Source organism: Euprymna scolopes, chromosome 30 (genome assembly GCF_053919585.1).
Source record: "Euprymna scolopes isolate OS-2025 chromosome 30, ASM5391958v1, whole genome shotgun sequence".
Lineage (NCBI taxonomy): Eukaryota > Metazoa > Mollusca > Cephalopoda > Sepiida > Sepiolidae > Euprymna > Euprymna scolopes.
The window spans coordinates 31,447,036-31,568,931 of NC_136511.1; the positions used below are offsets into that span (position 1 = coordinate 31,447,036).

At 33.5% G+C, this 121,896-nt stretch overlaps 2 protein-coding genes and 1 pseudogene across 2 annotated transcripts; 1 reads left to right on the forward strand and 2 right to left on the reverse strand.

Moving 5' to 3' along the window:
• Positions 1-4,443: 4,443 nt before the first annotated feature.
• Positions 4,444-5,557, reverse strand: LOC145254735 (histone H3-like). The gene has a single exon (XM_080113469.1). The coding sequence runs from the start codon at positions 5,473-5,475 to the stop codon at positions 5,065-5,067; it is 411 nt and encodes a 136-aa protein (XP_079969595.1). The 5' UTR covers positions 5,476-5,557; the 3' UTR covers positions 4,444-5,064.
• A 3,549-nt stretch (positions 5,558-9,106) lies between these two features.
• LOC145254736 (presequence protease, mitochondrial-like) lies at positions 9,107-107,902 on the forward strand. Its single transcript, XM_080113470.1, has 27 exons — positions 9,107-9,344; positions 16,083-16,161; positions 19,926-20,032; positions 24,729-24,880; positions 26,947-27,061; positions 37,553-37,649; positions 41,410-41,570; positions 44,394-44,520; positions 45,575-45,663; positions 47,024-47,152; positions 54,088-54,201; positions 58,421-58,517; positions 62,707-62,841; positions 64,723-64,861; positions 66,221-66,337; positions 73,110-73,242; positions 75,931-76,051; positions 80,348-80,424; positions 83,073-83,238; positions 87,682-87,782; positions 90,414-90,522; positions 91,259-91,368; positions 94,101-94,154; positions 98,789-98,857; positions 99,879-99,993; positions 106,173-106,306; positions 107,760-107,902. The coding sequence occupies exons 1-27, from the start codon at positions 9,289-9,291 to the stop codon at positions 107,860-107,862; spliced, it is 3,006 nt and encodes a 1,001-aa protein (XP_079969596.1). The 5' UTR covers positions 9,107-9,288; the 3' UTR covers positions 107,863-107,902.
• Positions 107,903-121,020: 13,118 nt separating this feature from the next.
• Positions 121,021-121,137, reverse strand: LOC145255083 (5S ribosomal RNA; annotated as a pseudogene).
• Between the last annotated feature and the right edge of the window lie 759 nt (positions 121,138-121,896).

Genomic DNA, 121,896 nt, shown 5'->3' on the forward strand with positions numbered 1-121,896 from the left:
TTCTGAACATTCGTCAAGCCCAAACATCAGCTTAAGCGAAAAAAAAAAAAAAAAAAAAAGTCAAAGAAATGAACACTTCCTACGCAATTAGTGTCGCTTTTTCCTTGCAATTAATCAGAAGTGATTTTCCAGGGCATTCATCGTCAAGCCAAAACAGCTGACGTGATACTGTAAACAAGTTGCGTTTTCTTAAAATTAACGTCAATTCTCGAACTACAACTTGGATGTCTTCAAGTCCAATCTTAACAAATTCCTAATGAACCGCCCTTAAGTAAACTCTTCATCAAATCTCCACACTAACGTAATGTACTTGCAATAACCCTTATTCTTGAGTGGCTTCCGGGCCTTGATAAGTGGTGATCACTAAAAAAAAAAAAAAAAAAAAAAAAAAAAATCCGTATGAAAACTTCGGAGAATCGTTTAGTAAAATAGAGTTATCTCCCTTGAACCAACGACCGACTGCAAGAGCGACAAAATATCTATACTAAAACGGAACTTTTTGTCGCCTTTACATTTTTTTTTTTTTTTTTTTTTTAATGTAACACGGTAAAAATAAAACTGTAGTTATAAAAAGAAATAGAATTATGGGATGACAATGTTTAGAATTGATTCGATTGACCCATTTCGAAAACTAAAACTCGTTTAGGAACATTTAAACTGCCGAACAAAGTTCCAACTTGAAATTTGCAAAAAGATCTAAAGATGCGTTTGGAGAATTCGGTCATTGTACCGAGGAAGATGCTCCATTTTATTAAAAAAAATTTAACGCTGTTTAACAATTTTATTAAAAAAATTTAATTTTACACTGTGCAGAGGGAGACAACTCGTTTAAAGATTTTTTTTTCATCAATTTTTTCAAATTAGGACGATTTTTTGGTATTATTATACAAACACCGTGACAGCGAATTAGTAAAATCTTTTACGTAGTATTGTTACGTTTCGGTGTGCTGAACACGAATCTGAAAACTGGGTTAGGGTTAGGGTTAGGGTACATTTTTTTCTACTAATTCGCTGTCACGGTATTTGTATAAATTTACCGATTTTTTTTATTTTATTAAATCAAACATTAAAGCTGCGACGATTTTTTTTAAATGTAAAAATTGACATTATATGTAGTCATTACGCGACTATTAAGAGAATCGTTTGTTTTCATATAATTTATGATGCTAAAACCAACGATATTTTCACTAGATGAAAACAAGCTACGGCTTTTAATTTTTAAAAAACCTTGCCATAACATTTACTGTCTAACCTTAAATACAATACAAAGAATGGGTGCAAATAAAGGAATCAGATTTCTAAAATAGCATTAAAGCTGCGGCGAGTTTTTATGTAAGTTTATAAAACAAACCTTACCAGACTATTAAGAGAACCGTTTTTCATATAATTTATGCTAAAACCAACGGCTGCGGCCTTTTCATGTTTTCATCACATTAATTTAAAAAAAAAAAAAAAAAAAAAAAAAAAAAAAAAAAAAAAAAAAAGTTGGTCTTCAACCTTAAAAATTAAACAAGGGTATTTTTCAGATTAGGTCCACAATTTTTTTTAAATGACGACTAAAGTTTTCTATGCTGAATACGGAAATCGGATTGAAAATTTGCAGAAATAAGTAGTTATCGCGATTAAAAAGTTGTATTATACATTGTATTCTTTGGCGGCCATCGTTTTTACGCACGTGCGCGCACCATAAACAAGTCTACGTGCGTAGTAAAGATGGCCGCTAAAGAATACAATGCATATTACAACTTTATTTAAGCAAAATTACAAGGCGATTTTCGTATTCAGCATGGCCGAAAACCTTTACAAGTCGTCATTTAAAAATTGTAGAGGTGGACTTAATCTGAAAATTTACCAGACAAGGAAACTTAAAACTGCGGCGACATTTTTACTGCAATGAAACAAGCATCTAGCTTTAAAAAAAACAAAAAAAAAAAAAAAACGCGAAAGTTGAGGAATTGTAAAGTTGATAACATTAATACAAAATGTAGCCTTTACGCTACTATTAAGAGAATAGTTGTTTTCTACGACACTAAAACCAACGATATTTTTATAAGGTTGCTGCGGCAATTTTTTTTTTTTTTTTTTTTTTTTTTAAATCAAAGAGTAAAGGTTATGGTACGATCTTAGTCTTTAACATCGCAAAAATGTGACGAAAGGAAATTTTCAAACAACTTTAAAACAAGGATGAAAATTTGAAGAGGCTGCGGCGGCTTTTTTATTGAAAAAAGCTTATATTAACACCATCTAGTTTTTAAATAAATCTAAATTTTAATAAAAATTGCTCTAACACTAACGCACCATAACATTTACTTAAAAATGGTAAAAAAATGCAGAAAAAGTTGCCGCAGCTTCATCTAATGAAAATATCGTTGGTTTTAGTGTCGTAAATTATATGAAAAACCATTCTTAGTCGTACAGACTACATTTTGTATTAATGTTAACTGTTACATTTAAATTCATCTTTTTTGGCGGACATACACGAGTGAGGCCCTTCTAGCGAAATACCAATCGGTTCCGATGTTGTACGCATTATGTTCGAGGGAGCGCTTATTCTGCGTGTGTGGCCTCATTTGTTTTGACTGTGCTGTTCGGGTTTTTTTTTTTTTTTTGGCCGGAGATTATGATTATAGGTAATTAACAGGAAAGTTGGTGCAAGTCCAGATAGCAATTGCGGCGAGAAAAAGAAAAACTACTAATCACGAATGTCCTGATTTCTCATATCGAAAAAATTTTGGCATGAATTTTGCGATTTTTTTTAGCCGGGTTTTAAACTATTTGGGTTTGTATTACTGTACACAGATTCGAAAAAGTTGTCAAAAAACAAGTATATAACAAAATGTTATCAAAGGCAAGATAAATTACAAACGTGCCGACATTTTAGTTTCTACCTAACTGGATCAGTGGATATGTTTTCAGTGTTTTTATTTAATGTAACATGTTTATTCAGCTCGAAAAACATACTATGTTTACACCGATGTATTGGAAAATTCAAAATGGCGCCCGACTCTAACACGGTAAGTTTGGGAAAAGGTGCTATAAATATAAAACTAGGAAAAATACTGTTAGAAACTCGCTCAATATATATTACCGTGACAGGTTGACATATTCGGTGGGGTTTTAATAGTATTGTCTTATTTATAACGCCTTTTCCCGAACTTACCGTGTTAGAGAGTCGGGCGCCATTTTGAATTTTCCAATACATCGGTAAACAATGTATGTTTTTTTCGAGCTGAATAAATGTTACATTCAATAAAAACACGAAAAATATATCCAGTTTGGTAGAAAAGTAACTTATCTTGCTTTTGATGACATTTGTTATATATTTGTTTTTTTTTTGTTTTTTGACAACTTTTTCGAATCTATGTGTACAGTAATACAAACCCAACTATTTAAGTAACGCGGATCAATAAGTGCAATAAAATAAAAATAAAAGCTACACGTAAAAATTCCTTCACTATTTTTCGATATGAGAAAAAGAAAAATATCGACGACATTCCATGAGGTAGGTACACGATAAAGCTTTGGATTGCCAATTTCCCATAATCTACGGGAAAAAAAATCCCTAAAAATCCGAACTGCACAAAATTCAAGCCAAAAATAACCAAAACGAGGCCACAAGCAAAATAAGATCGCCCTCGAGCGTGATGCGTATTTCGCTAGAGAGGCCTCGTGTACGTTCGCGCAAAAAAAAAAAAAAAAAAAAAAAAAAAAAAAAAAAGTGTACATATGATTTACGCTATTTGTTTCGCAAATATCGATAACAGATTTTCGAACCGATCTGTATTCGAACAAAGCCAAAATAAACTTGCAAATAAATGATAAAAGGGAAGACGCGTTACCATTTTATCTGAAGTAGTTTTAAACTTAGTGTATTTTGTAAAGTCTGCAGAGTCGGGATAATCGCTCAAATGAAATACTGATAGATCCAATAAATGTTACCAATCGTGTGAAAGTCAGATTCTATCAGTATTTTAATTTCAGCGATTATGAACGCCAGAGCGAAACAATTTAGTTCTATCAGAAGTCTTTCAAATTTATTGTTTATTGGAAAAGAAATTACTTACCGATAAGTTCCTGTCTCGATTTCTTTTCTAAAAAAAAAAAAAAAAAAAAAAAAAAAAAAGTGCCCTCTTTGGTTAAGAAAAGAGGAACAATAGCTACCATGTGCAGCTCGATAATCGCTTAAAAATTTAAGATACAAAAATACACTTAAAACGGTCACCAACTCGGTGAAAGTTTCATGTTCAACCGAACCGATTTTTCCAGTGAGAGATAAAGCTGCAACAAATAGTTTTGGGTCGTTAAATTCAGTGAAAGTTTAAATTTAGGAAGAAAATTAGGAAGTCATTAATGGAGGTGGTTGCACACAAGTTTGGAGGGGGGGTCCATTAATACTCCCTCAATATTCGTTCAACAAATAAAAAATTACAAAAACAAAGCACATCGATATGAAAGATTTTATCCTTGTTTATAAATATATACAGAAAAGTTTGGAAAATGTTCGGTGTTTAAATTTGCGCTAGTTTGTCGGCTGTCATCATTTAAGATGAACTTAAATATACATGCGATAGATTTTAAGACTTAGGAAATTTTGCAATTAAAGTCAATTTAAAAAAAAGCAGGGTGCAAACTGTTTGCAGTGCGATTATTCTAACAGACAGGTTTTTCTGTTTTCATATATAATCCTAATTTGATTTTAATTAGGAAAAGTTAAAATATTTAAATGAATCCATTTTATCGCTTACAGTTTCCCCATTTAATTGTTTATGTCAAGCTAAAATCTTGAGGCGATGATTACAGGGTGTTCGCGATGCTACGTAGGTGTTTTTTTTTTTTTAAGTTGCCCACGTGCCAAAGAAATAAAAATCATTAAACGAGAAAATTACCCGTTAAGAAACATTTTATAATATACAAGGAAAAATAGATTGTAGCGATGATCGCGCACGTGGTAAACTTTTCGAAAAAATTGGAATTCTTAAAGTGATGGAAAGATTTGTTAGGTTTGTTTTTTTTTAAAGAAAGGTTCGAGGAGATTATAGAACCAGAGTTCTTAGCTAAAAGAAATCATGTTCTCTCGCCACGAATACGGCGAGCGAGTTGGATGTCTTTCGGCATGATGGTCACCCTCTTAGCGTGGATAGCACACAAGTTCGTATCTTCGAAGAGACCAACCAAATAAGCTTCGCTGGCCTCCTGAAGTGCCATTACGGCAGAACTCTGGAAGCGGAGATCGGTCTTGAAATCCTGGGCGATCTCACGAACAAGACGCTGGAAGGGAAGTTTCCTGATGAGGAGCTCGGTGGACTTTTGATAACGCCGGATTTCGCGAAGAGCGACGGTTCCGGGCCTGTAACGATGAGGTTTCTTCACGCCTCCGGTCGCTGGGGCGCTTTTGCGGGCGGCCTTGGTTGCCAACTGCTTACGAGGAGCTTTGCCTCCGGTGGATTTACGAGCGGTTTGCTTGGTACGAGCCATTTCTCCGAGCAAATAGAGATAGGTAAACAGAGACTGAAATCTGCGTGCAGTGTGTATTTATAGTTAAGTTGGGATAGGGAGGATAGTTTTCAAGTTTGTGCGTTCACATTTCATTGGTTGACTGAACAAAGGATGGAAAATTTTCCGTATTCTCATTAGTCAAGAAGATCACGTGATATGCAGTTATCTCTCTCTCTCTCTCTCTCTCTCTCTCTTATAAATAAATAAACATTTTTTTTAAAGCAAGAAAAACAGTAACTGTATTTTATTATTTATTTTCGGAAAATTATTTATTTTTTGACGAGGAAAATAAATGAGAAAAACTTAAAATATTTTCACAAAACAAATTGTGACTGGTCACCTTTACACTTCGGCGTCCAAAATAAATTGGCTAAACTCGTTTGTGCATACACTATCCTAAATAAAAACAAATAATTATAATTGAGACCAATCCTCGAGTGGTCTCTGGGCCTTGATTAGTGATGATTTTTTGTTATCGTCTGCTCACTTATAATCAATGTATCTATTGAAATATTACTAACCTTTATCAATAAGTTTTCTTTCTAATATAAAACAATGACTACTGACTCTTATTAATAACTTTTAATAAAATATAATTGAGCGGAAAATTCTTGATTACGATTTTCTGAACACTGTAAATGCACGACTCTGAAACCATCGACTTCTTCGATATCTTAACTAATGAACCCTTGCTTTTACAAGGATTCTTAAAATATTCACGAACATTCTATGTTTTCCTATTGCTGTAAACCTATTTTAAACGTATACAAAATATCATTTTTGCGAATATATTCCATCTGAACTCATTATTTTGTTTTGTTTACCGTTTTCTCACATTTAATTTTAAACCATGTTCGCTGGATGTATTTCTCCGACAGCTAAACCAATATCACGTACTTAATTGCCATGCCGAAAATAGTAATATATCCAAAAATTATTAAAATTCATCGAGTAGAGAGTTATTTATAGTTAAAAATAATTTTTACAGAAAATTGGGTAAAATTGAATTTTTCTTAGATTTTATAAAGAAGACAGTAAAAATCTCCACGCAGGGGACATAACCTGGGACGAATATTTTAGATTACTTGTTCATGGATGCAATATTTGTTATCTATAGTGATTGATTTTTTTTTTTTTAAATTAGAACCAGAATAGCAGTTGTTCTACTTGAATGTAGTTATTCCCCTTTTTTTTTTTTTACTGGAAGTATTTCTCCGAAAACGCCCTCCCCCGCCCCCAAAAAATATCTCGCCCAAATCAAGACGGTGTTTGTTAAGATACAGTCGACAGATTGATTTTTTTATTGTGTCGTTTCAATTAAGTACGTAATATTGTTTTTGATCAAAACGATATATTTACAAAATCTATTTGTCAAACTTATCTTCAGAAGCATTATCAAAACTCCTAAAAACTTCCAAACTGGTGAACTCCTCAAAATACAGAAATAATCCTCTAAAAAGTTAGTTTTTTTTTTCAAAAATTTTTTTCACAGCGTCAGATTAATTTACAATTTAATCAATTTAAAATTGTTTTCTTCAAGGCGAGTGCTCGGCTGAGCTTTAAGTCTTGATCTCCCTTCCAAGAGAAACATAGAAAGAACTCGTCTAACCACAATAATGAACATTCCTGTTTCCCTCTCTGTCTAAAAGCCAAATAGAAATTTATTGAACAAAGTTTAGTTCTTTCGTATATCATCTCATCTGTGGAACAAAATATCACGAGGTTGCTTCCGAACCAACTACAACATGGTCGTCTTGAAGTCTAATATAAACAAATACTTGTTGATCCGTTCTCTTAGATAATCGATTCCTCTTACGTAATCTTCCGTTCATTCGACCCACTGATTCCATTCCTTTCATAAAGCGTCCACTGTTTATCTGAACATTTCTTTAACGTTTATCTTCGAGTGCTTCTTCTCCGGCCTTGATAAGTATATAAAAATATATTTATATTTCATTGCGTTTCTGATTTTTTGAGATGAGGATTAATAATTCATATTATTTGGATTATTTGACCTACTGTTCTCATCTTGAGTGTTATTTTCACAATAGTTTGACTGATGTATCTCCGACCTTCTTCAGGTGTATCTTATCGAACTTGTGATTCTATCCATCAAATTTGGGAAATTGCATGAAATTTTGAATGGGGGTAGCCCCGGTAGCGTGCTCTCGTTCCCTTAGCTGTTGCATAACGGATAAAATACTTGGTAAAATTCAGTTGTGGGTTACACTCTTCTGGAGGTGGAAGGTTCAAGTGTAGGTGATACTTAGAATATACTTATAAATTACTTAGAACTTATACCCAGTGATGGCTGATGGAAAGAAAGCTTGCTGCCCCCATTTGAAATTCTGTGCAGATTCTTGAGTTGGACCGAGAGATTCCCGAGTTGAACAAGATACACCTGAAGAAGGTCGAAAATTGCATCGGACAAAATATTGTGAAAATAACGATTTTTTTCTAAATTCATTTTAAGCTATTGTATTTTTCTATATAATTAAATGATAGATTTATAGTAAATAAAAAATATGTAGAGGCGAAAAACGCAACATATATAAGCACACAATTTGGCGTGTGTTAATTTACAGTCGACAAATCGATTTTTTTTTAATATATCGTTTTAAGCAAAAACAATATTACGCAAATAATTGTCATGTCGAAAATAGTAATATATCCAAAAATTACGAAAATTCATCGAGTAAAAACAACTACATAGTGTTAATTTATTTTTATTTCGGACAATTAGTCTCATCTTTATTAGTTGTTGCTGACGAAGGCCAGAGGAATAGTTGGCCGAAACGTTGTGAATAAACAAAAACCAATAAAAGATTAAAAAAAAAAAAAAACTAATAAAGACAAATAGTCCGAAATAAAAATAAATTAATATATAATGCTCATCTCAAAAATGAATTCCAATTAAGGAATAATATATATATATATATATATATATATATATATATATATATATATATATATATATATATATATATATATATATATATATATATGTATGTATAACATTGTGTTTTTCATTTAAAAAGTCTATCTCTGTAGACAATAACAAGTAATCTAAAATAGTCCTTCCGTATTATGTCCTCTACGGGTAAATTCCTTCTGTCTACTTTGTAACGTTTAAGAAAAATGCGATTTTGTCAATTTTTTTTGTAAAAAAAACCCCAAAAACAAAAAAAACAAAAAAACTAAAAAAAAAAACAAAAAAAAACTTTGGACTATAAATATCTTTCTACTTGATGACTTTCCATAATTTTTGGATATATTACTATTTTCGACATGTAGTGCGTAATATTGTTTTGCTTAAATCGACATATTCAAATATTAAAAAAAACCCAAGCACCACCAATTTTATTAGAGATTAATAGTAATAAAAATATTTTAAAATATTGTTGTTCATTTGTATATTTATTTCATATTTAGAAAAAATGAGGTGCATTTCTCTATGTATTTACATTAAAATGACTTGAACTCATAATATGTCCGTAAATAAACAAAAATAAATAAATAAAAAGTGTGACATTACTTTCTTAAGTTGGATTTTTACAGAAATTTTGATTATTTTAAGAAAAAGTTAATTAGAGTGATCTCCCTTTACAACAGAACTCCTTTCTTGGGAAACTAAAAAATACGTTTCCGGATTTGTTTCGCACGTGTTTTTCTTCCCTTGTGTCCTTTACCAACCGCGCATCACTTGAAGAAAGAAGAAAAATAATATATATTTAAATCAAATCTTGACCGGCCACTTTTTCTCTGTTGGTCAGCTTTTTGACGACTACCAGAATGTTGTACCAAATCGGTGGTACTGCATTTCGTCGTGGCCGTCAGCTGTTCAACCGGTGAGTTCTTTTCGCAAAACTTAGTTTGACCCCACCAGAGGTCAGATAGAACGCGAAGAAAAAGAAAACATGAAACATTATTGTTTATTTCATCAGCTTGGTTTTATCATTTTATAAATCGGCATAAAGGTCATTGCGCTCAACTTCCGCTTCGGGTTTGTATTACTGTACACATAGATTCGAAAAAGTTGTCAAAAAACAAATATATAACAAATAAATGTTATCAAAGGCAAGATAAGTTACTTTTCTACCAAACTGAATATATTTTTTGTGTTTTTATTCAATGTAACATGTTTATTCATCTCGAAAAACATCCAGTGTCTACCGATGTATTAGAAAATTCGGGTTTGTATTACTGTACACATAGATTCGAAAAAGTTGTTAAAAAAAAAAATATATATATATATATATAACAAATAAATGTTATCAAAGGCAAGATTAATTACTTTTCTACCTAACTGGATATAATTTTCGTGTTTTTATTCAATTTAACATGTTTATTCAGCTCGAAAAGCATACAGTGTTTACCAATGTATTGGAAAATTCAAAATGGCGGCCGACTCTCTCTTTAACACGGTAAGTTCGGGAAAAGGTGTTATAAATAATAAACTAGACAAAATATTATTAAAAAACCACCGAATATATGTCAAGTTATGTCACGGTAACATATATTGAGCGAATTTCTAACAGTATTTTGTCTAGTTTATTATTTATTACACCTTTTTCCGAACTTACTGTGTTAAAGAGAGAGTCGGCCGCCATTTTGAATTTTCCAATACATCGGTAAACACTGTATGCTTTTCGTATAGTTCGCGCATATTTTTGGGGGAGGAGGAGCTTGCCTCGTTTTCAGCACGTGTCTCTGCGGACATATGTCTCTGAGGACATTTTGCGTTTCCATTTTTTTTGTTTCCATTTTTTAGAAGTTCCGTCCTCATAATGAAAGTATTTGTAAACATTACATTTAATTTAGATATTTATTGCGCACAAATACTTTTTAGTTTTTTTCTTGGAGGGGGGGGATAACATATAAAGTGGTCAAAACGGTAAATATTTTTTTAAGTTTACATTTTTAAGAAGTTTTGGTACTAGTGCAGAGAGTGACCTGGACGTAAATAATAACGTTATTATTTTAAAAGCCATTCTTAACATGGGGAGGGGAGGGTGTTTTGTACCTATTCTATGCTTTAACCTTACAATTGAATAAAAAAAACACACCATAAAACTTTAATTAAACTTGGAAATACGATTTGACACGGTAAGTTTGGGAAAAGGAATTATAAATAAAAAAAAACTAGACAAAATACGGTTAAAAACTCGCTCAATATGTTTCCGTGACATAGGTTGACATGTATTCAGTGGGCTTTTAACAGTATTTTGCATATTTTTTATTTTCTACTCCTTTTCCCAAACTTACCATGTTAAAGAGAGAGTCGGTCGCCATTCTTAATTTTCCAATACATCGATAAACATTGTATGTTTTTCGAGCTGAATAAACATGTTACATTAAATAAAAACACTAAAAACATATCCAGTTAGGTAGAAAAGGAACTTATCTTGGCTTTGATGACATTTATTTAAAAACAATTTGCGCTTGAGCCATTTTTTTTTTTTTTTTCAGAAATTTTCAGCACATCACTGCACATCAGGGATTTTCGGGTGTGCTGAAAACAAATATCACATTTTCACGATATTGCAAACATACTTTTCTGCATGTTTCATCCAGTAATATACGCTTTTCGGAAACTTAAATTTTAAATCGTACACTTTTCCGAAACTTCTTTTAAATTTATATCCATCGATTCCTGAAACTGTATTTTTCTGAAACCTAACGACTTCCAATTTCTGAGAAAAAAAAAAAAAAAAAAAAAATGGCTCAAGCGCAAATTGTTTTTAAATAAATGTTATCAAAGCCAAGATAAGTTACTTTTCTACCTAACTGGATATGTTTTTAGTGTTTTTATTTAATGTAACATGTTTATTCAGCTCGAAAAACATACAATGTTTATCGATGTATTGGAAAATTAAGAATGGCGACCGACTCTCTCTTTAACATGGTAAGTTTGGGAAAAGGAGTAGAAAATAAAAAATATGCAAAATACTGTTAAAAGCCCACTGAATACATGTCAACCTATGTCACGGAAACATATTGAGCGAGTTTTTAACCATATTTTGTCTAGTTTTTTTTATTTATAATTCCTTTTCCCAAACTTACCGTGTCAAATCGTATTTCCAAGTTTAATTAAAGTTTTATGGTGTGTTTTTTTTATTCAATTGTAAGGTTAAAGCATAGAATAGGTACAAAACACCCTCCCCTCCCCATGTTAAGAATGGCTTTTTAAATAATAACGTTATTATTTACGTCCAGGTCACTCTCTGCACTAGTACCAAAACTTCTTAAAAATGTAAACTTAAAAAAATATTTACCGTTTTGACCACTTTATATGTTATCCCCCCCCCTCCAAAAAAAAAACTAAAAAGTATTTGTGCGCAATAAATATCTAAATTAAATGTAATGTTTACAAATACTTTCATTATGAGGACGGAACTTCTAAAAAATGGAAACAAAAAAAATGGAAACGCAAAATGTCCACAGAGACACGTGCTGAAAACAAGGCAAGCTCCTCCCCCAAAAATATGCGCAAACTATAATTTGAAAACGAGGCTTCTCTCTTTTGGCCATCTTGAATTCTTACGACTCGTAAAAAGTTAATATTTGGTATGAAATAAAGAGCATTTAAAACTACTTAAAAACACTAATAAATGATTCAGGTAGGTTGCAAAGTAACTTTTATAGCTACTGTTAATATTTCTTTGTTGTATATTTTATTTTTTGACCACTTTTTCACATCTATGTGTACAGTAATACAAACCCGAATATTTCAAATTTGCGGAAGTCTGGTTCGATGGCCTATTTACCTATTATACATTTATTGTTTTTGTAAATATTATTCGGTAAATTTTTACTTTTCACGCTTTAACAGTCATCTTTAAAATTACTAACATAGGTTTTCGGACAAATGTGTATTTCAGTGGCGTAAATTATTTGACAGACAAAAAAAAAAAAAAAAATGGCCCATGCAAGAGCATAGAAAGGCCAAATTTGGCATCCAAAAGGCTAATCTGGCAAGCCTTAGAAAGGCCAAAATTTAAAAACAAAATGGCGGTCTCGATTGTTGTACATTTTGTCTAATAAAAAATGTTGAAAAAAATAAAAATTAAATTTTTTCGGGATTTATTTAAGCCTTAGGGTTTAATAATGTGTTTTATATAAAAATAAATATTTTTTATAAATTTTTGTCTGTCAAATAATTCACGACGCTGAAATACACATTTGCCGGTTTTCGGGTATGCTGAAAACGAATATTACACCTAAATTTGCCGTAAACAAGTAGTTTTCCGGATATTAAGCAATGTAATTCCTTTTGTTATTACTGGCAACCATTTTTGTACGCGCATATTCCCGGCGCTAAAAACTCGATACACATGTACTTATTGTACTGTTCAGAAATAACATTATTATTTAGAAAGCCATTCTTAACATGCGGCGATGTTTTGTTACTATTCTTTACTTTCAACTAACAATTTATTAAAAAAAGATATTCTAAAACTCGAATTTAACTTGAAAATACCATTTTTAATAGTATGGTACAATAGGTTTCTAAGCACCGAAAACTCGACCAGTGAAATATAATCGCCATCGTTATGAACAAATTCAAAGGTGATAAATTAAGTTCATAGTTTTTGAGTTAAAAGATAGGGAAAGTACAGAATAGTTAACAAAGACCTCGCCCTCTCCTCATGTAAGCATGGGTTTCTAAATATTATTATTTAGAAACATGAGGAGGATGGGGTAACCGCTATTAACTATTCTGTACCTTCAACAAAAGTAAATCGCAAAAGATGAACATAAAATATTAAAATTTCAGAAGGGACACCACAGTTTCGGATATTTCAAAATGTTACATCGGTTATAAAGTCCGTGTCTATTTTACAATGACCGTATAAAATGTTTACATTAACTTTTTGTAGCAGAATTAGCAATAACCGAAATGAGGGGAAATAGAGAGCTTACCTCGGATACGTCTGTTGTGTTTTGGCCTGAGCGGAAGAGAGAGTTCCAAGATGGTGGCTCCATGGGTTTTTATTAGCGTTTACTCCATGCAATTATCGTAGAATCTGTCTGCTCTCGCTCGATTATGCAAATACATAATTTCCGGCCGCTATAAAGGCAGGTCACTGGAAAGCAGTCAGGGGGCGTCCTGCAGATTGTGTGTAGGTGGTTCTGGCGATTGGATTGTTCTTTGTGACGAACCATGTGTCTGCGAGAAGCGAGTTTTTTTTACTTTCTGTTTTTTTTGTCTTCTTCTTTCTCCACGGTTATTACTGACAAGAAATCCCTCTCTTCTAGAGGTGGGCGATACTGACTATTTCCTATCTGTGTTCCTGATTTTTTTGTTTGTTTTGCCTACTACATTTTGTTTCAAGCTATTTCGGCACGACTATGGCGAAGGTGCGGATAAGCAGTGATATTATCAAGCCATTCTCTGGCGAGGGAGATGTAGTGTGGCTGAAAAAAGTGAGACTTGTCGCACAACTTCAGCAGGTGGATGATGTAGCGAGTCTGCTACTTTTATATCTGGAAACTGATGCACTGGCCCTCTACATGGAAATGAAGGAGGACGATCAAAAGAAGATAGACCAGATTAAAAGAAGCATTTACTGACGACGCGTTTGCAGCATACAGAAAAATAACTATGGTTAGATGGGCTGGCGAACGTGTTGATGTTTACGCCAATAAAATCAGGCAGTTGGTTGAATTGGCCGGATTCACAGGAGATAGCTTAAAGAGACTTACAAAATTGACTTTCGTCACTGGGTTCCTTGACGCCATCTCAATTGCTCTTCAACAGGTACCGAACATCAAAGCCCTGACTATGGGGGAGCTAATGTCGAGAGCGAGAATTTTGATGACGACTGGTGAACAAAATCAGGACGTGATTGCAGCCACACACTCACCCAACAACAACAGGGCCCAGAATATTCCTGTTTGTATGACCTGTTTCAAATGCAATGTTAAAGGCCACATTGCAAAGGACTGTCAAAAACGCGGAACACTGTGTTACCGTTGCGGTGAAAGTGGACACTGGGCTCGGAACTGCTCGGGAAATGAGCAAGGGGAGGACGCATAAGCGCCAATCTCCTTCCTCACCAAGATGCGAACACGATGCTCCTGGTGATAAGCATCCATGTTGACAGGATGCAACGTTTGGCGCTTATTGATACAGGATGCTCTAGGACTATTTTACATGCAGACCGATGCCAGTCTTGGAGAAAGATGAACGTGAATGTCAAAACGATTGGTGGAATGTTCCATGCGTGCTGCGGTGTTCGAGTGGTTTCTGTGTCCAATGATGGTGTGTCGGCCAGAATCGATGTGTTGGTGGTGCGTGGCAAACCGCTGGGGTTTGACTTACTTCTAGGGATCGACGCCATAAAAGCTCTGAGAGGTGTCGTCAAGCCTACAGGATCAGTGTGGCTGGGCGGCAGGAAAAATATTAAATGTGCAGCCATTTCTATTAATGTACCAGATTTCACTACCACCTTTGATCATCAAAACCGAATGTGGACCGCATCGTGGAAGTGGTCTGAGAACAACCCCCCAGAAAGGCTACACAATCGAGTGTCAGAATACCCAGTGCCAGCAGAAATCCGTGAAGAGCACACGTAGGAGCTCCGCAACTGGATAGATAATGGTTGGCTCGTGCCGTACCCAGAGAATGAATTAAATTTAGAAAATCGACTGTTATTATTATTAAAGTAAAATGTTAGATAATGAACATTATTATTGTTTTGTTAACTATTATGCAGAGAGAATGTTTTGAAACAAAGGAATGTTTAGTTAAATATTTTGGTTAACTTAAAACAATCAAGGAAAGAATGTGGTGATAAATAAAATATGTTTCTGATAATGATTAAAAAAAAGTCCAAAAGAGTTGAATTATGTCATAGCAAGGATTAATTTGAATATTATACAAGAGAGTTAGGAGATATACAGACAGTCAGTCAGAGAAGGGAGGGACAGAAATGGTCTATAGATTGAGATGGGTCAAAAAAAAAAATAGTGATAATCAGAATCAGTGTTGCAACTTTCCATAAAAGGAAAAACACTCTGGAATAAAAAGTTAGCGAAAATAAAAGCCGAGACTCTGTCATTTCCTTGGAAAGAATTTCCATTGCAGCTTTCCGTCAAACAAGACCAAAGGTGGACCAGATGTGTTTTCGATTGGCCAGATGTTGAAACCCAAAATAGATATTATTCGTCGTTTGTGTTGTAAAGGTATTTATGTATATTCTTGTCTCGTTATGAACTGTAATTAAATTTACATACACACACAACGAACGCTAAATTAGACGATCACAGATGAATACAAGTCATATAGATGATGTGACACACATATACAAACGTATATACACTAATGTACATATACACTCTGCGTAGGCACACATTCATTAGAACATTTTATACTACTAATGTATAGACCCCGCGATGTAACACATTTATCCAATTAAAAAGCTGTAAATATGGTCATTAAATAATGAAATATCATTTATTCAGGCTACAAGTCTACTTACAAAGAGCTGCATGCTTAGCGTATCTATCCTTCCATACTACCTAACGCTTGTTTGCTCCATTTTTACCGAAAAAAACTTTAAAAAATGTGTTTGTTATTTCAGGTGTGCTAGTTCTTTGGCTTCTGCATCAGTGCATTCAGTGAACGAAGGGCAACACGTACACGGTTATGTTGTCAAAAAGGTGAGTGTGAGAAGTTTGACAATTTTTTTTTTTCATCAACAAAAAAATAAAAATATATTTTGTAAATTGCACTGCAAGGATACAATGGATCAGATCATCTGTTCTGTATGGATTTCGGATCATTTTATTGTCAGCCTCCATATCTTTGTTTTTAAACTTCTATCTTCCTCTCTCTCTATTTAAAACGTGGTCGTTAATCTTCAGCAGTGTCGATACATTTTAGTATTCGGACCCAACACATTGTATCTGAGACAGTCACACAGAAACAAACAAAAAGGAAAGAAATTCCACTTGGATTTTTCAATTGAAATAAAATTCATTTATGTTTCTTCCAAAATAACGTGTTGCCTTTGTTTTAAAAGTTTCTTAGTTTATGTCATCTGCCATGTAGTTAAGTCTCTTGCCACCATAAACCAAAGGTTCATCTTCCCGGCAAAATTTCTTCTCCCGGTCCTCGCCATGTGGTGCATTTTTTTTCTCTTTTTCTCTCCCTTCTCTTCCTCCGCAGTGATGTCACATTGCACACTGGCTTAGTCATTTGCATATGTGCTATGCGACTGCTGCTGCCATTGCTACTGGCTTTCTTACACGTTCATCTCTCTTTCCTCCTCTCTCATTACTTCAACTGATGGTATTTGGTGCATTTGTATTCAGCGTGGACAATGAAATAGAAGGGTTAACAAAATGTGTATCGCATTTTTTTTTGGAAAGCTCTCTCTCTCTTTGTCTCCCCTCTCTCACATGATCCACAGGGATGGCCAATGGTTGGGGAGAATGAGATGAGAGGGCAACATATTGAAATGGACAGGCCTTAAGTTTATTGACTAAAAAAAATCTCAATGAACAAAAAACAAATGGAAAGAACTGGTTGGAGGATTATTTGTGGCACCCTCATTGTCAGTCAGACAACAGGATTGATGAAAGACATTTTTAAACATTTCTTGTTGAATAAAATATAATTTTATTACAATCATACGACTATAACAGGTTTCTCATAAGATAACCAAAATTAAGTGGTGTCGAGCCTGGATAGTACTTTATGGGTGACCATTTAGGATTATATATGATTGAGGATTTCTTGTGAAATGAAATATATTTTATTGCAATAATCTATGTTATATTCCTCTTAGTCTGTCCTTCTGTCCATTTCACTTGGAAACTACTGGACCAATCTGGCTCAAATTTTGTATAAATCTTTAAGGTGCAGCAAATTAAGTATTATGGTATTCCTTTAATGCACAGTTAGCGTTTAGTATTTAATATACAACATAATCACTGGTTTACACATTCATTAGATCACCAAAGTTTTTTTTTTTTTATTACATTTTCACTCCAAACAAGGCACATTGCCACTTTGATGTAGGGGGCTACTATCAGGGACATAAGCTACAGGGGTACTATGTAGGGAGTTGGGCAGCAAGATGTCGGTTCACGTTACATTTGAACTTCTGCATGTCAGTACAGTTGGGGAAGCAGGAACCCGGAAGGGAATTCCAAAGTCTAGTGGTTCTGGGTAAGAAACTACTGGGGTAGAAGGGTCTCTTACATCTAGGGATCTCTACTGTGAAGGGGTGGGATTTAGCTGCTTGTCGGGGGTATTTACGACAAGGGGATACAAGTGCTTGCAATTCATCGGAGCATTCACCGTTAAAGTACTTGTAGAACAGGCAGAGGGATGCAGCATTTTGTTGATGGGACAGAGCCTGAAGCTTAGATAACAGTTTAGGACCTATCAGGTTGATGACTCTCTTTTGAACCTTGCTTGTCTAGGAGAGAGAGACTAGTAGGAGATGCACCAGCCCAAATATAACAACAATACTCCATACATGGCCCTTATAGAGGTACAGGATACTTTCGGGCGTTAGTAGCTTTCTAGCACAGTAGAGAAATCCTACCTTCTTTCCAGCGGTGCTGATAATGCTGTTAATGTAATTGTTCCAACTCCTGTTAGGCCGAGGAGTTTAAAAGAAGTAGTTTCAGATAATGAGTCTTTGGCCATTGTTATTGGTGGTAGCAAGGTTTCTTGTAATTATTGAAGGAAATAAGTTTGGTCTTGACAGCATTGAATGTGACCATCCATTTTTGTCTCCATTCCACTACAGATTGGAGGTCATCCTCTAGTGTTTCTGCTATTTCTCTGTCGTGCTTGTTATAGAGAGTGGTGTAATCAGCATTTATAGCCATCTCACAGATAATTTTGTCAGGCAGGTCATTTATGAATATTAGGAATAATAAAGGTCCAAGTACAGACCCCTGAGCCACTCCTGCATTTAAATCATATTGTTTAGATGTACGACCGTCGGGGACAACCTGCGTTTTTCTCTTATCTAAGAAGGATTTAATTATGAAGTTAAGTAACATTGAACTTGGTCAGTACCAGATGGGTGACCATTTGGAAATACCAGGTGCTGTATGTAGGAGGATATTGACACCTTCCTGCAAGAAATACAAAAGCCTAATGCCATCATCTCTCCTAACGGAGATGTACAACATAAGACTGCTTGTGAATTTCATACTCTCATGAAACTTTCTCCTTCGGAGGAAGCCAGTTCAATTTGCATAGGATGAGTGCCACTTTGGTGTGATATTGTAATATTTAATGCGAAAGTGAGCACACATTTAACCATAGTCAACCATAAAACAACAGGCCATAACTTTTTACTCATTTTTAACAAGCTAAAATGTCTTCTATATTTTATCTGTCTGTCTGTCTGCCCGTTCATCTTTTTAGTCTGTTTTTAATTGGCTTAAAGACTAATATGGTTATAATCATGTGAACACAAAGTTTCCTATAAGATGATCAAAGTTAAGTGATTTCGAACTTGGTTAGTATTTAATGAGTGACCATTAAGGAGTATTAGGTGCAGTATGTAAAATCTCTTCAGAGTTCAGACGATGATACAACATAATGGTCACAATAAAACAAATATGCATAGAAAAATACAGTGTGGACTTTTCTGTATCAGAATAAACACTATCATCTATAATATAAATCTCACCTGTCTGTTTAAATGTATACATGAAGGTATGTATGTATGTATGTTTCTATGTCTCGCAAAAAACTTTCGACAAAGGCGACGGATTTTCACGAGATAGGTATCATTTTGAAGATCGACCCTTTGGACGACAAATATCGAAAAATTCCTTCACCTTCAACTTGGCAGTTTTTTATAGGGAGGGGTCGCTTTTTTCGCTGATATTTTCAAAAGTCATTACCTCTTTGATTGTCGAGCCTTAATTTAAACCTGTATTACTTTTGGTTTGGAGATGGGTGCAACAGCTAACATGTCACGTTTTTTTTGTTTTTTTTTTTACTTTATTTTCCTTCTTCGTGGTACAGGTTGAGCCTGCCTGCGTCCTACCACTTTTTTTCCTCAACCAACGCCCTTACACATAGCTCCATTTTTTTTTTTTTTTTTTTTCTGCCTTCACATCACGGGTACGAGCCTGCTTCTCTACTGCAATTTTTTTTTTTTTTTTTTTTTGCTCAATACATACCTACAAACACCCGAGCAACACCGACTACCTAGGTTAGTCTATATATAAAGTCAACACTTGTGTCCGGCAGTATGAAGAAGATGAAGTAAGAAAGGAAACAAATAAAAAAAGGTGAAAAAAACGCAAAGTTTTGTCTTTTTCTCTATAATTTCGTTTTGATGATTTAAAGTAGTGAGGCTGAATTGCAGGCGAATAAAGTAAACATCAAACACGAGTGGATTTTGTCAAACGTGCACTTTGTTATGTGCATTTGTGTTGTTTTACAGGTGGTTGATATTCCCGAACTCTTCTTGTCTGCCGTCTCCTTGGAACACGAAAAAACTGGAGCCCAGCATCTTCATTTGGCCAGAGATGACAGCAACAATACATTCAGGTGAGTATATTTGTGTTTGCATTAATTAAAAGACCTCCACTTAGATCTAGCGACAATGGATAATTCCTGTAAAAGTGCTTGTGCTTGGAGCCCCTGGTTAACATGGTTCGTACAGACTTGAAATCTTTTGAGATGATTAATTTGTATATTTATTTGCGGACTGTCATCCTCATCTTCATAGTTGTTGTTTCAGCCAACTATCCCTCTTTCCTTCGTCAGGTGGTTAACCGCGATGAAATAGAAATGCTGAGTCTCTTAAGTGTATCCTCAGTAATTACTGCCTACCATAGTTGTTGTCCCGCCAACTAATCCTCTGGCCGACTTTTTTTTTTTTTTTTTTTTTTTTTACATAGGCATCACCACATTATCAAGGCCAAGAGGCCACTCAAGGATGAGGGTTAAAGAGTGTACAGTAGAAATTGGACAATATAGTAATCATTAGTAATGAAAATTTGGTAAATTTGATAACTTATATGGAACGGCTCATCAAGAACTTATTTACTTTAGACTTGAACACAACCATATTGTAGTCAGCCGGAAAGCAGGAAAACGGAAGACAATTCCACAGGCGTGCAGTTCTAAGAAAGAAGCTTTGTTCATGGAATCTACGTTTAGGTTTAGGCACAGATAAAGAGTGGGGGGAATTATTGATAGTGTTTACAGCTAGACGGGTGTTTCTTGTGAAAGTTTGGCGAGGGGGGACCATAGATTGAAGCTCAGTTGAACACTTTCCATGAAAATAACGATACATCAGAGACAAACTCGCAACATCTCTTCTGTGAGATAGAGGTTGCAAGGAGGAGAAAAGGACATCTCCTACGAGGCTACGAAGTCTATTTTGAACTCTATCAAGGCAGGACAAGTCCTTTCTAGCAGCTCCTGCCCAGATGTGGCAACAGTATTCCATCCTTGGACGTACCTGGCTCTTATATAGATAGAGAATAGCATCAGCAGTGAGATATCTACCGGATCGCTAGAAAGATTCCACCATTTTTCCAGCGGCCTTGGCAACAGATTTGATGTACGTGTTCCATTTAAGATCAGGAGTAAAGGTCAAGCCCAGAAGCTTGTCAAAACTTGAGGCCTCCTGAAGACGAGAGCCATTCATTTCAATTGATGCCAAATGTGGATTAGAATGTTGATGATGTAAAGAGAGAAGTTTGGTTTTAGATGCATTAAAAGTAACCAGCCACTCCTTTCCTCATTGTACTACGGGTAGTACTGACTTTGGGTAGGATTGAAACCTCTATCATTTTTTGTTCTTATCTGATCTTCTATCTGGAAGACCAGATAAGAAGGAAAAACCTTTGATATATAAGACCAAAAATCCTATCCTGATTTGCCCTTCGGGGCCCGTGGAGTGGTGGATAGAGATGTTGAATTTTTACGGTTTCAGGTGAGCATTGTCTGAAGATAGTGGTTTCAATCCTACTCAAAGCCATAAGACAAGTTGGCCAAAACATAGTGAGACGGCAACAACTATGGAAGGCAGTAATTATTGAGGATACAGTTAAGAGATGGCATTCCTATTTCGTTGCGGTGAACTCTAACCTGACGAAGGCCAGAGGAATAGTTGGCCGAAACGTTGTGAAACAACTATGAAGACGAAGATAACACTCTGCAAATAAATAAATAAAAATACAAATTGTTCCTCTCAAAACGATTCCGATAATAAAATAAGGTGCTTCTTCATTTTAAGAGCGAAGTCAAAATATTGAATTTCAAGTAAAACCAATTTTATCCACATAATTTTCATGCCGCAGTAATGAACATATCCAAAAATTATGAAAAACAATTTGGAAGAAAATTATTTATTTATGAAAATAGTTTTTGAAAACAATTAGCAAAAATTAAGTTTTTCTAAAAAAAAAAAAAAAAAAATGGAAACTAGAGAGTTCAAATCATAACAAGGGAGATAATTACTTTCTGAAAACTTAAAATCTTAGGCCAATTTAGCTAAACTCAATCTTTGCTAATTTAAAAAATAATTTTTTTATTTTTATTACATTTTCACCCCAAACAAGGCACATTGCCACTTTGATGTAGGGGTCTACTATCAGGGACATAAGCTATAGGAGTACTATGTAGGGAGTTGGGCAACAAGATGTCAGTTCATGTTACACTTGAACTTCTGCATGTCAGTACAATTAGGAAAGCAGGGACCCGGAAGGGAATTCCAAAGTCTAACAGTTCTGAGGAAGAAACTACTGGAGTAGAAAGATCTCTTACATCTAGGGATCTCTACTGTGAAGAGGTGGGATTTAGCTGCTTGTTGGGTTTGTCGGGGGTATTTACGTTGAGGGGTACAAGTGCTTGCAGTTCATCGGAGCATTCACCGTTAAAGTACTTGTAGAACAGGCAAAGGGATGCAATATTTTGTTGCTGAAGTTTAGATGACAGTTCAGGACCTATCAAGTTGGCGACTCTCTTTTGAACCTTGTCTAGGAGCGAGAAACTAGTAGGAGATGCACCAACCCAAATATAACAATAGTATTCCATACATTGGCGAATGGTGGCCTTACGGTTTTAATTTTTTACTTTATCGTTTTTCATAATTTTTGGATGTGTTCATTATTGCAACATGACAATTCAGTAGATAACATTGGTTTTACTTGAAATTCGATATTTCGATTTTTGCTTTTATAATGAAGAAGTACCTTTAAATATTTACGCTAATTCTATTTCTCAATTAATAAAGCTAGAAGTCATTATTTTATTAATCTACACAAATTAGAGGTGATGGAAAATACAATATTAATTTTGTATTGGGGAAAGGACTCTACTTAGGTTTTTCATAAACTTTGAATAGAGCTTAACTCAGTCAAAGGAATTGTTCCAAACTTGTAAACTTTTGCACTAATTTTTTAATAAGTATGTTAAAGCTTATAAAAATATTTAAATCTAATAGATATTATATGATACCCCATGAAACTGTGTGTATACACACACACACACCCCTACACACGTGCACACATACATTTGCATGCCACATGTTTTGTAATAATGCAGATAATCAGTAAACGATTATTTCAATTCGTTTAGCAGATCATAATCCTGTCACCAGCGCAAGGGAGATAACTACAATTTGCATGGAGAACTTAAAAAAATACCTTTTATTCTTATTTGAAAAACTGAGGGAATGTTTGTCGCTTCTTGCTTATATATGAACGATTTGAATTGTGAAAAAAATAAGATGAATTTGTTTCATTCGATTTTGTTAATAATTAGCAGGCCACCCAGCATTGCCCGGTCGTAAAATAAATATTATATTTTGGTTTAGTTATTTTGTTTTACGGCATATCAACTCCACACTAACGTACTGTACTTGCAATAACCCTTATCCCTAAGTGGCTTCCGGGCCTTGATAAGTGGTGACCACCGTGTAAAAAAAAAAATTTAAAAAAAAAAAAATCCTTTTCGGGTTATTTAATGCTGAATCCAGTTATTTTGCAAATAGTATTCATGCTGAATCCAGTTATTTTGTTGAAGGTTTTTATTCTTTAAACTTTTTGTATCTTCAATAGCTAGTTTGTAGTGTTTGGTTTGGTTTGGTTGTTTTATAGCGGATTTTATTATTTTTGTTCCTTGCCCTGCAGAACATGAATGAGTTTTGCAATGGGAGAGGGAAAAGGGTTACAGTATTAATATTTGGTACATTTTAATTAGGAAACCAGTCAGGAAGTGGGGGAGATAGAAAGAGAAATGGAAAGAGGGAAAAGGTGTGTTCTGTTTTTGATTTTGCAGAACATAAGTTTTGCAAAAGGAAGTAGAAAAACAAAAAGCATCAATGGTAGATGCATTTCGTCCCAGGCAGCCAATATCTTCAGACAGCCCGATCTGGTAGCACCAGTAAATATTATATTCTAATTTATGCAGAATTCTTATTTATTCTAAACAGAAATACTGTAAGTATTAAACGCAACATTAAATTCCTTTAAAAAATAAAATGAAGTAAAATAAATGGAAAGAAACTGAGACTTGTGTATGTAAGTATGAAACTGTATGCAAGTACAAGTATTATGTTTTTTTCCTGAACGATCACTTCTTGTAAGAAAAAAAAAATACTCGCTCTGAGATTGAAACCAAAACCTAAAGACAGCGAGTCAAGTATGATAACCATGAGTCCAGCTTGATATGGCCTTTAAAAACACACATGGAAAAATGTTTAGTTCTTTTTCAAAATTTTTTCATGTTTCTTTTTCAAAGAAGATTTAGTTTTTGTCCAAAATTCCCCCTATGTTATAAACAAAAATAAAGAAAAATCTGCATGATATATGTATCTCTTATGAAACGAGAATATCATATTCCAAAAATCATGTAAATTAATTGGTTTAATTTTCATGAAGAAAATCATTCTTCAGTGATTAATGGAAAATTTGTAGGCGTTACAACATAAATCTAAGTATGAATTATTGTTGAGTTATCTCCCTTGCTTTCTGAGATTATTTTTTTTAAATGGCGGGCAAGACAATTCACTCCTCAAATAATAATAAAATTTGATTTTTTTTTAAAGAAATCTACTTGATCATTTTACATGATTTTTGGAACATGGTATTTTCATTTCTTTGTGCGTATGCACAGATTTTTCTTTATTTTCGTTTTTTAATTATGGAGGAATTCTGCATAAGAACTGAATTTTTTTCATATTTTCTTTTCAAAGAAATTTGTTCATATTTTTTTTTTCTAATTTATAAAGTGTGGCCTTCCGTACGACTCCAATGGACAGTACTGGGGTACCTCACATTCTAGAACACACCGTACTCTGTGGCTCACATAGATTCCCAGTTCGAGATCCATTTTTTAAGATGCTTAACAGATCTTTGGCCACTTTTATGAATGCCATGACAGGTGAGACAGTTTTCTTTTTTTCTTTTTCTTTTTTTTAAATTGTATATTATTACTAGGGCTATGACAAAAGAATATTCTTTTCATTGTTTTGACTCTCGAGTATATACCCGACACAGATACAGTTACTCAATCGAGAACCACATCACTCTATCTAAAAACATATAAGATATTAACTGATATATACTCGAGAGTCAAAATAATGAAAAGAATATTTTCTTGTCAATAGCCCTAATTATAACCTACCTTTTAAAATTCCGTAACAATTTATTTTTTCAATACACATAACAGGGTTCACACATGCCTGAAAACTTCTCGAATTTTGACTTTTGCCCTGAAAAAGCCTTATTTCTATTATTACCTTGAAAATCCTTGAAAATTGTATTCTTTATGTTCAGTAAAAATCAAATCAAAATAAACACTATCAAATTATTTTTTTTAAGTATTAATAAAAATACCATTAAAATATTTTTTAAATATTGAAAATAAAATCGAAACACATTGTTCTGAAATTGCCTCATATTGTTGTGGATTCAAGAGTTATGTTCCTTTATCACAAAACTACCTGATGTTTTCCATATAATAACATTGGCTAGTTTTATGAAAAAGGGACATAAATCTTGTATCCATAATATTAAATAAATTTAAAAGTAAAACAAAACGTAGACCAAACAACAATGGGGGAAAATAACATTTAATCGCACTTGGTTGGATGAATATAAGTGGGTGAAGGAATGTAAATATGATTTTTGACAGGCATATTATTGTGTATGTAAAAAGATATTTGTTTTGAGAAAAAATGGATGAAAGTGACTCGAAATTGCACATGGCTGGCACTGCATGCAAAAGGAATGAAAGCTGTAAAAAGTTGACCAGTTTTGTTACGTCTTAGAGAACTTTGTGTAAATAACTGTGTTACTTTTAAAATTATTTCATGAACAAAAATAAAGTAGTCAAAAAAAAGTATAATAAATAAATGTTATCAAAAGCAAGATTAGTTACTCTTCTACCTAACTGGAAAAGTTTTTAGTGATTTTACTCATTTTGAAATGTTTAATCTGTTCAAAAATCATGCAGTGTTTATCAATATGTGCAATCAAGAAAAATGGTGGCAAGGCTGACTCCTAAATAAGTTTAGAAAATGAGTTAAAACTAAAGTATTATACAAAATTCTTAGAAACCCATCAAATATATGTAACCATGACATATATTGAGTGGGTTTCTAGCAGTATTTTGTGTAATTTTTAGTTTTAACTCATTTTCCAAACTTTACATATTTAGGGTCAGCCTCACCGCCATTTTTCTTGTTTGTACCTATCAAACATTGTATGATTTTCGAACTGATTAAACATTTTAAAGTGAGTAAAATCATTTTCAGATAGGTAGAAGAGTAACTTATCTTATCTTTGATAACATTTATTTTTTTGGTACTTGTACAGTCTAGTCAAGACATTAAAAAATGAAAATATCGAAAAAAGTTTAAATTGTACGTATCTGTTATGGAATGAAGTTCTCCGAAAAAAAATTTCACTTAATTTCATCAAATAGTTTTTTTTTACAGCGAAAAACAATTTGTTATGGTACCGAGCAAAAGGTTCAATTTTTAGGAAGAAAAGCTAGTTTTTTCAGGTGTCTCTTTGTCAAACTTGGGAATCCACACAGAATTTCTAATCGAACCCTTTATGGTAGGATGTGCCATTCCATCAGCCTTGAGTAAGGACCCATGGTGTAACAGATAAAGTACATGGTAAAATTCAGTTGTAAATTACACTGTCCTGGAAGTTGACGGTTTAATCTTCAGTGCGGAGAAGACACTAAAAGTACAACTGCAAATTACTTAGGACTTCTACACACTCATGACCGACGAAATGAGAGCATGCTATCCTCCTGTATTAAATGAAGGGTTCTGTTTGAAATTCCATGCAAATTCCCAAGTTCTATATTGAAAAGGTTGGAGATTGCATCAACTGAAATGTTGTGAAAATAACAATCAGGACGAGAACAGTCATACGAATAATCCAAATGATTGACTTTTTGTATTTAATTTTTTTCTTCTTTTCTTTAATTAGCCAGTGACTGGACAATGTACCCGTTTTGTACTCAGAACAGACAAGATTTTAATAATCTGCTGTCAATCTACTTAGATGCCGTGTTTTATCCTCAGCTCCGAGAACTGGATTTCAGGTTAGTCTTTTTTTTTTCAATTTCTTAAAATCTTGTATACTCTGCTCATATAACAAATAGTTTAGATGTTTTAGGTTCGACAAATTTTTGTTAGTGTTCAGCAAACTTCACAGGTAACATGAATTAGAACAAATACATAGATGATATTTTCAAGGCTGCTGCAAAGAAACTGGGTTGCCTCTATCACGCTAGAAAATTTACATCTGAGAGTATTCTATATCTATACAAAGCTATCATTCACCCATGTATGGAGTATTGTTTCAACATCTAGGCTGGTGTATCCACTATGGTCTCCTCAGGTAGGGTCCAAAAAAAGAGTTTCCAATCGAATAGGTCCCACACTGTCAACCACTGCCCCATCACTGAAATGTTGCATCCCTGTGCCTGTTTTACAAGTATTTTAATGGAATGTGCTCTGACAAACTCGTAGTGCAGGTGCCCATTGGCATAAATACCCCAACAAGCACCAAAATTCCATCCCAGATGCTGTAAAGCCTTCTACACTAATAGTTTCTTCCCTCAAACTGCTAAACTTTGGAATTTCCTCCCTGTTTCCTGCTTCTCTGATTGTATTAACATGCAGAAATTTAAATGTAATGTGAACAATCATCTTGTTGTTCAACTCGCTATATAGTGTGCCATTATAGGCATGGTCCCTATTCGGCAGTAGCCCTTTGCATCTCAGTTACAATGTGCTTTGGTGTGACTATAAAAAAACTTGAAATCTGTTCTTGTTTTTTAATCAAATACTCATTGAAATAAAATATTTATTAAAATCAAATATTCATTGAAATCAAATGTTCATTGAAATCAAATATTCATTGAAATCAAATGTTCATTGAAATCAAATGTTCATTGAAATAAAATATTCATTAAAATCAAATATTCATTGAAATAAAATATTTATTAAAATCAAATATTCATTGAAATAAAATATTTATTAAAATCAAATATTCATTGAAATAAAATATTTATTAAAATCAAATATTCATTGAAATAAAATGTTCATTGAAATCAAATGTTCATTGAAATCAAATGTTCATTAAAATTAAATATTCATTAAAATCAAATATTCATTAAAATAAAAAAAAATGATAACAAAAATCACTTTGAACAAATTGTATGCAGAAAATTTCACAAATGATTCCACGCATTTTAAGATTTTGGTTCTTGTGCAGAATTCTCCCTACACTAAAAAACAAAAAAAAGAAAATCTGTATATTATATGTACCCATGATAAAATTAAAATATCATATTCCCAAAATCATATAGTCATCAAGTAGTTAAATTTTTCAATAAGAATATCAAATTTTATTAGTAACCAAAGAGCAGCTATCTTATCTGCCATTCTGAAAACAATCTTAAAAATAAAAACAATGCAGATAACTCAATAATAATTCAAACCTGCAAGATTTATGTTGTAATGCTTAGAATTTACATTAATCGCTTAAAAATGGTTTTCTTGACTTTTTTGTACAGACATTTAAAATTGTCGTAGACTCTTGAAAAGTCAGTTTTGTTATTGCTATACATCTCATGAGATGACTGACCAAATTTTATGATTTCAGGTTCAAATGAACAGCTACAGCAAACATTGGAATACACTCTAGTAAAGTCTGATTCTCACAGCTGGTGAATAAGAATTACATGCAATAAAATTATGTTTTAAACTTGGAAAAGGTCCTGGATATGACCTTAAACTATATCCAGTGGTGAGGCCTCAGCTTGCGAGCTTTGGGGAGTGTGGCGCCACCCTTTAATTACCATTGCTCCCAGGTCCACTCTGAACTGGAGTAGTAGTACCTGTTAGGGTCCTAACTATAGGTTAAATAGAAACTAACTTGAAAAGAAATATATTCTATTAAAATATTTTTCTTCCGAATCTTTGGATTCCGCATTAAATAACCCGAAAAGGGTTGATATGCCGTAAAACAAAAACAATCATAAACTTGGAAAAAATGCCACAGAAACATCTGGAATACTTCTGATTGCTTATGGACCATCTTACATGAATCGAGCATCTGTTGCCAAATAAAGAATTTCATGGATAAGTGCCGTCGTGTATCTAAAGAGACAATAAGTGCACAGTTTGATGTCAAGGTAGGAACTGGAAACATAATTATTTGTGAGGAACTGAAGATGCAGAAGATTTCTGCAAAGTCGGCCCCAACCGTGCTCAGAGAAGATCAGACGTGAGGGATGATGAGAGGTGTGGGAGGAGTAAGTAAGCCAGAACACCAGAGTTGATTAGCGAAATTAAGAATTTCATGGATAAGGACCGTCATGTATCTATCGAGACAATAAATTCACAGTTTGATGTCAGTGTGAGAAATGTACACACAATTATTTACGAGGAACTGGAGATGTGGAAGATTTGCATGAAATTTGTCCCAAGGGTGGTCAGAGAAGATCCGAAAGAAAGATGCTGTCATGACCAAGATGGCCATTAAGGCAGTTCCTCCCCCATCCCCTATAGTCCAGACCTTGTTCCTTGTGATTTTTAGTTATTCCCTAAGCTCAAGGAAAACCTTGAGGCTATCATTATGAGGCAATTGAAGAGGTGAAAGAAGCTGTGACGTGGATCATTGACACGCTCACACAAGAGGATTTTCATATGGCTTTCCAGAAGTTGTTGGAACGGTACAAGTGCATTGCAGCTGGAGGAGATTACTTCGAAGGCGACGAGAGTTTCATGTACGTACTATCAATAAAAGTGCTCATATGAAAAAAGTCTGGAAACTTATTGAAGATACTTCATAATATGATCCTGGACAATGCTGAATACTTAGAACTAAATATGATGGACCCTCCTGTTAATTTTGATGTATGAACTCCGCTACAACAATTAAGTTGCTCGGAAATCGACAGAGATGATTTGTTTATAATGGTGAAGGCGTTGTGCAGAACCAACCATATTTTTAGTACAACTGCTAATCTTTGTCCGTGCGATGGTTGCCACAAGACAGAGCAGACAGTCGACCTCAGGTTTTACATCAGAGTTTTTCCTTGTCTTAGATGCATGTCTTAATGAAGACTAGGGCTGAATTTCTCCCAGTGGATTAAATGCGTCTCCAGATACCAACCTGGAAATTTCTATTTCTCAGCACGGTATGTACAATGCCTAGCATTCCAAAATGGTCACCCATATGGTATTGGTCAGGCTCATCGTTGCTTAACTTTGGTGATCTAGTGAGAACTGGTGTGTCAACATGATTATGCCGTATATTTAGAGCTAATATATATACATATATATATATATATATATATATATAATCAAATAAGAGACGTGTTGTATTTAACACTTTAAAGCCAAATAACAACACAATTTTTTTTTTTTTAACCTTTATAAAAACGAATGTTTATTTTTAAAGAGAGATATATTTCGGAGATACACACTCCTTTTTCAATCTGTATGTGTATATATATATATATATATATATATATATATATATATATATATATAATTTCCTCTTATTCTTCGTCATGATGTTGAATGGAAGAATTTTAAGTTAAGTCCACCTGATGTTAGCTGTGGTTTTTCTGTAGCCGGATAATTACGCGTGATCGCATGTGATTTGAAAGTCTGGGTAGGTTTATCCATTAAAGGCGTTGAATGAAATTTGAAAATCAAATAAGAGACGTGTTACATTTAACACTTTAAAGCCAAATAAGAACACAAATTTTTTTTTTTAACCTTCATAAAATAAACGAATGAATTTATATATATATATATAATCTTGGAAGTTTTTTAACCTTTAAAACTATATAAAAAACATAAGTTTGGAAAATAATAAATTGAATCAAATCAATAAGGGGACAATATTATATGATAAGTAGGAAAGCAATGAGAAAAGAAAACTTTGTTTTCCGATAAGAAGTATGTCATGGTTTGCTTGAAGTATTGTTTATCGGACAAAAAGGTGTGCTTGAAGGCTTATCAATGCAGGAATTATTCAGTCGTTAGAAACAGATAAACAAATAAATAATGATAAAGAAATCAAAGAGTTCAATAATCTTCAATAAGTATTTATTTACCTTCACTGTAGATGGTATATTTCTTTTTATGATGAATCAGAGCACAATATTACATAAGGAGGAAAAAAATTAGAAAAGAAAAACTCTGTTTTCCTATATTTAATAATCCAAATAAGATTTGACTAAAATCTAAAAGCTATAAGAAAAGTTAAAAAAAAAAATTCATGTCGACTAGAACCCCCCCCCCCAATTTTATTCTAAATGAATAACCACCAGAGATAGGTTACTTGGAAATCAATTTCTTAAACACATGCTAACATGTAAAATAGACATTAAACCGATGATTATGATGATTAGATTCAGGATTAAATAAACTAGAAAAGGTTGATATGCCGTATAATAACCAAACAATTTCACTAATTACACATATGTACGCATACAGTTTCTTTCCAAGAAATTTCCATCTATGAAACATATCACCACAGAAGAAAAAAAAAAAAAAAAAAAAAAATTTCCTCCCTTCTTCAGACTAAACCTTACCTGTAACTCAAAAATCCTAATGGAAATCCATCTGTAAATAAATAACCCCTCTTCTCTTGAACGCTAACAATCTACTCCTTCCAACCTATCCGCCACTAAACTCCCACATTGCTCCGCATCTGTAGTTGAATCGCTAACTTCCAGCCCCTAATCCCTCACATGCAAACTGTTTTAATAACCATCACTAAACATCTATACATTTCTACCTCTAAGGCATGCATTACAGCTCATTCCTATCCAGTAAGGGACTTAACAGCCTATGCACACAAAGGCAGGTACTTAACAGCCAAAGTACCCAGAAACAAAGCGATATGCACTACACAACTGTCTCGAGTTTTGCAACGATTAATTACGTTATTGAAACGACACTCCTTGTTATGCAAAACGCCCCATGACTCTTACTAAAAAATACCTACAACTCCAACTCTATTCGCACCTACTGAAAACCTGCCTATATATATCTATTCACCTAATTACGCATGACTCAATACTTGCTGTCTTATCCATGCTATATTGCACTTACATCTTAACCCTCCTATCATCTAAAATAGCTCGGGCACAACTCGTAGCTCAATTCTTAATACCTACTCATACTGTAACACTATACTAGACCTAAGCTAACATTAATAAAATAAAAAAAAAAGGGTACGACTAAAATCACATTATCTCCTCCCTAACAAGCCCTCTTACAAACATAGACGCTTACACTGCATGAACTTCACCCACCCCCTTTATCCATTAACAAGTAAATAGCATGTCCCTAAATCACTTTGAGGAGTGTAACTAATCAGTAGATATAATCCCCAACAAACTAACCCAGTAACACTAACAACGCGGGGTCGCAGAAATACCTGGATTAGAACCTAGGCGCGGAGAAAACCCTCTCAGGGCTGACGGACCCAGTAGGTCTTCCCAGATCATCCGTCTAGGAGAAGGAAAACTCTGAAACTAAACCAAAGGGGAGAGAGGCCTCTTCAGTCTTGGATGACAACCTTCCTAGAGCTGGTGACTCAAACAAATTCACCGGTTTGCAAACCTAAATTGCTTAAGGAGTAGATAGGCTCTGTCTATCGCCGGCTTCCATACTCCTTCTTTGCCTATTAGTCAAGCGCAGAGACACTATCTCAGTGATTCGACAGAAACACCCAGCGGTAGACTTTGTTTCCTGGCTAGGGCAATGAACGCCGTTCTTCCCCATTCCCAGCATGCCCCACCCCTAAAACTGAACATTTGGGAGTGCTTAAGTATAAGATATGCCTGAGCGGTTAGATTGGGTTGACCTTCTTCTAAAGGGTTGAGGGTACCGGATTGACAGTTCCTGGCTGCTGTTCCCGACTGGTAGTACAGGAGCCCTAACTCTTTGGTAGCGCTTAGAGCGGCTGCTCCATCAACAGTTGAATAATATCGGGTTGTTTGCAGTGCCATGACGCGCATGGAAAGGGACCCTGCACTCATCCCCGGTGGGCTTTCCTGAGGCCACAATCCTAATTGGAGAAAGGTCAGCTGATGGTCTACTTGTGATGCATGTCTGAAGCTCCGCATAACCTCTTGTTTAGCTCCCCCTTACCGAAACTCTTAAAAAAAATATGACGACAGTACAATCTAAAAATAAGCTTAAACCAGGATTAGGGACAAACAAATTCAACTTGCCTCCTCCCTTGAGGCTCTCATTCACAAATATCCGTGGGCTTAGAACTAACTTAGCTGATGTTGAAGCATTTCTCTTAACAAATACCCCGGATATCTTAGCACTAAGTGAGACTAACCTACACTCCTCCATTCCCTCTAACCACTTTAACATGCCTGGATATCTCCCACTCTGCCGTAAGGACTCTGACAGACATATGCACGGACTTGGAGTTTACATTCGTAATACCCTTCCCTTGACTAGAGAAACAAACCTAGAAACAGATGATCAAGCCTTTATGTGCTTTAGACTAAAGGTGCAACACAGTATTAGCTACTATTATTTTCTCTACCGCTCTCCCTCGACTCAGGACTGCTCCATAATAAACAAAGTATCTGACAGCATAGACATGGCACTGTCCCTCGACACTAGCGCACAAATACATGTGTTTGGTGACTTTAATGTCCACCACAAAAACTGGCTTGGATTCTCTATTCACACAGATGCAGCGGGCAGCACAACCCATAGCTTCGCTATATCTCACTCCCTATCACAAATTGTTACGTTTCCAACCCGTTTCCCTGACCAGGAAGAACAACACGCATCACTTCTAGATCTGTTTTTGACCACAGTTCCCGATGACTGCATAGCGAAGGCCCACAGCCCACTCGGGAACGCTGATCATGCAGTGATAATGGTTGAAATCGCCCTAAACTCTAGTCCCAAAACTGAAGAGCCAGTGCTCAAAACAACGAGATATTATAATAAGGCTGACTGGGAAGCCATCAGAGAACTAATTAGAGATGCTCCATGGAAAAATATTTTCTCTCTCCCTGCTGAACAGTGTGCAAACGAGACCACTGACTGGTTCAAAACTGCAATCGAAGCGCATGTTCCCATGCGGAAATTTTATAGTAAGCCCCACTCTCCCCAATGGTTTACGTCGACTTGCGCAACTGCCATTACTCAAAAGCAGCATGCATACCGTAGGTTTAACCGACATAAGTCCAGTTCAAACAGACTGAAGTATATAGAAGCTAGAAATAACGTTAAGAAAGAAATAGCGACAGCTAAGAGAGAATTTACGGAAACCACTAAAAAGCGCATCGAAGCACAAAAACTAGGAACTCGAGACTTCTGGAAAATCTACAACAGTGTAGTAAATAATGGGCAATCAACAATTCCCCCACTAACCAACAATCACGAGGTTGTCTCCTCAGCAACCGACAAGGCTAACATGCTTGCCAGTCGGTTTGCCTCAAACTCCACACTGGACCCTTCCAACCACCCCCTACCTGACTTTCCTATGCGGACAGACGCCACACTAGACGATCTGAAAACCACCCCTGCTCAGGTGCATGCTATCATAAAAAACCTTGACACCTCAAAAGCATGTGGACCCGATCTTATCCCAGCTGTGCTATTAAAAAAGTGCTCAGCCGAAGTAGCTCCAGTTCTCTCCAAACTCTACAACAAATGTCTTAATGAAGCTTGCTTTCCGGGCTGTTGGAAAACTGCTTCTGTTGTACCAGTATTCAAGAATTCTGGCGAAAGGACAGACCCATCAAATTATCGCCCCATTAGCCTCCTCCCACATTTTGCCAAAATATTTGAGACCATAATTAACCATACTCTAGTCCATCATCTTACAGATGCTAAACTACTGACTGACAAACAATATGGATTTAGACAAGCCCGTTCCACAGCAGACATCCTCACCGTGATCTCTGAACGTATATACCAATCACTGGACAAAGCGGGGGAAGGCAGAGCGGTAGCTCTAGATATATCTAAGGCTTCTGACAGGGTATGGCATGAGGGTCTCCTCAGGAAGATTAGATCTTACGGTATCACTGGTAGAATACTTAACATAATTAAATCCTTCTTAGATAAGAGAAAAATCCAGGTAGTCCTCGACGGTCGCACATCTAAACAATATGATATAAATGCGGGAGTGCCCCAGGGTTCTATCCTTGGACCTCTATTGTTCCTGATATTCATAAATGACCTCCCCGACAACATTGCCTCTGAGATGGGTATATATGCTGATGACACTACACTCTATGGCAGACACGACAGGAAGACGAATGAACACATTTCTAAAGAAATGGCAGAAACACTAGAGGAAGACCTCCAATCTGTAGTGGAATGGGGACAAAAGTGGTTGGTCGCGTTCAATGCTGCCAAGACTAAACTAGTTTCATTCAATAATTACAAGAAACCCTCTCTACCACCAATAGCAATGGCCAACGACTCTTTATCTGAGAGTCCATCTTTCAAACTCCTTGGCCTAACGTTCACAGGAAACATGAGTTGGAACAATTACATTGAAGGCATTGCCAGGGCCGCTGCAAGAAAGGTAGGCTCTCTCTACCGTGCTAGAAAACTACTAACACCCGAAAGTATCCTGTACCTCTATAAGGCCACCATTCGCCCATGTATGGAGTATTGCTGCCACATCTGGGCTGGTGCATCTGCTACTAGTCTCTCGCTCCTTGACAAGGTTCAAAAGAGAGTCGCAAATCTGATAGGCCCTGAACTGGCATCTAAGCTTCAGCCTTTGTCCCATCGACGAAATGTTGCATCCCTCTGCCTGTTCTACAAGTATTTTAGTGGTGAATGCTCTGATGAACTGCAATCACTTGTGCCCCCACGACGCGAGCACCCTCGACAAACCCGACAGGCTACTAGATCCCACCCCCACACTGTAGAGGTCCCTAGATGTAAAAGATCTTTTTACTCCAATAGTTTCTTCCCCAGAACCGCAAGACTCTGGAATTCCATTCCAGGTCCCTGCTTCCCCAACAGTACTGACGTGCAGAAGTTCAAGTGTAACGTGAACCGACACCTTGCTGCCCAAATCCCTACATAGTACCCCAGTAGTTGTTGCCCCTGATAGTAGCCCCCTACACCAAAGTGGCAATTTGCCTTGTTTGGGGTGAAAATGTAATAAAAAAAAAAAAAAAAAGTCCAGTGTCAACAAATGCTTGAGACTTTATCTGAAGTTCTTGAATTGAAAGCCATGTTTAATTTCAGGAGAATTTTTAATGGGTAGCTGTTCTGAACAGGTCCTAGAGATGAAGAGCTTTTGGTGGGTAGCTATTCTGTATAAGTCTTGGACTTTATAATTTTTCAGGCAAAGAGCAATTTTGGTTTCTGATTGGTTGCTAGTAGAATGTGGCTTCATTTGATTAGTCAGTTTCTATCACCAGTGTTTATAAATAGAACCTTTCAACTTTTAGGGATCATATCCTCATAATATATCAAAATTATAGCAACATAAGTAATCCATTTCTCTATTCTCTCATAGTATTGTTTATCCTCTCTGTGGCATGATTGACTTTAGGGAGCGATTTGCTCCCCATTGAGGAGGTTGAGACCCCCCTGGGACCTGAGGAAGACTGGGTAAATATGCTAAGATTGTTTAATTGAATCCCGGACAACGGCAAATATAAAAAATACTTGAATTAAAATATATAGATATATATTTCTTTTGTTGTTAAAGCCAGATATATATTTTATTGTTGAACGAGAGTTGTACTGGTTAACCTAGAAGGACACCTGTTTTCAGACAGGGATTTCTGAATGATGGATGTTACCCCCCCCCTCGGCCCCGGGGTTATGTAAAATTGATTTCATTTTGGTCTCAGAGTTACAAAACTTTGGACTATGGCTGAACTGCACACCCACAATTCCGATCTGGGAATTCCCCGGAAAACGTATCGCTGATTGGTTGGGTCGATCATCCGACCCACCCCGTTCCTGAATATAAAAACAAGCGTTCAGTTTTTTTTAGCCAGATTGGAGAGATTTGCGCCAACCTCAAGAGGAACCAGCTCTGAATGCCTGACCCCCTTCCCCCTCTTCATCCGCCTGAGTGCCATCCACGAAGAAGAGAGATTTGTGAATTTAAAATGTTTAAGAACTGAACGTGTATATATATGTAAAAAGACTGTAATTTTTGTGAAATTAATTTTCAGTTGATAGAATCCTGTTTGTCTGTCCTTTCTAGCATGTGCAGCTTCGCTTTTCGCTTTCAGAAAAATTCTACACAGAGGCATTTAGAATCTAATGTGGTGGTCTCTCGGACGACTAGACATCACAAGCCACAGTTTCTGAAGTGGTCAGAGATTAGTTGTTTGACCTGAGCACGAGAGACAGCCCACACTCATTGACAATAACATTAATCCTTGTCCTTAAGCTTGAGTGGTTTTAGGCGTTCATGTGTGGTGACTCATGAATATAAAAAAAACATTGTTAAATATTTTTTGTTGGATGTTTTTGGACATTATATCTTGCCAAACTTTTCAACCATTTCAAATGTGAAATAATAAAATCTTCTGTTTCAGCCAAGAAGGATGGCGTTTGGAACATTCAGATGTCCAAAATCCTAACTCACCAATTATTTTTAAAGGTGTCGTCTTCAACGAGATGAAAGGTGTTTTTGTAAGTTTTAAATTCTTTAACTTTTTTTTTTAAGATTTGCATCAAGCTTTATAAATCAAAGGCAGTTCTAAAATAAAGATATTTAAAAAAAAGTTCAAAGTCGAAAATAAAGAAGAAAAATCTTTGTAACTACTGGCACTTTTAAATTTTCAAATAGACACTTTGAAATATCATATCTCTTTGCCAGTTTTGCAAGTACTTTAATAGAATATGCTCTGAACTCATAGCATTTGTGCCCTCTTGGCATGCATACTCCCGACTAACCTGACAAGAAGCAAAATCCCATCCTTTTAATTATTAAGGTCCCGAGATGCCAGAAAACCTTCTACTCTGTTATGGGGTTAAATGGTAATAAAAACGAAGGAAGACAGGACTTTTAGGAAAACACATGTATTCACATATATTACAGGCAAAGTGAGTGGAGCAATACCATTCCTCAACGGTAGGGCATTTGCACATGACCTCCATGGGCATGTGCCAATCTCTGACTGCGGGCACTGGTACTCAATGCCGGAAGTGATGTCACCAGAGGAAGTGACGTCATGAGATAGTCCATTAATCCCATGGAGGGGCGTCTCCAACATACTCTAATATTTTCTTCCCACGGACTGCTAAACTTTGGAATTCCCTCCCTGTTTTTTGCCTCCTTGACTGTACTAACCTCCTGAAGTTTAAATGTAATGTGAACGGACATCTCACTGATCAACTCCCCACAGTCCCCATTTTAGACATGACATCAAATAGTAGTCCCTTATGTTCCAAGTAGCATTATGTATTATTTGGGGTAAAAATGAGTAAAAATTATATATGCCGGTCACAAACACACATACATATACATATATATATATATATATATATATATATTAGTGTATTTAGGCAGCATTCCTTCATTCAGGCAAACATTATTAAAAACAACAGAGATACCTTGCTTAATGATTCTTTTTTTCGATCTTTCATAAGATTTTTTTAACTTCAAGATGGAAGGTATTTACAAATGTTCCATGGTTCACACGAGCGCTTTCGATTCTTTCTTGAATCATCATCAGAAGAAAGAATCGAAAGCGCTCGTGTGAACCATGGAACATTTGTAAATACCTTCCATCTTGAAGTTAAAAAAATCTTATGAAAGATCGAAAAAATGAAAAAAAGAATCATTAAGCAAGGTATCTCTGTTGTTTTTAATAATGTTTGCCTGAATATATATATATATATATATATATATATATATACTAGTGGCCTGGCAAGACCACAAGGGAGACAAACAAAGCAGCAAAACTGAAGCTGGCCTGCAGGATATACAAATGTAGGCAAATTTGAGCAAAGAGGAAGAATAGAACATATGAAAAATATTTGGAAAGGAGTTTCCCTTTGCTATTATTTCAGATCATTTGAAACCATAGCAGCAAGTTTTAGTTTCCCCTCCATCAAGACCAGAGGTTTTGGGGAAATATCAGATATTTTGTAATTCATATGCAAAACTAGGAAGACAAATGACTATGATTAATGTAAAAAAGTGCCAAAAATAGGCTCTGAATGATGGATGATCGCCTTAATGTGTGACCTTAAGGGCAAATGTCACATAGCCCTCTACACAATTCAGGTCATTACCTTTCCCAATGAGCCTTCATTTGTTAAATTCTGATCAATAGTCGCTGAGATTTGGAACTTATAAAAATACCAAAAAAGGTGGTGTGTGTGTGTGCGTGTATGAAAATATATATACTATAAAAATATATATATATATATATATATATATATATATATATATATACTCGTAGCCAAATTGAATATTGAAATGCTCAAATCTTTGGTTGTATGGGCCGAAACTACATAAAAATTTTCAGGCTTTTAGGAGATTATAATACTATTCTATGGTTAAAATTTTATGACAATTAGTAAAAAAGAACTATATTTTCAAACCAATAAAATATGCCCAAATTTGCCTACATTTGTGTACATAGTGTCCTGGCAAGTTTTCCTGCTTAGGGATGAATTTTGATTAGGGTTTTTTTGCTTGGCTGTCTCCCCTGTGGCCTTGCCATGCCACTAATGTAGATTTATATTTCAAATTAAATTTTCTATTTGAATTTGTAAGAAAATTATCACCAGATGGCAGTGACTTTTTGTTGTCTGTATTTTTGTCTATATTTTTACCACTGATGATGGCCTGTATTGAAGTAAAATATATATTGGAATACAAATAAGTGCAGAATTATTAAAATCAAATTATTCATTTGTAAAAGAATTTTAGTCAAGATAATCCAAGATTTTTTCTTTATGTGCTATGCCGTAGGTTGCTATGCCTAGCACGTTTCCATATTTTTTATTTTTACTTGGGAGACACCACTTATTAAGGTTTGAGGGCTATTCAAGGATAAGGAGTTAATGAATGTAAGATGGTAGTGTAGTAATCGTTAATTGTGTAAATTGGGTAAAATTTAATTATTCATGGGGACGGTTTAACAACAATTTGTTTACATTGGATTTGAAGGTCACCATGTTGTATTCAATCAGGAACAGGCCAGCGGAACAGTGTTCTAGAGATGGGCAATTCTGGGATGAAGCTTTGTTCATGGAATCTGTGTTTAGATTTAGGAGTTGGGGAAATTGTATATAGTGGTTGTAACTAGTCGAGTGTTTTTTTTTGTGAAACTTTGGCAAGGGTGACCATAGATTGGAGTTCAGTCAAGTACTTGCCATGAAAACATTGATAGAGCAGAGACAGGCTCGCAACATCTCTTATGTAGGAAAGAGATGTTGCGGAGAAGAAAAAAAGGGGCATCACCTACTAGGTTTTAAAGTCAGTTTTGAACGTTATCAGGCTGGGTAGGGCACACTGAACAGCTCCTGCCCAGATGTGGCAACAATACTCCATTTTGGAGCGTACCTGGTCCTTATACAGACACAGTGAGATGCCTACTAGAGTGGGATAGTGATTCAACCATTTTCCAGCAATATTGGCAACACATTTGATGTATGTGTTCCATTTCAGATCAGAAGTGAAGGTCAGTGCCAGAAGTTTGTCAAAACACAGAGCTTCCCCAATGCAAGAGTCATTCATTTCAATTGGGGCATGATGGAGTCAGAGTGATTATGTTGAAAGGAGGGAAGCTGTGTTTTTGATGCATTAAAATTAACCAGTCACCTTTTTCCCCATTGCAGCACATTCTCAAGATCAGAAAAGAAAGAATCCAAAAGATCTTGGTTATTGCTGGCCTTTTAACTGTTGCCATAAGTTCTGGTGTCGTTTGCATAAATGTCTATGAATGATCTAAGAATGTGATTTGAAAGATCATTGAAGATTAGGAAGAGAGTTAGGTTAAGGTTAGGTCCAGCATGGAATCTTGAGGGACACCAGTGTTAATCCTATGAGTTTCTGATTTCTGCCTATCAATGACTACTCTTATAAGCCTATCAGAAAGAAAGGATTTAATAATTGTGAGGACATAGCTGGCAATCTTGTGAAATAGACTGTTATGCCATACTCTATCAAAAGTCTTTGATATGTCAAGAGCTATTGCTGTTACATGATTCACTAATCCTGTGTGATATAATAGTACATCCCGTGGACCAGAAATCATATTGTATGTCACTGAGCAGGTTATTTATTGAAGCAAAGTTATCATGTCCAATACAGTGTAAGCGCTGGTCATTAAATTTAAATATATAATCTGGAAAACCGAAATTCAGTGCTTGAAAGATCGATGACATTAATTTTCCCTTACAATTAGTTAATTTTGCATTCCGTGAATATTTTCAGTCTAACTCTCAGAATATTTACCAACAAGCCCTGGAGAACAAGTTGTTACCAAGTCACACTTATGGTGTTGTCAGTGGAGGTGATCCACAGGATATTCCGGATCTCACATGGAAAAATCTGAAGGAATTCCATCATTCTCATTACCATCCAAGTAATGCAAGGTAGGAATTTTGTAGTGAAAATTGTGTTGTAATATTGTGTCATATATATATGTGTGTGTGTTTATTGTATTGTGTCATATATGTGTGTGTGTTTATTGTATTGTGTCATATATATATGTGTGTATGTTTATTGTATTGTGTCATATATATGTATGTGTGTGTGTTTATTGTATTGTGTCATATATATATGTGTGTATGTTTATTGTATTGTGTCATATATATGTATGTGTGTATGTTTATTGTATTGTGTCATATATATATGTGTGTGTATGTTTATTGTATTGTGTCATATATATGTATGTGTGTATGTTTATTGTATTGTGTCATATATATGTGTGTGTGTATGTTTATTGTATTGTGTCATATATATGTGTGTGTGTTTATTGTATTGTGTCATATATATGTGTGTGTTTATTGTATTGTGTCATATATATGTGTGTGTTTATTGTATTGTGTCATATATATATGTGTGTGTGTTTATTGTATTATATATATATGTGTGTATGTTTATTGTATTGTATCATATATATATGTGTGTATGTTTATTGTATTGTGTCATATATATGTATGTGTGTATGTTTATTGTATTGTATCATATATATGTGTGTATGTGTTTATTGTATTGTGTCGTATATATGTATGTGTGTATGTTTATTGTATTGTGTCATATATATGTGTGTATGTTTATTGTATTGTGTCATATATATATATGTGTGTATGTTTATTGTATTGTGTCATATATATGTATGTGTGTATGTTTATTGTATTGTGTCATATATGTGTGTGTGTATTGTATTGTATTATATATATGTGTGTGTATTGTATTGTATCATATATATGCGTGTGTGTTTATTGTATTGTATCATATATATGTGTGTGTGTTGTATTGTATCATATATATATGTGTGAGTGTGTTTATTGTATCATATATATATATATATATGTGTATATTGTATTGTATCATATATATGTGTGTGTGTGCATTGTATCATATATGTGTGTGTGTTTATTGTATTATATATATATATATATATATGCGTACATATATATATATATGTCTGTGTGTGTGTTTATTGTATTGTATCATATATGTGTGTGTGTATTGTATTGTATCATATATGTGTGTGTGTGTGTGTGTATTGTATTGTATCATATATGTGTGTGTGTGTGCATATTGTATCGTATCATATTGTTACATTTCCAACCCGTTTCCCTGATCAGGAAGAACAACAAGCATCACTTCTAGATCTGTTTTTGACCACAGTTCCCGATGATTGCATAACGAAGACCGACAGCCCACTCGGGAACGCTGATCATGCAGTGATAATGGTTGAAATCGCCCTAAACTCTAGAGCCAAAACTGAAGAGCCAGTGCTCTAAGCAATGAGATATTATTAAAAGGCTGACTGGGAATCCATCAGGGAAGTAATCAGAGATGCCCCATGGGGAAATATGTTTTCTCTTCCTGCTGAACAGTGTACAAACGAGACCACTGACTGATTCAAAACTGCAATCGAAGAGCATGTTCCCATGCGGAAATTTTATAGTAAACCTCACTCTCCCCAATGGTTTACTTTGACTTGCGCAACTGCCATTGCTCAAAAGCAGCATGCATACCGCAGATTTAACCGACATAAGTCCAGTTCAAACAGACTGAAGTATAAAGAAGCTAGAAATAACGTTAACAAAGAAATAGCGACAGCTAAGAGAGAATTTATGGAAACCACTAAAAAACGCATTGAAGCACAAAAACTAGGAACTTGAGACTTCTGAAAAATCTACAACAGTGTAGTAAATAATGGGCAATCAACAATTCCCCCACTAACCAACAATCACGAGGTTGTCTCCTTAGCAACCGAGAAGGCTAACATGCTTGCCCGTCGGTTTGCCTCAAACTCCACACTGGACCCTTCCAACCACCCCCTACCTGACTTTCCTAATTGGTTTTCCTTTAAAAAAAAAGGGGGGCTGCTTAGAAGTCAAAATTGAAAAATTGGTATGTGGTGGGGGGGGTTGGATTTTTATGTTTTCAACAGCTTCCTTATGTTAAGTATAAGTTGGTTTGAAAACACTTTTTAAAGATCATGTCAAGCTGGTTTGATGGTTATTCTTTTTGACCCACTCTCTTTAGGCTTTGGTTTCAATCTCAGCTGGAGTATTTTTTTTTTTACTCACCAGAGGTGAACTGTTTAGAAAAATATAATACTTGCATGCACATGTCTCAGTTTCTTTCCATATTTTTTTTTTACTACATTTTTTTAAAAGGAATTTAACATTATGTTTAATACCTACAGTATTTCTGTTTATAATGAATAATTTTAATATTAATAATAGTATTAATATATAATATTTATGTATATTTTACAACCAGGCAACACCGGGCAACCTGCTAGTATATGTATATATGTGTGTGTGTGTGTGTATCTTACACCTGAGAAGACTGAAGAATCGGTCAAAAATTTATATTGTGTATTGAATGTGAGATTGTCTATGTTAAAATCTTATTTGTTCTTCGTACTTTTGATATATTTGCTTAATTAATATTCCTGTTAATAAATAATGGAATTTATATCATCTTCAATGTCATTGTTGTTTCTTTGGCATTTGATATTTCTCTAAAACTTAAAACAGATTGGGAATGGATCACTATTTCTGTTTATAGCTAGTAAAAACACTTATGATATGTTGTGCTTATTTATAAAAAACGAATTCATGTTGTGCATATTTTTATAAAAAAAACAAATTCAGAAGATTAAATCTTACTAAAAATATTTTTTTAAATATGATTAAATTAAATTTAAAATCTATTATTTTCATTTTCAGATTTTTAACTTATGGCAATTTCTCTCTGGAAGAACACCTAGAATTCATTAACAAAAACTATTTGTCCAATTTCTCTAAGATTGATCCCAATACAGCTGTGCCTTTGGAGAAACGCTGGACGAATCCGGTTTGTTGCAATTTTTAAAAATTTTATTTAATAATAATATTATTTCATTGTAATCTTTCTTTGAGTTCATTTATTAAATTGATTGCTCTTTCTGCTTTTCATAAAGTAGGGTCTCTCCAGTTAGTTCTCTCTATCCCTCTATATCGAAGCTACTGTCAGACCAAGTAAGGTATTATTGTGATTTTTGGACTGGTGAATATCAGTCCGATTTAAGGGTTCTTGATAAGATGCCGAAACGTATCTGTAATATAATGACCCCCCCCCACACACACACACTTTATTATAACAGCAAATGTTCTTCAGAATTGTTTGATTTGTTCCTTTGTTCCAGTTCATTAGACTAGTAGGTTTAGTAGTCTCAATCAATTCACTGTTGTAATACTTCACTGTAATTGTGCTGAAAAAAAGAACTCTTTAATTTCCACTTATGCTCACCGGCAGTGAGTAACTTCCCTTGAGTTTTATTTTTTTTCTTTTGTTAAATTAACTGCAGTATTCGTAGTGGCTCATCCCTGCATAGTTCTCAGTAAAATAAAGCTTCTTTTAAGCATCCTCAGACTTGTTTTTTTTTTTTTTCCATTACAGTAATGCAGTTTCTTATTCCAGTAGTTTCTTGTTAAGAACTCCCAGCTTGAGGAACTTTCTGCTATTTTCCTCTCATCTATAAACTTGGTCTTTTTAAAGCATCTTCTGTCTTTGCGATAATCATCTTTTTTTTTTAACTCCTTATATCAAGTGGCTTCACACCTTGTCTGAAAAATGGAAAAAAAAATGATTATAATATAATTACTTAATGTTAGTGTTGCAGAATCAGAGGTTTTGGGAAGAGAGAAAAACGCAAGAATGCTTCAAACTGGTCTGACCTTTTAGTCTTTGAGGAATCGGCGAACATTCTTAGTATTGGGAAAACTTAAAATGAGGGTCCGAGCATTTGTAATCCTAAGGAATCTGAATCAGACTTTATACCTTACAACTTTACAACTTTGCTTGATAAAAATATTTAAGTGATGAATATTTACTGCATTTCATTTTGTGTGTTTTTTATTTCTTTCAGCAAGACCATTCGATAACATGTCGGCCTGATCCAATGGCTCCAGATCCACAAAAACAAACAACATTTTCTACAAGTTTTCTACTTTCCAGGTGAACATGGATTTGCAAATCTTTGAAAATTAATTTTTCGTAACATTTTGTTTTTTGTAGAAAATCCTTTTTTTTTTTTTAAATTTCAACAAATTTTCTTCACTATCAAATCAAAATTGGATAATACATTTTAAATAAATGCTTATTTAAAATTTATTTAAGAAAATTTCACTAGTAATTGAGAACTGTTTTGCTCGTCATTTAAAATCTAAAAAAAAAGGATAACTCATCAATAATTCATACTTACTAGATCTATGTTGTAATGCCTACTAATTCCCATTACTAGCTTAAAAGCAATTTTCTTTATAAAAATAAAACTATTCGATCAATTAGTGAAAAGATGACATCATATTAAAAAGTAAAGTCTTTGCAGTCATATTGTCAAGTTTTAACTCAATTCGTCCAAAAGTAAAACATTGCAAAGATTTAATAGGTCAAAGAAAAACGTATTATATATTATTATTTTTATTGGAATCCTTTGAGATAAGTAATTTATGTATTTATTTATTTGTTTGCAAACAGTTATTCTCATCTTCATGACTTGCTTCACCATGTTTCAGTCAACACCTTCTCTGGCGTTCTTCAGCAACTATGAAGATGAGGATAACAGTTCGCAAATAAATAAATAAAAACGTTTTCAGGGATTTTTTTTATTATGATTCCTTACAAGATTATGCATGGAAATTTCAATAATTCAATTTAGAATTAAATATGTTGTCAGGATAAACTCATTCCTTTCAGTCCTAAGCATTTTAAAATGACTCCAATTACTATTAATTATTTGGCTCGGAACAAAATCTAGTATCTGCAAAACTTACCGTGTAAAATGCAAAAATGTTTATGGTATTTTATTCATTTTTTTATTTATTTATTGTTGGTTTGTTTTCTGCAATAAAATCCAATAAAAAAAAACTGTAAAAAATACAAATGGAAAAAAAAAAAAAATAATAAATAAATCAGAGTCCATTTTCTCTAGGCTGTTTTTGAACCCAGTCAACAACGAGTACTTTTGCTAGTATGTGTATATAATTGCTTTAAATATGTGCAATGATTTGACTTGGCTAAGAGTTTTTTTTCTTACAAAGGTGTTCAAAAACTATGTAAAATAATTTTCTTAGCAACTTAAACACAAGGTTAGCTAGGGGTTTACCTCAACGCCAAAATCAACAAAGTCCAAACCATTGATCTAAAAAATGTTTGTATTTTAAATTTGATCAAGTTTTTAGTAAAATTTTTGATTTAATCTAAAAAAAAAAGAAGTTTATGATTCCTGAAAGAATTGTCGATATTTTAGCGTGTTGTGTTCTCAATTATAAAAATGTCTTTCAATTAAAACATTTCTGCTTTCTCCCACTTACAGCATCACCGACACAATGGAAGCTTTCACGCTCGGCATAATCGGCAGTCTGTTGACGGATGGTGAAACCTCCCCATTCTACCAATCACTGCTTGAAGCCAACATCGGATCTGATTATGCACCTGCAACAGGGTAACACATTTTAATGCATTTATTCACAGGTTTTATCTGAAGTGTCAAACTTGCTTAACTATTTTCCTCTAACCTAACCTATATGTAACTTAGGTGTGGTTGTATTTATAGGATTCATGTATTAGCTAATTAGATGGAGTACTGCTGCCACATCTAGGCGGGGCTGCTAAAAACAGCCTATTCTGCCTTGACAGAGTACAAAATAGACTCCGTAGCTTAGTGGGGGATGCCCTTTTCTCTACCCTGCAACCTCTTTCCCACAGAAGAGACATAGCGAGCCTGTCATTGTTCTATCGTTATTTCCATGGCAGGTGCTCGTCTGAGCTCCATTCTCTGGTCCTCCCCCTCGCCAATCTTTTTAAAAAAACACCCGACTAGCTGAAACCACCGTCAATAATTTTCCCCACTCCCTATCTGTGCCTAAATCAAAACGTAGATACCATGAACAAAGCTTCTTTCTTAGAACTGCACGCCTGTAGAACTCTGTTCCACTTGCCTGTTTCCCTCCGACTTCAACCTGGATGTCTTCAAGTCCAACACAAACAAATTCCTGATGAACCGCCCCCCCCCCAAATAATGACACCTTACCAATTCTCCAATACTATTGCTACAATATCCCTTTGATTACTGTACACACAATAACCCTTATCCCTGAGTGGCCATTGGGCCTTGATAAGTGGTGAACTCCATGTAAAAAAAAAAAAAAAAATTAATCAATCATTAGGAATTTGGAAATAAAGCTGATAAGTGTAACCGGTTCAAATGTGGGCTATGTTTAGTTTATGAAAAAAAAGGATGAAAGGGTTTGAAACCTTTTTGTAAAAGTTTGTACACTTGAAAGTGTTTGGAAATTTTAACGATAGATATTAGATATCAATTAATAAGTATTTCCCAAATTTCGCTTTCCTTTGAGGAATTTAAGGGGTTTACAAGTATTTTAATGAAATGTGCCCTGACAAACTTGAAGCACTAGTATCCTCTCAACATAAATACCCCTGACTAACCCGACAAGTTGAAAAATTCAACCCCTACACTGTAAAGATCCTGAGATGCCAGAAAATTTTCTACTGAAATAGTTTCCCTCCCAGGTGCCTGCTTCCCTGACTGTACTGATATGCAGAAATTCAAATGTAATGTGAACAGACATTTTGGTCCCAAATAGTAGTCCCTTACATCCAAGTGGTACTATGCTTTGTTTCGGGGTGAAAATATAAATTTAAAAAAATTACAAGTATATATGCACATCTCTCATTTAAAACGTTTGTTCTTATGTCTGTAGAGACACATGTAACATATGAAAAATAATTATGTATATTAAAATTTACAGCAAAAATTGAAAGTGATTTTTATAGTTGATTGTTACCTTTTATCTCCAAGTAAAAACCAACCCTCCTTGACAAAACCTGGTTCAGTTGACACCAGAGAATGAATACATTCTTCATCCAGAGCAACACCAATCAACAAAATACCAACTTTGTCGGTATTTGTTTTACCATTTTTGACTTTTAGTCAAACATACATACATGCACACAGACAACTATCCGTTATATTACAGACTAGCAGGGTTATCCGGCATTGCCCGGAGATATAAAAAAACTAAATAGAAGATGTTACATAGTGTGAAGTTTCTCCCTCTTCCCCCGTGTATATAGAAGAGACGGTGTTTGTTAAGATACACTCAACCGATCGATTTTTTTTAAAAACAAGTGGAGCATGCATGGTCCTCCGTGAGTGCACAATGAACGTGGCTTAAAAAAAAAATTACTAAGTTCAGCATTTGCCCTCCCCCATCCTCATTTAGCCCGAAAAGTCCCCAGACGACGTCAAATCCTGGTGAAAATGAACAAACAGTGCAGTTTTAGCCTTTAACATATGTAAATTTGAGTTCTAGTAGTAATACACACGGACGAAAAAACGCTTTGGATAATCACAGATTTCAAGGTAGTTCTACTAAAATAGCCATATTTTTTAAACCAAAGCACTTCAAGTCTTCAAATTACTACTGTTTTGTTCGGAAATGAATATACTTTCAAATGAATTAATAAATATGAATGTACATTATATATTTCAAGAGTTTTGAGCAAATAAAGTGATAAAAATGTGAACGTCATAAAATGGCGTTTTCGTTTAAGGTTTTGTAATAACCCCCCCTGTTTTCTAAAGGTCCGTACCGTGATTGTATGAAGAATTCCGTCATGAAATTTGGGAATCAATAAGAAGAGGTGTTAATCTTAATACTGTCAAGTGTCTGAAATATTTTTGACCATTTCTTTTTTTGTTGTGTTAAAAATAAGACTTTAATATGCCGAGTATCGAACATTTTGAAAAAAAAATTCTTCGGACACCCAGTAGTAAGTAAATCAATCTTTTTACTATCTTTATCAATTAAAAGTATTGTTTTATGTTGAGTAGGACCGCGGTAATTGATAATTTAAAAGGACCTACCCGAAAAAAAAAAATTGTTTCTATTTCTCGAATTTGGTCAAATGAAGTTAATATTACTAGAAGCAGCAGCAGCAGCTACAGCCTGTAGAATCAGCCATAGCACAGTGTATAAACAAACACGCGTTCTTTAATTTTTATTCAAGAACGAATTAAGAAAAACAAAATGAAACATAATGAAAATAATTAAGAAAAACAAAATGAAACAAAATGAAAACATAATGAAATATGAATATAAATGTTCTTATGTTTAATTAGAGGTATTTTGTTATCAGAATAACATTAGTTTAGAACTATTCAGTTTTCAGAATGTATAATAATCCCAACCAATTCGGCATTATGAATCTGTTGCAATTTCTCACATTTTTCGTCAAATTTAAAAACATGATTAAAAAAAACAAAATAAACTTTTGTAGATATATAGCTTGCATGCACTTTTATTCTTTAAATTAGTTTTGAACAGCGAATTAAAACAATGTTTTACTGCGAACAGCCACAAATGTTTTTTTTCAAAATCAAAATAAGTATCAAAATCTCGTTTATACATAGATTCAAAAAAGTTGTCAAAAAACAAATATATAACAAATAAATGTTATCAAAGGCAAGATAAGTTACTTTTCTACCTAACTGGATAATTTTCTAGTGTTTTTATTTAATGTAACATGTTTATTCAGCTCGAAAAACGTACAGTGTTTACCGATGTATTGGAAAATTAAAAATGGCGCCCGGCCCGACTCTCTTTGACACGGTAAGTTTGAGAAAAGGAGTTAAAAATTTAAAAAAAAAAAAAAAACTATACAAAATACTGTTAAAAACTCACCGAATATATGTCAGCCTATGTCACGGTAACATATATTGAGCGAGTTTCTAGCAGTATTTTGTCTACTTTTTTATTTTTAACTCTTTTCCCCAAACTTACCGTTTCAAGAGAGTCGGGCGGCGGGCGCCATTCAAAATTTTCCAAAACATCGGTAAACACTGTTTTCAAGCTGAATAAACATGTTACATTAAATAAAAACACTAAAAAATTATCCAGTAAGGTAGAAAAGTAACTTGCTTTTGATAACATTTATTTGTTATATATTTGTTTTTTTGACAACTTTTTCGATTCTATGTGTATAGTAATACAAACCCTCAAAATCTATATCAATATTCTTGAAATTTTAAAAGCAGTTAGAAAACACATCAAACTGCAATTAGGAAGCTTTATATTTCGTTAATTTTTTTTTCTACTTATTAAGCGAAAGATATTTTTACAACCTGCTCCAGCGTAGTATAAACGGCCTATGGAATTAACACCTTCAACCTCGAAAATAGAAATCAACAAATTTATGGAATTTTCTTTGAAATTTCGCAATGCAGTTTCTTATTAAATTAAAACTAAATATATAATATAAAGCCAATAATTATAAACCGCTAACAGTAAATATGAGTGATGAACGCTCTCTTTGAAAAAAAAGCTCTCTTAACTTCACCTCTAATCCAAATTATGTGTGGCAAGTCTCCTCCTAAAACACTCTTTAACCCTAACAATAACACTAAGTTCGAGTGGCAAGCCCCCCTCCCCCTCCAACAAAATACCTCTGTAAGCCACATACAAGCATCTAAAACAAACAAACAAAAAATAGATCCTTCCTTAAAGAAAATACACATAAAAATAAATTGGTTAACTGTCCTAAAATGCTAGAATGGCCAGGAAATGGTGAATTATTTTACATTAAATTTTTGTGAAACTAACCGCTCCCCCCTCTAATATTGTTTTTGTTAGCTTTGTCTCTGTCAAGTTTTCAGTATGTTCACACATAATTTTCCTTAGCCCTACAATTAATTCAAAGTCCGAATGGCAATCCTCCCCATATTCTCATTGCATAGAAACCCTCTTAAAACTACACATAATCATCTTAAAAAAAAAAAAAAAAAGCATGCATATTTTCCCATAGAAAAAAAAACAGTTAACTGCCCTAAAATGCTAGAATGATCTGTAATAGGAAATTATTTTACATTCAATTCTAAAATAATTTGTTTATCTTTCATTAAAGTTTTTCATGGCATTTTATACATAATTTCCTAAAAAGGTAGAATCACATTTTGGAGGGGTGGTCAGAAGGAGTTGAGTGGGGTTAAACAGAAGGTGTTAATCTACAATAATACCAAAGAAATATTGCAATATATTCATTTTTAAATGGTCTTATGTTTAGATTTAAGTTTTTTGTACATAAAGCACATTACAATTCAACTTTGAGTTCTCCAACTTCTTTTCTGTTTATGGATACATGGCATTTTTAAGGAATTGCTGCATATTTATGCACATTTACTGCAGATTATTTGGAAACCATAAACTTTGGGAGATTTTCAGTTGCATATTCTGATTCCTTGTACAAAAATACACTTATACAGTAAATTTCATTTTTTAGTCTTGTGTTTTAACAAAGATATGACATTTTTACTGAAAAAGTAGTGTAAAAAATGTGACGAAACACATATGGTCTTAAAGAGGGGAAAATATCCAAACGTGTGAGGCACAAAAATAGCCATAACTTCCTTAATTTTAATCAGATTTTAAAAATTTAAAAAGATTCTTTCTTAGCTCATCAAGCTCTTTCTATGCATACCAATATTGAAATATTTCAAGCTATTTCAATTTTTTCATGTGTATTGCTAGTTCTAGTCCATGCAAAAAAAGAAATGACAAGTCCATCTATGCCCACTCACCCCATTTAGCCTCAAAAGTCCCCAAGGCCTTTAAATTTGAGTTCAGCACCATGCAGAACTACTAAATAGACATACACAGAAAATTTTGGACAAATATGGTAAATTAGTTCCAAAAATGGAGTGTTTTTATTAGCCCTAAAAGAACCCCTGGGGCACACCCAAGAGTTATCGCACAGTATAGACAAATAAAATTTTATAAATTCAGTCAGTTACAACATTTCAGAAAGTTTTATAAAAATCCATCACTTAAATGCTTATTAAAAAAATAAGCACAAAAGTGTCAATTTTAGCCATTTTAACTTGAAAGGCACCCCGGGGGGGGGGGGGGGGGCACAACCAGAGTTTTCCCGGAAAATCCATTCTGTTACTTTTTTACTCATATCATGTTTAATGATTGTGCAAAAATTCCAAGGCGTAGTTATTGAGAAAAGTGCGGACAGACAAACAGACAAGGGTGAATTTACAAGTCCACCCTTTTGTCGGGGGACCAATATGTCGTTTTAAGCAAAAACAATATTACATACTAAATTGTCATGCAAAAAAGTAGTAATATATCCAAAAATTATGAAAAATTGATTTGAAAGTGATTTATAGTTGAAAGTAATTGTTATGGAAAATTGTGTAAAATCGCATTTTCATTAGCCGTCGTTATAATGTAGGGAGTAGAAGGTTAAACTCAGGGGACATAACTCCAAAACGAATATTTTAAATTACTTGTATCATGGCGGCAATATTTGTTGTCTTTAATGATAGACAATTTTTTTTTTTTTACTAAAAATACAGTAGCGGTTGTTCTACTCAATGAAGTTTCATAGTTTTTGGATATATTACTACTCTCGACATAACAATTAAGGACATAATATTGTTTTTGCTTAAAATAATATATTTAAAAAATAAATTTTTCGACTATATCTTAACAAGTACCAAAGAGACATTTTTTTTTTTTTTTGAAGTGAGGAATAAAAAATACTCATGACATGTCCATTACTGAAAACACCAAATAAATTAAGGATGTCTCCAGGGCATGAAACTTTATAGAGAAATGATAAATTAAATCTGGAAGTTTGTATCGTTCAATTAAAAAAAATGCTGACTCATTTCCTGGGCTGTATTAATACATGATAACATTAAAAATTCTGTTTAATTCTTGATAACATTAAATGATACAAATAACCATTTAACCTGTAATGAATCATTTTTTTTTTTTTTTTTCTAAATTTTAAATATTATCTTTTTAAAGATTACATTGATTTAAAGAAATACCAACTTTATAGAGTTGCGTATTTTTTTATGCTTTAGCTGAATATACAGACACGCTGACAGCTGGCTTTTATATAATAGATAACACACACACACTAATATGTATATATTGTAAGAAGGAAAACTTCTAGATTTTCTTAATAGAAAAAAAATCTTATGTTACTTCTGAGACAAAGTTAATTATGAAAAAAATTTTTGCTTTTATTACTTTAAGAAAGTCATTTCATGTTTGATTGACAGCAAATACGGTGTCATGCTAAATCAGTTCCTTTCATAGATCAGCATAAGTGGCTTGCAGGATCTATATTCTGTTTGAAAAGTACACTTCCATTTGGGCCAGATAAAGTTTTGAGTTATCGTTAAGGAAGAGGTTACAGCATAAAAAAGATAAAATGTAATTTGTTTATCCCCAAATTAAATTTGGACCCACCCTCACCCCACAGTCTCATTAATTTATGATCATACCATTTTGTTTACTTTAATCTAATGTAAAGCACTTTTTTTTGTCTTGTGCATTTTAGGTACCAAGGGTACACACAGGAGGGCTCGTTTACAGTCGGCCTGCAGGGCATCCATGACAATGACGTTGAAAAAGTCAGAAATATTATTGAACAAACAATTGATAAAGTGATTGAGTAAGTTTTTTTATTTTTCAAATCCTTTCAACTCTTTCTTTATAATACATCCTTTTCTTAAAGACATTTGAGAGTAGAGTTATGTCCCTTGTGCATTTTTCCGTCATTAGACATCTTGGATTAATATCTGTTACAGAATTCTCTCTATGTAAGACGTTTCAGACTAAGAAATAATTCTTTTTTTTTTTTGCAAATGAAGAGTAAATGTTAGTTCTTGGTTTATACAGTGGAGTTTTATTCAATTCTTAATATTATATAATTTTGAGATTTAAAGAAATAAAAATATTTGAATGTGTCTGTTTGCTTCAAGAAGAAAGGAAATCTACAGTTCAAACCAATATTTTAAGATTTTGGCACTTGTACAGTTTAATCAAGACATTAAAAAAATGAAAATATCAAAAAAAAAGGTTATATTGTACATATCCGTTTTGAACTGAAGATCCCAGAAAAAAAAAATCACTTAATTTGATTAAGTAGTTTTTTATTTTTAGAGCGGAAAAACATGTTTTTATGACAGCGCATTGAAGGTAGACATCTTTGAATTTTTTTGACATACCATGGAGAGATAACTCAATTTAAAGCGCCAACACTCCCTCCCCATCTTTAATACTAGCTTTTCTTTCTTGAAAATTGAATCTTTTGCTCGGTATTTGTTATACCGGCCTTTCTTTGCATAAGGGAAATTACACCAGTTCTTACTATATATATATATATATATATATATATAGTGCCAGTAATGTCTACACCAGTGAGAAGGAGCAACAGTACTCAACTGCCTAGCTGAGCGCTAATCAGTTATACCCGTATTCCCACCTTTGTATTTGTTATGTTAATACACTTCGTTTTTTAAACCAACCTCGACTTGATTTTCTTCTTTTACTATTGTCTTACGACACAGCAGTATCATAACAAATTGTTTTTTTCCTGTAAAAAAAACAAACTATTTGATGAAATTAAGTGAGAATTTTTTGAAGAACTTCCTTCCATAACGGATACATACAATTTTTTTTTTTTTTTTGATATTTTCATTTTTTTAATTAATTAAACTATACAAGTACCAAAATTTTTACTACTACTACTACTATACAATGCGCTGGTGCTATCAGATCAGTCCGTCTGAAGATATTGGCTTCCAGAGCTAAAATGCACCAAATATTTAAGTTGTCAAAAAAAGAAAACAATTTTTCTCTACAAAACAATCAAACTAAGAACCACAAATAAACAACTTGAAGCAAAAAAACTTTTCCAAATTACTGGATTCGACATTAAATAATCTGAAAAATGTTGGACCAAACCCAAAACAAGACGTGCATGCAGTGTGTGGTCTTCATTGCTCATATTAATTTTGGACTTTGATTCATTCACAAAAATGAGCCAGGCTTGGCAAAAGATAAAATTCATAAATATAAGTTGACGGACACCTACGTGGATTCGACCACGCCCTTCAACAACATTCAGGCAACTTCATCTGTGAAATCATCGACTTATCACTACCACCACTGCCGTCGGCAGGAACTCGGCAAATACTCAGCGGATGGCGGCAATCAGGCTGGCTTTAGTGTTGTGGGAGGTTATGTTGGTGATGTTCTTGATGTATGACCAAAGAAAGTAGTCCAGCAGGTTCAGATCGGAGGAGAAGGAGGAGGGCCAGTGAGAGAAGGGTACAAAGTCGTAGCATTCCTTCTGAAGCCGAGCCTGGGTCTCTTTGGACTTGTGGACTGGCGCCAAGTCCTGCTACCTTACTCAGGATCGGCCAGTGGCCACCTGATTGCACCACAGGATCATCACACTCTTCAGCACATCCAGGTACACTTTGGTTTTAATTTTCAAGACGACTTTGAAGATGTGAGGTGGCATAATGTGGCCCTCACTTGAAACCATAGCAAAGACCATAACCATGGCTGGAAATATTGTTTGCATTACCCGGGGCATGTCCTCAAATGTGGAACGATCTGAATTTGCATTTTAAGGGTGCTGGCAATGGTCCTTTTATCATAATTTGGATCCGTAGAGAGCATGATTTGTACAGCTGTGCATCTCAGATCTTGCTCATTGAACATTGTGTCACTTTGAGACATAAGAGAAAACTCCTATCACTCTTGGAATTAGTACACAACTGGCCAACCAGTAGATGGTCTGCAACATAAAAAGAAAACCGGTTTTCATCAAACGGAAATGGAATCATCATTTTTTTCTGGGGTGACAATTTTATCTTTCCACTCTGTATACACAATCTATACATGTCATAGGGGCTGACTTTTGTCAGTCAGCCTTGTAATCCCTTCCTACCTTATTATCTACTACTAGATTAGGTTGTCTGAAGATATCGGCTTCCCGACTTAAATGCATCAATTTTTTTTTTTCCATTCCCTTTGTAAAACTCAATCATGTTCTGCAAAGCCAAATTCAGTTTTTCTCTACAAAACAACCAAACCAAACACCATGAATAAATATTTGAAGATATAAAGAACTTTATAGTATAAAAACCTTAAGTATAAAAACCTTTTTCCAAAATTATTTGATTACGCATTAAATAATCCAAGAAGGGTTGATATGCCACAAAACAAAACAACCTTCTCTAATAGACTCTTGAAGGGCTTACCTTTTGTTTAGTGACAAGAGTTCTCAACCTTGCTTGGCCCATCCATCCCTTTCACCCTTTGTAAAAATGTCACCCCCCACCTCATTGCCTGTCCTTTCCACGATTGTCTGTCTCAAAAAGTGCATTGCTTTGCTATTTCAAGTGCTACGACATATGAAGCTTCAGTAATTTTTTTGGTTTTCTTCTGTTGAAAACATCTTCATCTTTTTGAGAGTGTTTCCATGTTTAAAAAAAAATTTTTTGTTTTTGCCTTTGTGATGAGGATGAACATTTTGCAAATTTTGCTTCATCTTTGCTGCTTTCATCATATCATTTGTCAAAACTTTACTACAAATAAAACACTGGGGCATTTCTCCTCCATTTATGATGATGGATGTGAATCCATATTCAATATATGAATGATCGTATTTTCATTTTTTAATACTCATGATGGGCTCCGAATTCTGTAAACAAATAAGAAAAAGTTTAAACTATATGATGGGTTGAAAATTCACCCCTGAGGGTTAATTTTACCCCCTTTGAGAACCTATGGTCTATTTGGAGTCCAGGGGATTGAACACCAATGGTGGACTCTTTTTCTATCCAATAACTGACAGATAATGAAAGTAGTTAGGTGTTCTTTGGTAGAGAAATAAGTAACAGTGCGTTTCTGATTGGCATCTTCCTCATCACTTTTACTTCCCTTATTTTGTCCTTTAGTCATCCCATTTCATCAGCTGCGTTTCTGACAAAGGGGGAAGAATTGCTGTTTTTCTGAGTTGCAATCTATTCCATCTAACACTTATCACTGGCAAGTTTTTGACCTTGAAGTAGTACTTTCTTAGCTTCTTACATCAAGTGACTTCATGCTTTGTCTGGAGCAATTTCCACAAAAAATAAAAGAAAAACAAAACAAATTCCATGTAAAATAGGAAAGAGAAACTGAAAAAATGATTTTGTTAATAAAAGTTAAAACCTTTTGAAATTGCTGAGAAAATATGACTATCATTCCAAAAGTAATACCTTCTATTTTTAAACTAAAAAAATAAAAAGTTGAAGATCTATAAAGACAGAAGTGGTACCATTATAACTTGTAACTTTTTGTGCTCCAGAATTTTTTTTTACATAGTCACCACCATTTTCAATGAACTTTTTGCCAGTGATGGGGGTGGTGGCTGTGCATAGGCATCCGGAGCGTACTTTGTCAGTCACATCTCTGTGCCATTCTGAAATTAACAAACCCATCTCCTAACTGTGCTGACATCAACTGCATCATCTTCATAAATGTTCAACTGATGCCTATAAATGTTGATTTTTTTTCTGTATGGAGGAATTCAATAACATATCCCTGCTTCTGATGCACATCCATGACAGGGGTTGCTTTAAGTTTCTCACCATCAATATCTGCAAAAGAGATGAAACTTTCAGTTCATGAAATCATCCAAACAAAGCAATTTTCAATCACCTCTGATCCATTTAGGTGGAATAAAAAAAAAGGAGGCATTACATTTGGAATGCCCCTCATATATTAGCATCTGTAAATAGCATTATAAGAAATGTTATCATTTATATGTTTTGTTTTTTTAGTTAAAAATTTTAACAAAGAATTTCATTAAATATCATTTTTATTTTCTCCAGGGAAGGTTTTGATCAACGACGAATCGATGCTCTTTTGCACAGTATAGAACTTTCTTTGAAACATCAGTCGAGTAATTTTGGATTAGGAATTGCTATGGTAAATTGTTTTCATTTTTTTTTTTAAGAACAAAAACTCTTTCACTGTTTTGATGAATGTCAGTATGTGAGTATCTGTGTATGTGTGTATATGTAAAATGCCAGTATGTGAGTATCTGTATACGTATGTATATGTAAAATGCCAGTATGTGAGTATCTGTATCTGTGTATGTGTGTATATGTAAAATGCCAGTATGTGAGTATCTGTATATGTGTGTGTGTATATGTAAAATGCCAGTATGTGAGTATCTGTATATGTATGTATATGTAAAATGTCAGTATGTGAGTATCTGTATATGTGTGTATATGTAAAATGTCAGTATGTGAGTATCTGTATATGTGTGTATATGTAAAATGTTAGTATGTGAGTATCTGTGTATGTGTGTATATGTAAAATGCCAGTATGTGAGTATCTGTATACGTATGTATATGTAAAATGTTAGTATGTGAGTATCTGTATATATGTGTATATGTAAAATGTCAGTATGTGAGTATCTGTATATGTGTGTATATGTAAAATGTCATTATGTGAGTATCTGTATATGTGTGTATATGTAAAATGCCAGTATGTGAGTATCTGTATATGTGTGTATATGTAAAATGCCAGTATGTGAGTATCTGTGTATGTGTGCATATGTAAAATGTTAGTATGTGAATATCTGTATATGTGTGTATATGTAAAATGTCAGTATGTGAGTATCTGTATACGTATGTGTATGTAAAATGTCAGTATGTGAGTATCTGTATACGTATGTATATGTAAAATGGCAGTCACTAACACCTGACACGGACATTCTCAAGAAAGCTGAGTGTTTGAGCATTGAAGTGATAGTGATGAGGATTGGTTGCAGGTCATGTTGTTTGGATGGAGGATTCAAGGCTGCCTAAGCAGGGAGATTAAGACCGAGAAATGTCCTCAACAAGGTCCAAAGAAGCATTTCAAGGATTGCATAAAAGATGATCTTAAAGCCTTCAAGATTTCTGTTCAGAAATGGGAAACTCTAGCAAAATGCTAGCTTGAGTGGAGATAGCTAGTTAGAGGTGGATCTGAAGTTTTTGAATGGGAAACAATCAATCATGTTGAGCTCGAGAGAAACCTGAGGAAAGGCAGTTTTATCTGATGCTTTGAACAGTTGAAATGTGAGACTTGTGATCGGATGCTCCTCTCGAAAGCTGCTTACATTAACCACAAAAAAAAAACATGCTGTGGACAAAGAGAGCAGCAAAAACTGCAAGTAGAAGTAAAACAAGTTTCAATACTCAACCTTGTATGCCACATATGTGGCAGACTGAGCAAGTCAACTGCTGGCCTGAAAGGTCACCTTCAGGCCCATGGACATGGTTTGGGTGCCACTGACAATTCACCCAGCAACTGCGGTGAGGATGGTCATGAACACTGAGATGGCTAGCATCTGTTAAGACGAAGCAACTGCCATCTGTATATGAGTGTCAGTGACATACTTTAAAACAGGAAAAAAATCAATTCTTAAGACTGCCCCATTTCAAACTTAAGTGTGACAGTCCGATGAATACAGCCATTTTGTATTTTATGTGGTTTTTGCTAGACAACTCACTTTGAATTATTTAGTTTCTCCTACTCTTAGACAGGGTTCAAAATAAAGAGTCAAATCTAATAGGTCCTCCAATCTAGTGTTTCCCCTTGCCTGACTTTCACAAGAAACACTTGTCTATCTGAAACCACTATAAAATAATTTCCCCCACTCTTTATCTGTGCCTAAACCTAAACATAGATTCCATGAACAAGGCTTCTTTCTTAAAACCACATACCTGTGAAACTCTGTTGCATTTTCCTGCTTCCCAACTGACTAAAATATGGTTATCTTCAAGTCCAACGTGAACAACTTCTTGATGAGCCGTTCCCTTAAGTAATCCAATTTACCAAATTTCCACTACTAACGATTGCTACGATATTGTCCCATTGACTACTGTACACTCGTTAACCCTTATCCTCAAATGGACTCTTGGCCTTGATAAGTGGTGACTCTTTTGTTTAAAAAAAAACAAAAAAAACAAAAACAAACATCAACCAAGTCCCAACCTCTGTCCCATTGCTGTAATGTTGCATTCCTACACCTGTTTTACAAGTATTTTAATGTGATCTGCTCTGATGAACTTGTTGCTCTTGTAATTCCTCAATATATAGGCACCCAATATATATATATATATATATATATATATATATATATATATATATATATATATAATATATATATATATTTAAATCCCCGAAACAGTGTTTCATGGTAAACAACTGATGATCCCTTGAAAAATAAATTATTGGTATTATAGTAAATTCGAGAGTGAGTTGATGCAGTGATTGCAGCTGATTAAATGACTTACTGACTAGATGGTTTTCTAACGAATGATAAAAAATATTTTTTTGGTATAGTTTTAAAGGTTAAAAACTTCAAAGACTATATATATATATATATATATATATACGCACTCAATATATATACACCCAACAAATCCATCTGACAGCAAAAACCTGCTTTTTCACTATTGATACTCCTAGATACCATAAAGCCTTCTACTCTAATAACTTCTTCCCTTGAACTGCTAGACTTTGGAATTACCTCTCTGTTTCTTAGTTCCCTGACTGTACTAATGTAGACATGGTCCGAAAAAGTAGCTCCTTACATCCAAGTGGCAATATGCCTTGTTTGGGATGAACAAGAGTAAAAAGAAAAAAGTCCACGCAAACAACAGAAGCAGCAAAAACAATTTCTGTAAAATTATCAATATTCACTTAAGCAGTATTTGGAGTTGGATGCTAAAATCGTTATAAACTTATAAAATTTCCCCCACTCTTTATCTGTGCCTAAATCAAAACGTGGATTCCATGAACAAAGCTTCTTTCTTAGAACTGCACGCCTGTGGAACTCTGTTCCGTCTGCCTGCTTTCCACCTGACTACAACTTGGATGTGTTCAAGTCCAACGTTAACAAATTCCTAATGAACGGCCCCCTTAAGTAAACACTTCATCAAATCTCCACACTAACGTAATGTACTTGCAATAACCCTTATCCCTGAGTGGCTTCCGGGCCTTGATAAGTGGTGACCACTGTGTAAAAAAAAAAAAAAAACCCAAACATCAAAGGAAATTGATTCATCAATGTTTATCAATATTATTTTTTATGTATGTTATATTTATTGGTTTTATAATGTTTTCTTGGTAACATGAAAAATAATGATGAATATTGTAAAAACAAAATTTATTTTATTATTGGTAGTCAAAATTGGTTTTAAAAATCAAGGAAAAATTTGGTTCATTAAATAGTTTGGCCGTAATCGCTTGTCAAAAAGTTGAACCACTGTGGTTCATGAAGTTTTCATTAAAAATATTTCAAACATTAAAATTGGTGGAATCTAGTAGTTTGAGGGAATAAGCTATTAGAGTAGGTTTTATTGCATCTAGGGGCCTCAACAGTGAAAAAGTAGGTTTTCAGATTTTATTTTTTTTGCATATAAGTATTATAAATAAGTATTCAGAAAGTTCTTTGAAAATTCAAAAGCAAGGCATACTATGAAAATTTTACTGAAAAAAAAATCCGTTTGCATTCATTCTTGACAATTTTACTGTTTAATTTGCTGAATAATAGCAGCAGTGTTAAGCAATGATTTTTTTTTTTTGTTATTTATGTTTGTGAACGAATTTTAAAAAATTTTAAATATGAATATCAAAAGTGTTCATAAATTTGAGTTGAACTTATTCTGTTATAAGAAAATATACATATATATACATTTATATATGTGTTACAGAAGATCAGAAAAACATTAGTATCATCGGTTTCAAATCCAACGTAAAAGGGAGACCAATCTTAGGGAGACCAGTTTTCAACTTTTGTTTACATCTGTTTCACTGTAAATGGTGTCCTGCACACTGCGTAGAATACTGTTATTTTTTCTAGGTTTTTTTTTTTTCAATTCTCGATGGCATTTTATCACTTTTTTGTTTTTTTTATTTTGTATTTTTTTTACCAGGAAACAAAATAAAAAAATAACATGCAGAACACACTGGGTTCAAGTCACAATGGATGACTTTTTTTTTCTTGTGAACAGATGATCATTCTTTTTTATTATTATTCAAAACATAAACGATTGAATTTTACGATCAGTTAAAACTTTATACGCATTTATTATTAATATACAATTGTTGCTCATTTCAGTCGATTACGTCGATGTGGAATCATGATGGAAATCCGGTCGATGCAATTAGTATCAATAACAAGTTGGAACGTTTCCGTGAAAGCCTGAAAACAAATCCCAGATTTTTACAAGATAAAGTTAAGCAATATTTCAAGGTAAGTGGTCATTAATTTAAAAAAAATTTTTTTTTGCATGGAATTAACTTAGGTTGAACCAGCTTCATCCAAAGGAGTAAGTGTCATGGGAATATTAGATTTACATCTCAGTTGCATGTACACCCTTGGCAGATGATGAAGTTACAATTTTTGCCATTCTGCAGGGTGGTTTCATGATCCTTCCATATTCAGCACTTGGTATTCTTAAATGGTCACCCATTAACTTGATGCATGGTGAGGCAGTGGAATAGGGTAGTGGTAGTAAAACCAATGTACCTATTGGCTTCAATATTATTCCAACAATTACATGCTTTCAAATGGCATTTAAACGTAAAGATAACATTGGTTCTTTCTAATATTTTGAAGGTTGGGGAGTCATTGTTTTTGCTTATAGATTTTCAGTCTTAAATTTCCTATAATAAATAAATTTAATTTTATTATTATTGCCATATATATATATATATATATAAGTTTTTTTTGTTTTTTATTGCCATATATATATATATATATATATATATATATAAGTTTTTTTTTGTTTTTTTAGAGCCACAACCTTTAAATAAAGTAGATCACAGAAAAATATTTTTGTTATTCAAATATGTGGTTTTTCACAAAGATTCATTTTTGGCATTTATAATTTAAATAAAATTTTGGCATATGGCCCCCATGGCTCATATGTATATGGCGTAATCTAAGAGGTCTAATTTTCACAACATTAAATTAGGCTTTATTTATGTAATAACGTATCGATTGTTGTCTTCCAAGTGGTTTGATATGTCTGGTTTATTAACATAGACATGGGACTTTACAAAATAATCTAATGGGATTAAATCATAGTAACAGGGTTGTTAGTTGACAGGTCCATTTTGTGAAATTATTTGTTCATCAAATTTTAATTGTTTGTTCATGTAAATAAAATAATTTTTTACAAATTTCAAATGTTGCTTGGGTGTTAGTCTCTTGTGGATGAATTGCCAAACCAAGCTTAACTCAAAATAGTCGATAGTTGCCAAATCTGCAATTAAAGCAAATAGTTTAAAGTTTGTTGTTTCTAAAAAAAAAAAAACACACCCTGAATTTATATCTTGTTTTGTTTTCAAACTAAATATTTTTTTTCCACTTGACTTGAAATAATCTGAAAAGGGTTAAACCTAAACAAAACGTTTCCAGTCGTCATGCGATAAGATTACCTTCTCTTCTCACGATCATTTAACATCTGCTACTAGTCTCTCGCTCCTTGACAAGGTTCAAAAGAGAGTCGCAAACCTGATAGGTCCTGAACTGGCATCTAAGCTTCAGCCTCTGTCCCATCGACGAAATGTTGCATCCCTCTGCCTTTTCTACAAGTATTTTAGTGGTGAATGCTCTGACAAACTGCAATCACTTGTGCCCCCACGACGTGAACACCCTCGACAAACCCGACAGGCTGCTAAATCCCACCCCCACACTATAGAGATCCCTAGATGTAAAAGATCTTTTTACTCCAATAGTTTCTTCCCCAGAACCGCTAGACTCTGGAATTCCATTCCAGGTCCCTGCTTCCCCAACAGTACTGACGTGCAGAAGTTCAAGTGTAACGTGAACCGACACCTTGCTGTCCAAATCCCTACATAGTACCCCAGTAGTTGTTGCCCCTGATAGTAGCCCCCTACACCAAAGTGGCAATTTGCCTTGTTTGGGGTGAAAATGTAATAAAAAAAATTAAAAAAAACAGTCAAAATTATTAACAACTTTATGTCAAAAGTTTGTATTTTGTTAATTATCTTTGCGAGAATTCAATTTTTCTAAGAAAAACTTAATTGATGCCCCCCCCCAACTACTATTGTACCAGAGGAAGAGTATTTAATGTTTGCCATTTTTCTTTTGTATGGAATACTCCAGGATAATCCTCACAAACTGACCCTTACGATGCGACCCGATGAAACATATGATGAGAAGTTGAAGCAGAAAGAAGAAAATTGTTTGTCCGATTTGGTCAACCGATTGACAAACGACGATCGAACGCAACTTTTCCAAAGAGGTAGGAATTCGTTTTCATGTTTTTCATTTTTCTTTTTTGTTTCATGACTTTTTTTAGTCGTTAAAGAAAAAACAAAATTCGTCCAAAGATTTCCATAAGAATGGCTGGATTCGTAGAATTAGAGGCCATTTTAACAATGAACGTGGATAGCAATTATTTAAACGTTACTAAAAACTATCTTGATGTTGCTTGCTTGTCACTATTCACACATCATCTCGATATATGTTCATTTGAAAATGGATGACATCACAAAACGCGAATAATATGTGAATTATAAGAAAAGTTATGAGGGGAGGCAAATGAATTTTTCCTTACACTTTTTCGTTACAATAATTATTAGCAAGAAATCTATCCATCTATCTATCTATATTATATAAAACGACTTTGTCTGTGTGTGTGTGACTTTGTTCTTTATGGACTCCAGAACGATTGGGCCAATTTTTTAAAAAATTTTAGACAAATGTACTTGATGTGTCTGGCAGTGTTCTTAGATAGGTTTTGTATTAGAATGTCTTCAATAAGTATCGATAATTTAAAAAATCCGATGAAAGAAAGAACTGGTGATTTTGACCAAAGTTAACACCTTATACAGTTTAACATCACGTGCTTTTGAGAAGTTTTATTACCACACAAGCTGAAAGGCCTGGCATATAAAATCAACAGTAGGTTCTTTGATACGACAGGGGCGTGTTCGAAATGAATGTTTCTGTTTAGAGTACTATTGAACTTATGGTACTTGACATTTATATTTTAAACTTAAAGATATATACAAATAATTTAAAAAAATTATTATATACAAATAATTTAAAATACAATTATATACAAATAATTTAAAAAAATTAACAGTAACTTCTCTACAGTGCAATGTAGACTACAATTTATTGTGAATTGTGAAATAAGTAACTGCAGATTGTCTATTTTTTTTTTTCAGAACTTTTTCTTTTTTTTAATTTTGTCATTGTCTTTTTTTTTCTTTTTTTTTTCAGGACTTTTTCTTTTTTTTAAAATTTTGTCATTGTCTTTTTTTTTGTTTTTTTTTTTCAGGACTTTTTCTTTTTTTTTTAATTTTGTCATTGTCTTTTTTTCCTTTTTTTTTTTTCAGGACCTTTTCTTTTTTTTTTTTTTAATTTTGTCATTGTCTTTTTTTTTTTTTTTTTTCAGGACTTTTTCTTTTTTTTTTAAATTTTGTCATTGTCTTTTTTTTTCTTTTTTAATTTTGTCATTGTCTTTTTCTTTTTTTTTTTTTCAGAACTTTTTCTTTTTTTTAATTTTGTCATTGTCTTTTTCTTTTTTTTTTTTTCAAAACTTTTTCTTTTTTTTTAATTTTGTCATTGTCTTTTTTTTTCTTTTTTTTTTCAGGACTTATTTTGTTTGAGAAACAAATGGAAAAAGAAGATTTATCATGTTTACCCACGCTCAAAATTGACGACATCGAACGCAAAGTTTTGACAGACATTGTCGATATACACCAAGCATGTAAGCATCAATTAATCGATAGACAAAACTAATGAAAAGCAAATACATACGTCAATTATTTATTTGTTATTTTTTTATTTAAACATGAAAAGTAATGTGAACAACATTTGTTTTTCGATTTTTGAGATGAGGATTGATAATATTACTGGATTATTTGAACTACTATTCTCATCTTGAGTGTTATTTTCACAATGTTTTGATTGATGTAACCTTCTTTTTACATGTTAGTCACCACTTATGAAGGCCCGGTAGCCACTCGGGGATAAGGGTTATTGCGTGTACAGTAATCAATGCGATAATATCGTAGTAATCGTTAGTAATGGAGATTTGATAAAGTGGATTACTTAAGGGGGCGGTTTATCAGGAATTTGTTTATGTTGGACTTGAAGACAGCCAAGTTGTAGTCAGGTGGGAAACAGGCAAACGGAAGAGAGTTCCACAGGGCATCCCCCACTAAACAAAGAAGTCTATTTTGTACTCTGTCAAGGCAGATAGGCTGTTTTTAGCAGCTCCTGCCCAGATGTGGCAACAGTACTCCATCTTTGGACGTACTTGGCTTTTATATAGATAGAGGATTGCATCAGCAGTGAGATATCTTCTGGAGCAGTAGAAGGATCCCAAGATTTTTTCAGCAACCTTTGCAACAGATTTGATGTACATGTTCCATATCAGATCAGGAGTAAAGGTCAATCCCAGAAACTTTTCAAAACATGTAGCCTCCCCTAGACGAGAGCCATCCATTTCAATTGATGCCAGATGGGGATCAGAGCATTGATGATCTAAAGATAGAAACTTGGTTTTAGATGCATTAAAAGTAACAAGCCACCTATTCCCCCATTGTACCATGTGCTCAAGATCAAAGGAGAGAGAATTAGAGAGAACCTTGTCATTTACAGCCTTTGATGTGTTGCCATAGATGATTGTGTCATCAGCATAGATGTCAATGAATGATTTAAGTATGTGTTTTGGGAGATCATTAATGTAGATCAGGAAAAGAGTTGGGCCCAGGATAGACCCCTGAGGGACTCCAATATTAATACTGTGGGCTTCTGATTTCTGCCCATCAACCACTACTCTTATGAGCTTATCAGAAAGAAATGATTTAATAATTGAGAAGACATTTCCAGTTATGCCGTAGCTGGAAATCTTGTGAAGTCGGCCTTTGTGCCATATCTTATCAAAGCCTTTTGATATGTCAAGAGCAATTGCCCTAGAAAGGAAGCCTTTGTCGAGAGATTTGCTAATCCTATGAGATATAACAGTTAGCACATCTGCGGTAGATCTAGCAGAACGGAGACCATATTGCGTGTTAGTAAGTCTAGTCTGGCCTTGTCTGATGCTGACGAGATGACCTCAGGTCCATTGATGATGATTGAGATGGAACGCACGCTTCTGTTCAAGATCCTGTTTGCTATTTGCCAAAACTGGTGGGAGCCAAGCTGCTGCTCAGCTACTTTGGATTTAACGGACTGAGCATATAGCTCTCTTGAATTTTTTATTACTCTTTTACAGTGGTTGCTGGCAGTCCTGAAAGTAGCTTTAGTCTCAGTACATCTATTACGTTGGTAGCTATGGAAAAAGTGATTTCTGTGCACGATGGCAGCAGCACATTCTGGGGAGAACCCTGGCTGGCTGTTCGATTTTTGTTGGAATTTTTTGGATGTTATGAATCAGTCTATACCTACAACTAACCATACGGATACTATAGAGGACACATTCTTTTTAAACATGGAATGCAGAGGTAGATCAGATGTAAATGTACGGAAGCTATCCCTGTCAGCCATAGAGTTGATACTCTATGGCTGACAGGGATAGCTGTATGGTGGAGAGGTACGTCTAAAGACTTATTACATTTCATTTTTATCTTAACTGATACAACCGAGTGGTCGGAAGATCCCAGAGGAGATAGAACGGAACATGAACATAGCTTAGGGGAAGTTGTGAGAAAAAGGTCTGGAAGGCTTGTATACTGTCCGGTAGTATCAGGCACTTGCGTGGGTTCATGAACAATCTGAGTGAAGTCATAGGCAATGAAGAAGTCATGACAGAATCTCCCCTCATCATCTGTTTTGTTTGAATGGGTCAGCCATTCCACATTGTGGACATTGAAGTCACCACAGATGTGAATGTTAGCCAAAAGATGAGTAGACAGGATGTGGTCAATTTTCTCAGATATATTCTTAAATATAGTAACTCTGCTGTTGTGGGGGCGATAGAGGGCAAATATAAATGCAGTGGTGTAAGCAAGTGCTACCTGGAAGCACATATAATGTAAATTAGGGTCTTGTCCAGAAATATCCCTACCACACGGAAAGCCATCTTTAATGTAGGCACATATTCCATGCCCATGGCGATCTTGGGGGTCAGGTTTAGATGTTAAGTTAGAGTATCCGTTAATTATGAATTCATCTAGGGAAGTGGTCAGTCTAATGCCAGTTTGGCGTAGGAACAATATATCCGGTTTTGTCTCCTGCAATTGGGTTTCAACCTCTGGAAGGTTAAAACGTAGACCCTTGATGTTGGAGAAGGAGACATGGTAGTTGAAGTCTATGTTAGAGGATGGGGTTCTAGGTTTATTTGTGTATTTTTTCTGGAGATATTTCATGATGAGGTTTTGGGATTTGTGGAACAGGTCGACAGACTTGGTTAGAGCAAGATAGAGAAGGAAAGTAAGAGAAAAAGACAGGAATTTTTTTTTTCTAGCACATGGTAAGGTAAAGCCATAGCAATTACCCACTAGTATGGCATCGAGAGGCTCCACCAGAAGCTACTGCATGGTCCAGAATCCATTTACTAAATGGCAATACAGCAGCCCTAGTACTTGCACCTGCTGATAGGACAGCCTCCTTAGTGGATAATGCAAGGTTCAGGTCCCTGACTATCAGGTGGATAATGTCAGCCCAGATGAAACGTTTACCTCCAGCATCCTTACTAGTGACATGGCCACAAGGATAGACATAGAAACAGAAAATTTCCAACATCTCAGAGCACTGTTCATGCAAGTACTGCCGACCTAGAAAACAGCTTTTTCTCCACCCTTTATTAGAAAAATCATGCACTGGAAATGAGGACTGAAGAACAAATAAGGAGAAGTGAGAGTTACTGGAGCTGCCAATAAATAACACATCCACAGTGCATTATCTACTCTCCATTAAAAAAAAAGAAAAAATAGGTACGAGGGACTTATTAATATCTACTTTATAAGTCCGTTGCTCCATTTCCAATTTAGGATCATATTTGAAGATAGTCTCCCCCCCCCCCATATTAATGCGAGATTTGCAATGTAATACACAGAAATTATGTATCAGATATGATTAATAATAATAAAAACAATTTAACTTTCCTCCTTGTATGTTGCTGGGACGAAAAGAACTAACCCTGAAATGGCTTTGTTCACATCATTTAAACTCGTAAATCGTACTATATCAACGAGTTCTAAGAAGTATATACTAAAAAAAAAAAAAAAAAAAAGTAGGAATGAAACAATTTTCGTTTAAGCGCTTAAAATTCATACTAGAATTGTCTGCAAGGATCCGTGGCATAGCGGATAAAGTACTTGATAAAATTCAGTTGTAAATTGCACTCTTTGTCTTTGGTGTGGGCGACACTCAAAATACAATTGCATGGCTGATGGAATAAGAGCATGCTACCCCCGCTGATTAAATAAGAAGTTCAGAAATTACATCGACTGAAACATTGTGTGAATAATACACAAAATGAGAACAGTAATCCAATTAATACGAATTAATGTTTTTTAATACGAATTAATGTTTTTTAATACGAATTTATGTTTTTTAATACGAATCTAAATGAATGTAACTAAAACACTGTATAGATTAGCGAAATTAACTTGCACTTCGCATAGCTTCTTGCTTCAAATTTAAGGTCATGTTGGAAATGTATACTTTTAATTTAAATGCGATCACCATTTAAATAGGGTCACCTTTTGTTATTTTCATTTTGAGTTTCTGGTTTGTAAATGAAAGAGTGAGGAGGAGGAGAAGGAGGAGTGTCATTTTCAACCATTTTTCTTTTCCAAAAAGTTACTTTTAAAATAATAGGCACCTCCCTCTAAATTTATGTTACAAATTTTTTTTTTTTATAAAATCAGGACATTGTTTTATTCTTGAACTGATTGTGATGTTAACTAGAATTGGAATTAAGTTCAGAAATTGGTCACGTTTTGCTCTGATGTAACAATAAAAAGATTTTTTGAAACGTGTGTACATATAAACTCATCACAGAATGAAGATGTCATATTCTAAAAATCATGTGGGTTTGGCTAAATGTGGTTTATTTTTGAAGCGTGATTATAATATTTGAAATATTATGTTTGAAATTTTGTAATCTAATTAATACTATATATACTATATAATCTTATATACAAAAGGCTATCTGTCTGTCGGTCTGTCTCCATATTTTCAAATCTATCTCTTCTGAAACTAAAAGCCGCAGAGTGGTGCTAGGGGCCTCAAATGATTGGATTTTTTATGAACCATTCTTTTATGGGTCTTTAGCGGGTAAAAATAGTTTTTAAGGGATCAAAAACGGGTCGGGGTCCAAATTTTATAAAAATCACTATACATTTTGTATAAATCTTAGTTTATTTTTAATCAATTCATACGTGTGTCACGTTGGTACAGTGGTAACATCACCAGCTTTGAATGCTGCAGTTTTGCTTTCGGTTTCAATTCTAGCTGATGGCATCCAAATACTTTGTATTTTTTACTTTTGAAATAATATATATGAAATCTGGACAAATTAAAATATTATTTTGAAGCATATTTTATGACTGGGCAAAGCTGGATGCCCCCCCCCAACTGGTGTGTGTGTGTATATATATATATATATATATATATATTTATATATAACTACTTAATTTACTCACATAAAATTAATATACGAAAGTATAGATTTATGCGTAAACTTTAAGTATTTACTTCAAAAGTGCTCAATACGTAGGTAGTACTAGTTAGTAAGTTATAAAATATATATAGCGATTAAGCTACACTGAATATTCCGTGTTTCATCCAGGCATAAGCCTGAAGAGTCCTAGAGTGGATGAAACGCGGAATATTCAGTGTAGCTTAATCGCCATATATATTTTATAACTTACTATATATATATATATATATATATATATATATATATATATACACACACACACACACACACACACATCCAAAAATGTGGAATATTTAGCTTTACAAAGTCGGGAAAATTAAATAGACAAGCGACTCCTGTTCTTAACTCGTAGATATTATCATTTAGACGTGATATAAAAAGTTTTAAGAAGGAGTGAGCAGACTGATCGCTTCCCGGAAAAAAGCCTTTTGCAGACGTACACAAAAAGCGAACATACATACATACAGACATTTTTGCTTTTATATATATATAGATTACATAGTATTATTGAAGAATAAGAAAAAATAATAATCTAATTTATAAAACTCAGTATGTCTGTCCATTTTTTTCAAAGTGCATCTTCTCCGAGGTACAAGGTCACAGAGGTGTAAGGCAGGTCAAATGATTGCATTTTGTGTGTTAGCCGGTAAAAATAGCTGCTAAGAGATTAAAATTTAAAAAATGAAACTTTGCAGATGTAAGTCGACTTAAAGTGTTTTTGTACACATGTGCAAATGTTATTAAAGCCTGTTTATTTTAACTATTTTTTATCCATCTCACAGTAGCTCAAACTGTAACAACTAAGACTGGAGCCCTAACTGTTTTTGTTTTGACTCTAGTTGATGGCACCCAAAAGATTCAAAATAATTTTGTTTTAACTTTTGAAATCACTACTAGATAATAATCGGTGCTTCTACATTTAAATTTAAAAGAAATATTGAAGAATCCTTCTACCGCTCCATTAGATATCTCACTGCTGATGCAATTCTCTATCTATATAAAAGCCAGATATGACAAGGATGGAGTACTGTTGCCATATCTGGGCAGGAGCTGCTAGAAGCAGTTTATCTTGTATTGACAGAGTTCAAAATAGACTTCGTAGTCTAATGGGCGATGCCCTTTTCTCTTCCTAGCAACCACAGAAGAGATATTGTGAGCCTGTCTCTGCTTTATCGTTATTTTCATGGCAAGTGCTCGGCTGAGCTCCAATATTTGGTCTCCCCTCACCAAACTTTCATGAAAATACTTATCTAGCTGAAACTACTGTCACTAATTTCCACCACTCTTTATTTGTGCCTAAACCTAAACGTAGACTCCATGAGCAAAGCTTCTTTCTTAAAACTGCACGCCTGTGGAACTCTCTTCCGTTTTCCTGTTTTCCAGCTGACTACAATATGGTTGTCCTCAAGTCCAACATAAACAAGTTTTTGATGAGCCATTCCCCTTAATTAATCCAGGTACTCGTGCATTTATTGATCCATGCTGAAATAGTAATGTTCTTATTTAAAAAGCCATTTTTAACATGGGGAGGGGAGGGTGTTTTGTACCTATTCTATACTGTAATATTACAAATTAATAAAAAAACATATCATAAAACTTTAATTAAACTTGGAAATACTATTTAAAAAATAGCGCGGATCAGTAAGTGCACTAGCACCGTAATCCAATTTACCAAATTTTCACTAACAATTACTATTGACTACTGTGCACTCTTTAACCCTTATTCTCAAGTGGCTTTTGGGCCTTGATAAGTTATGACTCCTATGTAAAAAAAAAAAAAAAAAAAAAAAAAAAAAGTGTGTATAATGTATTTCTTGTACCAGTCTTTAACGTCTTTTCCTGATTTCTTTCTGTTATCTCTTTCCAGCCAGTGGTGTTCCCATTTACTGCTGCCCACAACCAACAAATGAAGTGACTTATATCAGATTCTTAGCAAATACCTCCACCCTCCAAACGGATTTGAAACCATACTTGCCCCTTTTTACTGATGTACTTACCAAGTAAGACTTTTTTTTATCTAGAAAATAACATGTTAGTCCGTTTAGTCAGGGGTATGTATGTCGAAGGGGCAAATACTCGGAGTTCATCAGAGTACATTCCATTAAAGTGCAGTGATGGGACAGACGTTTGAGGTTGTATGACTGTGCGAGACCTATTTGATTGAACCCTCTTTTTTCAACCGTGTCTAAGAGTGAAAGACTAGTGATGCAGCAGCTCAGATGTGCCAACAATAATCCATGCATTCGTGAATTTTTGCTTTGCTAAAAATATAGGATGCTCTCTGGTGAAAGTAATTTTCTAGCATGGTAGAGGGAGCCCAATTATGTTCAAGCTTATGAAAATCATTTTTAAGTAGTTGATCATGAACCATCTCCTCGTCTCTCGTGCTATTTTTGTATCACAATATGGAAAAGGTAACCAAACTCGACCGAAAACATAACCTTTTAGCGGAGGTACTACTACTAATAATAATAATAAGGTTCACGCGCAGAATTCAAAAAATAAAAATACGAAAAAATCTTTATGATGTACATATCCGTTACAGAATGAAAATACCATATTCCAAAAATAACATAAATTAATCTATTAGTTTTTTTTTTAACTAAGTAATTTTATGATGAAGAGAAACGTGTTTTGATCTGCCATATTTAATATAAGTGAGACAACTCAATTTGAACTATCGAGATTTGGAACTCAGTTTTGTAATGGTTACAGTATACTATTAATTGCTAAAAATCATAAAAAATGATTTTCTATTTAAACTCTTTGATGTATGGTTCTTTGACGTGCTATCCTGAAAGTGAAGACCTTATGAACGTAAGTTATATTTATATTTAACGTTTATTTCCATGTTTTTTTCTCTTTCGTTTCTTACATTTTCTCTTGTCAAAATACTTTCGCAATTGATCTGACAACTCTCCGACCAAACTCGGAAACTCTCTCTGTCTGTCCAACTCTCCAACGCCTTTCACTGCAAAATATATGGAAATCATTTCTTTGTTAGTTTGACTCCCTGATATCGCATAACGAGTCACCCCTTTATTCCAAGTTATTGTTTTTATAACTAAACTAGCAGGCCACCTGGTATTGCTCGATCGTAAAATACGCTTAAATATGATATTTTAATTAATGCAGATTTCTTAATTATTATTATATTATTTTGGACCCAATATATAGTAATGATTTAAAGTTTTTGAAAAAAATGACTTGTGCGCCACCACTGAGAATTGAAACCAAAATGTTTAGCTTATGATTTACTTTTTCCTTTGCTGTTAATGCCCGAACTATGAAGACGTGTTTGCTACAAGGCTAAAAATTAAAACATGAACCAATAACTAATACGTTATGTATGCAAATTTGTAATGCCGTCGTTCAACCTTCATTTTCGTTAATTTTCACACTTTTGCACTGCTTTTCTCTAGCTAAAACCTAAATATAAAGTTTTGCATGGGTTTGAATACGCTGTATATCAATATATATTCATGTCTGTAAACCAAAAACTGACAAAGGAGTTTAATAGGCAAAATTTTTTAAACAAATATATATATGCATACATACATATATATATATATATAGGAAGGGGTTTGTGTTTACTGTAAGCTTTTTACACTAACATTATGCAAGTATAAATCATGTAGAATATCTGCATTAATATAATTACATGTAATAGTAAACTAAAGAATATCATTCCATAAGACAACCGAAAAAAAAAAAAACTAATAGGGAATTAATTAAAATGAATGTTTAAAAGAATATGCAAATTAGCTAGATCGTTTGCTAGTGAATGCAATTCCACGACCCATATATAACAAAGTTGTATTTTCTTTTAAAATAAATAGATTTTAATATGAATATCAGCGTACAACCCCCCCCCCAAAAAAAAAAAAAATTTATAGGAGTATAGATTCTGTTTATGTTTCTAAAATTCCTAAATCCGTCATTATAAATATCTAACTGTAAAAATGTCCCTTCAGACATTTTTTCGCTATTGAAACATATTTCCATTTTTTTCCTTTTTTTATAAAAATATTTTCTTTTAATAAACATTGATAAACACAACCACTTTTGCTTCAATTAGCTCATCAAGCGTTTTCCGGGATACCAATATTCAGCAATAAAAACTTAATTTAAAACTGTATTTTACCTAATACTTTATCCGTTTTGTCTGCATCCTCATCCCAAACCTTCACAAAAAAGATAAAGATACTTTTTTTTTTTTTTTACATAGGCATCACCACTTATCAAGGCTAAGATGCCACTCGAGGATAAGGGTTAAAGAGTGTACAGTAGACAATTGGACAATATAGTTATCGTTAGTAATGGAAATTCAGTAAATTTGTTAACTTATATGGAACAGCACATCAAAAACTTGTTTACATTAGACTTGAAGACAACTATATTGTAGTCAGCTGGAAAGCAGGAAAACGCAAGACAATTCCATAGGCGTGCAGTTTTAAGAAAGAAGCTTTGCTCATGGAATCTACGTTTAGGTTTAGGCACAGATGAAGAGTGGGGGAAACTAGTGATAGTGTTTTCTGCTAGACGGGTGTTTCTTGTGAAAGTTTGGCGAGGGGGGACCATAGATTGAAACTCAGTCGTTTAAATGTAGAAAATCATTTTTTTATTCTGATTTTCTATCATGAATTTTTTTCTCATTTGTTGTTTATGACTTTTTCTTTTTTGTGCAGAATGGGTGCTGGCAGTTTGGATTACAAAGAACTCTCGCAGCTTACTGAACTCTACACTGGAGGACTTGGTTGTTCATTACACATGAGCAATCATCATTCAACCACCCAGAGTTACGAACAGGTTCGTATATCGAGTGAAAAATAGTAGCCTGGCAATACTTAGATAGGTGATCATTTGGTATTACCAGATGTTGTAAGCCAACATTAAAAGGCGGTGTTTTTTTTTTTTTTTTTTTTTTTTTTTGTTTTTTTGTTTTGTTAAAATTGCTGTTTCTTTTCAGAAAGAAAACAATAGTAAAAATTTACTAGTGGGACCCGTGGAAAGGTCCAAATCCCTACAGATGTATATCTCTAATTCGGTTGGTCCCCTTCCTTTTTTCTCTGCGTCCTCTTTTGCAGACATGTTGCTAGTCTATTATTGTATGTGTTCTTTTGAATTCTGATTTATTGCTAGCTTCCTTTGTTTGAGCTTATTTAACTTATTAATCTAATAGTCGTCATCCATTTGCTGTTCAGATACCTTGTTATAATACATCATCATTATTTAGCCTGAATTGTTTACAATAAAAATCTACCATGAAAAAAAAGGCTTATTTTTTCAAATAGTTCAATTTTGGGCAGTCCAACAGTCATGAACTCGTAAGAATCTCTGCAGTTTAAAAAAAAACAAGAAGTCAATCAGAGGCTTGCATACTTCTGCCTGATAATATAACGATGTACGATACTCTTCTGAACCTATTTTCTCCATATTATATGAAGTCTTGTTGAAGTTATGGAGCAGAAACATTAACTCAAAAATGGTTTATCTTGCTGATTACTGTTATCAAAGAATATCAGATTTGTGAATCACATATATGATATGGCAAGAGAAGCTAGAATGGTAGATCTTGAAATATTCAAAGCATTTGACAAGGTCTATCATAAAGGTCTTTGCATGAAAATCAAATTGTGCGGTATAATTGAACGAATACTTAATCGTTTCTGATATTCATAAATAACCTCCCTAATGAAATTGTGTCTGCAGTGGGGTATATTTGGATTACAAAGAACTTCCGCAGCTTACTGAACTCTACATAGGAGACCATGTTTGTTTGCTACATATGAGTAATCATCATTTGATGACCCAAAGTTTTTTTTTTTTTTTTTTTTTTTTTTACAAAGGCATCACCAACATTATCAAGGCCCAGAGGCCACTCAAGGATAAGGGTTAAAGAGTGTACAGTAGAAATTGGTCAATATAGTAATCATTAGTAATGAAAATTTGGTAAATTTAATAACTTATATGGAACGGCTCATCAAGAACTTATTTACTTTAGACTTGAACACAACCATATTGTAGTCAGCCGGAAAGCAGGAAAACGGAAGACAATTCCACAGGCGTGCAGTTCTAAGAAAGAAGCTTTGTTCATGGAATCTACGTTTAGGTTTAGGCACAGATAAAGAGTGGGGGAAATTATTGATAGTGTTTACAGCTAGACGAGTGTTTCTTGTGAAAGTTTGGCGAGGGGGGACCAAAGATTGAAGCTCAGTTGAACACTTTCCATGAAAATAACGATACATCAGAGACAAACTCGCAACATCTCTTCTGTGAGATAGAGGTTGCAAGGAGGAGAAAAGGACATCTCCTACGAGGCTACGAAGATGTGGCAACAGTATTCCATCCTTGGACGTACCTGGCTCTTATATAGGTAGAGAATAGCATCAGCAGTGAGATATCTACTGGATCGATAGAAAGATCCCACCATTTTTCCAGCGGCCTTGGCAACAGATTTGATATACGTGTTCCATTTAAGATCAGGAGTAATGGTCAAGCCCAGAAGCTTGTCAAAACTTGAGGCCTCCTGAAGACGAGAGCCATTCATTTCAATTGATGACAAATGTGGATTAGAATGTTGATGATGTAAAGAGAGAAGCTTGGTTTTAGATGCATTAAAAGTAACCAGCCACTCCTTTCCCCATTGTACTACGTGCTCAAGATCAGAGGAGAGAGAATTGGAGAACTTGGTCGTTTACTGTCTTAGATGTGGTACCATAAATGGTAGTGTCGTCAGCATAAATGTCTACAAATGATGTAAGGATATGATTTGGAAGATCATTAATGTAGATCAGGAAAAGAGTTGGGCCCAGGATGGATCCCTGAGGGACACCGGCATTAATACTGTGAGCTTCTGATTTTTGCCCCTCAACTACTACTCTTATGAACCTATCAGAAAGAAATGATTTAATAATTGAGAAGACTTTTCCAGCTATACCATAGCTAGCGATCTTATGAAGTAAACCTTTATGCCATACCCTATCAAAGGCTTTAGATATGTCAAGAGCAATTGCCCTAGAAAGATTGCCACCGTCGAGAGATTTGCTAATCCTATGCGATATAACTGTAAGGACATCTGCTGTAGATCTAGCAGAACGGAAACCATATTGAGTGTCACTAAGAAGGTTATTTTTGTTGAGATGTTTGATTACTTCTGTATTTAACACAGATTCTAGCAACTTACTCATGACGCACAGGAGACTTATTGGCCTGTACTGAGAGGGGGATGAGCGATCACCTGAATTCTTAAATTAAATAAAGTTACGAGCAGGTTGGTATATGGGTTGGATATATTTGCTGATGACACGACGTTCTATACTGGAAATGTGGGGAAAAATGAATGCAGCAAAAAAATCACTACACCTAAATATTTCTGATTTCAAAATCCCCCATTCAGACCTCAAAGCAATAATCAACAAGTTTGTTAGAAATAAATGGCAAGAAATATGGAACAATCAAGCAAACAACAAACTTCAAAATATCCAACCTAATATCGAGGAATGGTATCGAGGATACCGGAAAATAAGGAAAGAAGAAGTAGTACTAACCAGACTCAGAATAGGACATACCCATATTACTCATTCTCATCTTCTAAAAAATGAAATACCCCCAACATGCATTACCTGTCATGAACCATTTACAGTAAAACACATATTAATCTACTGCCATGATTTTAACTCAATTCGATCAAAATACTACCAATCCAAAGACCTGAAAGACTTATTCAACAATACAGACCCAAACAAAATCTTGAAATTCTTAAAAGAAATAAAACTATATAACAAAATTTAAACCTTCCCATTCTATAGAAACATTAATTACTACACCATTGACCAATATTTAATCTAAAACCGAACATATCACCAATAGCCAGACAGAACCCGGCATTGAATAACCTCTAACGGTTGATATGCCGTTAAACAAACCAATCAATCAATCGACGCACTACTTAGAGTGCTCCTGTAGGCATCATCTCTAATTCACAGTAATCTGTTATTTTATGTCTTGTTTGCTTTGTTTGAATATGAGTCAAAAAAATCATATCTTGAAAAATTGCAAATGGAAATTCCATCAAACTTTTGATCGTAACCAAACTTTTTCATTTTTTTCTTACTCTTTTTATTTCTCCATCTCTTTTTTAGTCTCCCGACAAAGAAGAGCTTCGACCTAGTAATTCACTCTCATTTGTCCATTCGTTTGTTTGTACTTTTCTCAATAACCACCTCTTGAATTCTTTTTGCATTTTGCACAGACATTAGTCATGGTGAAAGTAAATTTTTGCTAGAATGGATTTTTTGGGGTAACGTAAATAAGTTCTTGATGAGCCGTTCCATATAAGTTATCAAATTTAACAAATTTTCATTACTAATGATTATTATATTGTCCAATTTCTACTGTACACTCTTTAACCCTTATCTTTGAGTGGCCTCTTGGCCTTGATAATGAGTTGATACCTATGAAAAAAAAAAGAAAAAGTCCAATGTGAACAAGTTCTAATTGAATCGTCCCCCTAAGTAATCCAAGTTTCAAAATTCCCACTGTTTACTATGCTAAAATCACAATGACTAATGTATACCTATTAACCCTTATCCTCGAGTGGCCTCTGGGCCTTGATAAGTGGTGACACCCTTGTAAAAAAAAAAAAAAAAAAAAAAACTGTTTGCTTACCTATGGGGCATTATAGCGGTAAAATTGTCCCCAAATCATTCGTCCATTCACACTTTTCTCAATAACCACGGCTTGGGTTTTTTTTTTTGACATTTTGTAACAACATTCATCATGGTGAAAGTAAATTTTTCACTCGTGCGGGGGAACCCACATGCTTTACTTGTTCTTTTTCTTCCTCTCTTTCTCTTCTCCGTCTCTAATTTTAGCTTTCTATCTCTCTATTTTTATCTCTTTTTCTCTCACACACGTGCTTTCTCATTCTTTCTATTTCTATCTCATTTCTATCCCTCTCTTTCTATCTTTGTCTCTCTCTTTTTCTCTTTACCTCTTTCTTTCTTCCTCGACTTCTCTTCTCTGTATCTCTTTCTGATAAAGATGTTTAATGTAGTCATAATTATGATGCCTGAACTTTTCTTTTTTAATTTACTTCTGCAGGCTATCCAGTTTGGTTCTCACTGTTTGGACAAGAATTTTGACAAAATGTTAGAACTTTGGACAGAAGTGATATCAGCGTAAGTTTTTCATTATTTTTGTTTAATTATTTCAGATGGATCCTAGCTCATACATTGTTACATAGCTAAAGGATTTAGGTCATTAGAGTCCTCGGTCCTTAGTGTTCTTGGTCTCTAGTGTCCTAGATCTTTAGGCTACCTTTTCATTTGTGTACCAATAGAATACCCATAAGAACTCACTAAAATTTAGATTCCTAGTGTTTTAAATTTATTCCTAAATCCTTGAACCAAGGTCAAATAAATTTTTAAATCCTTGAACCAAGGTCAAATAAATTTTTAAATCCTTGAACCAAGGTCAAATAAATTTTTAAATCCTTGAACCAAGGTCAAATAAATTTTTAAATCCTTGAACCAAGGTCAAATAAATTTTTAAATCCTTGAACCAAGGTCAAATAAAATTTTAAATCCTTGAACCAAGGTCAAATAAATTTTTAAATCCTTGAACCAAGGTCAAATAAATTTTTAAATCCTTGAACCAAGGTCAAATAAATTTATAAATCCTTGAACCAAGGTCAAATAAATTTTTTAATCCTTGAACCAAGGTCAAATAAATTTTTAAATCCTTGAACCAAGGTCAAATAAATTTTTAAATCCTTGAACCAAGGTCAAATAAATTTTTAAATCCTTGAACCAAGGTCAAATAAATTTTTAAATCCTTGAACCAAGGTCAAATAAATTTTTAAATCCTTGAACCAAGGTCAAATAAATTTTTAAATCTTGAACCAAGGTCAAATAAATTTTTAAATCCTTGAACCAAGATCAAATAAATTTTTAAATCCTTGAACCAAGGTCAAATAAATTTTTAAATCCTTGAACCAAGGTCAAATAAATTTTTAAATCCTTGAACCAAGGTCAAATAAATTTATAAATCCTTGAACCAAGGTCAAATAAATTTTTAAATCCTTGAACCATGGTCAAATAAATTTTTAAATCCTTGAACCAAGGTCAAATAAATTTTTAAATCCTTGAACCAAGGTCAAATAAATTTTTAAAACCTTGAACCAAGGTCAAATAAATTTTTAAATCTTGAACTAAGGTCAAATAAATTTTTAAATCTTGAACTAAGGTCAAATAAATTTTTAAATCCTTGAACTAAGGTCAAATAAATTTTTAAATCCTTGAACCAAGGTCAAATAAATTTTTAAATCCTTGAACCAAGGTCAAATAAATTTTTAAATCCTTGAACCAAGGTCAAATAAATTTTTAAATCCTTGAACCAAGGTCAAATAAATTTTTAAATCCTTGAACCAAGGTCAAATAAATTTTTAAATCCTTGAACCAAGGTCAAATAAATTTTTAAATCCTTGAACCAAGGTCAAATAAATTTTTAAATCCTTGAACCAAGGTCAAATAAAATTTTAAATCCTTGAACCAAGGTCAAATAAAATTTTAAATCCTTGAACCAAGGTCAAATAAAATTTTAAATCCTTGAACCAAGGTCAAATAAATTTTTAAATCCTTGAACCAAGGTCAAATAAATTTTTAAATCCTTGAACCAAGGTCAAATAAATTTTTAAATCATTGAATTAGGGTCAAATAAATTTGACCTTATTAGAGTACATGGAGTAAAAGTGGATCATGCAGCTTATTCTTTATTTTATTTTTTTTAATTTTTTTTTTTTTATTACATTTTCACCCCAAACAAAGCACAGTGCCACTTTGATGTAGGGGGCTACTATCAGGGACATAAGTTGCAGGGATACTATGTAGAGAGTTGAACAGTAAGATGTCTATTCACATTACATTTGAACTTCTGCATGTCAGTACAGTTTGGTAAGCAGGAATTTGGAAGGGAATTCCAGAGTCTAGCAGTTCTGGGGAAGAAACTTTTAGAGTAGAAGGCTTTCTTAAATCTAGGGATGTCTACTATTATAGATCATGCTAAAATTGATTGTTATAAATACTAGTTCTGTTCTGAGTGATTGAATAGCGGTTTAGTTTTAAGCTGCCCCCCTTTTGTTCCTTTGGATCGTTGGCAATCCTTTATCAAAGCAACTCAGAAAGTTAGAGTCAGAAATGATTTTGACAAATGATATAACATGTATTGTCAATTTTACTTTTAATAAATGAACTAAGTTTTCTCTCATATTTTTTTACTCTTAACAAAACAGTGGTGGTTGGTATGAATGTTTTATTTCAGGCCGAGATGTCACTGTTCTGTCCTAAGTTTGAGGTCAAAACCTCAACAAAACAAATATTACCAGTACACAAATGAAAAGGTACACTAAAGACCTAGGACACTTATGCCAAAGATACTTATGCCAGGGACACTAATAACCAGGACACTAATGACCAGTCACCATAACTAAGATATAGACGCTTGCATTTGATTTTTTTCTGCAACAACAGCATCACACATCCAAAATACAACTAATTTTTACACCATCAGAGTTTGTGTTTTCTTCTGCGAGTCAGCATTGCTATTTTTTTTTTTTTGTACTTGTAAACCAATGGTTGTACCCTCAGCAATCATCAGCGCCATTGATGACATGGCTAGAATAAGAAATGAAGATAAAGAGAAAACTATGATGCACAAACATTGGGATCAACAGTCGTCAAGGACTTGCATACGGTTTTAATTTGCCTTTTTAAGAATCTGATATGATAAAGATCTCTCTTCTATGTTTTTCTTTTTTGTTTTTTTTTAGGCCTAATTTTTCTGACCATAATCGCTTGACCACTCTGATACGAATGTCTGCATCTGACATGGCCGCTAGTCTGGCCGGCAGTGGACACCGATATGCCATGACTCATTCTGCTTCAACTTTGACTCCACTGGCCAAATGGAATGAGGTGTTTTCAGGAGTCACACAGGTTTGTAAAAATATATATTTCCCTTTTGTATCATAAAAAGAACATTTTTTTTATAACAAGTTGACATACTCGTCTCTGTTGGGTTCAGAGATCATAATTACGTTTGAGATTGACGAAAGATGAACCCTTATCTATGGAAAAGCTGGACAATAGAATTTGCTTTAGAACAGTGTTAAATCTAAAAATCTAAACATCAATTATTTTCAATCAATATCGCATGGTAGACTCATCCATTTTTCTCTGATAGTGAGCTTTAAAGATTGCAATCAGAGAAAAATGCAAGAAAAATTCAGTATAGGTATTACAAATGATTTTATGTTGTTTTTGTTAAATATTAATTTATATTATCAATATATCTATAAAAGTGTTGAAGACAATTCTCAACCTATATACTCAACAAATTTTTTATCTACAGACTTGAAATATATAGGGTAATCAGACATTTAGAAAACTTTTAAATCTGTTTTTATCTGGAAAAAAGGGCAGCTAAGAGGTAAAAATTGAAAATGTTGGGGTGGGGCGCATTGGATTTTTATTTATTTGTCAGCTGTTTCACAAATGATCATGTATGAATCATTCACATTTCAGATTCCTTATATTAAGAATAAGTAGGTTTGAAAACACTTTTTAAAGAGTGTGTCAAGCTGGCTTAATGGTTATCATACTTGACTCCCTATCTTGTTTTCGATCTCAGCTCGAGCATTTTAAAAAAAAAATTTTTTTTTACTTAAAAGAAGTAAACTATTCAGAAAAAACATAATACTCACATGCATATGTCTCAGTTTCTATATGAATTAAAATATAATATTTATGCGTATTTAACGCCAGGTGGCCTGCTAGTTATTAATAAGCTAGACTTTTTAACATATTAAAAATGGGCAAAAGTTATAGCCCATTGACTTAGATGAGTGTTTTCTATCAAATTGATGGTGGATTTGATTAAATTTGTATTTTTGCATAAAATACCAATCCATATTGATCGTTGCTAATCCCTCAATATGCATCAAACGGGTACCATAATACTTAGTTTGCTGCACCTTATTATAAAACGGTCCATACAAAATTTCAGCCAGATTTGGTCCAGTAGTTTCCGAGAAAAAGTGAAATGGACAGACAGACAGATATAATATGAATATTATTAAACGAAGAATCATTTTTAGTAAAAATATGATTTTTAAAAAAATTTTCTTTTTCTTTAAAAAAAAATGAAACATCAGGTCAAATTCTGTGGCCATTTTGTTTTGATTTTGCTTCTTTACATAATGTTGACACACTTCCAGTGGGTTTTTCTCAATTTTACATGCATAATACTGAGTGGATTTTAAATGGAAATGATTCATCATTTATTAATATACTAGCAAGGACACCCGACATTGCCTGGGATTGTATGATGATCAACAAATTTTCCACACTTCTAATACTTGTATTGTCATCAGAACCCGTGAAATTGCTCTTTTTTCAATCAAATCAATTGACTGCCTGCTCTAATCAGAGACCCACCATGATTCACCGAGTGAAAGCCTCATATGCCTCCCCACAGTGCCTTAGTCCACAATTCATTGTAGTTTACATTGTTGATTTTATAAAATTATTTTTTATATAACGGCTTGAATTAAAGTTTAAAATGCAAAAGTCAAGTATCACAGTTCAATTGTGCTCTAAACAGAAATATCCATTTTGAATGCGCCATGCTCTTATAAAAAAAAACTGTTGATTTTATATGCTGGACCCTTTTGCTTGTGTGGTGATAAAACTTTTCGATTACATTTGTATAAGGTGTTAACTTTACTCAAACTCAAATCGTTCGATTCTTATCGGCAGCATTCATTACAAAAACTTTCTAAGAAGCTTCCAGTACATTTGTGTGAAAATAAAAAAAACTTGGCCCAGCTGTTTCAGAGTCGATAGGGAACAAATTCACACAGACACACAGTGCATTTTATATACGAGTAAAGATAACAGAACAACATAAATTATTTGTAGTCTATACCAATTTTTTTTCTCATATTCTTGTCTGACTGCAATTTTTAAACGTTACTCACTCTTACCTTGGTTGCCAGTAGTAACGCTCTGCTGATTCGTAATGGCAGAAATTTAGGAACTTGGTCCATCCTCTTGCATTCACCTTTTCATCAGCACATCTATTCATACTATGCCTATTTTGCATATGTCTTTCTCCAAATTTAATCCTCCTCTGATATGTTATCAAATCTAAGCTTGTCTCCAAGACTCACATTACATATCTATCACATGTACCCCCTCAACATATATACCCTTGACAAGCAGCAAAATCCCACCCCTACACAGTAGAGATCTCCAGATGCCAGAAAGCCTTCTACTCTAATAGTTTCTTCCCTAGAACTGCTAAACTTTGGAATTCCCTTCCGGGTTCCTGCTTCCCTGACTTTACTGACATGCAGAAGTTCAAATGTAATGTAAACAGACATCTTGCTGCTACGTAATATCCGTGCAATTTCTGTCCCAGAAAGTAGCTCCCTACATCAAAGTGGCACCGTGCCTTGGGGTGAAAATGCAATAAAAAAAATATTCATATATTATTCTCATATCATTTCTCTCGATGCAACACATCTTCAAGATTTTATTTCCAAACATCATCACCCTGCCTACACCTGCCTGATAGACTCTTCTCTTGGTTGACAGTGGTAATGTTCTGCTGGTTTGTGATGACAAAAGTTCTATGAATTTATTCCATTCATTCCTAACTTTTGCAATCGCATCAGCACCAGATCCTCCCTGTGCTCCAATGGCATCATCAAGATTATAAAACTTCTGAACCTCAATAGTCTCGTCAAACAAATATTCTTTTTCCACATCTGAGTTATCATCTGTCTTTATTGTCGTACATTTATTGCACACGAACTGGTTATCATCTGTTATTAACTTGTACTTCCACAGCACTTCTTTTGTGTCCAATGCTTCAACAATCCCTCCTTGCCAGATGCCTTCGCTAGTTCAGCCATGCGCTTTGCCGAAACCCAGGTGATCTGATTCATGAAGTCATCGACCCAGCACTACCACCGGATTGGAAGAAACGCTGTGGTGGCTAACTCAAGCCCTGGTTTAGGACAGTGAAATGATTCTTGGCCCCTGCCTCTATGCGCTCTGCCTATGAAACCATGAACAGCTCACATTTATAGTGGCAACAGCCTCTGACTGCCACGTCTGGTCGGCCATTATACAAGATGTAGTGAACTTGTTGGATCGAGCCGGCTCAACCGATCTAGGGTGAACGCTGCAACAACCAACCAATGCTTACATGTACGACAAAACATTGACTTGTTCCTAACTCTTTCTACAAACTGAACCGGGAAACGTTGTCGGAAGTCTAGATGAATCATATTTAGGTCAGAAAAGGATTTCTGTGAACTTTCCGACACTACAACCACTGATCATCACTTTTGTTAACTCTTAGACTTTTGCTTTCCATAAAATTCCTCCGAATCTTTAACTTGACAAATAAACATTCCATGTGATTTGGTGAGTCACTATCTTAAAAACTAAACAGAAAATTCCATGAGCAAAGTTTCTTTCCTAGAACTGTCCATCTGTGGCTGTTTCACAGCTGACTGTTTTCAAATGTAATGTGAATAAATTCTTGTTGACCCCAGTCCTCTTAAATACCAAAACTCGACCCAAGTTCTCGTAGTCTACCTGACATTTATTAACTCATCCTTAAGTGACCCTTGAGCTTTAATAAGTGATGACTCTCTAGTAAAAAAAAAAAAAAAAAAAAATTCTCTCAACCACTTTCAAGTCCTGATTCATTGAAGTCTGGAAAATCTGGTTATGATTGATAGTATTTTAAACCATGGAAAGGCAAAAAAATTATAAATTACAGCTTTTTTTTTTCTTTAAACATGACTCAATCCCAAAACAGATTTTGTGTTATAAAAAAACTAATAGCCTTGGTGCCCGGTGTTGCCTGGGTGTTTGGAGGTGTGTATTGAGCAAAAACAAAAAAAAAATATGTGATGTCTTTGCTGTTGCGTTCATCACCAAACCGAAAGTGACGTAGGTTTAAATTAAGGCTAGTCAATCGAAAAGAGGGGATGACTCTCGAAAATATCGACGAAAAAAAGTGACCCCTCCCTGTAGAAAAGTGCCTGGTTGAGGGTGAAGGAATTAATGTTTTTAGCCAATTTTCCGAAGAGTCGAGCTTCAAAACGATACTGATCTCGTAAAAATCCGTCACCTCTGTCAAAAGTTTTAGACATACATACATAGATACATTTAAACAGACAGGAGAGATTTATATTGTAGATGTAGGAAAGAAAGGTCTTGGGGAAACAAACGTTGATTAACTCACATTTAATAAAAGATCACTTGATGTTGCGCAGAAGGTCAGTAAATATTGAAAGAAAATGATGCAACAGTTTTCTTGTTTCATTCCAACGTGATTGTTCCATCTTTTTTCTGTTGTAGGTAAACATGATGAAACAGCTGGCAGAAATGGAAGACGTCTCCGAAGTTGTTCAAAAACTTCAGTTGATTGCCAAAGAACTTCTCACGATTAAGAATCTCCGGTAAGAATAAAAAATGTCTTTTCTCATTTTTGTATTTTTTTTCATTTTTTTTTTAAATTTAACTGAATTAAATTTATGAGTGTGACTATTTTGTTAACTGGTAAAAAAAAAAAATTGTCCCTTTTTTTTCTTTTTTTTTTTTTTAAACTCAAAAAGACTGATAATTGTGCTAGAGCATTACTCCCTCTGATTTTCTCTGCTTGCGGTAACAGTTCATAGAAACTGAGGGATAAACGTCCATGACTGATATGTGCCCACTGCAAGCAAACAGTGGCTGTATACAGGCGTGAACCTGGAACCATTTGATTTTGGAGTCGTGATAATGTAAAAGTAGGTGATGTTGGCAATCCAAAATGACTGAATAATGATTTTTGTTCGGAGATCAATACATTTTTCGGTACTCCTGCAGTATTTTACCCACCGATTTCACGATCTTAGCCGAGCGTTGACGAACGCTTTCGGCGTTAACGCCGACGAAAGCCGAGAATTCGGAGCTACGGTGCAAGAACGCTAAAAGTATGTGAATATCAACAACATTACAAGGAAAAGATATTACACACACACAACAAAATGGATAAAATTAATACAAAAAATTTGGATAAAATAAATCACAAACACTTACCGTAAGTGTTTTTAAAGTAAAATAAATTTATTTTGTTGAATATTTTTTTTTTTGGTTCATTTTGTTTTCCGATAGCTTTTTTTTTGGGGGGGGGGGTAAGCAACAGTAATAAACACTTCAATGTTTTTTTTTTGTTTGTTTTTAACAAAACGTTATTAAACAGTAACAACAATGTTTTTTTTTTGTTTTTTTTTTCAGTAATGTTTGTGGGGGGGGGACAACAATTACTGTTTATCTTTAGTTCCGACTGGAAGATTTTCTACTGACTGTAGAGGCAAAGTAGGGAGCAAAGGGTTTTCAGAGGATGTGGAAAGAAGCTCCTTCCCAAACCGGGTAGCCTTCCGCGATTTGATTTATTATGGAGACAAAAGGGTTGTGTCCAAATTTTTGTCTCCACATAAATTCGCATAAATATGTTTCCAACAGCTCCCGGGTTTTTTTTTTATCGCTAAATTAAATAGCTGAAATGAAAGGCTGTGTATTTTTACTTTGAACAATAAAATAACTGAAATGAAACGCTATGTGTGTAATTTCAATGAAAATTATTCGTCTGCTGTGCGTTCGTTTGAAGCGCCCTGATTGGCTGATAGAGTATCGTACCGCTCGCCATGTTCCGGCGTTTTCCGACGGATGTCGATCAACGCTCAGCTAAGATCGTGAAATCGGTGGGTAAAATACTGCAGGAGTACCCATTTTTCGATGCCATGTCGTCATGTGCATGATTTTTGGACAGGTGTCAGGTTGTCTCTTGATTTTAGGAGCGTTGCCAATGAACAGAAGAATTTATTTACAAACCAATTTCATTGATCAGATTTTGCTATTTGACAATATTTGGATTTATCAACATCATTTTCAATATCTTTCTACAATTTTTAATCACTTTCTCAAACATTGAAATTTTCAAAGTTTATTTTAGCAATTTTATTACTTTTCTTTTGCTAGTAATTTCCTCTGAGTGAAAAAGCTTAATTTTTAAAATTTTATGCAATAAGGAATATTTTTTGTTGTATTTTTTGTTTTTTTAATCTTTCATGAATTAATAATGTACATTTTTATTTGTCATCATTATATTTTGTCTTATATTAATGCTCTATTTATAATATTGAATATCCCTTGAACATGAACATTTTTTGTTGTTTTTTTTTTTTTTCAAACAAAAAATTTTTAAATTTGGTATAATTATGACATGAAGAAAATGTTTATTTCAAACAAAACATGCATTAGAATTCAAGAAAATATCATAGATTTTGAATTTATTTGAAAAAAGAAAAAAAAACACTCTTTTTATGTCATAATTGCACCAGATATTTTGAATTCTAATGATTGTGTTTCATTTGAAAAAAAATCTTTTTTTCATGGCACAAAACATCAGATATTTTAAAATATTGTACTTGTACATCATTTCTTCACATCTTGAAAAAGTCTTGAAATAAAGACAAAACATTGCTGATAAATAATTTTATTTTTTCATTTTCCATATGTGTGTGTGAATAAAATACATATCTCAAAAATTGAAAAGTCGTGAAGACAGAATATATGAAAGACAAAACAAATTAAACAACAAAAATAAAAAACAAAAATTATTTTCTTTTTTACTTTTGACTCTCTCTACAAAAAGCCAAACCAAACATCATGAATAAATATTTGGAGATTTAAAAAACTTGAAACATAAAATCTTTTAAGAAAATCATCGGATTTAGCATTAAATAACCAGAAAAGAGATAATATGCCATAAAACAAAACAACTGAACCAAACATCATAAATAAATATTTGACAATATAAAGAACATTTTCTTAAGACATTTATTGATCTAAACAAAACAGGTCAATCTATATGCATATATAGAAGATAAATTCAGAATTTTTGCTTTGAAATAAATTTACTATATATCTGCTCCAATAGTGCTCAAAACTAAAATGTTACTAATAACATGTTTTACTTACATTTTGCATATCATTATGTGATATATTCTAATTTTCATATCTTATCTTCCCTAATTCATGTATAGAGCTTCTGTGAACACGGGTGCTGAGTTCATGCCTGTTACGGTTCAAAAACTGGATCAATTTTTTAAAGTCCTCCCAGGAGAGTTTTGTGAATCCAACATCTTGACAAAAGTAAGTTTGGTATTTATTTTTTTACTCTGAATAATCTGAGTTAATTCAATCTAATATTTTATATAAAAAACAATAGTATACGTCAATTGTGAGACGACATATCTCTGTTTAACATACGAAAAATGGCTCAGTGGGCTTTCTACATATATTTACTGTGGCCGGTCGTCCAATATGTTTTTCAGTCTATATAATTTCTAAAAAATCAACTTTTGTCATCGTCTTGATATATACACTTGGCAGCAAAATAAAACACACAGCTGGTTATGAAATATTTTGTTTATTCAAATCAACCTTTTCGATTTCAGAATGACACTTATGATATTAGTGATGGCACGTGTGGCGTGTTTGGCAATGTGTTGTTTGTCTTGCACGTCGTCATCACCGCTTTCTCTCCTTTTTTCATTGTGTGCTATGTTAAAGCATTCCACCATGTATTGTCTTGAACTGTCTGTCTCCTGACCTAATCTCCCATTTTGACTTCTTTGACGTCATTCCCAGTCACCTAGATCCAGGATCTGACTGACTTTCCTTTGACGTCATTTCCGGGGCACCTGACAAATATCCAACAATATAAGCAATCATTTTTAAAACCAAATTTGATGCTAAAAGATTTACCTTTTTTTTTCAATAAATGAAAATAATATGTATCAAATCATTGTCAAACTATAACGATCACTGTGTATAAGCTGAATTGAATATATTTTGTATAATTTTTCCACTTTCTTTTTTCTCATAGGAAGATTTTTCACCAACTTCTACACAGACTCATCTTCAGATGCCGTTCACTGTTAATTATGTGTCGAAATCAGTTCCAGCTGTTCATTACACACATCCAGATTCACCAAGGTTTGTAAAAAATATCATTTCTATAAATTAAAATTCATCAATCTATAAGTAATAACAGACTTGAAAGTTTTTAAATTTTCATTTTTGTCTTGAAAAGACCACATTTCTATTCTTACCTTGAAAAATCCTTTAAAATAAGGAAAATGTTTTGAAAAGGCCTTGTAAAATCGTATTCCTAATGTCAAGTAAAAATCTGTGTCAAAATATTAAAATAAAATTGAAATAAATGCAATTAAATTATTTTTTAAGTATTAATAAAAATACCATTTAAAATGCATCTTAAATATTAAAAATACAATCGAAATAGATTGCTCTGAAATAGTATTGTGGATAAAAGAGTTATGTCCCTTTATGAAATGGTGGTTTTGGTGTATTCTCTCTTAGCTGTTGCTATTTCTTTCTTGCAATTACTTCTAGATTTTATAAACTTTTGTTTGTTTGTACTGGACTTATGTTGGATAAATCTGTAGTATGCTGTCTTTGAGTAATGGCAGCTGTGCAAGCAGAAGTAAACCATTGGGGAGAGTGGGGTTTGCTATATAACTTACGTGTAGAAACATGTGCTTCAATTGCCACTTTGAACCATTCAGTGGTTTCATTTGCACACTGTTCTGCAGGAAGAGAAAAGATTTTTCGTCATGGGGCATCTCTGATGAGATCTTTGATGGCTTCCTAGTCAGCCTTTTATAGTACCTTGTAGTTTCTAGCAATGGCTCTTCAGTTTTGGGTCGAGAGTTTAGGGTGATTCTTACCATTATCAAAGCATGATCAACATTCCCGTGAAGATAGAATACACCAAAACCATCAGAAAATGCATTGAAGTGCAGAAATTAGGAACTCATGATTTCTGGAAAATCTACAACAGTGTAGTAAATAATGGGCAATCAACAATCCCTTCACTATCCAACAATCATGAGGTTGCTTGTACGGCGACTGAGAAGGCTAACATCCTTGTCAATTAGTTAGCATCAAACTCTACCTGGTACCAGTTTACAAGAATTATAGCAAAAAAAACTGACACATTAACTTATTGCCCATAAGCCTCCTCTCTCTCTTCGCCAAAATATTTGAGTTCATAATTAATCAAGCTCTAGTCCACCAACTTACAGTTGTTAAACTTCTGTCTGACAAACAATATGGATTTAGGAAAGCTCGTTCCACTGCAGATATCCTAACTGTAATCTCTGAACGTGTATACTATGCTATGGGGATTCCCATAAGTTTTATCTTATGTGTTTTCATGAGAACGGTTGATATGTACGAATTGGCCAATAAGTTTCTCTATTAAATGATGAGAATTTCTTAGCAAGAAATCAATAATATTTCATCGTTTTCTACGTTTTTATATATGTGAACAATCAATAATATTTAATTTTGTAGACATATTTGTTCATTGTTTTCAATATGTGATACTAAAAGCTGTCCTCAACCTTACAAACCGAGATGACCAAGTGAGATTATTACATTGTACTCTCTTCAAGAAGTGTGAAGGGTCTATATATATATATATGTAAGGTGTGTATATAATAAGTTTCTTTGTGTCGTCTAGTGTTTCATAATATTCCTTGTAGATGCATGTATAACTGTGTTACATAAATACATTACACATATAGTTACAGTTTCAACAGGAGATATAATAATTTATAAACAAACAGTTCCTTACAATAAACGAACGGGACATCTTTCTTTTCATTTGCAAAACTCAATCATATTCAGGTCAAAAAGGAGGAGAACATGCCTGGTCCATCAAGTGATTTTGATTAATGAGTTTATAAAAGTTGCAAGAAGGAACGAGAATTGGTTATATTTTCAGACAACTTTTATTCCAAATGCTTTCTCGTTGAAAGATTGCAAGCATCTTAAATTCTACTTCCCCTGGCGTATAAGGCCGTAAGGCCCTGTTGCTAGCTGACCCCGTTTCCAACTCTCCGTCTACTGACTAATACTGTATACGTCTAACTCTCAATTGCTATTATGTCATTCAACTCGCATCTTTTAACATGCGACTTTAAATCATGTTTTCTTTAATCAGATCTGTTATTTTTAAATCTAATTTTTTGAGTATTTTAACACTCTTTTCATCAAGGTTGTATTCCTAGTCTTTGGTTTATTGTTCTACTAATCCATTCCAAATTCCACAAATAATAATGTTCTTTATTTTTAACTTTTAATAATAATAATAGTAATAGTAGTAGTAGTAGTCGTCGTCGATTTGTTTTAGCTGCGGTCCTAAACTTATGAGGAGTTGACCAAGGAGTGGATGTGGCCAGCTGTAGTAAGCTAAGGGACAGTTGGATGTGTCCAACATATATTTGAAAGTCAATATATTTGTAGGATACTGACTGTTCAAAGAAAACAATGAGAGAATGATCTTGAGTGTTGATGGGCAGAACATCGACTGAAACAAGTCATAAGTTAAATGACGAATGATGGGGTTAGTCTTAATTAGGTTCCTGAACTTGAGAGATGGGAGGCTTAACTCAAATTTTTGCACTGATCTGAGAAAATAATTAAGACAAAATTATTTACAAACAGAATTTGATCTCAAAACAGTAGAATCATAAAATATATTAAAAAAAAAACTTCAAGGAAACAAACGTTGATTAACTCAGTATCAGTATAATAATATATACAATATATATATATATTTTTTTCCTATTTTAAAATTATTTTCCTCCTTCAAAAAAACTTTGATGTTTTTTTTTTATTATTAAATCTTTTTTTACTTTCAGGTTAAGTGTTTTGGCCAGATTGATGTCAGCAAAATTTCTTCACAGAGAAATCAGGTTAATATTTGTTTCTCAAAATTATATGTAATTCGTTATTATCTTCTTCTTTGCATGTTTTTTGAAGCATATGGTGATACAACAGTTTCCTACTTTTTTATTGCAATAGTGTTGTATTCTGCAAGATCATTCAAGCTGCAAGTTTTTTTCTTTGAATTCATATAATAAATATGAAAGTATAAAAATAAAATTATTGAAATCAAAATAAAATTTCAAACATAAAAATAAAACGTATTCATAATATTGCCAAAAAAGTTTTTAAAAAAAAAGCACAAAAAAGTTTTTTCAATAATTCTTTGAAAAACAAAACTAATTTCAATATTTCTTAATTAAAATAAGACTAAAAAGAACTTTTGAATGATTATTAAATAAAAAAGAACGACTGGAAAAACGTAAAAAAAAAAAAGATGACAACCACAGGGGAGATATAAATGTGAAAGAAAAAAGTGAAGGAACTGATTTGCTTTGTCACTGCTTGTGGTAGCAGCCATGCTGGAAGTTAGGAAGTACATTAGCTGACTATTACCAAAATTTCATTCCGAAAAGGAATTCTAATCCATCAAATTCATTTCAGCTTAAATTTGGATTATAAGCTTGTGAGTGTAAGAAGTCAAAATTGAATTTTAGTAAGAAATATTATTAATTACTAATTAATTAATTTACATTAAATTTAATTTAAAAACGGTATGAATTACTGTTCTAATGTTAAAGGTTATGTTTAGCAGTAGTTAACAAAGCAAAAATATTGGATTCAAAATTCAAATATACAATAAATAAATGATACCAAAGGCAAGATAAGTTGGCTGGATAAGTTCTTTTGTGTTTTAACTTATTTTAAAGTGTTTTCCAATTGAATACACAGCTAATATGCGGCAAGTGTGAATTCTGTCAGACTGAGAAACAAACATGACACACATTAGACGATGACGGGAATATTTCTGTCAATCTCTGGAATTTCAAACTGAGTCCCTTATTTAATCTGTCAACCTTTGGAATTTCAAACTGAGTCCCTTATTTAATCTGTCAATCTCTGGAATTTCAAACTGAGTCCCTTATTTAATCTGTCAACCTTTGGAATTTCAAACTGAGTCCCTTATTTAATCTGTCAACCTTTGGAATTTCAAACTGAGTCCCTTATTTAATCTGTCAACCTTTGGAATTTCAAACTGAGTCCCTTATTTAATCTGTCAACCTTTGGAATTTCAAACTGAGTCCCTTATTTAATCTGTCAACCTTTGGAATTTCAAACTGAGTCCCTTATTTAATCCATGGCAGTAACATACTCTCATTTCATCAGCTATGACTGCGTAGAAGTCTTAAGTAATTCACAATTATTTTTCAAGTGTCATCCGTTCTGATGAGTGACAAAAGATTCCCAAGTTCGACAAGATGGATCTGAAGAAGATCGGAGGTTACATTGGCCGAAATGTTGTGAAAATGAGAACAATAGTTCATGTAATACAAACATTTAATAATTGTTAATGTTCTTTTATTTAAGGATTTTTGCTTTAAGTGTCTTATATATATGCATATATATTTTTACTTTTTCATCCCAAACAAGGCACATTACCACTTTGGTGTAGGGGGCTACTATCAGGGGCATCAACTACTGGAATACTATGTAGGGACTTGGGCAGCAAGATGTTGGTTCACGTTACACTTGAACTTCTGCATGTCAGTACAGTTGAGGAAGCAGGGATCTGGAATGGAATTCCAAAGTCTAGCGGTTCTGGGGAAGAAACTACTGGAGTAGAAAGATCTTTTACATCTAGGGATCTCTACTGTGTGGGGGTGGGATTTAGCAGCCTGTCGGGTTTGTCAAGGGTGTTTACGTCGTGGGGGCACAAGTGCTTGCAGTTCATCAGAGCATTCACCATTAAAATACTTGTAGAACAGGCAGAGGGATGCAACATTTCGTCGATGGGACAGAGGCTGAAGCTTAGATGCCAGTTCAGGACCTATCATATTGACGACTCTCCTTTGTACCTTGTCTAGGAGCGAGAGACTAGTAGCAGATGCACCAGCCCAAATATGACAACAATACTCCATACATGGGCGAATAGTGGCCTTATAGAGGTACAGGATACTTTCAGGTGTTAATAGTTTTCTAGCACGGCAGAGAGAGCCTACCTTCTTCGCAGCAGCCCTGGCAATGCTTTCAATGTAATTGTTCCAACTCATGTTTCCTGTGAACGTTAGGCCAAGGAGTTTGAAAGATGTACTCTCAGATAAAGAGTATTTCGCCATTGCTATAGGTGGTAGAGAAGGTTTCTTGTAATTGTTGAAGGAAACAAGTTTAGTCTTGGCAGCATTGAATGTGAGCATCCATTTTTGTCCCCATTCCACTACAGATTGGAGGTCATCCTCTAGTGTTTCTGCCATTTCTTTAGATATGTGTTCATTTGTTTTCTTGCCATGACTGTTATAGAGTGTGGTGTCATTAGCATATATACCCATCTCAGAGGCAATTTTGTTGGGGAGGTCATTTATGAATATTAGGAACAATAGAGGTCCAAGGATAGACATCACTTCCAAGTGGCAGGAGTCGTGGAGTGCCTGCAAGAATAACAAGCTCCAGCAGGTGAAGCCCAACCTCAGGAAAAGAACGGAGGAAACAGTGATGACAAGACTAGAAGAAGTCAAACTAACAAGAATAAAAATAGGCCATACTCACTTAACCCACTCATATCTCCTAAAAAAAGAAAGCCAACCCATCTGTATACCTTGTCAAACACCACTCACAATCAAACACATATTAATTGAATGTACTGATTTTGTAACAGTAAGAAATCGATTCTACAAAGAAAACAATATTAAAGAGTTATTTGATAAAAACAATCCCCACACCATACTCTCATATCTTAAAAAAATTGGCCTTTATAAAAAAATTTAAAAAGAACCCTTTATACAACGGTCCTGGATATGACCTAAAACTATATCCGATGGTGAGGCCCCAGCTTGCAGGCCTTGGGGAGTGTGGAGCCACCCTTTAATTGCCATTGCTCCCAGGTCCACTCTGACCCGGAGTGGTAGTACCTGTTAGGGTCCCAACTATGAGTTAAATAGAATCCGACTTAAAAAACAAATATACCTCATTAAAAATCGTTCCTCAAAATAACTAGATTCGGCATTAAATAACCTGAAAAAGGTTGATATGCCGTAAAACAAAAACAACCAACCAACCAAGGATAGACCCTTGGGGCACTCCCGCATTTATATCATATATATATATATATATATATATATATATATATACACATATGCAGTAAGTTATAAAAATATATATGGCAATTAAACTACACAGAATATTCCGCGTTTCATCCATGCTAGGATTCGTCAGGCTTATACTGGTGTGGATGAAACACGGAATATTCTATGTAGCTTAATTGCCAAATATATTTTTATAACTTACTACCTAGCTCTACCTATATATTGAGCACTTTTGAAGTAAATACTTCAAGTTTACACATAAAATTATACTTTCGTATATTAATTTATGTGATTAAATGAAGTAGTCATATATATATATATATATATATATATGAACAAATGATTAATAAAACATGTTAAAAGACATCTTGAAAAAGAGTTAAAAACATATTTAATTTTAAAAAGGAAGCACAAGATAAGTGGATCATCCTTAATCTGCGGAGTATCGAAGAAATACTCTCCTTCTCATCAGAAGGCAGGAATTAGCAAAATGCGGGATCGGATTTTGCATGTAAAAGTATTTAATGAAACTACAAGTAAGTCACAGATCTTACTTGGTTAAAAAAAAAAGGGTGAGGTAAGGGGAATAGGAGGTAAAAGAAAAAATGATAAAAAGATTTCACATGAATGGATAATCCGGTGAAGGGTAAAAAATCCAAGAATGGTAAAATCCAAACACAGTCGAATTAAAAATTTCCAATCCAACAGGTAAGTTCCAAATGGTCCAAAATGATCCAAAAGGCAGAATTCCTTGGAAAAAATCACAAATGGAATGAGTTCCAAGTCATTAAAAGAAAAGTTCAAATGTGCACAGAAAAAGCACTGGAGATAATATTTAAAACACGTCTGCCAAGGCCGGAGGAATCAAGTAAATTAAGGTTTAAAAAAAAAAAACGGAAAAACGGTGAAAGTTTAAATTTGAAAAGAAAGGTCAAACTCACTATCCATTCATGTGAAATCTTTTTATCATTTTTCTTTTGCCTCCTGTTCCCCTTACCTCACCCTTTTTTTAACCAAGTAAGATCTGTGACTTGCTTGTAGTTTCATTAAATACTTTTACATGCAAAATCCGATCCCTCATTTTGCTAATTCTTGCCCAATGATGAGAAGGAGAGTATTTCTTCGAAACTCCGCGGATTAAGGACTATCCATTTATCTTGTGCTTCCTTTTTAAAATTAAATATGTTTTTAACTCTTTTTCAAGATGTCTTTTAACATGTTTTATTAATCATTTGTTCATATTATAAGCTCTATTTCCTTTTCGGTTTTATTGAGCTTTTACATCTGGTTGAGATTAATTTACTTGTAAATATTAACGCTTTAATATTTATAATATATTTTAAGTTTACCATTTTGATTACCTTGGTAAACTTATTGTAATTTTTATTTCTATATATATATATATATATTTCTTTTTATTTTAGAGAAAAAGGTGGCGCCTATGGCAGTGGTGCAACTCATGGCGGTGGTGTCTTCAGTTTCTTCTCTTACAGGTAATTTGTTTGCCATTTCTTGATGATCATTCAACTGATTCTCTCCATTTCACATATGACTGCGTGTCACGTGTCGTTCACTTTTACTAATCATTTTTTTTTTTTTTTTACCTCAATGTTGCACGTGGACATAAGGGGCTACTGTTTGGAATTATATCTACAGGGGCACTCTGTAAGGAAATGAACAAGATGTTCGTTTATATTATATTTAAACTTCTGCATCTTAGTATTGTCAGGGAAGCAGGAAACAGGGAGGGAATTCCAAAATCTAACAGTCCAATGGAAGAAGCTATTAACATAGAAGGCTTTCTGAAATTTAGTGATCCTGATAGTGAAAAGGTTTGTCAACATCAAGAGCACAAGTGCAATGAGTTCATCAGAGCACATTCCATTGAAACACTTGTAAAATAGACACAGGGATACAATATTGCAGTGATGAGACAGAGGTCGGAGCTTGGCCGATAATATAGAACCTATTGGATTTGAGACTCTTTTTGGACTCTGTTTAAGAGTGAAAGATTAGTAGCGGATGTGACACTAATATTCCATGCATGGATGAATGTTGGCTTTGTACAGGTACAGGATACTCTTAGGTGTGAGTAATTTTCTAGCATGGTAAAGGGAACCCACCCTTTTTGCAGCAGCCTTTGCAATGTCCTCAATGTAGTTGCTTTAGTTCATATTTCCTGTGAATGTTAAGTCGAGGAGTTTGAAGGACGTCTGACACAATTTTAGGTTGAGTTCATGACAACATTATCTAGTGTGCTTGTTTATTATCATTGAATGAGTGGTGGAGGGTTCCGCGGATTTGGTCTATCTTAGAGTGCAGAGGAATGACAGGGTTATGATTTGATGGATTTGGATTGTGTGTCTTCATCACAGCAGCTCTTGCTCACTTCCATGGCGTGAATGGCTTCATTCATGTGATCTACATGTCACAAATGTCTACAAATATTTCAAGACTTTTGACGTACAATGTTTTGTTTTTTTAAATTTTTCTTTTTATTTGCTTTTCATTCAGAGACCCAAATTCCATGAAGACCCTTGATGTGTTCAATCGAGCCATCGATTGGGCGTTGGACGGAGACTATACCGAAAATGACATTTGTGAAGCCAAATTGTCTTTCTTTCAGCAGGTGAGCATTTGCAGCCGTCAAACTTGTTAATTTTTCTTTTTAACTCTATAGAAAATTTTCATTTTACATCACATTGCATGCACAATAACTTAATGACAACACAATAATACTACAATAACACAATAACAATACAATACTACAATAATAATATAACACACCACAATAACACAATAACAATACAATAATAACACAACACAATAATAATACAATAATGACACAATAATAATATAACACCACAATAACACAATAATAGTTATAGCAGCAGTAACTTGTGCCAAAAAATCGAAGACATGAGTTTTACTGATTTCCTCTCTTTTTGCAAAACTCAATCATGTTTTGCAAAGTCAAAAAAACCCAAAAAAAACAACAGTTTTTCTCTGCAAAGCAACCAAAATAAATATCATGAATAAATATTTGCTGATATAAACAACTTAAACATAAAAATCTTTTTCAAAATTATTAATTACTAAAATAAATTAAATAAAAGGGTTGATATGCCGTAAAACAAAACAATCAAATTGTCTCTCCTTCTCCTAATCTCTCACTTTTCCTCTCAAAATCTTTCTCCTTCTCTCTCTCTCTCTCTATATATATATATATCTTATATATCTATAATAAAAAGCTGAATGTCTGTGTGTGTGTGTGTGTCTGGTCACGAATAGGCTCCTATATGGTTGACTATTTAAAAAAACTGATCACATATAATGATAGAAGATGTATCGAGACACAGGAATGGGTAGGTTTGATCTGGCAGAACGGTGGTTCATTAAAATTGTGGGGTCTGCATTCGCGCCTGGTCCACAAAGTATGGAAATAAAAAATTTAAAAAAAAGCGTTTACAAGTGGTTTTGATATAGATGTACATAAGAATACTTTGATAAGTATGTTTTAACTTAAATAGGGATGGTATAATAAAATTGTGGGGTGTGCGCCTGGCCTCTATAGAATGAAAATAGGCACAAACTTTAATAAAGACTTTTCATATCTATCTGCGTAAGTATACTTTGATAATTATGTTTCAGTTTGAAGAAATATAGTATAATAAAATTATGGGGTGTTCGTTCGCGCCTGACTTCCATAGAATGGAAATATGTCAGAAAGTTTAACAAGGCTTTTTAATATAGATCCACAGAATATTGTGATAAGTGTTTCAGTGTGAACAGGTATGGTATAATAAATTATGGAGTTTATCTATTTTATTTTTACTTTCATCATATTTTGCTTTGGTTTTGATACCCCAAATTCGAAGCTATCTCTTTAAAACCCTTCCTTTTCATAACCTATCATACTTTCATAAATCAGAGTCCATTTTCTGTAGGCTGTTTTTGAACCCAGTCAACAACGGGTACTTTTGCTAGTATATATATATATATATATATATATATATGTGTGTGTATGGAATAATTATTCTTTCTTCTTTTTTGATGTTTTATTTACCGATTTGAGAGAGAGTTAACAATCATTCATATAGCAATACACATGGCCGTTAAAACGCTTTGGATAATCACAGATTTCAAGGGGTTTCTGCTAAAATAGTCATATTTTAAAAACCAAAGCACTTTAAGTCTTCAAAATACCACCGTTTTGTTCGAAAATGAATATACTTTCAAATGAATTAGTAAATAATAACACACATTATATATTTTAGAGTTTTAAGCAAATAAAGTGATAAAAATGTGAACATCATAAAACAGCATTTTCAGTAAGATTTTTGATTTTGAATCAAGACTTCTGTAGTATTAGTGAAAGTAGCAGCAACGATAACATGGCATAAACAGACGTTTGCTTTTGTTGTTTATTTTTACTTCAAATCGATTTTTTTTTAATTGCAAATCTGGTTACAAATAAAAATTCTTACATGTTTAGTTAGAGCTATTTTGTTATCAACCATACAAATATTTAAAAAAATTGGGTAGTAGTAAATTTTAAAATATTTTAACAAGTGAAAATGTGAAATATGATTGTTTTGGTTCACGTGTATGAACGGTACACACACTTCTAATTTTCGTCCCTTAAAAAATGTTTTCAGTGAATTATCAAATGGAAACTAATCTACTCGATTTAAAAAAAAATAAAATAAAATTAAAAAAAAAACAATCAATATTTAAATATTTGTATTTGATATTTTTCCAAGCATCATGTTTTCTGTTAGAGGGACGTCACTTTTTTAAATAACATTTATTTTTTGTTTGTTTTGTCATAATTCTTGTAAAGTTTCACAATGGGTATCAAACACCCTCTTAAAAAAAACATGGCATTTTTAAGCAATCACAGCATATTTATGTGCATTTACTGCAGATTATTTGGAAACCATTCATTTCTGGAGATTTTCAATGGCATATTCAGATTCCTTGTATAAAAATACACTTATATGGTAAATTTCATTGCTTAGTCTTGTGTTTTAACAAAGATATAACATTTTTACTGAAAAAGTAGTGCAAAAAATGTGACAAAACACATATGGTCTTAAAGAGGGAAAAATATCCAAACATGCAGGCCATAAAAATAGTCATAACTTCCTTGATTTTAATTGAATTTAAAAAATGTAAAAAGATTATTTCTTAGCTTATCAAGCTCTTTCTATATATACCAATATTGAAATATTTTAAGCCATTTAAATTTTTTCATGTGTATTGCTAATTAATATGAAAAGAGAAAGAATAAGCTCTTAGGATTAATGAGAGATTTATTCCTGGGCAACGATGGGACACGGGTAATCTAGTTTATTCAATAATGTCATTATGAAAGAGTGTTATTGTGGAATGTTTTTCAGATCATGGTTCAAATATTTTAAAGTTATGATTAATGTTTTGATCTTGAAATCTATCCAATTACATGACTTCCACTCGTTTGAACACTATGCATTGTCTACTGCATTTGAATTTAGCGTTTATTAGTTGTTAATTTCCTTCATTCATGTGGCAATTGTTTGGTAGTGTTTGAAGGGAAAGGCTTAGCAAATGGAGTCAAAGGTGGTTTCATGGTGGGTTTGAATCTCCTGACTAGCAGGAATTATCACCTCCTACACTGATGATTGCATAAGCATGAAACACTAGGATCTGTAGATTTAATTATAATTATTATGTATGCATTTCAAAACTTACTATATATATATATATATATATATTGTTACGCCGTATCCCAGCCCTACTGATCGGTAAAAATACTGAAATCATCCCATCACTAATATATATATATATATATATATAACTACTTAATTTACACTCACATAAAATTAATATACGAAAGTGTAGATTTATGCGTGAACTTTAAGTATTTACTTCAAAAATGCTCAATACGTAGGTAGAGCTAGTTAGTAATTTATAAAATATATATATGGCGATTAAGCTACACTGAATATTCCGCGTTTCATCCACTCTAGGACTCTTCAAGCTTATGCGCGAATTCTGTGGTTGTTTATCATTTTTATATGCTCCTCTTCTATTGAGCAATACAAAATAGTTTTAAAACTAACAAAAACAATAAAAAATAAACAAATAAATTAAATAAACATGAATATACATAAACGATCATACATATATGTATGTATATTATATATGTGCATATATGTATGTACACATATATATATTTATATATAGACTAACAAAAAAAAAAACTAACCTAGTTTTAAAACAGATCCTTTGTTCGATAAATGCATGCCCATTGGCTGATAGGAAGGGCGCGGCTGATTGCCTAACTAACATCCTCAACATATATACTTAAATCATTCGTTGATATCTATGCTGATGACACGACCATCTACGGCAACACATCAAAGGCTGTAAATGACAAAGTTCTCTCTGATTCTCTCTCCTCTGATCTCGAGCGTGTGGTTCAGTGGGGGAAGATGTGGCTGGTTACCTTTAATGCATCCAAAACCAAACTCCTATCCTTACATCATCAACGCTCTGATCCCCAGCTGGCATCAATTGTGATGGATGGTTCTCGTCTGGGTGAGGCCCCGTGTTTTGACAAGCTTCTGGGTTTGACCGTTACTCCTGATCTGAAATGGAACACGTACATCAAGTCTGTTGCCAAGGTCGCTGGAAAGATGGTGGGATCCTTCTACCGCTCCAGAAGATATCTCACTACTGATGCAATTCTCTATCTATATAAAAGCCAAGTACATCCAAGGATGGAATACTGTTGCCATATCTGGGCAGGAGCTGCTAAATACAGCCTATCCTGCCTTGACAGAGTACAAAATAGACTTCGTGGCTTAGTGGGGGATGCCCTTTTCTCTACCCTGCAACCTCTCTCCCACAGAAGAGACGTTGCGAGCCTATCCTTGTTTTATCGTTATTTCCATAGCAGGTGCTCGTCTGAACTCCAATCTCTGGTCCCCCTTCGCCAATCTTTCACGAAAAACACCCGTCTAGCTGAATCCACTGTCGAAAGTTTCCCCCACTCTTTGTCTGTGCCTAGATGAAAACGCGGATTCCATGAACAAAGCTTCTTTCTTAGAACTGCACGCCTGTGGAACTCTGTTCCGTCTGCCTGCTTCCCACCGGACTACAACTTGGTAGAGTTGGGTGACGTAATGAGATATTTAAAAAACGAAATTTCCCAGGTTCCTCAGCAATGCGTTGGTATGGGAAGGGATATCTGTCTCAAAGACAACAATAAAATGAAATGTATTGGACAATGAAGAAACGAGGACAATGAAGAATTAAACTTTTATTTGAAAATAATTAAGTATATAAATAAATACGTTTTGAAAACTGAAAACAACGCATTTTTTTTAATATAAACAAATTTATTTGCTTATATCAGATATATTTGGATGTTAAACAACCTTATCAGTGTAGAGTCTGTTTTTTTTTTTCTTGACCGCATGGTGAAATTCTGCATGCGAGGGTGATGGTAGTAGCCCGATGTTCTTGGTAACGGCTCGATATTTAAATAAAAATAAAAAGTCATCAGCAGGGTTTCGTGCCAGCTGCGCAAAATTGAAATTAGGAAAGAAATTTTTTTTTCTTTACCTGCTTTTGAAGCGTTGTGTTAGTTGAAAATTGAAAATAATTACATATATACATTTCAGTTTATTGTTGTCTTTGAGACAGATATCCCTTCCCATCCCAAGCAATGGGAGATTTTGTGTTTAACAAAATCAAATGAAAAAAGATAATTAAAGGAATCGTTTTTGGTATCGGAAAATAGGCACAAATTTTTACAATACTGGTTACAATACCGGCAAAAGTCTTGATTTTTCTGATTTCAATTCTAATTAATTATCCCAACACTAATATATATATATATATATATATATATATATATATACCATACTTTAGGGTAATTGCACCAGATCCAGGGGTAATTGCGCCAACAAAAAAAAGTGTTCTTTATATGCGTGGTTGCCAAAAGAGCACATTTAGCTAGTTGGCATAATTACCTCGGACTTGATGCAATTACCCCAAAATCCAATATATATATATATATATATATATATATATATATTGATTTCCGTGTTTGAATTTTAAATTGAAATATGTATGAAATATGTTTGGAAACTGAATTACAACGCAATTTTATGTAAACATATGTTTTATTTTATGTAAATACTTATTTTTTTTTATGTAAATATATTTTATTTTATGTAAATATATGGCGAGGAAATAAGGAAAAACAGATAAAATACTGACAAAGGAGTATAACTGCGAAATATATTAAATTTAAACATTTGAAAATATTTGTTTTTTTTTCATAATATTGTGTTGTAATTGGCTTCCAAATGCATTTCAATTTAAAATATATATATATTATGATTAAGGTTATATATATATATATATATATATATATATATATATATATATATATATATTATGATTAAGGTTATATATATATATATATATATATATATATTATGATTAAGGTTATATATATATATATATATATATATATTTATTATGATTAAGGTTATATATATATATATATATATATATATTTATTATAATTAAGGTTATATATATATATATATATTTATTATAATTAAGGTTATATATATATATATATATTTATTATAATTAAGGTTATATATATATAATAAAATATGCATCATGATGCGTATTTGATTCAAATTAAATCAACATTTCTATATGGAACTTACACCCTTGACGAGATATATATATATATGTATGTGTGTGTATGAATTTTTTATTTGCTTCATTCTCTTTTATTAGAATGATAAGCCTGTGCCCCCAAGTTCTCGTGGCATGAAGCTTTTCTTCCATGAACTGACTGATGACTTAAGACAAACAAATCGAGACAGGATATTTGCCACAATGAAACAAGATCTTATTGACGTTGCCAACACGTAAGGCCTGCTCATTCTTTTGAACTTTCTTTTGAACTTTGTTTAATCTATTCTGCAGATTAATTTTTCATGTTTAATCTTCATAAATATTGTTATGAACTAACCTTCCTTATCAAAGATAGTAAAAAAAAAAAACGACTTTTGTTTCACATCTGTAGCATTGTTAACTTTCTATCAGTTAATCTGTTTTTAAATGAACATCTCTCTCCTCCTCCTCCCCACTCAAACATTGACCATGACACTGTAATTGAGTGATGGAAAGGTTGGTGTTTTTTTAAAAAATATATTCCGTATTTTATTCTTGTAAATATTGACAACCAAAATTTTACACAGAATACAAATTTATTATTTAACGAGCAAAGGAAGGGGAGGTGGGTACCTGACGTTGCCAGTCATAAAATATGCTTTAATATACCTTAATGCCTGCAGATTTTGTATTTTTTATTACAGAGCCGATTCTCTATTGATTGTTATATATATATATATATATATATATATATATATATATATAAAACAATCATGAAGGGAAGACTTTTATTATTCATGATTAAAAATAAAATACATAAAACACGTTTTGTAAAAAAGAAAAATAAAGGGCGGGGGGGGGGGGCAGTTGACCTATTTTGCCCTTGCTTCTTCAAAGCTGCATCGAGGGATTTAAAAAGGAAAAATCAAAAATATTTACATTATTAAAATAAAGTTATGTTGCTTTCTGTTCATGGGTGAAAAAAAAAAGACCAGGAAAGCGATTTAAAAAAAAAAAAAAAAAAAAAAAAAAGCAACATTATATATTTTCGAAGATCCTAGAGGTCAATCACACTCAAACCTAAGAGACAGTCCCTCTGTTTATAGAGGGAACTCCTTCTCAACCGAAAGTAAATCGTCTTCAATATCTTTAGATGAAATGTGGAGTGAGCACGACTCAGAATTGTACGCTGCACATGTTTTTATATATATAGTTGAACGTCAATTTTGTATTGAACAGCAGATTTTCTATTATTTAGCACATATGCACTTGACATAATTTATCGAACTTCTAAACCTTATACTTCACTAACATCTAAAGACATGCCAAGCATTACCATCACCATGCCATGTAAAAAAAGAAAAATAGTCTGGATTTTCGTGATGAAGATTCTGTTATGAATCGAAATATTCAATTTAATTTTAATAAATAATTATGTTTATTAGAGATTTTGTACTTGGTTGGTCTTTAAATATTTTAATGTTTTATCGCAACATCAACAGTGGATTTTCTTTTATTTAGGAAATAAATTTGAGACTAATTTCCCAATTTAATTTACTTTAGAAGTTTTTTATGTTTGCTGAACTTGGTATTAAATAACCCTAAAATGATTTATATGCCATAAAACAATTGATAATAGTAACAATGCTACCATCGTTGCGTATAATGTGTTTGTCTTATAAAAAGCTTTTATTTTTTTTACAACAGGTATTTGGCGCAGTCTGGAAAGATGACGGGCGTTTCATTTTTGGGGCCGACCAATGAAAAAACTGATACAGACTCAAGATGGAATGTTTTAAAAACCGAGTGATTATACTCTCTGCTAATTATTAAAAAAAAATATGATGGCTCGTTGTTGTTTTGTTTTCTGTGAACAATCATCTCTGCTAGATGATGCCCCCCCCCCAAAAAAAGAACAGGAAATTTACTGCAATTAATTTACAAAAACAAAAAAAAATTAGTACAATCATTTTACAAAAACATATCTCAATGTTGGAAATAGAAAACGGACTTGTTGATAACAAGAAAAAATGGCACTTGAAAGGACATTTTTTTGTTTTCATTTTTGAAGAATTCCAAAGGGAGACAATTCAAAGAGTTAAGCTTCCTGTAACTTCCATGATTTTATCCAAAAATCAATAAGGCAGAAAATTATTTATTAAAGAAAATAGAAAATGGAATTTGAATAAAACGATCCTAATTGCTTATGTAAGGCACAGGGAAAGTAATTTTCCATTTCGATTTATTTTATAAAAACAAGATGCCCGCAATTTTTCACCTGCTAACACGATTAAAGTTTTTTTTTTTTTTTTAATAATTCAGTAATTTCGACTGCATAATTTGGAAGCTAACATTGTAATCTATTAGAATTGACAAAAAAATCAGTAGAAACCATTGGTTTTTATCCGAAAACTCCATCAACAACAAAATTTCATTCTAATAGTGTAAAAGTGCCAAGTCCATATAGTTGAAGAGATAATAAAATGCATTAACCTGTGCAGGGATTGAAATCAAAACCCAGAAATAATCAACTATGAATTTGGTTCTTTCTTCCCCTTCGCTGTTGATAAGTTCAGTGAGTGCAACATCATACAAAATCAATTATTTCTTTTTCTGGAATTGTTTTTAGTATTCGAATATTTTTGTGGGCAAGATGCAAACAATTTTCGACGGTGATTAGAAAAGAACTGAAAGAACAGATAATAGAAAACTATGAAGTGAAGAAAAATGTGAGACAAGCGACAACAAGCCAAGTTCTTAATTTAATCCTTTATGATTAAAAAATATTTTTTGTTAATTTTAATTAGTTTAAACGGTAAAGATACTATGATTGTCTTCAAACTGGAAAAATTATGAAGTTCAATAGTTAAATTACCACTGAGAATATTTTTATTTCATAAACTTACCTTGATTGTAATCCATTGTGCTTGAAAAAAGCATGTTTATGACAAAAAGCAAAATCCTTCACTGTCTGATACAAATGGCAACATACTGAATGTAAGCAATGGACAGTTGCAATCTAGAGGTATCTGGCATCTACCCAGGTACTGAACTAATACGTACAAGGCGTGTTTGAATCAATTCTCACTTTATTTATGTTGTATTCATTTGTTTACGAATGAATTAGTTCAACCGGGTCATAAAGAGTTAAAATATTTGTTACAATTTTAAATAAATATTTAAAAAAATGACATTTGTTTTATTTTTTTTCAAAAAGAAAAAAAGGTGATAATTACAATTATTTTATGGTAAAAGAAATACTTTTCTCAACATTCTTAAACCTTACTGACATTTATTTCAACAAAATCATAAACGGTTAACAAAAGCCAAACACAGTAAATAACACAATAAAACATTATTTGAACATTTATTGAATTCAAATAAAATTTTTAGCTTTTTATTTTTTTTTATTTTTTATTTTCTTTAATAACATTTTCACTCCAAACAAGGGACATCGCCACTTATTTTGATGTAGGGGGCTACTATCAGGGACATAAGCTACAGGGGTACTATGTAGGGAGTTGGGCAGCAAGATGTCGGTTTATAAAATAATTAGAATTTCAAAATAAATAATAACAGCCATCTAATTAGACATAAGATCTATTTTTAATGTAGGCAAAATCCAGCTGCCCTCAAAGGAGTACAACGGTTTGATAACAAAAATGAAAATTGTTTTTAGTCTGGAAGGATTTCTTTCCTGGCAGAGGTCAGAAAAGATACTACACTTTGATACTAGCCTAAAAAACAAAAATCAAGGTTTTTTTATTGTCACCCATATCTTAAAATAACAGATGTTGGCAAAATTCCACGCCTAATATTTGACTATAAAGATTTTCACAAACCTTCAAGTTTATCTCCAGGTTTTATTTACACTGGCCAGCAACTTATCTTTGAAGAAGACTGTATGAATGTAATCCAAGAATAAGCAAAGATTAAATTTGAATCTTAAAGGGTTTTTTATCGATAAACATCTAAAATCTTGCTAAGTTAGCAAGTTCCATTCGCCATTAGAATTCAAACCATGAATAGAGGTAACAGGATTGTTGCAACAATTTTTTCTTGGAGTTACAAACCCGATATTTCCACATTCTGTTTTCATGTGAATAATGCCTACTTTACGTTGACAAGGTCGCTGGAAAAATGGTAGGATCCTTCTACCACTCAAGTAGATATCTCACTCCTAATGCAGTTCTCTACCTGTATAAAAGCCAGGTACGTCTAATGATGGAGTACTGTTGCCACATCTGACCAGGAGTTGCTAGGAGCAGCTTATCTTGCCTTGCCAGAGTTTATAGCTTTCTCAACCTCTTTCTCACAGAAGCGACATTGTGAGCCTGTCTCTGCTTTATTGTTATTTTCATGGCAGGTGCTCGTCTGCGCTCCAAACTTTCACGAAAAACACTCGTCTAGCCAATAATTTCCTCCCACTCTTTATCTGTGCCTAAACTTTAACAGATTCCATGAACAAAACTTCTTTCTTAGAACTGCACGTCTATGGAAGTCTCTTCCGTTTGCTTGTTTTCCAGCTGAATACAATTTGATTGTCTTCAAGTCCAACGTAAACAAATTCTTGATGAACCGCTCCCCCCTAAGTAATCTAATTTACAAAATTTCCACTACTTACGATTACTATGCTATAATCCCATTGACTACTGTACACCCATTAACCCTTACCCTCGAGTGGTGTCCATGACTTGATAAGTGGTGACTCCTATGTAGAAAAAAAAAAAAAAAAAAAATTATAGATTACCTGAATACAAGGATTCATAAACTTTTTTTTATCAAATCTGCACAGTCAAATCTCTTCTTTGGTCCTTCACTATTCTGTGACCTGCAATTAATGTTTCACAACAGCACAAAGAAATAAAAAAAAAATCAATTAGACAAAAGGAATTTTTTATCAAGATGTTGACATTGCCTTCTCTTCTGGCAGAGGAGAGCATCTCAAGCTATGGATATTTATTTCAAGAAGAAATAAAAAAAGTCATCAATTTGAAGAAAGGAACTTATCAAGATGTTGGCAGACCTGAAATTGAAGACTTACATTAAATCTGTTACTGGGAAAATTGTTGCATCATTCTACTGCCCCAGAAAATACCTGGTTCTAAATGTAATTTTCTATTTGTGTAAGAGTTCGATACATTCCAAGATGGAGCACTGCTGTCACATTTGTATCATGTTGCTCACATTTTTTCTTTTCTTGATAATCAATTTTGCGATTTAGTGGGGGATGATGTATAGTTTTCTCACTGAATAGACGTTCAACGTCTTTCTCCCGTTATAGTCATTTCCATGGTTGATGCTCTTTCTTTGGTTTCTCCACGTAAAAACTCACAGCAAGAACTCGGCTCCTACCTTCACTACAAAAGTAAACTTTCCTTTCTTGCTCTGTGTACCTAAAATCAAGCAGAATTTCCATGAACAAAGTTTCTTTCCAAGAACTTATTTGTAGAACACATTACAAATGTGGTCATCTTCAAATACATGTTGCGAGTCTTCTCATTAAGTAATCAAATTTTTTTTCAATCCTTTCACAGTATTGTTCATCATTCAACCCTTAGTAATTTAATCAAAACCCATTTGAGAATAATTTTAATATTAAAACCTAAAATCTATTTTATTTTTATTGTAAGTTGGTTTCCTTTCAGTTTCCACGGCTTCCTCAGTTTATTGTAGAAGCTAAATATTCACGAAATCTAATGGAAACTTTTTTTTACAACAAGGTTACCACATATCAAGGCCTGAAGGCCACTCAAAGATAAAGGTTAATGTAATAATCGTTTGTGGTAAAAATTTGGTATAATTAGATTATTTACGAGGACGGTTCAATCAGAACTTTTTTTTTTTTGTTATTGCATTTTCATCCCAGACAAGGCACAGTGTTACTTTGATGTAGGGGCTACTATCTGAGACATAATTTGTAGGGGTACTATGTAGGGAGTTGAGCAGCAAGATGTCTGTTACACTTGAACTTCTGCATCAGGGAAACAGGAACCTGGAAGGGAATTCCAAAGTCAAGCAGTCCTAGGGAAGAAACTATAAGAGTAGAAGGGTGTCTTACATCTAGGGATCTCTACTGTGTAGGGGTGGGATTTTGCTGCTTGTCAGGTTTGTCAGATATATTTCAGTCAAGGAGACACAAGGTCAGAGCATTCACCATTAAAATATTTTAAAACAGACAGAGGAGTGCAACATTTCATTGATAGGACAGCGGCTGAAGCTTAGTTGATAGTGCAAGACATTAGGTTGGTGACCTTTTGAACTCTTTCTAAGAGTGAGAGACTAGTAGCAGATGCACCGGCCCAAATGTGGCAACAATACATGGGCAAATATTGGCCTTGTAGAGGTAAAGGATACTCTCAGACTTAAGTAATTTTCTATCATGGTATCCCAGCTTCTTTGCAGCAGCCTTGGCAATGCCCTCAGTGTATCTGTTCCAACTCATGTTCTCGTGAATGCTAAGCTGAGGAGTTTGAACAAAGTACTTTGAAGTAATCTATATCTTTAGCCATGGCTATTAATTTACATTGGACGACAATATTGTAGTTGGCTGGAAAGCAGACCAGTGGAACAGAGTTCCACAGACAGGCAGTTCTAGGAAAGAAGCTTAGTTAGGCAGTGTAGTTTGCTGGGTGCTCCTTCTACATATTTTTCATTGAAATTTCAAAAGTTCTCTACCAGCATTTTTTTCTCAGCCAAAAAAAAAAAAAAAAAGTGAAGATTAGTTAATATTGCATTTTTTTTTTTAATTTTTTTTTAGAAAGAGCAAAAAAATTGTGAGTTGAATAAATCAAGATAATTATATTCAATAACTAGCGGGGGGGGTACCCGATGTTGCCCGAGTGTTTGGAGGTGTGTGTGTGTTAAGGGGGGGAGGGGGGTAAAGTAAAGAATAAGCAAAGTAATAAACCTATTAAATATTCAAAAGAAAAAAACGATGTTACACTTCCTAAAAAAAAAAAAAAAAAACTCGGAATCCCCCCCTCCCCCCCCCCAAAAAAAACTGAATAAACGTCAAACCGGTTTGAAAAAGAAATCAGAAAAACAAAAAGCAAAAATAAGGGTAAAAAATGATGAACGTGTTCGGAAAAAGCGAAAAAGAAAATATGGCATAAATAACCCTTCGTTTGGTGCAGTCCATGTTTTAAATGTTAATTTTATATAAAAAAAAAAAAAAAAAAAAATGGAAAGAATCTTGTTTTTTTAGTGTAAAACTGTTGGGAAAAAATGGTAATTAAGCAACATAAAAGTAAACGTGGGATAAGAATTAATGTTTGTGGGAATGTCGCTATTGGTTAATTCCGTGGTGCATTTCACCAAATAGAAAGCATAGAACGGAAAGGCACGGTAAAATTCCATTCCAGGTTTTTTAAGCATCTATGAAGTACAGAAAACCGGTGTTCCTTCATAACTGTCCTTTGTGAACGATCCCACAACAGTAAGTGGTGATGGGGGTAGGAGGAATTAATTAGAGAGAAAAGATTTTACTACTTCCATTGATTTTAACCGATTTTGGCAGTGAACTCTCAGCAGAAAAAATATAGGAATCTACGATCAGTGAGGAAATGGAGAGGTAATATGCCTGTAACACATCTCAGATATTGTGCTGCAGTTTGTACATAGTACATTTGCATGAAATGTCTTGATTTTTAATCCTATTAAGGTCAAAATTAGAGGGGAAAAATGAGTTCATTTATATATATATATATATATATATATATATATATATATATATATATATATATATATATATATAGGGAGGGAAAGGAAAAGATATTGAGTGAAAACTAAACACATTGACAGAATATTGTTTTTCAACATTGCTTTCTATTATAGCTTGGAGAGTGCAATTCCAAGGGAGATAATTCATATATCCCAACTTCCTTAACTCTGCATACTCTTTAATAAAAAAAAATTCAGTCATTTCAAAGAAACTGATGATTTTGGTTATGCCATTTTTAATGTCTGATAATGATTTGATTTCCCAAATATTTGTGCCATGCCATCTTTCGTTGAACCGATCTTCATGAGGGTTTGAATTGCAAGCATATCTGACAGCAGTCTCATTAAGTATCCCAATCATAACAGTCTAATTCTGAGTAATAATAATTCATATCCCAGGTTTTTGTATTTATTCAGCTCTTGGCTTGGGCCCTATGTACTGTTCATAACTTATATAAGTTTGACTCATGTCCAAGTAACCTATATCTAAAATTTCAAGTGTTTAGAACCAAAATTGGCTGAGGAGTTTGATAGAGTCTGCAAAGGTCAACTCTTTCAACATTTTTAGTCCAAAAACTGATTAAAAAGCTTGCCCTATGTCTGAATACACTTCACATAAAATTTCAAATGTTTAGACCAAATTTGGTCAAAGATCAAAGATTTTTAACAATTTTGACCCCTTAACATTTATTGTTTTGGGCTCAAATAATTTAAAACATTGATCCATGTCCAAGTAACCTACATAAAAAATTTCAAGTGTTTAGATCCAAAATTGGCAGAGGAGTTTGGTAGAGTTTTCAAAGCTCAAATCGTTGAACTTTTATCCCGTGACAGCCAAATTGCTGGCCAAAAACCGATTAAAAAGATTTTCCCAAATCTCAATACCCCTTATGTCAAATCTTGAGTCTGTAGGCTGAAAATTGACAGAGTAGTTTGGTAGGGAAATGTACACACACAAACAATTTCACTTTTATAGATAGATTGTATTTTGGTCATTTTGGCTCAAATGGTGCACCACAATTGGTGAAAGATCTACCAAATTGTTTTTGCTCTATACGCCTATGAATCTTGACAGAGAATAAAATTTTCCCTTATGTTGGGTTTCCGAATTACACTGATCTACCACGTCAGGCAATGAGGATATCCGAAAGCACTACAGCATTGAATTGATAGAGGGAATGATGAGGAAATGGCAGTTTAAATGGTTTAGATGCAAAACCTATGCACTGGAAGTCACCAGAAAACAACTTAGGGGTAGACCAATGATGAGAAGTGCAGAACCCGAGTTTATAATTTTGGATGTCTCTGTAGCTTGGATTAGAAAAATTTTGGATATCTGTAGCTTGGATTAGAAAAATAGTATTTTGGTAACTTGCCACATGTGGTTGAATGGTTAATTTTTCAAATGTAGTTCTATTGCAAATTAATTTCAGTTTAAAAGAACAAATTTAAATCTGAAAATTTAACCCATGAAAACTAATAATCTTGATATGCATCAATGGTTTAACAATGAAAATGTAATTTCAAATGCAAGTGCACTAAGACCAATAAAGTTGCTTTTCGACATAAAATCAATGCACGTATAGAAATATAGTAAGAGCTAGTTGTAGAGAAATGTATAATTTTTATCCTGCACTTCTCCCAAGTGCGTACGTATATTTACTAACTCAACGACTCAGTTTATGAAAATAATGTCTTTGTTTTGACATCTCAACTTGTAGCTTGTGACAAGTCCCACGCAGTGAGAGGGAAGATGGGGGTGGTGAATTTGCAGTAAATTGTCAGCACATACAGATCTGCTTGAGTTATCTCCCTGTTTTTTGTGTTCTTTGCTTAAATATATTGACCAAATTCTCATTGTTCCTTTGTTTTACCATTGACGTCAGGCCCCGCTCAATATCTAGGCTAGTTCTGTTTAGATTTGCTATTCACAAAACCTGGCATAATCCAACAGAAATCAGAGCATGCTGCTGTTTGATCTAGGTAGTGATGCATTCTTCCAAACAAAATCAACAACCTCAGTTTAAAAACAATTTTTGTTTTTTTAGATTAAAAATGGTACTCATTTTCCCAGCTTTAAATGTCTTGATTGTATTTGTAACTAGTCACTACTTGACCCCCCCCCCCCCTAGAAATGACAACATCAGATATCCACTGAAGATAATAGCCAGGAAGTATCCATCCAAAGAGTTTTTTTCTTTTTCTTTTTTTTAAAGGAAAATTACCTTTTTCAAATGAGGCACTTATTTTATTTCAAGCAAAAAATCTCTTGGATGACAGAAGTCCAATCAATTTTTTGTGCTCCCAACATCACATACATTACTAAAACATCCAATTCAATGCAGGTTTGCAAAAATGTGATTAGTTTTAAAAGACAAAAATCAAATCAAAATAATATTTAAAAACAAAACAATCCATATTTTTACATTTTTTTTTTATTTAAATGAATTTTGTTCCAATTGATGAAAGTCATGTTCTCCTTTTCAAAAGAAAAAATAATGACAAAATATTTTGAAATTTCAAATACAAGAAAAATCTTTTTAAACAAATCATTATTTTTAAATATCATATCTCAGCTGCAAAGCATAAAGTCTTCATTTCATACGCAGGTACAAATCTTAATGCCAGTGAGTTCACTACGGTTCACGATGGTACAATGAAAGATCATTAATAATTATTCAGTTCAAAATCTCCAATAATTCTATGAACTTAAACTTGACTAAAAATCAACAGTGTAGAAAATGTTCCTTTAAAGGCTCTTTTTTTTTATTATTATTTTATGCTAAGGTTTGAAGGAAAGGGGAAAAAATGAAATTAAATGAAATAATTGCTGCCAAGAGAAGAGAATACCAGAAAATAAACCCTTAAATAAAAATTTAAAAAATAGTAAAATAATTTAAAAAATATAACTCCAAGTGTGTGCATATACATGTGTGTATATGTGCGTGTGTGTATATCATACACAAACACTGATAGTTGTAAGTATTGGTTTTTAGGATCATCTCAGTTTTCTATTACAATTTCTATACAGTGCTCAGTACCCTTTCAGACAGAGCATTGTATAGTACTTGATTAAGTTGTGTTTTTAACAGATCATTATCAAAAGTTTCTTAGTGATCGTCAGACATCATAGAACACTTCCTATGTTGTAATCAATAAATTTAACCATCCGATGATTGCTAAGAGCATGAGACCTTTATTAAACAATCTATTAAAAACATGTCACTGTTGTAACTATATATATATATATATATATATATATATATATATATATAGTTAAATTATATTCAAGTTAGCACAAAAAGTCAATTCATAATCATGATTTTTTTGTCTTTAATATATAGGCGAATATATAAGTGAATTTTTATATTTACTTTTCCCATATAAAAAAATAAAATCATGATTGTGGATTGGCTTATTAGTAATTGGAATGTAAATTTACAATGTATATATGCTCTGAAAATATTAACTCATCTTTATTGCTCTTATTATTCATAAATTAATTATTTTATAAGGAAAAAAAAATGATCCATCTTTATGTTCACATAAGATTATATGCATACACACATACATAGATTATATGTATACACACATTTCTTGCTTTGTTTCCAAACGAATATCCTTCTTAAAATCCTGGGTTAGGGAGGGACAAATAATTCAAAATGATTTTGCAGAATTTGAAATAATGATCAAAATTTTAAAAAAATCATTAAAAAAAATTTAATGATTGAATTATGAACTGTTTGCCTTCCAACTGAATAAAATGATCCGACACACATTTACATACATGTACATACACACCAGACTATAAAAAAAATATCTGCAACATCTGTCATATTTAAAATAAAAAATTTAAATCAAAATGAAATAAACAAAATGGAGAAAATGTTTGTTCAAAATTATAAACATAATTATTCTTTCATAACTTTAATTTTATGATTAGGAAAATCCTTTGCTTTTATAAGATTAGGAAAATGGAGGAAAATCCTTTGCTTTTATAAGATTAGGAAAATGGACACGTGCAACATCTAAATTGGCTAGGGTTAAATTTTCTTTTGCTTAGCAGGACTTAAGCAGAAGAGCAATTCTCTATTATGCCTTCACCTCAATCGGCAAGAATGCAATTCAGACTACTGTCTATCTAAAATATATCTATATAAAATTACAAATGTTATTGTGCTGAACCATTTCCTCCTCCTTTTGTTTGAAATAATTCTGAAACTCACATTTACTGGATGTGTTTTCCATTTATCTAATCGTTACATAATTTAGGTTTTGACTGAAATCCTGGTTTTTACAATAAAATTTATATTAAATGTTAGCAACCCAACCTCAACTTTAATTTGATTGTGACAGATCTATAATACCTGATAAGAGCCACCTCTGTGGTATTAGTTAATAATAATGATAATAGCTAATAATAGTATGAGATAATTCTAGTTATGATGATGATGATGATGAGGGGAATAGCTACTGAAAAAAATAAAAATGAAAAAAGCCGTATTTGTGGTCCCTCGCCATATTGAAGGCCCAGAATGAATAAAATATATTAAATTATATACATAGCAGTATTTACAAACAAAAAAAAAGTTTTTAAATAAAATAAAAAAGAGGAGTGGAGAGGGGGGGGATCATATTTATGAGTGGCAAGAAATTAGGGTATGGGATCATTCAGAAAGTTCTGAGAAATCTTTGCAAAGATGCTGGAAGTAAAAAACAAAAACAAAATCAAAACTTTCCGAATGACTGATATAAACAGTAATTTTTTTTTAAATGTGAAAATCCACTCATCCGATATTCAAATTTACAAAGGGTTAAATGAGATCCGCAACATAGAAAAAAAAGTCAATTACAAAAACTGTAGAGAGACAATGGATACCCCTTGACAAAGGTGTCCGCATGACAAGTTTAGTAAAGCAAGAATTGTGCAATCCCTAACCACACCGCCTCCGAGCCAGCATAAGTTCAATAGCAAAGAGAAATCCAAGACAATTTAAAATGTCAGGATAAGTAGGGAATGACTGGTGTTGTTTCAGTTTTCCTTCTCCTAAACTGGTTGCCTAACAAGAATACCAAACAATAGACATTAACATCAAATAACAATATCCATTGTCAACATTCGATTTCTCAGTCATGAAAACCACCATCTGTTGCTACTTTCTGATATTCACTCCAAGCTACATCAGCGCCACCTGTGTCATAAGTTTGCACTACGAGAGTTCAAGGGAGATAAGTTGGTCTAAGAGTAGATTAGGATTCTCTACTCCTTAAATTTGTGGATTTTAGGCAAATATGCATAAATACATACTAATATATATATATATATATTGCAAAATTTTTTTACGTGTGGCATGATGACTCAAACAGCAGAGTCTTTACTTCATATACAAGTGACTGATTTTAAATCCTACGTTTGGATGTGTCCAAATATAAAGCCTAAAGGAGAGTGGAACTCTAGTATAAGGTTTGTAGTCTATAGCTTTGGCTGGAATTGTCTTATATAAAAAATATTACCTCCCAAAAATATTTTGTAAGACTTAATACTACAAGATTCCATTATCTGTGCTCTAATTCATCTCATTATTCTGAGATATATATATACACACACCTTAGATTTATATACTCTAAGTAATAATAATTATAATAATCTAAATATTAATAATCAAATAATCTTAGTAGTAATAATATTTTAAAATAGCTTTTAACCTAATTTCAAAAGAAAAATTTTGAAATAAAATACTTTCAAAACAACTGCAAAAACATATTGAGTTCTATTTAATTATAAGATGGATATTAAGCTATTTTTTTTTTTTGAAAGTTGAAAGTTGAAAACTGAATTCAATTTTGGAAGCTTCTGTTGAGATATTTTTCAAGTGAATTTAATCTATAAAAATTATACGCCAAGGCAATTTCATTTTTGGTATATAAGTAATCAAATATATCTTAAAAAAAAAAAAAAAAAAATGGGTGGTAACTCATGAAAAATTAACATTTTACATCCATTTTTTTAAAAGTTGAAATTGCCAAAGATGTATTACAAAAAAATATTTGAAAAATGTTTATCTGTTGTCATTGTTGTATCAAATTTGAAACTCAAACAACGATACACTTTGTCAAATAAAGTACAATAATATCATGGGGTCTGTGTTTGTGCCAGACGTTCACAGAATGGAAATATGTCACAAGCTCCTACAAGAATTTAGGAGATCGACACCCCCACCCCCATAATCAAATATATTCTTTAATTATATTAACCAGAGTATTTAGATAAATATGCTTCAGTTTGAACAAAAGTGGCACAATTGTGGGATCCATATTTGTGCCGAATGCAAATGGATCAGCAACTATGTCCCAGAGCCTAGCTGGAGTCTGAACACGGTAACCCCGTAATAATAATAAAAGGTTGGGTTCGAGACTCCTAACAAACGGTTCCCCAGTTCGATACAAAACACCTGATGAAGGCCGGAGGGCAAAACGGCCGAAACGTTGTGACGATAACAACCAAGATGAGGAAGTCAGTCCGACAATCTCAATCACTGCAGTAATATATAAAGTAAACAACTGAAATTTTCATGTATTCTATGAGTTGAAAATCCTACTTAATCACGTTTCGTTAATAGTAAATATCGTCTTAAAGATTTTCATCTGAGACGATGCCTCTCGTACAATCTTTCTGCACAGACAAAATCAAAACTGGCACAAAGAAGTGAAGAGACAAAAATTGAAGTTAAAATTGAAAAATTTTTTTAAGAATTTATCATACAAGGTATTATGTGGATTTTGGGTGTACATAGATGGCAGTGGGAGTAAATCTACGCGAGAGAGTAAAATACTCCTCCCATTTCCTGTATGGATGACCAATTAATAATAAAAAATGAGCAGGACTAAATATTAAAATTGAAGAAAGCAAGCCAAACTAAAATTTTTCTAACATATTAATCTAACTGAAAAAAATGATGAGTGCGGCTTTTGTTATCAAAGCTATTGAGCATCCATGGGGTAAAAATTGACAAGGTTATATAAGGTTAGTGAGAGACTGCTCAGTTAAGAAAATAAAAAGATAAGTGTTATATATGGGGCACCTTCAGTCTTTGACTGACTATGGATACCCACGAAAGGGTGTCTGCGGATGAAATTTTTGTGGCAGGAGGTGCGCAATCTCCAACCACACCTCTCCTTAGTCGACATTGCTTAATACTAAGTGTGTACAGGACGACTGGAAACAAATGCCAAGATAAGCGGAGAGCTCATACAGCGCCTACAATTCCCAAGTGGTCACCCATCTGGTACTAACCAGGCTCTACATTGCTTAACTTTGGTGATCTGATGAGAACCAGTGTGTCAACGCAATTATGCCGTATATATATATATATATATATATATATATATATATATATTACAAAAGATCAGAACAAGATAAGTACCGTTTCAAATTCAATCAAAAGAGATCACTAATTGGTCGCCTTTATTTAAATCTCTTCAGACTTTGTTTAAACAGATCTTCATTTTTATTTCTATTTTAGTTCACTTGGTTTTCATTATGTCAGACGGTTGCAGTCAACGTGTTTTGACACTACAGACACCATGCACATTGCTAAACATAGTGATCATCACTGACATCATAGTTCCAACCAGTGTCATACTCAGACTCTTATTAACACAAACACATTTTTAATGATGCAGATGTTCAGCAAATAATCAATGATTTTTTTTTGTACATTTTTATTATTGAATTAATTAACCAACAAAGTAGTTTATTAGATGTTTCTTATGGGTCATTATACCAAATATAATTTTTTTTTTAACCAATAAAGCATACCGATGCATTTATCTCCCTTGATGTGTTATATACCTCCTCCCTTCCCTACCTCTTGTTACTGTGTTGACATAAGCTCCTCTGTTCTCGGAGAGCTGTGGCGTTTATCTTAATAGCTCGAACCATCTGTTACCAGAGGTGAGCACAGCGAGTTATAATAACCCGTTGTTTTGTGGCAACAGATTTTTTAAATTGAAAAGTGTCAGTCGGAAATGTGCAAGCTAAACTACATAAGCTTAAAAAAAAAAAAAAAAAAAAAATTCAAATGTGACGAATGCATCATTTAGAATGAACATGAGTGATTCA

Excerpts from the sequence above, each read along its gene's own strand:
- LOC145254735 (XM_080113469.1), bottom strand. The coding sequence starts at position 5,475 with ATGGCTCGTACCAAGCAAACCGCTCGTAAATCCACCGGAGGCAAAGCT.
- LOC145254736 (XM_080113470.1), top strand. The coding sequence starts at position 9,289 with ATGTTGTACCAAATCGGTGGTACTGCATTTCGTCGTGGCCGTCAGCTG. Across the intron at positions 62,842-64,722 it reads AAGTTAAGCAATATTTCAAG|GATAATCCTCACAAACTGAC; the intron begins GTAAGTGGTCAT and ends GGAATACTCCAG. Across the intron at positions 90,523-91,258 it reads AATCCAACATCTTGACAAAA|GAAGATTTTTCACCAACTTC; the intron begins GTAAGTTTGGTA and ends TTTTTCTCATAG.